This window comes from Pristis pectinata, chromosome 11, assembly GCF_009764475.1.
Source record: "Pristis pectinata isolate sPriPec2 chromosome 11, sPriPec2.1.pri, whole genome shotgun sequence".
Classification (NCBI taxonomy): Eukaryota; Metazoa; Chordata; class Chondrichthyes; order Rhinopristiformes; family Pristidae; genus Pristis; species Pristis pectinata.
The window spans coordinates 81,259,463-81,403,641 of record NC_067415.1 but is presented as its reverse complement, the minus strand read 5'-3'; positions in this window follow the sequence as shown (position 1 = coordinate 81,403,641).

Here is a 144,179-nt window from a genome sequence, read left to right as displayed (position 1 = left end):
CTGCACCCTTTCCAACGCTTCCACGTCCTTTCCATAACGAAGCGACCAGAACTAGACACAGCACTCTAAGTGTGGTCTAACCAGAGTTTTGTAGAGCTGCACCTTTACCTCGCGGTTAATGACAGATAGAATCAAAGGAGAGTTGATGGATGTGTGTAAGAGAGGATAAGCTGTTGGGAAGTAAATAGAGGGGTGGGAATGGGACTAATGGGATTGCTCCAAAGGAGCTGGCATGAGTCAGATCGGCCAAGTGGCTGCCTTCTGTGTCGTTCAGTCATACAGCATGGAACCAGGCTCTTTGGCTCACTGTGGTTCTGCGGGCCATCGACACATCCCATTTTCCTCTTGCATTCCCATCAACTCCCACCCTCTTCATTTTGGGCTAAGCTTCTTCTGAGAATATTGATATTCTTTCTTAGAAAGTAATTAAATTCAGCTACTGAGGTCCTTGGATAATATTTGCAGTTTATTTAAGGTCTTTGTATGATGCTGTGCTGCTGTTATGATGCATTAATCTTTTTACAGGAAACAGATCACAACCTTTGTTGAAACACAACAAAATATTGAGCTGTTAACATCTTCAGCGCTACTTTTGAGATTATGTTCCTCATTCCTCAGTTAATTAACATCCTCGAAAACATCTTTAATAGATATTTACATCTGTAGTTATAGCATCTGTGAACGATGGGAAAATATGTAAATTGCAATTGTAGGTTCTTCTGTGGTGAAACCAAGGGTCTGTCAAATAATTTGGTTTTGTAAATTAATTATAATTAGCCTTACATCCATGCTATTGATCCAAATTGGTCTGAAATAAAGTGGTATGGGTTGTTTCACAGGCTGGATGGTGTGTATCAAAATGCTGGTGCATGCATAGTGAAGAATAATTCCCAGTTTACCAAAATCTTACACCATCCTTCTCTCCCAGTTTAAGCACAGTGGGATGACTTTTGCTGGAAAATACCAAGAATTCCATCATGAACTGTGGGCACCTATCCACATAAATACAAGCTAGGCTTGGTACCTGTATGGACATCACGGATGTTCTGACCGGGTTGGTGAGTATGTCTCTTCATGAGCACAAAGTTGGTGAGATTACTTACTTACTACAACACAGGAGGGGGACATCAGCACCCAGCAAAGCAATTCCTGCTCTCTTTATTACCCTGTGGTCCTGCAACATTTCCTCTTTCACAGGCCATCAGTTCTCTTTGACTCCTTTGCCTCTTACCTTCTCTCAGGGTAAATTACAGTAGCTAATTAACCTGCCTGCATTAGGTTGTGGAAGGAAACCAGAGCACCCGGGAAAAATATCACGGGGAGAACATGCAAACTCCACATAGACAACACCTGAGGTCAGGCTCGAACCCAGATCCCTGCAACTGTGATGCAGCAGAGATAATTGCTGAGCCACTGTCCACTGGGAATCCCTTTATCTCCCTTAAGTCCTTTGCCCTGCACATGTCCTCAGTGATTAGGCCCAGGGTGCTTTTGGTCAGCATTGTTCCTGATGGATCTGAGTCAGATTATTGCAAGGCAATGAGCTGAGTGTGAGGGAGGCCCCACTCTGTAAAATCCATTGCAATGAATGCCTTTTGCATTTCATTTGATGTTATTGAGAACCAAGGAGCATTTGATCTTGGCACTTGTCAAATTGGATCCACAACAAGCTCCAATACAAAGTCCAGGTCGGTATCCATGATAATGCACCACGTCCTTTCTCAGGCAGTTTGTACTGAGAATAAATAAGAATGAAAAGAATTGGAGTTGGATTTGCAGTGGTTGCCTAATGCAGTCCTGGGTTTTGAAAGCTAATGAAATGTTAGAGGAAGGGAAGGAAATAATGAGAGATAATGGCCTGGATTTTATGGTCAGAGGAATAAGGAAGCTAAGAGTGTTCACTATAAATGAAGCGTAAATTGAACAACAGTTTTAACTACTGGTTAATCACAGGAAGAAGGCAACCAAGTTGAGATGTTCTTTCTGAAGCTGCAGCATAAAAATGCACTGCTGTTCCTCATCCAGGCAAGACGCATGACACCTCACCAGACTGCAACGTCTGCCACCAAGAATGGCAACAGCAGCAAGTGCGGGACATCGCCAGCTGCAGGTTCCCCTCCGCATCATGTGCTACCCTAACTTGGAAATATGTCACTGCCTGACTTGCTGAGTACTCCCACCACCTTCTGATTTTATTTCAGATTTCCAGCATCTGCATTATTTTACTTCTGTAAGTTAGGCAGAAATTTTCTGAAGGTATATTTTGGAACATAGAACACAGAACCGTACAGCACAAGAACTGGCCCTTTGGTCCACGATGTTATGCCAAATTCATTAAACTAGTAATTAAAAGCCGACTAAACTAATCCTTTCTGCCTACACAATGTCCATATCCCTCTAATCTCTGCATATTCATGTGCCTATCTAAGAGCCTCTTAAACACCTCGATCGTATCTACCTCCACCACCACCCCTGGCAGCACATTCCAGGCACCCGCACTCTCTGTGCAAAAAAAAACTTGCTCCCTTGAACTTACCTCCCTCACCTTAAATTCATGCCCTCTAGTATTAGACGTTTCGACTCTGGGATAAAGGTACTGGCTGTCTACTCTATGTATGCCCCTCATAATCTTATAAACTTCCATCAGATCTCCCCTCAGACACTGCCAATCCAGAGAAAACAACCCAAGTTTATCCAACCTCTCCTCATAGCACATGCCCTCTAATCCAGACTGCATCCTGGTAAGTCTCCTCTGCACCCTGTCCAAAGCCCCTACATCCTTCCTGTAATGAGGTGACTGGAATTGAATGCAATATTCCAGGTGTGGCCTAACCAGGGCATTTTGGGTGATAAATTGGCAATCTGTGAGACATGATGGCAAGAGAGCGGAAAGGAGAAAACGTGTTGTGCTACTGACAGAAACTTTGACAGATCTGATAGTCAAGGGAAGCAGAGCCAAGAAAACCTCGGAGCTCTGTCAGAGAAGAGAAATTGGTGTAGCATGAAAGTGTGACAAAATATAAATGGGATTAGCAGATAAAAGAAATAACTTGTTTTTTCTTGAATTATTTCCATTGCATCCAATGAAGGTAGAATTTCAGTAACACTTAAGCAGCTCAACACCATCCAGGACAAAAGCAGCCCAAGTGATTAACACCATGTCTAGCACCTAAACAGTCATTTTTTCCCCAACACCAGCATGCAATGGATGCGGTGTGAACCATTTACAAAATGCACTGCAGTTACTCACCCAGAATACGCCGACTCTTACTAGCAACCTTTTATCTCCAAGAAGGGCAGTGGATGCACGGAATACCTACAGGTTCCCCTCCAAGTTTCACACCATTCTGGGTTGAAAATGTATCACTGGTTCTTCATCATCACTGGGTCCAAATCCTGGAGCCTTTGGTCTAACAGCACTGTGGGGGAGCATCTTCACCAGAAGATCTGCACCGGATCAAGGAGGTGGTTCCTTATCACCTTCTCAAGAGCAATTAGTGATGGGCAATGAATGCTGACTGGATCTTGAAATATGAGTAAATAACAATAGTTATCACACTGAGAGATTTGGGATCGTGATATGTGGAATTCTGTGAGTGCCTTCCACTTGCATGATGGATGTCCATTCAACTTGCCAAAAAATATTAAGCTATTTTCTCTGTGCCTTTAGCCAATAGTTCCTGGCAAAACTGCCGGTGAAGTCCTCCTCACCGTCCTGCTTGTCTGTACCTCTGTGCAATGCATCGCAACGGTCTTTTTCTCAGGGTAGGGGAATCTAAAACTAGAGGGCATAGGTTTAAGGTGAGAGGGGAAAGGTTAAAGGGGGCTTGAGGGGCAGGATTTTCACACAGAGGGTGGCGGGTATGTGGAACAAGCATGGTAGAGATGGGTACAATCACAATGTTTAAAGGATATTAGGACAGGTACATGGATAGGGAAGGTTTAGAGGGATATGGGGCAATACAGGCAAATGGGACTAGCTTGGAAGGCATCTTGGGTGGCATGGATGAATTGGGCTGAAGGGCCTGTTTCCGTGATGTATAACTTTATGACTCCAGGAGTGAACTGGTGGACAGATGTTGACTCACTTCATGCTTCACTGTTGAACTGTGCACAAAGTCCAACAGATATGCAGAGCAGAGGGCCACTTTGCTTCCAATCCTCAGGTAAAAAACAGGGCAAGCTGGCTGAAGTAATTCAAATCCACTACTTTAAATGGCATGTCTAACTCTTTTTAGTGAAGAATTAAGTGGTAAGTGGTTCTCTTGGCCATATGTTAATAATTTTAATGAATGTCTAGACATTTAAAGAGTACTTAGCATTTTGAGGGGCATGGGTGGTACTTAACTCTTTTGTTCACCTATCACTGCTCTCCTTTCCCCCTACATATTGGGCTTCCCCATTCCTATCTTCAGTCTTGAAGAAGGGGTGGCACAGTAGTGTAGCGGTTAACGTAACGCTCTTACAGTGCCAGTGACCCGGGTTCAATTCCGGCTGCTGTCTGTAAGGAGTTTGTGTCTTTTCTCTCTCTCTTGTACAAAATATTACACTCTCCATATTACGCTCTCCATCCATAATTTTACACTGAAGAAATATTTTGATTTGTACTTCCTACTTCCAGCTCTGTGCTAAGGATTCTTCTTAACATCACTGGTTAGGACCCTATGTGGTTGATTCCCTATTCACACAGATTCCAGAACTCCTGTATAAGTTTGGTGCAGCAAAATGAGAACTAATCCCAATTCTAGAGCAAAATCAGATATTAAAAAAAATCTATGACCTGCTGTGCCTGAAATGAACAGCTGGCACCACATGTTTGTCAGTGACTGCACACTCCTTCCTAAGGGGTCCAACAGTTTGTAATCCCAGGAAAAAGTACATTTGGGTAGTATTGATTTAAACAGTCGGCTTGACAAAGTGTAAAATGACATGTCACACAATGCATTCGGAACTTGGCTAATACAATATAGAACTGCAAAGGGGGAATTAAGACTAAAGAGAGAAAAGCAAAATTGCAAAGGAGAGAGGTGAAAGATGAAAGGTTGTGTAACTTCATATTACAGTCACATTTTTCTTGTCTCATTACTCTGTCTGACCTCCTTCTCTTTGGTCTTCTGTATTTTTCTAAGGAATCTTGACACAAGCACAAACAACACTTCTTTATCTTCATGTCATGGACTTTGCTGCTTTCTGACCCCTACTACTGAATTTACAAACACATTTTAATGAGTTATTAACACAAGCTGCCAAAGCTTGGTCAAAGAGAAGTTTTAAAGAGCGTGTGTGTGACTCTGTGTGTGTGTGTGTGTGTGTGTGTGTGTGTGTGTGTGTGTGTGTGTGTGTGTGTGTGTGTGAGAGAGACTGTGAGTGACTGTGTGTGAGACTGTGTGTGTAAATGTGTGTGACTGTGTGTGTGTGTGTGACTTTGTGTGTAACTGTGCGTGTGTGACACTGTGTGTGACTGTGTGTGTGAGACTGTGTGTGTGTGTGTGTGACTGTGTGTGAGACTGTTAGTCTGTGTGACTGTGTGTGAGACTGTGTGACACTGTGTGTGTAAGTGTGTGTGTGTGTGTGCGTGTAAGTGTGTGTCTGAGACTGTGTGTGTGTACACTTAGTAAGCTCCTGATTTTTCTTCTATCAAATGATTTAAAATAACTGGGTTCTACATATAAATCTCCAGTGGGGAAGTGTTTCCTTCCATCCTGAGTGCAGAACATGAGAACTTGTCAGGATTACTTTTATAGACCAGAGGTTCCCTGGCCTCTGGCAGAATGCTCCATCAGTCTGGAGCAGTGTATCGATGTGGACGAACTTGGGGGTTTCCTACAGCATTTGAAAGAGGTAGCTTGCAAGTAGCCCGATCAATAGATGACTTGTGTTTTGTTTAGAAGCGTCAAGCTTTATAAGTTTAAGCTTTATATGGCAGTGCTTTGAAAGTGCTATTACAAATCAATCTTCACATGCTGGTAACCCCTTCAAAATGCTGAGTTATGGTTTCTGAGTCTGGAAAACATAACTCAGCATTTTAAGGCAGTACCCAGACCTGAGTCCTTTCACCCAGCAGTACAGAAGATTGGAAAGCTAGTGGAGATCATGATTTCTTTATTTTCAACTCTATCATGCAAGGGCATCTGCAGGAATTTGACTGTTTTCCAAAGAGACTGTTGAACATTTAGATGTTTTTAGTCTTATGCTCAAATAAGATTAATGTTATTTATGATTGAAAGAGTGGCCTGTGCTCTTGATGTTCTAAACCCCATGTCCAGGGTGACCAACCACATACTGTTTCACCCAATGCTGGCGACGTCTATGTCCAGTAATAGTTTGATGCAGCTGAATGGTTTCTGACTCAATACACAAGGAAATGAAGAGACATTTCCTTTTAGGTGTGATGTCTCATCAAGGCTCAACTAAGTAATGATTGCCTATTCCATCTCTGATCGATGTTAATGAACTAATTGAGTTATTATCCTTCAGTGACTCATTTACTGCTTCCAGTAGTCCATATTGGTTAGCACGACGCTATTACAGCACCAGTGTTCAGGGTTCAGTTCCTGCTGCTGTCTGTAAGGAGTTTGTACTTTCTCCCGTGTCTGTGTGGGTTTCCTCCGGGTGCTCTGGTTTCCTCCCACATTGCAAAGACGTACAGGTAGGTTAATTTGGGTTTAAAATGGGCAGCGCAGACTTGTTGGGCCGGAAGCGCCTGTTACCACGCTGTAAATAAAATTTAAAAAATTTAAAAATTCAAAAATTTAAATTTAATATCCCTGGTTAACTAGCCCCGTGAAGTTACCACTGTGCATCTGCACTGCTGATTTGTAGTTACAAGGTTCTAGTTACCTGTTAGTTCTTTCTTCTTGGACTACAAATAATGGGTGATAGGATCAGGAGGAAAAAAAATATTGTCATACACAGGAGATAGGATCACTGAGAAATAACATTTCACTGGATGACTCTGTGTGCAATTGTTTAATTGAAGGATTTTCCTGATTATGAATTTACTATGGAGGAGAGCTTGATGGTTTACAGGAGCCAACCTTGGCTGGTAACTTAAATCTCAGCATCATTATCAATTAATGAAAATCAATATATCTCCAGGCTCTGCTGTTCTCAAAGCTGACCAAAAACTTGAAGGTTTGTGAATTTCTCCATTTGTAAACCATCAAAGACAGTCAGAAAAGATTAAAAATTAAACATACTATTAAAAATGTAAGAAACAGCATTAAAAATTAAATAAAGACACTTAATACACCAGCAAACAATTATATCAATTAAGATCATTCAGATTAACCAAATTAAATAAAAACAAGTGTAAATTATCTGAAACTTGCATCTCTTCATCATAACTGCTCCTCTCTATTCAATGAACAAAGACATTGAACCCCTAGTTCAACAAGTAATTTCTCCAATATAAATGTTGGAAAATGCTGTATGTTTGAGGAGCCCAATATCAGAAAACATTGGGAAATGCTTGGCCTTTGACTTGCGTGTGAGTGGTGAACTTGTGCACAGCCAAGGAGCTGAAGTTTTCAGTCTCAGATGCAGCTTAAATCTTTTTAGTGGAAATTTTGAATGATTATGATTAATGGTTCTGTTACTGGTCTAATAATCCAAAGATCTCGGAGAATGATCTGAAGGCATGTTCAAAACCCATTAAGGCAGCCCGAAACTTTAAGTCCAATGGATCAGATACATCTGGAATAAAAAGTGGGATTAAAAAAACTGGGACAATAGAACGATTATCTCATTATTGTCCTTCAGTGAAGAAAACCTGGTCTCCTTACACCTTCTGGTTTAAATGTGATTCTGGGACAATTCTGTAATGGATTAGTGGGCCTCTGAGTTCAGGGTCATAGGGATGGTCAATAGGTTGTTCTTCTCCTTAGGTAGTCCCTCAGGATATAGGATTACTGTGGGCTCTGATGTGGTCAATGATGGACCAGGAGGTGTCGGATAGGGTAGGCAGGTTTTCACTTTGTGAAGTAGTCCACCACTTCTGCCACCCTACACAGGGCTTCTGTGTGTTCTCGATGCATAGGCTTGAGGTCCTTAATACCACATCAAATGTTCCTTCTACATTTTGAGTGGTCATGGGCCAGAGATTCCCAGGAGTCTGAGTCCATAGTTCCCTGACAGTAGTATGCAGGTTGATAGAGTGGTGAAGAAGGCATAAGGCATGCTTGTCTTCATCGGTTGGGGCATAGAATATAAGAGTCGGGGCATTGCACACTACAGGAAGGATGTGATTGCACTGGAAAGAACGCACAGGAGATTCAGCAGGATATTGGTGAATTGGAGGACCCTGGATTGGAGGACTTTGGTTCTGGGAAGAGGTAGGATAGGCAGGGTTTGTTTTCCCAGGAGTGGAGGAGGCTAAGGGGTGACATGACAGAAGTATATAAGAGTATGAGATTCATAGATGGGGTGGGTAGTCAGAATCTTTTTCCCATAGTAGGGGTTTCAAAAACAAGAAGGCATAAGTTCAAGGTGAGAGGAAAAGAGTTTCAAAGGAGGTTTTAGGGGCAAGTTTTTTTACACAGAGAATGGTTGATATTTGGAATGCACTGCCAGAAGAAGTGGTGAAATCAGATACAATCAATACGTTCAGGAGGCATTTAGACTGATAGTTAAATAGGCAAGGCATAGAAAGATACGGTCCTAATGTGGGCAAGCGGGATAAAAGTAGATGGGCAAAAGGGTCAGCATGGACATAATGGGATGAATGGCCTGTTTCTGCGCTGCAAGACTCCACGACTTGGTGACGATTTTGCTCCTCATTGAGGAAGCTTTGAGAATATTACTGAATCTTTTTCTCTGTTTGCTTGGTAATAGAGTCACAGTCATACAGCACAGAAGCAGGCCCCTCACTCCAATATGTTCAGGCTGACAATCAAGTACCCAGCTACCAGCACTTGGTCTCCAGCCTTCTGTACCTTTCAGTGCTTGTTCAGGTACTTTTGAAATGTAGTGAGAATCCCTCTTCACCTCTCAGGCTGCAGCCACCCTCTGGGTGAATCTCCAACCATGGATTTGCAGAGAGGGTTCCCTCCTGTTTGTCACAGAGAAAATCACCACCAGGGATCTCCACACCAGCCCTCTTCCAATTCTGCTCTCCGAATCAATGTGGGTTCCATCCATCTGGACAAACAATGGTCCTCGACACATGGAGACTCCAAAACAAATGCAAGGAACAGGACCAGCCACTAAATATGGCCACCTTTGACCTCACCAAAGCTTTTAACTCCAATGCTGGCCTGCCCTGCAGTCTTCCTATCCCATGAATGAATTGAACCCAAATTAGAAACAATTGCCAAATCTATAATTAACTTTAACTTATCATTGGTTATCATTCAATTTGCTTTATTAATTTCTGTCTCTCTTCTGCTGTTACATCTGTGAACCAGCAGAGCCACATGTACTAAATTGTCAGAGATACTATTGGAAGGAAAATGCAAGGATATTGAGGTGTCCTCAGCAGAAGAGTGTTGCTAAAGATGAGATAAGATTTCTTTATTAGTCACATGTACATCGAAACACACAGTGAAATGCACCTTTTGCGTTGAGTGTTCTGGGGGCAGCCCACAAGTGTCGTCACGCTTCCGGCGCCAACATAGCATGCCTATAGCTCCTAACCCGTACGTCTTTGGATAGTGGGAGGAAACCGGAGCACCTGGAGGAAACCCACGCAGACACGGGGAGAACGTACAAACTCCTTACAGACAGCGGCGGGAATTGAACCCGGGTCGCTGGCGCTGTAAAGCGTCATGCTAACCGTTACACTACTGTGCCTGCCCATAGTAATATTTCAGCTTCATCAATGCAAGTCTTTCATGTTTCCTTCTGACATAGAATGAGGCCCTTCGTCCATTTATCTATGCTGGTTCTTGGTGCTATCTCATCAGTCCAGTTCCTGCACTTACTTCCCTTCCTCACATGCCCATTAACATCCCCCATTACTCACCTGCACTGGTAGTCTTGCAGTGGCCAATTAACCCACCGACCCACACATCATTGGGAATGGAAAAGAAATTGGAGCAACTAGGGGAAACCCATGTGGTCACATGCAATCTCCACGTGGAGAGCATGGAATTTCCAGGTAGAGGTCAGGAGAACCCAGGTCAGTTTATCCAAACACAGAATGTCGACATTATTGCCCTTGATTGTGTCTTGCTGGGCTATTTCAGAAGGAGTTTACAGTCAACTGCATGGCTCTGTGCCCGGAGTCACATAAAGGCCAGAGCAGAGAATGATGGCAGATTTCCTTTTCTAAAGAGCTTTGATGAGCCAGGCTATTGGTGATGTTCAATCCTAGGAACTTGAATGGGAAGATCAAAGGAAATATAAGATAAGATAAGATTTCTTTATTAGTCGCATGTACATCGAAACACACAGTGAAATACATCTTTTGCGTAGAGTTTTCTGGGGGCAGCCCGCAAGTGTCGCCACGCTTCCGGCGCCAACATAGCATGCCCACAGCTTCCTAACCCGTACAACTTTGGAATGTGGGAGGAAACTGGAGGGTTTAAGATGCAGTTTCACAAGAAACGGGACACTGCAGGAAGGTTGAACCTGCTTCACCACAAGCTAAGATCATGACTGATTCAGGGTGACACGGTGGGACAGGAGCTAGAGCTGCTACCTCACAGCTCCAGTAACCCGGGTTTGATCCTGACCTTGAGCACTGTATGGGTGGGGTTCACACATTCTCCCGTGTAGCCTTCTTTTGGCTGCCCTCGTTTCTTTCAACAGACGTGCAGTTTGGCAGGTTAATTGACTACTGTACATTGTCCTTCATGGTGGGGGAGCTGGCAGGAATGTGGGGATTGACATAAGTGGGTGCTTGATGGGCAGTGAAAACTTAATGGATCAAAAGGCCTGTTTCCATACTGTATGCCTCTTCTATTATTGTGTGAGCCTTTTTGTCCACATTAATTTAATAAATTAACATCTTTAATGAGATTTGAAGTTATGCGTCCAAATCATCAATAATCTCCAGATTATTCGTCCAGCGTTACACCTGCTGTGCTGCCATAGGGTAGTGGTTAAGTTACCAGTCCAGCAGCTAGAGTTCTGGACCATTGATTCAGGGACATAACTTCAAATCCCACAACAGCAGCTGCAGAATTTATATTCAACTAATTAAATAAATGTAGAACTTAAAACAAAAGCTGGTTCCAGTTCTGGCAACCATGAAACTACGAGACTGTTAGAATAAAAAAAAACATCTGGTTCACTGTTGTTCTTCAGAGGAGGAGATTTGTCATCCTTACCCGACCTGGTCTATATGTGACTTCAGAACCACCAATGTGTTTGCCTCTTAACTGTCTTCTTATTTCAGGGGGAATTAGGGATGAACAGTGAATAACTATATTCCCAATGATATTCACGAATGAATGGCAGGCACGGTAGTGTAGCACTTAGCATAACGCTACTACAGTGCCAGCGACTCAGGTTCAATTCAGGCCGCTGTCTGTAAGGAGTTTGTACATTCTCCCCATGACTGCGTGGGTTTCCTCTGGGTGCTCCAGTTCCCTCCCACATTCCAAAGACGTACGGGTTAGGAAGTTGTGGGCAATGCTATGTTGGTGCCAGAAGTGTGGCGACACTTGCGGGCTGCCCCCAGAACACTCTACGCAAAAGATGCATTTCACTGTGTGTTTCGATGTACATGTGACTAATAAAGATCTCATCATCATCAAGTCATGGAAACAGGCCCTTCAGCCCAACTTGTCCATGCCGGCCATTGTCTACTTGAGCTAATCTCATTTCCCCATATTGGCCCATTTCCTTCTAAACTCTTCCTATCCATGTACCTGTCTAAATGTCTTTTAAATGTTGTTAATGTACCTGCCTCAACCACTTCCTCTGGCAGCTTGTTCCATACACCCTAGTTTCACCCTCTGTGTGAAAAAGTTGCTCCTCAGATCCCTTTTAAATCTTTCCCCTCTTTCAAATCCCTTGAAAGAGTAAATAAAAGGTAAATAGCACCTAAAACATTAGTTTGATGGTCAATGATAACAATTAAGAAAAATAATTATTTGCATAATTTTTTTGCAAGGTGTACATATGGTAAAACAAGCCTTGCTATTGATAATCTCGTACCGTTTTGGATTGATGGAAAAAACAAGCATCTGAAATGCATTGCCAAGATATCCTTGTTCTTTTCTGCTGACAGTAGAAACCAGGCTAATGTTCAGAATACATAAATAGAACCGAAAAAAAAACTTAGGTTCTCTATTAATTTGGAGTGGCTGTTTCACTAAAAGGCTTCTTCATTTTTCTAAACATTGAGACAAATAATTCTTACCTCCTCAAAAGATAACCTGGAAACTGAATTATTTGTGAAATGTCAGAGATTTAAGGTGTTTTTTTTCTTTGCTGGATATTGCATTTTCTCATGAGCTTTACACAGCAAAATAAAACATTTCTAAGAAAATGCAGCACATGGCTGGAATGTAAATGGTCCATTCCTGTAAGCACTTTGCATTATTCATAAATACAGTAGGATTGGCTCTTAGAGTATAGTCAAACATAAATGATGCAGAAACATTTTTGTTCAAATGCAATGTTACTAAATTATACAAAACATTGTGTAGTTTAGTACTTTAAGTACAGTGCATTTTTAAATGCAATATGAAAAATTAAAGTCGCACCTTAAAGGCTTTTTGTCCAAATAATCTGATTTAATAGCATTAACAGTTTTTTCCTCCAATAATACAGATAGGAACACAGTTATTGAAGTCTTCACTCAGAGTATTTTAAAAAAAACCTTTCCTGAAAGCTATAATTGTTTTAGCAGGTTTTATTTATTGATATCTTACTTGTCTGACCGATTGCTGTTTCACAAGTAATTGAAATGCTAAGAATGAAGCATATTTCGATTTTACACTTGAAAGACTAGCAGTTGATTTGAGTTTCAAATTGGATACACAGAACTACTAATTTTGAATCCTGTGTTGTACTTTAGTTAACTCTACTGTATAGAGAAAACAACAATGATGTTGGGAACGTACACTTGATTATGTGTTTGTGTAAGTTGCTTATTTAGCCATTTGAACATAGCTGTTCAAGCCATTCCTTTTCTTAAGGACAGGGTTAAATGATTGGTTGTAAACAGTGTTCATTGGTATTTTATTACCACAGTGCTCTTAATGCATTGTTGGCGGCATTGTGGCCCAGCTGGTAGAGCTGCTGTCTCATAGCTCCAGTGACCCAAGTTCAATGCTGTCCTTTGGTGCTGTCGATGTGCAGTCTGCATGGCCTTCCTGTGACTATGTGGGCTTCCTCCAAGTGCTCTAGTTCCCTCCAGATCCCTAAAATGTGTGTATTGGTTAATTGGCTGCTGCAAAGTGTCCCAAGTATGTAGATGAGTAGAATCTGGGGGGGGGGGCAGACAGTGGGAATATGGGAAGAATAAAGTCAAAGTTGAGTTTATTGTCTTGTGCACAAGTCCGTGTGCGCACAGGTGCGATGAAAAACTTACTTGCAGCAGCATCACCGGCACATAGCACGAGAGACAAAACACTCACAAGAAAACATAAATTAAACATGAATTATACAAGAAAAAACACAATTAGAACAAAAAAAAGACAAAAGTCCACTGTACTGCAAAGTGGTCATAATGTTGCTGTAATGAGGTAATGATTAGGGTTGTGGTGGGTTAGGGTAGGATTTGTGTAAAAATGGGTGCTTAATGGTCGGCATGGACTCAGTGGGCCGAAGGGCCTGTTCCCACCTCTCTATGACTTTACTATCAGAAGACATAATTCTTTGAAGAAATGCTTGCGTTCTACTTTACAGTTCACGACCCTTGGATGTGCCGAAGGGTTTTACTTCCAATGCAGTACATTTGAAGTATGAACATTGGGGCCTGTCCATTGCCTGGAGTCGCTGTGTGTGCTCCCCTCACTTGGACCAGATGTGGGTCACACTCATTGAATCTCCGCACAGCCCCCTCCCCACCTCAAGTAGCGACTAGGTGTCAGATGGCATAGTGTGAGGTCCCCATAATAATTCTTGTGGGTAAGTGGGGCACAAAGCTTTGTCTCCTATCAAATCTGTGAAGAATTCATTTAACTTGTAAATAACCCTGGCATTCAGGGACATTTCAAGACAATTAACATTCATGTAAATATTTTAAAAAGACAGTCTTTTGAAAGAGTGAACTGAATATGCATCAAATTCATAGGAACAATTATAAATATTAAACTAAAGCACAAATAAAACTTTACCTTTCCCAGTGCGTTGAAATCAAGAGGATTTGAATCCCCATTAACATTACTGAGATCTCAGATCCAACGTCAGGCCTGATGAAATGTTGGACCTGTGTGGCGATTCCCCGGCATAAAGCTAGCAAGTCTCAGCAAGCTCATTCTCCACTGTAGAACCCCATGTGCAACCCAGCGACAGAATGAGCGGCAGATGCAGGTACCATCTGTGGTTCAGTAAGTACTGAACTTCCATGTTTGCCAGTGCAAGCTCAGAATCCAAGGCTTAGTGAAGTTTGAACAGTTGAATGCCAGCAGTTCCGAGGGAAAGGGTTGACTCCAACCAGCAAGATTTTGCCCCATTCTCCTCCCCTGCAGCCAACTTAAAGATGGTCAAATCTAACAGGCTTTTCCACCTCTTTTTTCCCCCCAAGTGCAGTAGACTTTCCAGAATTTAAAAAGATAAAAGTCTTTTCTTTTAATTCAATTGACACTTAAATTGTACATATGTTCATTTTCTTTCCCTGTCCTTTGTTTAAAAGAAAACAATAATTCATAAAATGCTTACTTTGATTCACTTTGCAATATTCCAGATGTCGTATTAGTTGTAATACTTAAGAATACACATGAAGTGAAATAAAACAAATTGAGGCATTTCATTGAAAAATTACAGCCAGTTGCACAGAAGGAGGCTATTTGGACCATTGAGCTCATGCTAGCTCTTTGAGAGAGATCCCAAAATTGATCCTATTAACTTGGCCCTTTCCCAATGGTGCAGCAAATTCATTTTCTTGCATGCACTAATCCCAATTCCTTCTTGAATGTTACCATTAAATTGACTGTCTGTTCATACAACGCATTCTCAATCCTACACAGTAAGTTATGATTACACAGTAATCATCGCTTCAAGAATACGATAACTTTGAATTTGTCCAGAATTGGTGTGATGTACATGTTTCTATCTAATTTAATGATAGTGCAATTGAGGATCAGGAGACCGCTGGACGCAAGAAGCCAACTCTTCTCAGTCACAACAAGAAACTTTGCAAGCAAAATGACAGGCTGGCTTGTTGACAAATCACTACAACAAAATGTTACTGAGTTCAGCGGGATGAGGCAGGTATGTGTGTCAGTAGCACCTGCAGATTAATGCAACTGATTAACTGTGGTTCATGGAATGAGTATTGCTTAAATCAAAATAATGGGTGGGAAACTCTTTTCTGCTCACTTTGAACATTAAATCATTTCTAGAGTATTAGAAATTCATTATTGTCTCCTGACATTTGGTTCTACTGAAGGCACAGGAACCAAATATCAAAGAGGGGTATTCTCACATTCATTTAACACTGGCAACCACTGCTGAATTTCTGCACAATGTTTTCTGTTTACTCTGAAACATATTGGCGTCACTGCATTAACCACGGGTAAAGCTTTCTTTATTATGTGATACTTAAATAACCATGGTAGGTTTAACTGTACAGGTCATGTTTTGAAGACCCCTGCTAAATTATATTGACATGTTACATTAACTAGATTATATATTTAGAATCTGATGGTGAATTTCCACACAAGACTTGAATCATTTATTTTGTCTCAACAAGGCAGCTTAAGTACATAACTAGGCATAATAAGGTACAAATTTTATTGGTGAACTTTGATGAATGTCCATTTCACCTCAGTGATAGATCAATAAAAAACTATTTCCATTATTAATAATCAAAATTAATAAATCACCAAACAACCCTCCTAAAATGGAGCAGATTGTTTATTTGGATTTTTGATTTTTTTTGCTCTTACAAATGGAACTGCAAATGAACAATTATTTGAAAAACGTAAGATTTATATATTTACATTATGAATATTTGCTATTTATATTTTGATATGTGATTATATAAAGCCTTTCATTGTTTGTCCCACAGCTGTCATACTGTGCAAACTTGAAAATTCAAATTGATAAATATTGAAATAAAAGCCAAAAATAAACATCACTTTTCCTTATCAAAATCGTGAAAAAATAAAAATTGAATTTGGCCTATGTATAATAGAATCACAGCATTGTACAATATGTACGAGGTAGTGAATTCTACAACGTTACCCTGACTATCATGAATGCAAAACAGAATCCACATGCAGCAAAACCACAGGGAGATAATGCATTACACACAGTGGGTTGTAGTAATGTGATGTAAAGATAGAGGCATAACTAATAGAATTGCATCAAGAGTATGAAAAATGATAAACATTAATAGACTGTACCATCTTTGGCAAATGTCCAGAAATCTGCAAGGTATTTGGTCTCCATATTTGGTATATTTTGAGACACTGCAGCATCAGGAAGATATCACTTTAAAATCTGATTTCACGAAACATTCCTGGTTTTAAGGTGGTCACTTGGTATCAGGGTAGATCCATACAAAACACTCCATCTGCCCAGTAAATCTCAGCAGGAATGTGTTGTAGTGCATTCTTGAAACAATACGCTCTTTGTCTCTTGCCTGAACAAATTTCCAATCTGTTTTTAAATATCTCTGCAATGTTAAGTTCAGCATTTTGTGAATTATGGAGCACGTGAAGGAATTGTGCAAAGCCAAATTGCTAGGTTTTGATGAGATAAAACTTTAAATAAAATTTAAAGCTTATGCAATATAAAATTCTTCTTGTTTCTGAATTAGCTGGCCAAATACAAATCTGCAACTTGTTTAAGTTGAACATCACAGCACTGATTATTCATGCAAATTATAATAGCTTGGAAAACTGGAAAGAAAATCCTGGAGCCCCATCAGCTGAACTCTTTGGCTATTGACAAGCACCTTAGGTGATCGAGAAGGAGTGATTTAATTCAGTGCTGGTAGACAGCCATTCAGGTTATTTAAACAGTGAGATGTGCAGTTTGTCCAAATTCCAACAGTTAGCTCAGTCTGAGGCTCATGGTGATTGGCAGGTCGACAGCTTGAGCACTTGACCTCCAAGGCTTAAAGAATGCTGTCTCTCAAACAGAGTGGATGAGATTGCCTAAGCAGCAAGTAACGCAAGTTCTGGAGCAGCCAGCTTTGGAATAGCTTAACATGAAAGTAAGCCTTTGCCTGGGGAAATAAGTGAAATTGGAATTTGTCCATTTTCATTGAGAAAACTAGTCTTATTTTATGTCAAATAATCCAGTTTATTGATTTGTTGTGCCTCATCTCAATACATTGTTTCCCAATTCACATTCCTTGAAGAGAGAACACGCGCAATGGGTCATTTAAAACTGCAAACATTTCAAGAAGCACAGATGGCCTGTATTATGATTCTGAGGTGATACTCTCTTTTTGCTGGATAGGATGGAGTTAAGGTCGCATTCCAGGTTATATTGCGCAAGAGTCCACTTGCAGGAATTTGCAGTGATATTGAATGCAAATGAATAAAAGGGAAAAAGAAAAGATTGAACTTATATCATCCCTTTTACAATGTATAAAACCAACAGGGATCTAATCGCAAAGTAAGTTGGTCAATATATAGTGTAACTATCTTGTAACGAGGTAGAAACATTGGCTAGAACACCAGTGAGAATCCCCACTCTTCATCTAAAGTTGTTGTGGGAGTTTACATTAAAAAATAAAAACTAGAAGAAGGAATGGGCCATTTAGCCACTTATGCCTGCTCTGCTATTCAATAAAATCCTGTCTGATCTTTTGCCCCAGTGCCACTTTCTTGCACTAATTCATTATGCCTCGATCTCCTTAATATCAATTGATCTATATCTTGAATATACTCAGAGAATGAGCCTTCACAGGCCTCTTGGGTAGAAAATTCCAAAGACTATCAATCTTCTGGATGAAGAAGTTTCTTCTCATGGAGGCACAAGAGATTGCAGATGCTGGAATATGGAGCAACACACAAAAAGCTGGAGGAACTCAGTGGGTCAGGCAGCATCTATGGAGGGAAATGGACAGTCGGCATTTCCGGTTAAGACCCTCCACCTGCACTGAAAGAGCAGAGGGAAGATAGCCAGTATAAAAAGGTGGAGGGCAGGGGTGGAGCAAGAGATGGGTGGATCCAGGTGAGGAGGGGTGATGGGCTGCTGGAGGAGGGGAAGATGGAAATAACGACAGAAAATGTTATCATCTGTTCTGAAAAGCTGACCCCTTGTTTTGAGATTGTGACCTTTTATTCCATTCAGAGGTAACATCAGCTAAGCATCTAACCCATCAAGCCCCATTCTCTCTTCTCCCTGCTCCCATCAGGCAGAAGACACAAAAGCCTGAAAGCACGTACCATCAGGCTGAAGGACAACTTCTATCCCAATGTGATAAAACCAGTGAATGTTTCCCTAGTACAATAAAATGGACTCTTCACCTCACAATCCACCTCATTATGGCCTTGCACCTTATTGTCTGCCTGCACTGCACTTTCTCTGTAACTGTAACACTTCATTCTGCATTCTGTTATTGCTTTTCCCTTGTACTACCTCAATGCACTGATGTGATGAAATGATCTGTATGAATGGCATACAAAACAAAGTTTTTCACTGTACCTCTGTACATATGACAATAATAAACCAATTTACCAAGCCCCTTTTCTTTGTTTCATGAAGTTACTTCTAATTCTTTAAAGTCAGGAGAGTATAGATGCTCAGAGGGTTGTACAGCATCTTCACTGGGAGTGGGATATCGATGTTTTGGGTTGAGACCCTGCACTAGTCCTGATACAGGGTCTTGACCAGAAATATCAACTAGTTCCCTCCCCCCACAGATGCTGCTCGACCTGCTGAGTTTCTCCAGCAGTTTGTTCTTTTACTCCAGTTTCCAGCATCTGCAGTCTCTTGCGTCTCTCGAATATGGATGCTGTCTGTTTATTCTCTCCTCAAACAGCAATCTATCTGGTGAACCTCTGCTGCACTCCCTCCATGGCCAGTATATCCTTTCTTGGGAAGGGGGACTGAATCTATGTACAATATTCCAGATGTGGTGTCACTATAGAATTGGAATTTGAATTGCTTTATTATTGCACATGTACCAAAATACAGTGAAAAACTTGTCTTGTGTACTGTTCATACAGATCAGTTCATTATACAATGCATTGAGGTAGTACAAGGTAAAACAATAACAGGATGGCTTTATATAATTAGATCAATGTCTTTATTCTTGGACTCAAATCATTTCATATAAAGGTCATCAAATTGTTTTCTTTCCTAATTGCTTGCTGTACCTGCATGTAAACTTTTACTAATTCATATATGTCAATCTGAATGCCAACACCTTTTGATCTCTCATTACTGAAAAAAACAAATCTGACTTTCTAATTTTCTACCAGACTGCATGATCTCAAATTTTTCCACATAACGTTCCATTTACTATGTTCTTGCCAATTAACAGTCTGTATCTCCCTGAAGCTTCTCTGCATCCTCCTCACAGTCCACACTGCCACCTAGATTTGCATCATTAGCAGACTTGGATATATTACACATGTTCCCCACATCCAAATCATTGTTCAGAGTGTGAACAGCTGGGGCCCCAGCAATGATCCCTGTGGTACACCACTCGACAGAGATTTCCAACATGAAAATGGTTAGTCTCTGTTTTCCATCTGTTAACGAATATTAATTCACTGCCGATATATTACATTGAATACCATGCACCCTATTTTTTTTTGCCTTATGTCTCCTGTGGAGACCTTCTGAAAGTTCAATTAATCCAGGTCAACTGGTTTACCCTTATCTATTCCGCTAGTTACTACCTCAAAGAAAAACTCTAATATGAGTGGGTAGTGTAGCGGTTAGCGCGACACTATTACAGCGCCAGTGATCGGGGTTCGATTCCCATCGCTGTCTGTAAGGAGTTTGTGCGTTCTCCTGTGTCTGCGTGGGTTTCCTCCGCGTGCTCTGGTTTCCTCCCACATTCTAAAGACGTACGGGTAGGTTAATTTGGGGGTTTAAAATGGGCGGCGCGGACTTGTTGGGCCAGAAGGGCCTGTTACCATGCTGTAAATAAAATTTAAAAGATAAATCCATAGTGACTCTTCCCAATCCAGGCATTATTTTCCAAATACTCTACTACCTTAATAATAGTTTCCAACATTTTCCCTGCTACTGATGTCAGGCTATCTGGTCTTTAGTTCCCTATTTTCTCTCTCCTTCTCGACTTAAAGAGTCGGGTAACATTTATTACCTTTTAATCCATTGTGGAATCACATGGAATTTTGGAAGGTGATACCAGTACACCCACTTTCTCCTTGTCCTCCTCCAGGCATGCAGGTCAGCAGCTTCTTGGGATTTATCACCTTTTCGTTCCATTCATTTCTCCAATACTACTTCATATTAATGCTATTTTTTAAGCTCCTTATTTACACTGGACTTTTAGATTTCTGTTATTTCCATGAGGTTTTCCATGTCATTGTCTATGATAACAGATACATTTGTTTTGGAGACAGAAGAGATTGCAGATGTTGGAATCTGGAGCAACAATCTGCTGGAGGAACTCAAGGGCTCGAGCAGGATCTGTGGGAGGAAAGGAATTTTAAGAGATAGATGTGGGCAGGGCAGGGGTGAGGCAACATCAGGTTGGAGGCTGTGGGCTGGGAGGAGGGATCTTCTGATGTGATGAGATCTGTGACAGTGCAGGACACAGTGGCCTGCTGTCTACTGGTGGGGCCACAGTCCAGTCCTGATGCAGAGTCTTGACCTGAAACACTGATGATTCCTTTTCCTCCACAGATTCTGCTCGATGCATTAAGTTCCTCCCCCAGTTTGTTTCTTATATTTATTTTGATTCTTTGCCACAAACATTATTGGAGCCTTTGGTCATTGGACTAACAGATTGCATGCTGGATTAGAACTTTATCATTCTAAAAAACCCTGGCCTATGGGCACATAGAATGCTGTAGCTTCTTATCTGATGCATGCTCAATTTGCTGAGTTGTCTTCTGATTTTTCACCTGTTTTCTTTCACGCTCCAAATGTGATCATCTGCTTTTATTTTCCATCTGTGCCTCTCGTCTCCTGATTCTGGAATCAGCCAAGAGATGGGAAGTATTCTCTGTGACTTTAACTCCAAAGTGCTGCTCCGCACTGCAATAACACAACTGACTGCAGGGAAAAGGGGGCTTTCAAGTTATTTATTTCAGTGGGATGTATCGCATCTCCACAGGGCATTGGATCTGCTATTTTGGCTGAAAGATGTAATATGATTGCACACAGGGCTTAACCACCAGCAATTAAGGTAATGGCCTAGAAATCTGATCATGGAGCACACCTGCTTTTATCCTTTCAGCAGTTGAATAGGAGGGTAAAAGGAACTTAGTCTTTGAATGCTCTTTCAGCTTATAATGTGAAATTGACCCCTGTGCACATGCTGCAACATGTCTGCAGGCAATGGGTGTCCAGGAATGACATCAATCAGCATGCAATGTGCAGTTGATATTGTAGCACTTAACTGTGATTGCAAGAGAAGCCCTTAGTTAACATAGAAAGAGCCCATCCTTTGTTTAAACTACCTGAGTAAATGTACATATGATACAAAATATATTGGAACATTTTGACTCAATTTCCATATTTTTATAAAGCAATCGGTGTTTCGAGAAGAGAAAGGCAGCACAATGGTGCAGATATCGGAGCCTCACAGCTCCGGAGACCCGAGTTCGATCCTGACTTCCAGTTCTGCCTGTGTGGCGTTTGCACATTGTCCCTGTGACCCCTCGGATTTCCTCCCAGTGCTCCGGTTTCCTCCCACATCCCAAAGATGTGTGGGTTTGGCAGGTTAATTGGCTATTGTAATTTGTCCCTCGGGTGTAGATGAGTGGTTGAATCTGGGAGGAATTGATCGAAATGTGGGGAGAATAAATTGCGTTGTGGTGGGATTACTTGTAATAATTAGCATGAATATAGAACCATGCAGCACAAAGCAGGCCCTTCGGCCCACCATATGATGAATATGATGATTAGAAGGAGTCGTTTTCTTCCTGTGTCCCTCTATGACTCTCTAGTAAATTTCACACAGGTAATTTGTTGCTGCCGTGACACTGCTAAATTGGAATTCGTTTGAAATGCAGTGAAAAGCTTTTGTTTGTGTGCCATCCAGGCAGATCATTCCGTACATAAATACACCAAGGCAGTATCAAACGGAAAATAAAACAGAATGCAGAATATAGTGTTACAGTTACAGAGAAAGTGCAGTGCAGGCAGACAATAAGGTACAAGAGCCATGACAAGGCAGACTGAGAGATCAAGAATTCATCTTTAATGTACGAGAGGTTCGTTCAAGGATCTGACAACGGCGGGACAGAAGCTGTCCTTGAGCCTGGTGGTACGTGCTTTCAAGCTTTTGTACCTTCTGCCTAATGGGAGAGGGGAGAAGAGAGAATGACTGAGGTGGGACGGGTCCTTGATTATCTTAGCTGCTCTCCCAAGGTAGCAGGAAGTGTAGACGGAGTCAATGGAGGGGAGGCTGGTTTGCGTGAAGGACTGGGCTGTGTTCAAAACGGCACCTTGTAGAAGGTACGTTAATAAGAACAAAGAATCCATTCTATTGAGACATAGCTGCAGTCTTCAACATCGCCTTTCAACCCACAACCCCCAGCAGCGGGATTGATAAGCTTTGGAGATGCTTGGAAACAGAACCACCTCCAACTTCCCCTCCAAGTTAAACACCATCCTGAGAGATACATGTGCTCATTGTCATTGGAGAAAACTCCTGGAGCTCCCAATCCAACAGAGATAAAAGCAGGATGTGTTTTGAAATACTCAGGAGTTCAGGATGCATTTGAGTGTGGAAGAATCAAACAGAGTTGACGTATCAGATCAACGATATTTCATCAGAACCGGAAAAAGTCTGTCCTGAAGCGCCAACTCTATTTCTCTCCCAGAAATGGCAGGGTCTGTAGAAATTTAATTAGTTGTTTTGGATTCCAAGCATCTGCATAATTTTGCTTCTGTACGCACAGCTCTGTGTGAGTTCATTCTTCAAGTGACTGCAATGGTTCAAGAAGTCAATTCACCACCATCTTTTCAAGTGCAGAATAAATAAATAAAACACGATGCGGAGATGATTCATTCCTCATTCAGCTTTGCAGCCACTATCAAAAATAATTTCTGTGGACATCATTTCAATAAAGTAAAATCCTATTTTAATCACTCAAAGACTGCACAAACTGAAATTCTATTTTATGGCAACAGCAATTGTTTATTGACTATGTGTAGTGAAAACTTATCATATTCACTGACTTACAGAGTAACAAATTGCTGCTTTATTCTATGCTCATCACCATTGAGATTGCTATGCATGGCCAGAATTAATATGCATTTCGAGTCATACTATATCTTTTCAGCAATTTGTCTACCTAACTCCCTTGTGCTTTTGGGCATGGAATGGGACTTTGCTTGCATACAGTAGCAAACAAGCAAAAAATAAATGTATGCTTATCAGGACACATGAATCACAAAAGGCATTTGAGTGGAAAAAACACTATTGTGCATTTTCGCATTGCAAATGAGCTCTTTTTTTAAAACAGTGCAAAGCTGCTGCTGTTTAAGTCACACAATTTGGCCCCGTTGTTGTGGATTCTGTGGGTGACAAGTTGATTCCAAAATGGTGGCCAAACATTTGTGCGCACGTTCTGTCGGTGTTGGTGGACATGCAGATACTGCTCTCAGGAAACATGCAGAAAAGGGAGATGGTGGTGTTGGTTGACACAGAAGGCTCATTTGGTGGTAGCATTAACGTTCTGAATCAGTCTTTCCCCAATTTTGAACAGATGAAGATTGTTTAGCTGCAGGAAGAACCTCCCACCTCTATTATTTGAAGGGAGCATCAACCTTGTGCAGCTTAGTTGCTGACTGATTTCTGCAGTATGTTGCAATAACTTTACAGGAGTCTTATCCTTTATAAAATGGTACCAGGCTCCAGGCAGATTCTGATGGATTTTATGCCAATGGCAAGGTTCTGGTGCTTGTGAGTTACCTTCAATGTGCAATGCATTAATGCACACACCCTTGGAGAAGAGCATGATTAGAAGAATGAGCAGAGAGCACACAGAACAGGACAATCTATTGGAAGATGAGGAAAGAGGGGGAGAAGAACTCTTGGAAGGATGTGATTTATGCCCAGGCTGTGGTGCAGGAAAATCGCCCAACCTGAATTTCAAGAAAGAAGTGTGTGCAACTTTGGTAAGATGCTCCCCTTCCAGCACCTGCAGCTATGATCTCTGAGCAGGGCAAGGACTGCGTTGCCAGTGACTGTCAAAATACAATCGCCATTGATTTTTACGCATCAGGCTCCTTCCAGACAGGAGCTGAAATATTCTTAATGTCTTGAGAGCTTTTCATTCACTGTGGCAGGAAGGAGGTCACTTTGCAAAGAGCAGTAGGCTGAGAAAGGAGAGATGAATAACGGGAGGTAACAACGACAAGTGCACACTTCACTTTGCAGATGCTGTGCAGCAATGCTGGAGGTTGTTGGGTGGGTTGGGGCTGGGGACGTGTGTACAAGGAATGCTTAATGTGGCTGTGTAGCATAGGAAAAAGATAATATTCGATAAGCAGATTAATGGGACATACATAGACCTTGTGTATGTGAAGATAAACTGTGCTGCAGAGGAACTGTCTCCATACATTGTTCCTCTCGTAGGTCCAACCTTAATTGGTGGCAGTGTTGCATAGATATCAAGCGACCACAACTATCTTGGAGACCATGGCCTGTATATATTGTAGGGGACCTCCGGAACAGAGGTTGGTGCAGTTGTCAAAAGGTTTTGATTGCATTGTTCTGAGGGTTGGGTTCTTCATGAGTGTCAATAGGCTTGTTCTAAGGTTGGAACAACAGGAGGAATAATGAACAACATGCAGTGCCTCTGCAGTAAGTTTATCTTTATGTGTAGAGACACAAGACACTGCAGATGCTGGAATCTGGAGCAACAAACAATCTGCTGGAGGAACTCAGTGGGTCAGGCAGCATCTGTGGGAGGAAAGGAATCATCGACGTTTCAGTTCGAAAACCTGCCTCTCCACTCTCAAGTCCTGGTGCAAGTTTTCGACCTGAAACACCAGCAATTCCTTTCCTCCCACAGATGCTGTTTGACCTGCTGAGTTCTGCCAGCAGATTGTTTGTTGCTCTTACCTTCATCTGTATGTTCCACTTAGGCCAATGTCTACTTTGTCTTCTTGGGGCTAACCAAGAGAGATTCTTGCAGCGTAGTAACTCTTACATGTTGAATCCACATCTGAAGCTTAGTACCATTCAGGCAAGGTTGTAGTATGTGACTACAGATTGTGTTTAATATAGATAACACATGACAACTTTCTACCCCACTGACAGCTGTTTAATAATTAATGTTCAGTGTAAGTAGTTGGGTTCCAAATTCTATGTCCATGTTTACACGTATACAATCTATTTTAATAATTGATTTGCAGCAGAATGCCGTTGAAGGAATGGTAAGTATATGTAAGTTCCCAGCTGCCATCAGTAATTGATCAAACCCAATTATTTTTTGCATTTGAATGATGTACATTAGTTTATTTTCTTAAGTGTCTCTGCAACGTTAGTTTCAAAGCTGGACAACAACGCCGTCTGCCCCCACTTACCGAGAGGTTTGCAGCTGCACTGTGTCATACAGCAAACACAGAGGATGTTCACCCTGTCAGGTCCATGCCTGTTCTTTGAAAGAACTGCCCATTTTTGTCCCGCTACTCTGGTCTCTCCTCTTAGCGCTCAAGATTTCCCTGTTCAATTCCCTTTTCAAAGTGACTGCTCAATCAACCTCCAACATCCTTCCAAGACAGCAGTAGTCATGGAGTCATTGAGAGAGATAGCACGGAAACAGGCTCTTCGATCCATCTAATCAGTGCTGACCATCTGCTATTCCATTGACACTAATCCTACACTAATCCCATTTTATTCTCCCCACATTCTCATCAGCTCCTCCAGATTCTACCCCTCACTTATGCTCTTGGGGTAATTTACAGCAGCCAGGGTATAAATGCCATGAAAATTAGCTTTTTGTAGCAGCAGCACAGTACATGACAAACATAAATTACATCAACTTAAATTAACATAAATTATACATAACTTGCATAACACAATAAACAAAAATAACATAATGACATTAGTGCAAGTTGAGGGAAATACAGTCCGAGGTAGAATTAGGGTTTTTCAGCTCGGTTCAAGAACCTGACGGCAGTGGGGAAGAAGCTGTTGTTGAACCTTGAGGTGTGGGTCTTCAGGCTCCTGTACCTCCTGCCTGATGGCAGCATCGAGAAGAGAGCATGGCCCGGTATGGTGGAGGTCCTTAATGATGGATGTCGCCTTCCTGAGACATCACCTCTTGTAGATGTCCCTCGGAGCTGTACCCATGATGGAACTGGCTGAGTCCACCACTCTCTGTAACCTCTTACATTCCTGTGGACTGGAGTTTCCATCCCAGGCCGTGATACAACCAGTCAGAATGCTTTCCACTGTACATTTGGAGAGGTTTGTCAGATGCTTTGATAACATGCTGAATCTCCTAAACTTCTAAGAAAGTGGAGATCTTTCAAATGGAAAGTGTCAGGTTGTACGAAAAAAACATGAGTAAAGGAAATTTTGTCTTCAGCACGGAACTAATGTCAAACTCAAAGGAGCTCGACCGCAAATGTGAAAAGAAATTTATAACAGTATTGTTTCCACTCCTATCAATAAATGTTGTCCTCATCTCCCATTTGTGTGCATTCGCTTTCTGATATGAGTGCTTAAAAATGCACCAGCATGTGTTAGATTTAAAAAAAAGGTTATGATGATCCACAATCTAACAAAAGGTTATTGCGTTAATGGGATCTGTATCTGATGACATATTAACTACAGCTGTTATATTGATGAGAGAACAAGAGGCAATTTTAGGTCTAACTGAAGTGTTCAAAATCAAGTTCATTGTTTCTAAATCATGGCCAACTTTCTGACTCTGAATGAGAAAAGTTAAGAGTTCAAATCCTACTTAAGTGACATAAAATTTAGGCTGGTAGCAGCAAGGGTCTGTTGTACTGTCAGGGGTTTTGTCTTTTGGAAGACATGTTAAACCCATGTCACATCTGTACTCTGAGGGGAGAACAACAGCTTCTATTGCTACAAATTTAGTGAAATATAAGGGATTTATTCCTGGTTAGTAGTTATCTTCCTATCAAATCTCTAAATCTTCTTCTCCAAACTTACCTCTGTGTTGTTTTTGGGGCTTCAGGTTTTTTTCAGTGCAGGGAAGCTCCTTGCTTTTCCATGGAGAAGACCAGTTGGTTATTAACACAGGCCTGGGAGTTATAATTGCATGTCTATATTTTTTTGCAAACACCCACCCATTCAAAATCTACCAGGAGTTCAAATTGCATTCAACAGCCTTAGGGACCGGAGTTCAACGATCATGTTTAACTTCTTCAGATGATAGCTGAATATCCCTTTCTCAGTGGAAGATTGAAGTTGGATTACTGCTGAAATGGAATTTTCTGCTACCACATTCATTGGCTTTAACCCTAACCAAGGAGGCTGATAATAAATCAACATAAATGCCCTCTGTTTGGTGGTATGGTTATGTTTATTGCAAATGTAAGCCAAGGTGTTGATCCACATGTGCAGGCTTGTTTCCAACATGTGATGGTGTGAGCACATCTATGCAAGATACAAGCATATCCTGAGTTTTGCTGGAAACATCCCATGCTTGTGACTAGCCCTATACTCTTGAAGAGAAACAAGGACTGCAAGATGCTGGAATCTAGATGAAAATCGCGATGATGCTGGAGGAACTCAGCAGGCCAGGCAGCATCCCGTGGAGAAAAGCAGGCGGTCAACATTTCAGGTCAGGACCCTTCTTCAGAATAGGAATCCTGACCCGAAACGTTGACCTCCTGCTTTTCTCCATGGATGCTGCCTGGCCTGCTGAGTTCCTCCAGCATCATCGTGTTTTCCTTTTCTCTTCAACTTTGTTTTGCTCTTGAATCCATGGAGATCTGAAAGAAAAAAGCAGAAAATGTTAGAAGCATTCAGCAGTTCAGTCAACACCTGTGGAGAGAGAAACACAGGCAGTGTTTCAGGTCAATCACTATTCATTTGAATTGGCAAAGTGAGAAAACCCCGATGTGTTTTAGTTTCCAGAGAAGTAGAGAGAACGGACGGAATGTCTGTGATGGGATGGAGACCAAAGTTGCCAAGGTAAATCGGAGTTTAAATACTGTTGGTAGGGACACAAGAGAAAACAAACAAATTCCTGCTGAAGTACCCAGCAACATTGGTGGAGAGAAAAATTCCTGGTGAATTGGAATTGTTGATCTCAACAGAACCTCGAGGGCTGGAAGAAGAACTGAGTGGTAATTATATTGGGACCTTGATTGTAAGGTTCTTGCTTGACCCTGTCACACACATCAATAACGTGGGGCCAGTACTTCACATTACAGAGCAAGGATAGGTTGCTTTGAAACTTGTAGCACAAGGTAAGACCAAGGAGCCAAAAAGCAAATGTTGCCATTTGTCTAGTGAAGTAGAAAACACGTATGCTCTGAAAATCCAAATGTTTAACCTTGATGAAGGAGTAAATCTTGATCAGAAATCTTATCTGGAAATACACCTGATAAGAAGAAACATGAAAATACATCAGTTACCAAGTTCACAACTATAGACACACACAGTAATGTGACTGATGATTTTGGCTGCATGTTGTATCTATAAAACAAAACAGAAAAACCCAGCAGTGGTCCACATACATCAAAATGCCTTTAGCATTTTATGGTCAATTAAAGGACTGGTAACTATAGAGAATGCAGGAAGAATTAAGTCATGAATAGGATCACAGATGGGCTGAATAGGAGTGGCCTTAAGAGATAAAATACTCTGCAATCTGAAGGTAACCCAATCTTATGGAATCTATTGAAATGTAAAAAAACTCACTGATGTGTGGATTCTTTTAATCTGTTTTGTAAAATTAAGGCTCTGGCAATCTTGAAGAGAAAAACAGTTAACTGTTTAATACATGATTCATGCTACAAACCTACAGATAGGAAGAAAAGATTTAACAAAAACAGTGAAGTTCGAGGTAGATTTCAGGCTGTTAATGGCAATGATATTTTCACATTGGAAGGGGGTATAATATTCACCTGTCATCAATATCACCTCGTTGTTATTTTTCTTTGCACTATTTATTTATTTTTGTAATTTATAATAATTTTATGCCTTTGAACTGTATTGCTGCTGCAAAACAACAAATTTCATGTCATCTAACCCAGTGATAATAAATCTGATTCTGATTCTGATCACCTGAGAAGTGATAAAGGAACTCACAAGTAATGTTCCAAAAGAATTTTGGGCACAATTTTACTACTTGAAATCAGCTCCCAAAGAAGTCAAACAGTATGAAGACTATAATGATAAAAGCAGAGCTTAAGACAATTTTAGCTGCACTGAAGTATCTGATGAAATCTGTTTCAAGATAAATCCAAGTAATGAAAAGCCTACATGAGCAACTGATAAAGGAAATTGTTTATAACTGGTGGGAACCTTTGAATCAATGAACAAATCTTCAACTGGCTCAAGCTGGATATATTTCTGCTCTTGAAACATCTACTTTTATGCTGTGTAGTTGCAGCCATGATTGTATCTGCCTCCACCACCACCCCTGGCAGCGCATTCCAGGCACCCACCACTCCCTGTGTAAAAAACTTGCTTCGCACATCTCCTTTGAAATTACACCTTAAGTGCATGCCCATACTAATAAGATATTTCAACCCTGGAAGAAAGGTACAGGCTGTCTACTGTATCTATGCCTGTCATAATCTTATAAGATCTCCCCTCAGGTTTCCCTCGGGTCTCCACCGTTCCAGAGAAAACAACTCTAGTTTGTCCAACCTCTCCTTATAGCACTGCCTTCTAATCCAGGCAGCATCCTGGTAAACCTCTTCTGCACCCTCTCTAAAGCCTCCATTTCCTTCCTATAATGGGGCGACCAGAATTGAATGCAATACTCCATATGGGGTCGAACTAGAGTTTTATAAAGCTTCAACATAACTTCCTGAATCTTGAACACAATGCCTTGAGTAATAAAGGCAAGCATTCCATACACCTTCTTTACCACCCTATTGAACTGTGCAGCCACTTTCACAGAGCTGTGGACTTGGACCCCAAGATCTCCCCGTACATCAACACTGTTGAGGGTCTTGCTATTAACAGTATACTATCCCTTTACATTTGATTTGCCAAAGTGCATCATCTCACATTTGGCTGGATTAAACTTCATCTGTCATTTCTTTGCCCATGTCTCACTGTATCCTTTGGCAGTCTTCTACGCTATCCACAACACCACCAATCTTTGTATCAAAATGATATTCAAATTTAAATCATTAATAACATGTAAAAAAAACACTGGAATGCTGTCATGTACTCTAGAAAACAATTAAATACATTTAGATTAGTTGAATTAAACCAAGTAAAAGGTTTTGTTTATCATCTTATTATTCTTCTAGCAGCCCTGAAGGTGGTCCTGATGTAGGGTTTTGACCTGTTCGACAGTTCCCTTCTTCCCACAGATGTTGGTCAACCCACCGAGTTCCTCCAGCAGAATGTTTCTGGCAGCTATTTCTTCCCATTGTTTTCAGGAAGACTGCTGCACCAGAGGGTTGTGGAGGCTAGCTCATTGTTGGAATTGGTTTATTATTGTCACATGCACAGTGGAAAAACTTGTTTTGCATGCCGTCCATGCGAATCAATTCACTACATCAGTACATCAAGGTAGTACAAGGGAAAAGCAATAACAGAATGCAGAATAAAGTGTTACAGTTACAGAGAAAGTACAGTGCAGGCAGATAATGATGTGCAAAGACATGCTGAGGTAGATTGTGAGGCCAAGAATCCATCTTATCATACCAGAGGTTGGCTCAAAAGTCTTATAACAGCAGGATAGAAGCTGTCCTTGAGCCTGGTGGTACGTGCTTTCTGGCTTTTGTATCTTCTGCCCGATGGGAGGGGGGAGAAGAGAGAATGTCCAGGCCGGGAGCAGTCTCTAATTATGCTGGCTGCTTTACTGAGGCAGTGGGAAGTGTAGACAGAGTCCATGGAGGGGAGGCTGGTTTCCGTGATGTGCAGAGCTGTGTCCACAACTCTCTTCACATTTGAAGTACTTAAAGTGGAGGTAGGTAAAATTTTGAAAGATCAGGGCATTGAGGGCTATGGGGATCTGACACATAGAAAGAGAGGAGGCCTAGGATAGATTGATCCTACTCCTGTTCCTATTTTCTTTTGTTCTTGTACCGGCCACAGGCTCAGTGGTCAGGATTCCTATTCTGAGAGCTGGGGGGTCTATGGATTTCACGCTGCATTGTTAGACTCCATGGGAAGTCAGCTGATACAGTGCAGGGCCAATGAGCAACAATGGGGCTAGGGTGGGAACACACACATTGACTGAAACCAGGATTATCTGAGAGAAACACAAATAATCAAGATAGACACACAGCACTTAGGTGGAAAATCTGTCCCAATGTATTTGAAAATGAACAACGTAACTCGTCCCTACACCTGCAGAACCAGAGTAAAAGTACTTTAACAAAATGGTGGTACTCCCACAACGAAAAGATCGATATCGGTGTTGCGTTCCACAAAGCTGGCAAGCCTTTGCCCAAGACCGCAAGAAATTGCAGAGAGCTGGGGACACAGCTCAGTTCATCATGAATAACAGCCTCCCCTCCTTGGATATCAGTCTCAAGGACAGGTTCTTTCCCACTGTTATAAGACTCTTGAATGACCTCTTGTGTGATAAAGGTGAACTCTTGACCACGCAATCTACCTTGTCATGGTTCTTGTATTTTATTGTCTGCCTGCACTTTCTCTGTAACTGTAACACTATATTCTGCATTCTGTTATTGTTTTCCCTTGTACTACCTCGATGCACTGTTGTAATGAAATGATCTGTATGGATGGCATGCAAAACTAAGTTTTTCACTGTATCTTGGTACAGGTGACAATAATAAACCAATTCCAATACATAGTACAGGGTTACCAAAAGAAAAGACTTGTATGTATATAGTGCTTTTCACAACATCCTAACATGCTTCACCATTAATGAACTGAAGTCATTGATATTTGTATGCACACATCAAGATCCCACAGACAGCAAGATGAAAATGACCATATAATCTTGTTAATGATGTCGATTTAGGGATAAATATTGTCCAGGATGTTGAAGATGATTCTCCTGATCTTCTTCAGAGAGGAGGAATGAGACCATTTGAGATCATCAGATGACACCCACATCTACTGGCTTGGAGTGTGGCCTTAAAACTCAAGCTCTATATTGGCAGGAGCAATGCAGGCCAGAGGAAGAAATTCTCATCACAGAATCAACTTCAACTTCCCATCAACCAAAAGCAAAACGTTTAGTAGCACAGATTTTTTTCACTCATGCATGCTTATGAAGGAGCATTCGGGGGAACCTCAAGTCCGTGCATCAGAAGCAGCCAGATAGAGGGTGTCCTCAGAGAATTACCCACCTCCTTGGCCCATCTATAGAAGAGTCTGTGGTTTCAACATTGGCCTCATCAGCCATCGAATTGGAGTGGAAGCAAGTCATACTGGATCCTATTGATGTGCTCAGAACAAGACGGAGCAAATTTCTCTATCAGAACCTGGCTTAAATGCTTCAATCTTCACTAATCTATCCACTTACACTTAAAATGCATTCTGAGTTCTATTTCCTGTATTCTTTATGACCAAGCATGTCATGTTTCATCCATGTCAGATGGATATTAAATACTCTCAATCTTGTGTTTCTTCTTTAAAGGATGATTTTAAATGTATATTCTTTAGCTACCTCTGAGCAGCAGAAATCATGTTAACCTCAACTGACCTTCTCAAAACCCTGTTTAGTAATAAACACCTCAATTTGTTAACCTCAATTTTGCATCCTCTTTTGCTTTTTTTTGGTTTTCTTTTTGGACAATTTTCTCTTCTCATAACAAAAGCAAACTGGAATTGGAGTTATTCCGAAATGCGTTGAGATTACAAGCAGCCCAAGACTTCAAGTGCTGATGTGCCAAGTATATTTATCTTAATTTATAAGCTTTTGTGAACTTTCCAGACAAATTAATTCAATATTATTAAAGCTCCACTCTCAGCCCCTGTTCTTGTTCAGAAAGAACTGTTAAGTCTCCAGCTTCTGACTACTGGACGTTAACCTGAAAACTAAATCTATTTCCAATCCATAGATGGTGAATAGTTGCAAAATATTCTGTTGCTATTTCTGTTCTGTTTTCATTTTTCAACACTCCTCTCCACTTATCCTGTTGAGCTGGATTGCACTTGTCTGGTTCCAATCTTAAGTAAAAATTGAAAATGCTGGAAGCACTTAGCAGGTCAGGCAGCATCTGTGGAAAGAGCAATAGGGTTAATATTTCAGATTGAAGATCTTTTGTCACAACCATTTCTGTCCAATCACCAGCAGGCTATATCTCCTTCAAGATTTCTCCTCCTTCATCCACACTATTACCCCTGAAAATCCTCATCATTCCAATCATGGTCCTCTTCTTTTTCCCATCTACATAGAACATAGAACAGCACAGGAACAGGTCCTTTGGCCCACAATGTCTGTGCGAAACACGACGCCAAATTAAACTAAATCTCTTCTGCATGTGATCCACATCCTTCCACACCCTGCATATTCACATTGCCATCTAAAAGTCACTTAAACGCCATGATCATATCTGCCTCCACCACCACCCCTGGCAGCCCGTTCCAGGCACCCACCGCTCTCTGTGTAAAATAACTTGCCACTTACATCTCCTTTAAACTTTCCCGCTCTCGCCTTAAATGCATGTCCTCCAGTATTTGACGTCTCTTTATATATATGTGTCAAATTTTGAAAATCAAAAGAACTGCAGATGCTCGAAATCTCAAATAAAAGCAGAAAATGCTGGGTGACCTGAACCATTCATCCTTTTGCTCATTCCGCAGTTTTTCCAGCACTGGTTTTATTTGTGTCAAGTTGCATCTGATAACACAAACAAACAAACGGGTGCAATTGGAACAGGAATTGTCCAGTTGACCCTCCAGGCTGCTCTGTCACTCAACATGATCACAGCTGATCTGATTGTATCCCATCTCTCTTTTCCTGCCTACCCCCTATAATCTTTCACCCCACTTGCTTATCAGGATACACCTCTGCCTTGAAACTATCGAAGTCTCTGCATCCACAAAGTGGATTGTTGTGATCTAGAATGGACTGTCTGAAAAGCTGAAGTAGATGGTCACAAAGTGATGCCGGTTTATCTGATCACCCTGTGTTTTTCTGAATGACCTGCTACATTGTCTTCGATAACAGTTTACAGCATTTTTCTGATGACAGACCTCAAACCAACCGGCTTGTTGTCTTCTGCTTTCTGGTTCCTTTCCCCCTAACACTTCTTGGGATATTTCACGATATCCAAGGTGCTCTATAAATGCAAGTTGTTCTTTGTTGGTTTTGAGCATGACTGAAGAAGCAGATTTACCACATTACTCATCCACAGGACGTACAAATTCCATTAAAAATATACAGTGGTAGAAAATAGTGTGAGCTCCAGCAGCAGAACAGTGTCAAACTGGTGGCTGATGGCACTAAACCTGTCAGGTTTTCAATCCATTCATTGCCATCAGGAATTATACTTCAAGGAGAATGGGAATTACTCCTGGACTTCCAATTGCAGTGCTCCAGACATTTTGGGATTTATTTTCCCCAGGCTCATAGAATCCTAATGGGCAGGAGGAAGGCCTTTGGTCCACATGTACTTGCTTTCTCTTTGAAGAAGCTGTTGGTTGAACCAATTGCCTATCCATGACCTTGCAATGTTTCTCCCTTCAAGTATATATCAATAATGAGATTTACTGTCATGACCACCTACTATGGCTTTTCAGGCAGTCCATTCTAGATTATAACAATTCACTGAGCAATTTTTTATCAGCCCAGTGTTACTTGTGTCAATTACTTTGGATCTGTAACTATGTGTTACCAACCCTTTTGCAAATAGAACTCATTTCTCCTTAGTTACTCAAAGCCCTTCAGGGCTTGGAACATCTCTACAGGTTCCCCTTAATCTTCTTTGCTCAAAGGAAGACTATTATATCTTCTCCTATTTCTCCATATAATTGAAGTTCCTTTAATCTGGTACCATTCCAATAAAAATCCTCTCTAGGACATGACTTCTCTCCTGAAATGTGGTGAACAGAATTGCCACAATGTTCCTGCTGAGTCACATCACTGATTAATAAATGTTTGGCCTCTGGATATTTAGCTGACTGCCTAAATATTGGTCCAGCTAGACCCACATCTGCAGAAGGCAGGTCAAGGGAAAGTTCCAACAGAAAATGGCACCCTATTATTCAAAGTCAAAGTCGAGTTTATTGTCATATGCGCAGGTGCAATGAAAAACTTACTTGCAGCAGCATCACAGGCACAGAGCATCAGACACACAACATTCACAAGGAAAAAATAATTTAAACATCAATTATACACGGTTTTTCCATGGAAGAATGCAAATAGAACAAAACAAAAACAAAGTCCATTGTAGCTCGAAGTGGTCATAGTGTTGCTATACTGAGGTAGTGATTGGGGTTGTGCAGGTTGGTTCAAGAACCGAATGGTTGAAGGGAAGTAACTGTTCTTGAACCTAGTGGTGTGGGACTTCAGGCTTCTGTACCTCCTGCCCAATGGGAGCTGCGAAAAGATGTCATGGCCTGGATGGTGGGGACCTTTGATGATGGATGTTGCCTTCTTAAGGCAGTGCCTCCTGTAAATACTACCGATGGTGGGGAGGGATGTGCCCGTGATGTACTGGGCTGAATCCACTACTCTGCAGCTTCTTATGTTCCTATGCATTTGGATTGCCATACTAGACCATGATGCAACCAGTCAGGAACCCTTTTCTGGCAGAACTGACTAACACTGCCAGGTAATCATTTGGCATCTCTACCACCAAAGCAGATAACCACCTATTCCTAACATTCATATGAACATTCATTGTGGAAGTATAGGATCAAGGCTGAGCTGACTGTGATCTCAATAGATATTTCTGTCCACCTACAGTCTTGCTTTGTTTTTAAACAGAGTTTATGGAGTTGTTCAGTTGTATTACCATCACCAAAGTACATACTGTCAATGAGGCATGTCACATTATGGTTACAAGAGCAGACTAAAGCCTGGGTCTCCTGCAGGGAATGACTCACCTTCTGCCAACCCAAACCTTTTCTCCTCAAGTCACAAGTCAGGAGCTTGAGAAAATTTTCTCTATTTGCCTGAAATAAGGGCAGATCCAATAACATTCAAGAAGGTATACACCATTCAAGATATAGCACCCCATCCATCAACTGAAACATCTGGGCCCCTCACTACCAGTGCACAGTGTACCATCTAAATGGACCTTTTTTAAAATTCTAATTGTGTTCTTTCTCGTAAAAATATTGTGTTTATATTTAATTTATGTTTTTTTGTGAATGCTGTTTATCTGATGCTATGTGTCTGTGATGCCGCTGCAAGCAAGTTTTTCATTGCACCTGTGCAGACATGTACTTGTGCATATGACAATAAACTTGACTTTGACAAAATTAATTGCACTTTGACACCACCTCTTAAAAACAGTCCCTGTACCAGCAAGAAGGATGAAGGTAACAGGCAATTTGGAACACCACCACCTGCAGGTTCCCTTCCAAGTCACAGACCATCCTGCCTTGCCATTCCTTCATTGTCAATGGGTTTAACTCCTGGAGGTTTGCACTCAACAGCACTGTGGGAGCATCTTCACCAGAGATCTGCAATGATTCAAGAAAGCCTGCAACAGTTCAGCACCTCCAACTTGGGAGGTTCCAACTTAGTTGAAAGTGGGAAAGCTGAAATCTTTAAAAAATAATAGAACTTGTTGGAAGAACTCAGTTGGTCTGGTGACATTTGTGGGCAGAGGAATAGAATTAATGTTTCTAGTCAGTGACCTTTGGTCAGAGGTAGAAATATTGCCCTATTCCCCACCCCATTAGTTCAAACACAAATTAACAGACTATAATTTCTGCATGTTCCAGAAGTTGTACACAGTTCAGAAGTTTGGATATTGTGAGTCAATTTGAACGCAAATTTCAAAGTTTTATTTTTGGTGCTCATTGAAGCTTAGAAGCAATACTTGGTGTGTGAAAACATCCCAATTGTTACCCTTGTCAAAAAAAGTGTGGATTTGCCAACAAATGAGTGATGCTACTTTGGGTATTGTTGATGCAAACTCCCCTATAATCAATCCCTAAATGCATTGGGAATGGGTATTGGTAGGAGGGTTGGGCAGTGCTCTAGAATAGACCACAGAAGGAAAGGAAAAATCACTAGCAGACTCAACATAAATGTTGCCAGCAAAAACCAAAAAGAGCTGCTGGAGGAACTCAGCAGGTTCAGGCAGATTCTGTGGAGGGAAATGGACAGTTGACATTTTGGGTCCAATCCCTTCATCTGGACTGACAGGGTAGAGGGGAGGTAGCCAGCATCAAGTGGTAAGGGGAAGGGGTGGGACAAGAGGTGGCAAGTGATAGGTGGATCTGGGTGTGGAGGGGTTGATTGGCAGATGGTCAGGTGGGGGAGGGAAGGGTGGGGATAGAGACAGAGGCTGGGAGGTGATACCTGGAGGCAACAAAGGGCTGCAGGTGATGGAATCTGATAAGAAAGGAAGGTGAAGAGTGGAACCAAATAAGAGAGGTTAGGAGGGCAGATGGGAACAGTGGGGAGGTGGGGACCCCGTGGGAGGGGTGTGTGGACAGATGGAGTAGATGTGGGTTTGAAGTCTCTTGTATCTCCATAAATATAGCCAATTGCCCAGCGAAGAAAGCAGCCTTCTTTTCCTGTAGCACTACTAATGTTGCAAAGTATTTCACAGTGTGATTGGGCCCCAACTGTAGGATTCACTTTTAGGGAAAATAATCAATGTACAACATTGTAAAAGCTGTGCTGGTGATTCTTAAGGTACTGTGTTGATTTAAAGATAATGGATAACAATAATTTCAGACTATAAACACAGCCAGTGCCCAAGTTCCACAATCTCACATATTGTCCAGGTAACTTTTGTTACAGTTATTTACTTAAATTCTCCTGTATGTCTCATCCACCAACTTTCAGGGATTATTCTTTGCAGAGAAAATGCATAGCAAATGAAAGATTAAAAAGTGGTGTTGGTATAGTGAGGAATGATCGGCCATAAAACATCAGATGGATGGGTATGAGGTTGAGATTTTCTACTCTGTGTTGTATCAACCAGCCATTGGAATAAGACAGAGAATGTTAGAAATGCTCAGCAGGTCAGGCAGCATCTGTGGAGAGAGAAACAGAGTTAATGTTTCAGGTCAAAGACCATTTGTCAGATGAAAGGTCCACAGCATGAAGCATTAACTCTTTCTCAGATTTTGCAGATGCTGCCCGACCTGCTGAAAGTTTCCAGCATTTTGTGTTTTTATTTCAGGTTTTCAGCATCTGCATTTCTTGATTATCATGTACAAGTGTATTGGTCTCCTGCTGTTTCTGGCCCTCTATTTTGATATTAATTTATTCTTAATTTTTTCTCGGACAGATTTCTCTTGGGTCTTTTAGATTTCAGGTGCTTCTTGCAAACATACCCATTGCGCTGTTGACTGGTACCCTCATGAACAATTATCGCACGTTATCACTTGTTTTCTTTCTGTTGAGATATTGTGGGGACTTGCCAGACATCAGTTTGTCTGCTGCTTGGCACAATGTAAGTTCTATTTGCAAGTAAAGTGCCCTTGTCTTTTTGTTTGAATAACGAGGCATTCTCCAGTATCTGAAAGGAAGAAAGAGAGAAGGGTACCGAGACATGTTGTCAGAGAGGCTGGTTCATGAAACTATGAGGTTTGGATGTTGATTTTGAATGTAAATACTGAACGCTTGGCATGGTCCTTCCCACTGGCAATAAATTATGGGCACGCACCCTACGTCAATTCACAAGATCACAAGACAAGGGAGCAGAAGTAGGCCATTTGGCCCATCGAGTCTGCTCCAAGGAAAGGGAAAATAGAAATGAGAAATGGGGAATGGGGGAAAGAAAGAAAAAAAACCTATTCTAATCCCAATTTCCGGCCTTATCCCCATATCCCTTGATATCCTGACTATTTAGATATCTATCTATCTCCTCCTTGAACGCCCCCACTGATCTGGCCTCCACTGCTGTACGTGACAAGGAATTCCACAAATTCACCACCCTCTGGCTAAAGAAATTTTTCCTCATCTCTGTTTTGAAACTGTACCCTCTAATTCTAAGATTGTGCCCTCTTGTCCTGGACTCACCCACCAAGGGAAACAGCCTAGCCACATCTACTCTGTCCTTTCCTATCAATATTTTAAATGTCGCTATGAGGTCCCCTCTCATTCTTCTGTACTCCAGTGAGTACAGTCCAAGAGCCGACAAACGCTCCTCATACGTAAGCCCTTTCATTCCTGGAACCATCCTCGTAAATCTCCTCTGAACCCTCTCCAACGTCAGCACATCCTTCCTAAGATGTGGGGCCCAAAACGGCGCACAATATTCCAAATGAGGCCTCACTAGTGTCCCGTAGAGCCTCATCAACAATTGTGAGATCTGAGTGAAATACTTTATCATGGAACAAGTAAAAGCATCTGAGCTGCTGGACTTCCAGGCAAATGATCTGTATAATGAATGGAAACAGCGAAGAGAAACTTTTAACATTATACAGGGACACTCCGGGTTACAAATGACCTGATTTATGGAAATACGACTTTGTGCAAATTCTCCCAAACACTTTGAAAGCATTTTTTCAAGCTAGTTATAATAATAATAATAAGTGTCATGGTAATCGTATATGACTAGATAGAGTCTATATTCCATTAGTTTAATTATGGTAGTGTTAGGGTGAATATTCAATGAAATGAAAGAATGATAGCGAATGTATGTGGAGTGTTACAATATGGGTAGCCATAGAAAACAGGTATTTCTAATTTACTGAGAAATCACCTAACAGACAGTTCTCAGGAATGGAACCCTTACATAACCCAGGCACTGACTGTATATTGATTTGGCTATCATAGATAAATGCTGCCTGCCCGCTGTTTTCCTCCAAGTCTTTTGTGTGTTGTCCAGATTTCCAGTATCTGCAATCACTTGCGTCTCCACACAGAATTTAAGATGTTGTTGAACCTGGTTGTCCAGAGGGTGGAGAATTACACCACACCATGAAGTTCTCAGTGATACCCTGCAGATTGGATACCTTACAAGCTCATTGCAACCTGCTTGGAAATGACCTTTACTCAGAATTGAGAGCAGGTAAAATCATATGAAACGTTGTTAGAGATAATATCTTCAGCAGGTAGAGTCAAAGAGACACACAGCATGGGAACAGGCCACTGAGTCTGCACTGACCATCAACCATCCATCCATACCAATTCTACTTTCAACCCATTTTATTCTCCTCACATTCCCTTTAATTCCTCGCTGGCATCTGCCACTTACTTACACACTAGGGGCAATTCACAGCGGCCAATTAACCTATCGACCTGTATGTCTTTGGCTCGTGGGAGGAAACGGAAGCACCTGGAGGAAACCCACACGCTCACAAGGAAAGGTCAGGATTGAACCCCGGTGTCTGACACTCTGAAGGAGCACTTCAACAAGCTGTGCCACTCTGCTGCCATAAATATAAAAACTTGCTCATTGAGTAGTGGATTATTTGTGGGATCTGGGAGTCCAGCCTGCGAGAATGACCAACATGAAATGGTCATGACCAGTCTAGACTGGGTATCTAGAAGGAAGCTCAATCCAGAAGTGAATGCTTCAAACTCCAGGAGGCACAGATTTAAAATTTTGGTAAGAGATACAAAGGAGGGGATGTGAGGAATATTTTTTTATTCAGTGCCTAGTAATGATTTGGAACTAGCTCCTGTGGGGATGGTGGACACAGATCTGACCAAAGAATTGTATTGGCATTTGCAGAGGAGAGGTCTGACTGGTGGCTCATCGAGTGTCATTTTAATCAGTGAAGACTAGTTCAATGAGGGCAAGCGAGAGTGGGTGAGATAAGATGCCCAACTTAACATTTTGATTTGATAGCTTGTCTGCCATGAACACGCCTTTCCCCCTCTGGTCTCCCTCTCCTTTAGTGGTTCAGAGACAGAAAGGAAGGTGAGAGAGAGTAACTTGCAGGGCAGTGGGGAATGAACAGAGCAATAAGACTAACAGGCTTTCTCCACTGTGAACCAGCATAGATTTGATGAGCTGAATGGTCTCAAAAGTAATTTGTTAATGTTATGGAATCAGGACCAACCTACCAGATGGACCATGCTTTCTCTCCTGACAAAGGAAGTACAGTCGTAAAACTCCCAGTAAACCTAATCACAGCAGTGGACATGAAATCTTGATATGAGTGATGTGATGAAAGGGAAGATGCACACAGCAGTGAGGCTGTAACAATCAGTTAACAACATTGCCAACAAAAGAAACATTTAATTAATCCACTGTAATACACACTCACTTTGATTGAATTGCTGCAATTGCACAGCGCCTTGGTGAGGTTGCACCTGGGGAATTGTCAACAGTTCTGGTCTCCGCATCTAAAAAAAGGGATATTCTTGCCAAAGTTCAACGAAGATTCACTACTCTGGTTCCTGGGATGGCAGGTTTGCAATATGAGGAGGGATTGAGTAAGCTCAGCCTGTATTTTCTAGATTTTAAGGAGAAGGTGTGGTGATCTCATTATAGAATGTAGAACAGGACTACACAGGAACAGGACCTTTGGCCCGACATGTCTGCCAATCTAACTAATCCCATCTGCCTGCATATGGTCTATATCCCTCTATTCCTTGCATGTTAATGTACCCATCTAAATGCTTTTGTATCTGTGACTACAACCTCCCCGGTCACGTGTTCCAGGAACCTACTACTCTCTGTGTCAAATAAAACTTGCCTTGCAAATCTCTTTCAAACTTTCTCCCTCTCACCCTAAAACCATGCCCTCTAGTATTTGACATTTCCACTCTGGGGGGGTGCTGAAAGGACTCTGACTATCTATCAATGCCTCTCATAATTTTATAGACTTATATCAGTCCATCAGCCTCTGATGCTCCAATCCAAGTTTGTCCAACCTCACCTTCTAGCTCATACTCTCTAATCCAGGCAGCGTCCTGGTGAACCTCTTCTGCACCCTCTCCAAGGTTTCCACATCTTTCTAGTAGTGTGATGACAGAACTGCACACAATGATCCAAATGTGACCTAACCAAAGTTTTGTCCAGCTGCAAAATGAATTCCTGATTTTTTTATACTTAATGCCCTGAGCGATGAAGGCAAGCATACCACACACCTTCTTTATCACCCTATGCACTTGTGTTGCCACTTTCAGGGAGCTATGGACTTGTATCCCAAGATCCCCCTGGACATCAATGCTCCTAAGGGTCCTGATATTTACTGTATACTTCCCTTTTGCACTTGATCTCCCAAAAATGCAACACTTTATACTTGTACAGATTAAAATCCATCTGCCTTTTCCACACCCAAATTTCCAACTGATAGATTTCCTCCTGTATCCTTTGACAACCTTCCTCACTATCCACAACTCAACCAGTTTCCATGTTGTCTGCAAATTTAATAATCAGACTTGCTATATTTTCATCCAGATCATTGACATATATTGCAAAGAACAGAGGTCCCAGCTCTCATCCTTGCAGAACACCATTGATCATAGACCTCCAGTTAGAGAAACACCCCTTCACCACTACCCTCTGTCTTCTATGACTAAGCCAACTTTGTATCTAATTTACCAACTCACTGTGGATCCCATGTGACTTAATCTCCTACCATGAGGGATCTTGCCAAATGCTTTACCATGTAGACAACATCCACCACGTTATCCTCGTCAATCATCTTCCCCACTTCCTCAAGAAGCTGAATCAAACTCGTGAAGCAAGATTCCCCCTCACAAACTCATGCTGACTATCCCTAATAAGCCAATGCTTTTCCAAATTGAGTAAATCCTGTCACTAAGAATCTTCAATAACTTCCCTACCACTAACGTAAGGCTCACCAGTCTACAACTTCCTGGTTTGTTCTTGTTGTCCTTCTTAAAGAAAGAACAACGGCTATTCTCCAGTATTCTGGGACCTCGTCAAAGAGGATACAAAGATCTTTGTCAAGAGCCCAGCAATCTCCTCTATCACCTCCCTCAGTGTCCTGAAACTTACAAAAGTCTTGACAGTGGGTTAGTAATCGAGAAGCCTGGACAAACAATCTAGACTTGAGTCAAATAAATTAATTATATGAACAAGAATTTTGTAAAAAAAATACTTGCCTCAATAATGGTAACCACAAAACTATTGGACTTGACAGGCTGGATCTAGGGAGGATGTTTCCCCTGGCTGAGGAGTTTAGATCCAGGAGTCACTGTCTCAGAATAAGGGATGGCTGTTTAGGAATGTAATGAGGAGAAGTTTTTTCACTCAATGAGTGCTGAATCTTTGGAATTCTTGACTTGGAAGCTCAATCAATGACCTCATTCAAAACAGAAATCAATAAATTTTTGGATATTAAGGGCAGCAAGAGAAATGGAACAATCGTTCCTCTTTACGAACATAATCTTATACGTTGTTAGTTGTTGCCTGTATAATCAGATTGAATCTGTGGACCTCTTGCATAATCATGTGATTTCAATGCAATCTCATGCCTGAGTCATTGTGGTGGTTCTCCACTGGAAAGGCGGCTGGATGTAATTGGATTTGGCTTTGGCTTTGGCTCAGGTTCAGTGTTTTGAGTGAAGAAAGGGTATGTTCTGCCTCCCACCTTTAAGCGATTGATTGAGGAGACGAGAGCTCAATTCCCAAGACAGCAACAGGATAATTCACATTTGTTTTGCAAAATAAGATCGCAAATAAAAATATTAGTACCACTCTTAGAGTGATTAAATCAGTGGGTTAGTTATCTAGAAGCTTGGGCTAACAATCTAGAGATGAACTCAAATAAGTTAATTGAATAAACAGGAATTTTGAAAAAAAAACATGCCTCAGTAATGATGACTACAAAACCATTGGATTGTTGTAAAAATTGGTTCATTAATGTTCTTGAGGAAAGGAAGTCTGCCATTCTTACAGGGTTTAACTTATATGTGTCTCCAGATACGTAGGTAGCAATGTTATGTTATATTATTATATTAATAATGTTATATTATATAACATTATAACAATAACATAATGATATAACATAACTATAATTTATAATATAACATTACATTATATCTGTTATATTATTATATTATATATTACAAGATATTATAACCTGTTGCAGACTTTTAATATTGTTGATATTATAATGTTATTGTGTGATGTTATATTATAAATTATAATGCTACATTATAAATTATGATGTTACATTATATTATATAAATGTTATATTATATTATTATGTTATATATTACTAAATATTATAACCTGTAGCAGACTTTTAACAACCCTCCACAATCGCACAGGGAGCCAATGCGTTCTGGTTTTCTCCCCACATCCCAAAAGAATGTGGGTTGGTAGGTTAATTGAATCAGAATCAGGTTTAATATCACTGACATATATCATGAAATGTATTGTTTTGCAGCAGCAGTACAGTGCAAGACATAAAGATATAAAAATGACTATAAGTTACAAAAATAAATAAATAGTGCAGAATAACGAGGGTTCATGGGTTCATGGACCGTTCAGAAATCTGATGGCGGAGGGGAAGAAGCTGTTCCTGAAATGTTGAGTGTGGGTATTCAGGCTCCTATATCTCCTCTCCGATGGTAGTAAAGTGAAGAAGGCATGTCCCAGATGGTGAGGGCCTTTAGAGATGGATTCCACCTTCTTGAAGCATTGCCTCTTGAAGATGTCTTCAATGGTGGGGAGGGTTGTGTCCATGATAGAGCCAGCTGAGTCTACAGCCCTCTGTAACCTCTTTTGATCCTGAATACTGGAGCCTCTACGCCAGGCAGTGATGCAGCCAGTCAGAATGCTCTCCACCGTACATCTACAGAAATTTGCAAGAGACTTTGGTGACATACCAAATCTCCTCAAACTCCTCATGAAGTAAAACCCCTGGTGTGTCTTCTTCATGGTTGCATCAATGTGTTGGGCCCAAGACAGATCCTCTGAGATGTTGACACGCAGGAACTTGATGAAACAAAGATGGTGGATGAGAGACGTGACATTTTGTGTGCAGCTCCCAAGGGAATTATAAAATTGTCCGCTGTAACTTGCTCCTATTGGTGTATTGTGGAATCTGGGGGAGTTGATAAGAATGTGAGGATAATAAAAAATGGGTTTAATGTAAAATTGGTGCAGATAAGTTGTTGATAGTTGGTGTGAACTTTGTGGGCTGAAGGACCTGTTTCCATGTTGTATCTCTCTATCACTCAATGACAGTAGGGACCTGGGGGGTAAGTCTTTTACACCGAGGGTGGTGGGTATATGGAACGAGCTGCCAGGGGCAGTGGTAGAGGCGGGTACAATTGCAATGTTTAAACGACATTGAGACAGGTACATGGATAGGAAAGGTTTAGAGGGATATGGGAGAAATGGGACAAGCTCAGTGGGCTACTTGCTCAGCATGGATCTGTTTCCTTGTTGTATAATGATATATGACTCCATGACAATTAGTGATGGGCAGTAAATGTTCTTCTTGCTGGAGATTCCCACATCTTCAAAAATGAAATAATAAAATGGTGACTGTGAAATCAATAGAATATTATAACATTCTCTCTTCTCTTCCCCCCCCCATCAGATAGAAGACGCAAAAGCCCAAAAGCACGTACCACCAGGCTCAAGGACAGCTTCCATCTCACTGTTGTAAGACTATTGAATGAGCTTCTTGTATGATAAGATGGACTCTTGACCTCACAATCTACCTTGTTCTGACCTCGCACCTTATTGTCTGCCTGCACTGCACTTTCTCTGTAACTGTAACACTTTATTCTGCATTCTGTTGTTGTTTTCCCTTGTACTACCTCAATGCATTGATATGGTGAAATGATCTGTATGGATGTCATGCAAAACAAAGGTTTTCAATGTACCTCGGTAAATGTGACAATAATAAACCAATTACCAAATTACCAACTGAAACAAACGGTCTTATTCCCTAATGTCCTGGAGGGAAGGAAGTCTGCCTCCTTGATCCAGTCTGGTCTACGCGTGACTCCACACCCACCAATTGACTCTGAACTGCCCTCTGCAATGACCCAAAATACCCAGTATTACGAACCCACTGAGCAGTTGAAGAAGGGAGCCACAGTATCTTCTCAAGGGCAACTTGGGATGTGCAACAAATACTAGCTTAGCCAGTGAGAGCTATATCCAATAAAGAAACAAATAAAAGAAAATCAGGGAAAATATCTTCACTCAGTGTCAAAGGTTTAGAAGAATCTACCAAGCATAAAATAGAAGCAAAAGCACTTGAGTTATTCAAAATACGATTATGTGGCATAATGAGGATGTTAATGTACTGGCTGGATGAGTTTCAGTGGTCAAAGTAGGTTTCCTTCATCCCTCACTGATGTGCTTACGTCAGGCTGAACAGGAAGATAAAGCTCATCACAGATGTGATAACTGGATTCCAGTGCCTGTCTGCCCTGGGGATCCTATTTATCTTCTGAGTTTCTGAATGTGACAACTCACAGGGAAAAATAAAATTTGCGGATCTCCCAACTTAATTCCCTCGTTCTGTCGGCAATCTCCTTCCATCTCCATGTTGTCAACATGCACTTGCGAGGGACATTAGGGACCCAATTTTAGCTGGTATAAACTGCTCCCAATGGATCCGTGGCTGCCTACTCTTAGTACTCTTGCTCTTTATTCAAGCTATTGCTCTGACTGACAGTGGGCTAGTAGACCGTTTTACCTTAGTTACAAGGGATATTTGACACTGAAATCAGGCCCTCTGTGTCTTCTGGCCTTATCTGGTTTGCTCAGGGCTGACACTTTCTCATGCACCCTCATCATCTAGCCTGCAATGACTGTTCCTCAGAACTGGAAAATGTTGGGCCAGATCACACTGATGCCGAGCAGCTCGAATCTATGCAGCACTGAAGGAGGTCAAATACTGGTGCACCTGAGTCCTTTGGTGTCCCTGATTGAGCTGAGCTGAAAGACCAGGTACATTTCACATCTGGTCCCTCGACTCTGAACCGTCTACTGCTTGCTCCCATCTCAAGCAGCCCTATTCAAAGAGGTTCCCACTTTAAAGAGATAAGTTCAGGGGAGTGAAATGAAAAGGAAAAGGTGCTGTAAATCAGAAATAAAGACTGGAATTTGCAGGTCAGGAAGCAAGAGAAATGGTTAACGTTTTAGGTCAAAAACCCTTCATTAGAATTAATAAAGAAAGAAACCAGGTTAGTTTTGATTTGTGGAGAAGATGGGAGAGAGGTGTTGCTTGGATTTACTATATGGACATATTTCTTCCTTACTACTTAAACTAATTAGATCTTAATATAATGTCATTAACTTAATGTGACCATCACCAATGCAATCCTGCCCGTTCGAGATCAAATTTTTTTACCCTCTCCCCAGATGCAAAGAGTTTCCGGCAATTTATTTCGGATAGCAGGCATCTGCAGTATTATCCCTTCCATTCCAAAACGCCACCTTGTTTCACCTTCCATCTTAAAAGCCGATAATTAAAATCTCCCAAGAGTCAAGGCATTCACCCAAACATTTTGTCAGTGTCATTCATTCTAAAGGAAAAGGTTTAGTGAGTGCTTAATGAAGCAGAAAAACGTTTTAGGTTGTCAGTAAATTTTCCACAAAGTGACATCTCGCTTGTAAAGAAAATGATCGGATTTAATGTCATATTTTACACAAGGTCTGATTTCTCTGCCCCGAGCCATACACCACAACTCCCTTTGAAATTACTTTATATAGATAAGAATTATGCAAAAATAAAATGATCGGGTCACAAGGGTTACATTAAGTTAATGATATTACAATACGATCTAATCAGTTTCAGTTGTAAATCCTGTACTACATATGTCTATGCAATAAATCAAAGCAACAGCCTACGCAGGTTTATGTGTCCTTGACTGATGTCCAATTAGATATGTGAAGAGTTGTGCGCAACATCTATTTGTCACAGGCAGTCCCTCAGAGTCAAGGGTAACTTACTTCCTCCAGAGTTGCGAAGTGGAAGTTGCTTGTCCACATGACTTCTTTTCCAATGAGGTGGCTATCACGCACTAGTTACTATTTAGACTTGGCAGTGCAAGGTCAATGGTTTGATGATAAGGAGGTCCAAAAAGATTGGGCACCAGATTCTGCTACTTAAACATAATTTATCCTCCCCTTCCTCCACCTCTGAGGAGATCCAGGATGACTCTGTTCCTCTCAGTGCCACAGGTGTTGATGGTTCCAAAGAGACCAATGAGGGACCACAAGTAATGGTAGGAATTGCTTGATAGAGTGGCTGAGTCACTTGGGAGGGGGTACACTCACTCCCCTGTTTATGTTCATCTTCTGTGAGCACCTGATACATGCGCTTGAGGTTCTCAGTGCCATTCCAAATGCTCCTTACCCATTTTGAGTGATCACGGGCCAGAGATACCTGCAGGTCAGTCGGGTTGTTTTACGAGGACACTCTAAAGAGAGTTTGAGAAGATCTTTGACTTATTTCCGTCTGGTAATGTCTGGCCATGAATGAGCTAGGAGCACTTTGTTGGTTTCGGGAGTCTGGTGTCATGCTTGCAAACAACATGGCCTGCCCAGTGGAGTCGTGCTGAGTGTAATCAGAGCCTCAGTGGTGGGGATTTTGACTTGGCTTGCTTAACATTCCAGTTGATTTGGAAACTTACCGAGAATGAACACATTGGTGATATCTCTTCAGTGTGTTGAGGTACCTTCTGCAAATAGTTCGAATCTCAGAAGCACAGAGGAGGGCAGGCATCAGTGATACCTCATAGACCATAAATCTTGTGCTGGGATCTTCAGACACTTCCCCTCAGATGGCCAGAGATTGCGGTGAGGCATTGATGGTGCACACACACAAGTAAACGTACACACACACACCCCGAACTCACAATGTAGCTGCTTGCAAGCATACTCGGATCACACACACACAGGCATGCACATACATACAAACCTTTGTCCACAACCTCTTACTCAGCATCCCCACCCCTTCATTGCCTCCTCTTCCCCTAAACCCTTTCTCTCTCAGTCCTCCATTCCCAGCTCCCTTCCTCCTCCTCTTGATTTCCCCCCCTTCTCTTTTCATTCTGATATCTAACCAACTGCCCCCCCACCTCCACCTCTCACACTCAGTATTCATCTCCCTCAAGTAGATACTTCAGTAAGGATTACATAAAGAATTCACACTCAGGCTTTAACAGAGCTTTTACCCACTATTTTCTCATAATGTTAACTACTTTAGAATATGTCAGCTGTGGTTCAGTGGGTTGAACATTTGCCTTTGAGTTAAGAGGTCATGGATTCAAATCCCCATTGGAAACTTGAATACAAAATCTTAGCTGATGCCCCAGTCCAGATGTTCATATCCCACCACAGCAGCTAGAAATTTCAATTCCCACCCAATAAAATAATTTTGGAACTTAAAAATCAAGCCTACCAATAGTGAATGTGAAACCACTGGTTTGATGTAAAATCACATCTGTGCCATTCAACAGGGAGAAGAGAAAATCTGCCAGTTTTACCAGCGTTGGCTTATATGTGACTCCTGGCCCATAGCATTGTGCTTCACACCTAATTGCCCTGTTAAATAGTCCCGCGAGCCACCTCGAGTGTGGAGAGATTGAGTAGACTGGGCCTGTATTCGCCAAGGTTCAGAAGAATGAGTGGTGATCTGATTGGAACCGATAAAATCCTTACAGAGCTCAACAGAGTGGATACAAAGAAGATGTTTCCCTTGGCTCTGGAGTCTAGAACCAGGGGTGACAGTCTCGGAATGAGGGACTTGCCATCTAGGACTGAGTAGAGGAGTAGACATCGGGCAGGAGGTACAGAAGTATGAAGTCCCACACCACCAGGTTCAGGAGCAGCTACTTCCCTTCAACCATTCGGTTCTTGAGCCAACCTACACAGCCCTAATCGCTTGAATTCAGCAACACCATGACCACTTTGACCACCTTGCACTAAAATGGTTTTTGTTTATTTTGTTCTAATTGTGTTCTTTCTTGTAAAAATATGCATAATTTATGTTTAATTTATGTTTCTTTTATGAATGCTGCTTATCTGATGCTATGTGCCTGAGATGCGGCTGCAAGTGTTTTTCATTGCAGCTGTGGATCCATGGACTTGTGTATATGACAATAAACTTGACTGTGATTTTTTGATTTTGATTTTCTTTATTCAGAGATTGGTTAATGCTTGGAACTCTCCACCCAGAGGGCTGTGGAAGCTGAGTCATTGACTGCATTCAAAACAGAGATCAAAAGATTATTGGATATTATGGGAATCAATGGGTATGCAAAGAATGCAGGAAAATTGAACTGAGGTAGAAGATCAGCCATGACTTTGGTAAATGGTAAAGTAAGTTTGTGGAGCCAAATGGCCTTTTGCTGCAGAAAATTCTCATGTCCTTATACCCCATTAAACCAAGGCTCCATCCTGCTCTCTCAGGTGGGAGCAAAAGATCCCATTGCAACATCATGAAGAGGATCTGGCCAAATACTGATGACTCATCTAGTTAACAGCACTTTGATGTTGACGGGCTCTTGCTGTGTGTAAATTGGGCCATGTTTCACGACAATGACCACATTGAAATGTAATTCATTTGCAGTAAAGCACTTGGGCAATATCCTGCAAAAACTGGACACAAAAACAAGGTTTTCCAACTACTTATTCTTAATATATCTGAATATTGAACTGCCGCAGGATTCCATCAAAAATGACATCTCCGGAATACATGAGATATTAGTGCACTGATTATGGTGTGCTGATTAACTTCAAAGCCCAGGTGCCACACAGGGCTATGTTTCTGTATCATAGCAGACAACAGATGATACACAGCTTACAAATGAGATCAGAAACAATGGAACATGATGGAGCCAGTCTGAGGCTGTGAAACAGTTTGCTGAAACTGAATTAATGTGGGCTACAGCTAAATGCGTACAAATTAACAGAGGCAGTTGAATCACCAGTGGGTATCAAATCAAAGCAACGATGATCAGGGAGATGCTTTGCCATATGACAACTGCATTTAAAAATAACTTGTATTAGAATAGAGTCAACATGTAACCCTCTGCACGTATGCTCATCAAATTGACTTGGCTTTGAATTTACACAAGTGGATATTTCCTTTGGAAAATGGGCCAGAATGTTCAATTTTGAAAAGCCAGATGTTTATGCAGGGTAACTGAGAACAAACAAGTCTATATTTACTTGACTATGAGTAATAGTGTTAAATTATATACGTGCATCAGCAAGGATTTGCATTTATATGGTGCATTTAACAAAATCGAATGTCCCAAAGCATGTTACAAGAAAGTTTATCAAACAAGAGTTGACATTGGAACATATTATTAGACCATTGCTCAAAAGTGTTGGTCAAAGGGCAAGGTGTTAAGGACTAACTACAAGGGAGAGAGAGGGAGAAGGAAAGGTGTAGGAAGGTTTCAGAGCCTGCAAGCTTGGATACTGAAGGCATGGCCACTGTTCGTGAAACATTTGAATCTGGGGTTGAGCATGAGGACAGAATTTGAGGGCCACAGGGATCCTGGAGAGTTGTCCGTCTGGAGTAAGAAAGGACAAAGCATTGGAGGGTTTAATAAAGAAAGGATGAACATTTAAAACTTATTTTTTCTTTCACAATGTTTTTTACAATATTTTTATTGATTCCGCATAGAAAATACAGAGTACATGAATCAGAAAATAGATAAAATGCTACAAAATACATTGTGTTAGATCATACTTGAAATCACAATACCCCATATTAATAAACAAAAATGTAGTTAATAACAATTAAATTGGAATAATTTTATTATGAAAAAAATCTAAACCCACTACCAAGACCGAAGCTGTTTGGTAAAAAAGGACAGAGGAAAACCCTTAACACATAATAATATTAGCCAATATCTGTACTTGAACCACCGAATCAAAGGTTTTGAAAACGTATTTTTTAAGAGTTTATTACAGAGTGCCTCAAAATCATGAGCTTACAATAATATGACAAGCCATCTGCTGGAACTCAGCGGGTCAAGCAGCATAGGGAACATAGAACATAGAACAGTACAGCACAGAACAGGCCCTTTGGCCCACAATGTTGTGCTGACATAGCTATTCCCTCCTACCTACAGAATGCCCATTTTTCTCTCATTCATGTGCCCGTCCAAGCCCCTCTTAAAAGCCTGTGGGAGGAAAGGATCCATGCAGTCATGATGCAGGGTTTTGACCCGAAACATCGACATTTTCTCTCCCCAAACGATGCTGTTCGACCTGCTGAGTTCCTCCAGCAGATTGTGTGTTGCTCCAGATTCCAGCGTCTGCAGTCTCTTGTGTCTCCATCTTACAATAATACAACCAATTTTGCAATCCCAAAACACCCCAAAGATTAACACAACTAATAAAATCCTTTTGAAATGTTGGCACTTTTATAACACAGGAAAATGTTAAAAGGCCCTTGGACAGGTACGTGGATTGGAAAGGTGTAGGGAGATGAGGGCAAAATGCAGGCAAGTAGGACTAGCTTGGATGGGCATCTTGGTTGGCAGGGACGAGTTGGGACGAAGGGCCTGTCTCTGTGCTGCATGACTCTATGACAGTGAATTCCAATAACCGATTTTCTGCACCCACTAATAATTAATATCTGATTAATTCTAATGTCTGTTTTTATGTGTCCATTGAGGAATAAGTACCATGCTGGATACAGAAGAGAGCTTCCTGGATCTTCATTTTAATAGCGCCTCGGGATCTTTGGTCCAGTTGAGAGTGCAGACAGGCCCTGATTTAACATCACCCCCAGAAAAGTATGTGACATCTGTTTGGGAGGATTAAAACCAGCAGCAATGATGAGATTACAATCACATAGTTTATTAGCACATTGCATGGACAGAATGTGGTTGGTGACTAGAGCAGATGGTGTGAATGGTGTCTCTCACTCAGCTGCTGAAGTCCCATGTGAAATACCCGACGCAGGTTCCACTCAACATTGTTAGCATGTACAGTTTTATTTAGTACCACTTGATAGCACATTGTAACCTCAGTTAAGATGTATCACAAGGCTGCCCAAAATCTAAATGAAAATGTCACCTTGTGAACAAAAGAGAAAAGCTAGTTTTCTGAGGATGTCATTAAGAATAATATAAGTTTGAAGCACAAAGAGAGTTATTATGGAGTCATAGAGTAGTACAGGCCCTTCGGCCCATCCAATCTGTTCCAACCTGATCTTCTGCCTAGTCCCATCTACCTGCACCTGGACCATATCCCTCCAAACCCCTCCCATCCATGTACCAATCTAAACTTCTCTTATTCTGCATCTAAACCATGTTTTATTTGCATTAGGTGATATTAAATATGAATAGTCATCTTTGATTAATGTACCAACATTATATTGGGAGTACATCTGCTTGAGCCACACACCTGGTTGGTTTAAGATAATATAGGACAAGATAAGATATCTTTATTAGTCACACGTACATCGAAACACACAGTGAAATGCATCTTTTGCATAGACTGTTCTGGGGGCAGCCCACAAGTGTCGCCACGCTTCTAGCGCCAACATAGTATGTCCACAACTTCCTAACCTGTATGCCTTTGGAATGTGGGAGGAAACCGGAGCACCCAGAGGAAACCCATGCAGACGTGGGGAGAACATACAAACTCCTTACATACAGCGGCCGGAATTGAACCCGGGTCGCTGGCGCTGTAAAGTGTTACGCTAACTGCTACACTACATTGCCTGTGCACATCTGTGCACATGCAACCACCACAAGATCTGTGCACATGCAACCATTCTCTGCTTCTCTCCTTCACCTCACTGTACGAAGTGGCATCATATCACTCCAAGCCATCATCTCGCCACCTTAATTGTTTCTAGCTTAAAACCTAATCTTCGAATTCAAAGTCAAAAGCCAAAGTCAAATTTATTGTCGCATGCACAAGTCCATGTGTGCACAGGTGCAATGAAAAACTTACTTGCAGCGGTGTCACAGGCACATGGCATCAGATAAACAGCATTTAGAACATAGAACGTAGAACATTACAGCATTTTGTGCCAACATTTTATCTGGCTCGAAGATCTATGTAACCCTTCCCTCCCACATAACCCTCCATTTCTCTGTCATTTATGTGGCTATCTAAAAGCCTCTTAAATGTCCCTAATACATCTTCCCCCACAACCTCTGTCAGCAGTGCATTCCACGCATCCACCACTCTCTGTGTAAAAAACTTTCCTCTGACATCCCCCTTATATCTTCCTCTGATCACCTTAAAATTATGCCCCCTTGTGTTAGCCATTTTCACCCTGGGAAAAAGTCTCTGACTGTCCACTCAATCTATGCCTCTTATCATCATATAGACCTCTATCAAGTCATCTCTCATCCTTCTTCTCACCAAAGAGAAGAGTCCTGGCTCACTCAACCTATCCTCATAAGACTTGCTCTCCTATCCAGGCAGCATCCTGGTAAATCTCCTCTGCACCCTCTCTAAAGCTTCCAGATCCTTCCTATAATGAGGCGACCAGAAATGATACAAGAATGACAAGAACTTTACAAGATAAACATATATTGAACACAATTTTTACAAGGAAGAACACAATTAGAACAAAAAAAATCCATTTTAGTGCAAAATCATCAGTGGTTATAGTGTTGCTAAACTTTAGTAATTAGGGTTATGCAGGCTGATTCAAGAACCAAGTGGTGGAAGGGAAGTAGCTGTTCTTGAACCTGGTGGTGTGGGACTTCAGGCTTCTGTACCTCCTGTCCAATGGTCGCTGTGAGAAGTTGGCCCGGCCTCAGGAGAAAGTGCAAAGTTGCAAATCAACTCAAAAACTGAACATTCTATCATTTCACATTTACAAAGAAAGGTATACCAAAGAAAAATATATTCATTGTCGAGCCAATGCAGAGGTGATTCACCAGAATGATTCCTGGGAGGAAGGGATTGTCCTATGAAGAAGGATTGATTAAGGTTTGCCTCTATCTACTGGAGTTTAGAGGATTGGGAAGTGATCTCACTGTGGTATTCAAGATCCAGAAGGTGGTTAACAGGAAAAATGCTGAGAAGCTGCTTCATTTATCTAATGCATAAAAAACTAGGAACACAGTCTCAGGATAAGGGGGTGACTATTTAGGATTGAGATGAGGAGAAATTTCTTTATGTCCTAATGTGGTAAATCCTTGGAGTTCTCCACCTAGAAGGCTGTGGATGGTCAGTCATTCAGTGTATTCAGAGCTGAAGTCAGTTTTTGGTTACTAAATGAATCAGGAGAAGGGGGATTTGGTGGGAAAATAAATGAGGCATGAGCCATGACCTCATCAAAGGATGAAACAGGCTTGAGAGCTTGAATGGAAATTGAAAAACTGCAGACACTGGAAATCTGAAATCAATATGGAAAATGGCAGAAACACTCACCAGGTCAGGCAGCATCTGTGGAGAGAGAAGCACTTCAGATTTTAGGCCCTTTGGCAGAACTAGGAAAAAACGTTTTTCTTCCTTTCACAGTTCTGATGAAGTTTCATACCTGACAGGTGAACTGCTTCTCTTTCCACAGATGCTGCCTGACCTGCTGAATGTTTAAACCATTCTCTTTTGAGAGGCCAAATCACTCCTTCCTGTAGTTAATGTATGTTCAAAGAAAAAATGTGGCTTGCTGTCAGTAGTACTCATGGTCGTCATTATTGCTGATGGTTTGGAAAACAATGGGCATGAGAACAGCACAGTTCCTCCAGGCAATGAGGCTGATGGATGCCGGTTGCATAACTACTGTGATTAGAGTCACTTTTTGCTATTTAATATATTGCAGAGAAGTTGGTGTCATGGTCAGTACAGACATCGTGGACCAAAGGGTCTGTTCCTGTGTTGTACTCTCCTGTGTCCTATGTTCTAGGTTAGATGAGTACATGCCACCGAAATGAATGGAAGCTCATGTGAAAAGGATATATTATACTTACAGTATATGTCATATTATTATTTTGTACTTTTCTTCCTTGTGACATAGAGGTCCACTTGCTCCATCATGTCTCTGCCTGTTTTAAGATTTTCCCATCAATTTCACTTGCCTACTTATTTCCCTGAAACTGATTCTCTCTCGTGTACTCATCTACTCCATTCTGATCCTCCTACCACTTACATATTTTGGGGTCATTTACACTTGCCAATTAACCTGTCAATATGTCTTTGGAATGTGGGAGGAAACTGGAGCATCCTGGGGAAGCCCACACAGTCACCGGGAGAGCAAGAAAACTCTACACCAACAGTAGGGGAGGTCAGGATTGAACCTGGGTCTCGGCAGGCAGGAACTCTACCTGTAATGCCATGGTGCTGATGAGGATATTGGGAGATGAGGCTTCTGGGCATATCCAATATTGTGTCTGTGAGTATATGAAGGATATGTATGACATACACACATTATTGGAATGTAAGCAGGGAGTTGAGTAAACTAATCTCACCTGTTCTAGTTGCACTTTGTGTCTCCTTATATCTCAAGTTTAAGTTCGAGTTCAATGTTGAGTTGACAATGAGTGGTACCAATTGCCAACTTCTGAACATCTATACCTAGAATTTGCAGGAGCCAAAGTTTTTGCTGAACTTGGTCTGCCAAGTGCATATGGTCAATGGATTGTGGATACAGAGAGTTAATGATGTTTGATCTTCAAGAGACAGAAGGGTTTTTACTGTTACCTTAAACTACTCTGTCTACACTTCTTGCTGCCTCAGTAAAGCAGCCAACATAATTAAAGACCCCACCCAGCCTGGACATTCTCTCTTCTCCTCCCTCCCATCGGGAAAAAGATACAAAAGCCTGAAAGCACGCACCACCAAGGTCAAGGACAGCTTCTATCCCTCTGTTATAAGACTATTGAAAGGTCCCCTAGTATGATAAGATGGGCTCTTGACCTCACAATCAACCTCATTAGGAGGAACGGTACTGTAACGTTTAGTGTAACGCTATTACAGTGGCAGTGTCCCAGGTTCAATTCCAGCTGCTGTCTGTAAGGAGTTTGTATGTTCTCCCCATGACTGCATGGGTTTCCTCCAGGTGCTCCAGTTTCCTCCCACATTCCAAAGATGTACGGGTTAGGAAGTTGTGGGCATGCTATGTTGGCACCGGAAGTGTGGCGACACTTGCGGGCTGCCCCCAGAACACTCTATGCAAAAGATGCACATGTGACTAATAAAGAAATCTTATCTCATTCCGGCCTTGCACTGTCTGCCTGCACTGCACTTTCTCTGTAAGCATAATACTTTATTCTGCATTCTGTTATTGTTTTCCCTTGTACTACCTCAATGCACTGATGTGATGAAATAATCTGTATGGATGGCACACAAAACAAGTTTTTCACTTACCTCGGTACATGTGACAATAATAATAATAAACTAATTCTGTGGTGTGAAATTGCCACCAAGGATTTTTTAAGTTACAATAGACAAGATTCTACAAGATACATGATTCTCATAATTGTCTATGCAATCAAGAGGATGTTCTCATGGCCATAAATACTGAGAAGTGAATCTTCGAACATTGGAATAAGTGCTCAGGCAGTTACAGGAAAACAAACTTACAGGTCAAAAGAAACATGTGTGCATGATTGTCTATACAATCAAGAGAACGTACCAATGGCCACAAGTACTGAGAAGTGAATCTTCACATTTTGGAATAAGTGCTCAGGCAGTTACATGAATACAAACTTAAAGGTCAAAAGAAGCAAGGGTGCATTCACTCAGAAAGAAGTAGTTTATCTTGGGCTACAAGTAGATGCCAATGGACTACAACTTGTCAAAGAAAAGTTGGACGTGATCATGAAGGCAAGGAAACCTGAGAAAGTGGCACATAACCATGTTAGAATTTAGCCAGGTTTTTGCTACAGTACTGGTGACATTCCGTCAGGTGCTGAAGAAAGAAGATAAATTGAATTGGGGCAAAATACAGCAAAGGGCATATGAGTTGCAGGAGAATAGAATGGGAAGTGAGTCCTGGTTAGGTCACCACAATGAAGCATGTGCCTTGAAACTTGTGTACAATGCTTTGAATTATGTTTTAGCTGTAATCAGTTACTGAAAGGATGATGTTTAAAAATGAAATTATTTCAAAGAACATAATCTGCTACCTTAACCCAGCCTTGCCTACATGTGATCCAGACCCACCAATGTGGCTGACAATCAAAACACTGTTGATGTTGGAAATTGGAGCTGCTGGAAATACTCAGGCAGCATTTGTGGAGAGATATAGATATTTATTTACTAGTCACATGTACATCGAAACACACAGTGAAATACGTCTTTTTGCATTGCTAAGAACATGCTGGGGCTTCCGGCGCCAACATGGCGTGCTTACAGCTCCTAACTTATAAGTCTTTGGAACGTGGGAGGAAACCAGAGCACCCGAGGAAACCCACGCAGACACGGGGAGAGAACGTACAAACTCCTTACAGGCAGCAGCGGGAATTGAACCCAGGTTGCTGGCGCTGCGATAGTGTTACGCTAACCGTTGTGCTACCGTGCCGTCCAGAGTTAATGTTCCAGGTCACTGACTCTTCTTCAGAACCATTAATGTGGTTGAATCTTAACTGTCTCTGCAAGTCAGAAACACAGGGATGGGCAATCAATGTTGATGTTGTCCACACCCCTTGAAGAAAAAATGAAAATAAATTGATTTTGCAGTACTTACATTGAAATAGATTGAAAGAATTTATGGTCAAATCAAGATGGGCATTAGGGATTATATTTAGTTTAAAATATTTCATCATTTCATCTTTGTCATGTACCATCAGCTTTGTTATCTTTTGGTCTTCTGTCAACAATACTGACATTGGCCATATTGAGAATGCAATGGTGGACCATTGTCTTATCTCAGACTGATCCACAATGGAATACAGAAGATTGAAACACAATGCTTGGGAGATGCATTGTCATGGTTAACATAATCTTCACATTGAAAATAATAGATTATACTCTGGTTACCACAATGTAAATAAAGAAGTTAAATAATGGTATTGTTGTGAAATGAGTTTCAGGGAAAGCTTTAGAAAGATAGACTGAATCAGACAAGTGCAACTGGAGGCCTGAGACTGTACTATAACTGATGATATGAGAGCTGATGGAACAAATTTTTGTTAATGTGAACACAGAGTTGTCTTAGAGGGTCAATTTGGCCCAATGGCCTCTTTCAGTACTCTGGCTCTTCGTTACCTCAATATGCATGTTATCATTGTTACCAAAGCAACAAACTCTCATTATTGGAAACCTGAAATAAAAACAGAAAATGCTGGAAATACTCGACAGGTCAGGCAGCTTCTGTGGAGAGAGAAATAGACTTAATATTTCAGCATGGTGAAATTTAATCAGAATTCATAAACTTTTGCTTCACATCTCTCGATACTATTTCCTTGATCTAATCTATTTTCTTTCTTTGTGTCTCATTGTGTACTGGATTTTTTGAAGTTTGTGCACAAAAGCAGACAACAATCTCTCAACAGAAGCATGTTACAACCTTGCGTCATCTTATACTGCTAATGGCACAGAAGGAAATTGTTAGACCCATTGGGTCTGTTCCAGCTTCCAGGGAGAAATCCCATTGGTTCTTATTTCCCTATACTTGAGCCATAATTTTTTCTTCCATCTCAATTTTCCCTCTTACCTGCAAAGATGCATTAATTTACATCAAAGTGTACTTTGGGTTCATTGCAGAGCATGTATGATTACAAGATCCAACAAACGATGAAAAGAATTTCTTTTGTTCACTGAATGACTTTTCTTTCAGTATGAATGGTTGAACTTTGTGATGATGACACATACCTGGATCTAATCTTCATGAATAGCTTCATTCGGAGGGTTATTTGTGTTTGGAGACAGGAGGAGAGAGCAAGAGAACTCGTCTCAATATGTTTATGCAGAAGCAACTCTCCTGAGAGATGGCCTTTGTAAATCCAGCCACTTTAATTTTGCAGGTACTTCTTATGAAACCCTTATGATAGAAGCCAGCAGCAGAATACAAAAGCTGTTTAAATTCTATCTGTTCCTTCAGCAGACCATGTCCTAATCTGTGGAATGGCCTCCCTTAACCTCCTCTCTCTGTGTTAAAGATGTTCCTTAAAATCAAACTCCTTTAGTCATCTAGAATCTCTTCATGAGTCTCTGCAACTGCTCAGCAGCTTGGGACGTTCTTTCTCTACCGAAGGAGCAACAAAGACTCCTTGGATTTAAGAATAAAATCCAGATCGACAATACTATTGGAGGTACTGATCTTCCAATGAGGTTTTACACTCTCTCCCTCTTCTCTCTCATGGGATGTTAAAGCCCTCACAACACTATCTCAGTGAAGATTAAGTGGCAATATCGGCCATTATACTCAAATATCATTGCAGCAGTCAATGTAAATGTATATGATGTCAAGTATACCATATAAGGTCATGTGTATATTACTGTACAGACATGAAGATTATGAAGAAGTCTTGAAGAACACATACACCTTATTTGAGCATTTTGTGTCCCTTGAGTATAAGTCTAAACGCTCTACAATTTCTCTCTAACCTTTCTTGGATTATTGGATCTTAAGCTCTCTCCTTCTATTGTGTCTAACTTCTCTTGTAACAGATGTTGGCACAGCTGTGCAGCAGTTAGTGCTGGTGTCTCACAAGGGACCCTCATGGCGTTGTGCTGGCTCACAGCAACAGAAACCCAAGTTTGATCCTGTCCTCCAATACTGTCTGTGTGGAGTTTGCACGTTTTCCTGTGATTGGATGGGTTTCCCCCAAGTGCTCCATTTTCCTCCCACATTCCAATGATATGCAGTATTGATATTGGGATTGGTTTATTATTGTCACTTGTATCGAGGTCCAGTGAAAAGCTTGTCTTACAAACCGATCGTACAGGTCAATTCATTATACAGTGCAGTTACATTGAGTTAGTACAGAGTGCATTGAGGTAGTACAGGTAAAAACAGTAACAGTACAGATGAAATAACTATTGAAATCTACTCCAGGGTATAAATTAATTGCAAAAAAACCTAATGAAGAGTTGATAGGTGTGAGAGAGAGATAATTAATTGCAGGATATAGAGAAATAAGAGCCAATGGGATTGTTCCCTGGGAGCTGTACAGACCTAATGGGCTGAACAACTTCCTTCTGTGTCATAGAACATAGTATAAGTTGTATAGTAATTATCAGTAAAAGATGATATCAGGATGTAAAATGCTTCTGTTGAGAGGTTCTCATCCTGTTTTTATGCACTTGGTGACAAACTTTGAAAAATCCAGTACACAAAGAGACACAAAGAAAAAAAATAAAAGATTAGATCAAGGAAATAGTATTAAGAGATATGAAGCAAAAGTAGGAAGCTTATGAATTCTGATGATATTTCACCATGTTGAAATGTTAACTCTGTTTCTCTCTCCATAGAAGCTGCCTGACCTGTTGACTGTTTCCAGCACTTTCTGTTTTATTTCGGGTTTCCAGTAATAAGAGTTTGCTGCTTTGGTAAAATAATTTTCAGAATCAGAATCAGGTTTATTATCACTGACATATGTTGTGAAATTTGTTGTTTTGTGGCAGCAGTACAGTGCAAGACATAAAGACGTAAAAATTACTATAAGTTACAAAAATAAACAAATGATGCAAAAGAGGAATAACCAGGTAGTGTTCATGGGTTCATGGATCATTCAGAAATCTGATGGCGGAGGGGAAGAAGCTGTTCCTGAAAGGTTTGAGTGTGGTTCAATTAACAGCCATGATACAGCGGAATCAAACAAAAGATGTTGTACACACTGCTGATTCCCACTTCAGCTAAACCTTGGGAAGTAGTTTCCTTGAATGGAGCCCCTCCCAATATTTCCACTCTGTCTCTCTTTTCCCTCCATCCTTGCTAACACCCATCTCTTTGAGCTGGATTTTTGGTCCTAATCTACACCTGGGTTTGTATATTCCTTGTCATTTTGTGAGGTGCTGAGGACTTGCCAAAGGCAGGTGAGTCATAATAAAAAAACATAAGGGCTAAGAGCAGGACTAGGCCTCTCAACCCTGCTCCACTATTCAATAAAATTATGGCTAATCTAATCTTGGCCTCAGCACTTTTCTGTCTGCTTTGAATAACCCTTGAGACACCAGTCCAAAAATTTGTCTGTCTCGGCCTTGAATATTTGTAATGACTTCCATGGCTCTCTGGAGTAAAGAACTCCAAAGATTTACATCCCACTGAAAGAATAAATTCTTCTTCTTCTCTATATTAAATGGATGACCTCTCATTCTGAGGCAAGACCTCTTGGTTTTATAGAACATAGAACAGTACAGCACAGGAACAGCACAGCACAGGAACAGTTCCTTCGGTCCATGATGTTTTGCTGAACTAATTAAGCTAATGATGTATAATTAAACTAATCCTTTCTGCCTGCACATGGTCCACATCCCTCCATTCTCTGCACACTGATGTGCCTATCTAAGAGCCTCCTAAACGCCTCTGTCATATCTGCCTCCACCACCACCCTAGATATTCCAGGCACCCACTCTGTGTCAAAAAAACCTTGCCCCATACATCTCCTTTTAATTTACCCCTTCTCACCTTAAATGCATGCCTTCTAGTATGAGACATTTCAACCCTGGGATAAAGATACTGGCTGTCTACTCTGTCTATGCCTCTCATAATTTTATAAACTTCCTTCAGGCCTCCCCTCAGCCTCTGCTCCAGAGACTCACTCTCAGCTTCTCCACCACGCACTTCAGAGTCTTACATGTTTCATGCTTCTGAACTCCACAGAGTATCAACCCAACTTGCTCACTCATTCTTCATAATACAATCACTAAACTACCAAAAAGAAACAAGTTTGGGAAACCTTCTTGTAAAATGTATAAATGTGAAGAGGCCAGATAATTGATTGCCAGACATATTTGATTGTTTTCCAAGATAAACTTTGAGAAAAAGAGATTCCTGGTGTCTGCAAAGTGACCATTACTTGAACTCTTAACAACCGTTCCCTGAAATGTGGTGTTGCTGGGCGATATTGTGCTGGCCTGGGGAAGAGAGTGAAAGATATCATTGGCTTTTCCATTGTCTTTTTGGGGCTGGAGGAACAGCACACTGAAGAAACAACCCTAGTGTTCTGGTTGAAACAATGAACAAATTAGAACAATCCCTGATGACAACATATATTCCTTGTTTAAAAAAAATCTGGAAGCTGAATAAAATTATATAAGGGCTCTGAGATGTTTTAATAAGGGCCCTGCAGTAGTAAGCACACCAGATGCTGCATAATTACACTCCTTAATTACTGTGGAAAGAAAACAATCAAGAAAGAAAGCCTGGTGATAAACCATAAAACATCACAAAGGTTTACTGAGGAATGCATAGGGTGAAATAAACAACTTCAAAGGAGGAATGCTGTTTCATGGTCTTCACCTTCTCTACCTGATAAGTGGCTCTCCTGTGTGTTTCCGAGAAGTGCTAGCTGAATATACATTGGGAGAGCCAGGCTGTGATTACATCTTTTGCTTTTCCATGAGGGCAGGTACTTGTGCATTTGTTTTTTAAATGTCCTCACTTGCACCTTCATTTTAAGCAATATTTGGACATTAGTAATTGAGTGACACACGCAATTGCAGCAATAATTTATATCGGGCAGAACTTCTGATTCAGGGAACTGAGGAAGACAAAAAATAAAAAGAAAATTGATTTCCAAATGTGTGTGTGTGTGTGTGTGTGTGTGTGTGTGTGTGTGTGTGTGTGTGTGTGTGTGTGTGTGTGTATGTGTGTGTGTGAGAGAGAGAGAGAGAGAGAGTGAGAGAGAGAGAGAGTAAGAGAGAGAGATAGTTTTGTTCATACGTAGATGTACACATTGCTGGCAAGGCCAATATTGTGTGTCAAGCTCCTAATTGCCCCTGAGAAGGTGATGGTGAAATACCTTCTTGAACAGCTGCAGTCCTTCTGGAGTTGGGGAGCGAGTTTCAGGATTTAGATCCAGCGATGAGGAAGGAATGGCAGTACGCCTGAGAGAGGACAGTGTGTGACTTGGAGTGGAACCTGAGAATGGGGCTGTTTCCATGCACCTTCTGCCCTTGTCTTTCTATAGGGTTGAGGCCATGGGTTTGGATAGTGCTGATGAAAAAACCTCGGTGAGTTGCTGCAGCGCATGTGGTAGTTTATGCACAATCCGCAACCTCGTAGGTCAGTGATGGAAGAATTAAATGTTGTTAAAGGGAAAGGCATTTCTCCTTGTTGGCTATTGAGCCCTGGAAACTAGCCGTTCATCACAACGAGCCCCTGCCAACTCATTTACACTAATCCTATACTAATTCTCTTTTTTATCCTTCCAGCATTCCCAAGATTACACCCCTCACCCACACACTGGGGATAATTTACAGTGGATAATTATCCCACCAACCCACAAGTCTTTGTGATGTTGGTGGAAACTGGAGCACCTGGAGGGAAACCCACATAGTCATCGGGAGAATGTCCAACACAACATCTGTGGGAGCCAGAGCACCTCACTTGGCCAACAATGACCCTCAACTCACAAGGTCTCTGTCTCCTACAGTCCCCTCAGACTCAGGGAGCTTCTGTCCATCACACTTTAAACAACTTGTGGTGGTGGAAAGGTTTTGGGCAATCCTTGACTGAGATTCTTTCAGAAAATTGGTATTGGTATTGGTTTATTATTGTCACTTGTACCGAGGTCCAGTGAAAAACTTGTCTTACAAACCGATCGTACAGGTCAATTCATTACACAGTGCAGTTACATTGAATTAGTACAGAGTGCATTGATGTAGTACAGGTAAAGCTAGTAACAGTACAGAGTAAAGTGTCACAGCTACAGAGAAAGTGCAGTGCAATAAGGTGCGAGGTCACAACAAGGTAGATCATGAGGTCATAGTCCATCTCATTGTATAAGGGGACTGTTCAATAGTCTTATCACAATGGGGTAGAAGCTGTCCTTAAACCTGGTGGTACGTGCCTTCAGGATCCTGTATCTTCTACTCGATAGAAGAGGAGAGAAGAGAGAATGTCCCGGGTGGGTGGGGTCTTTGATTATGCTGGCTGCTACACCAAGACAACGAGAGGTAAAGACAGAGTCCATGGAGGGGAGGCTGGTGTCCGTGATTTGCTGGGCTGTGTCCACAACTCTCTGCAGTTTCTTGCGGTCCTGGGCAGAGCAGTTGCCATACCAACCCGTGATGCATCCAGATAGGATGCTTTCTATGGTGCATCGGCAAAAATTGGTGAGAGTCAAAGGGGACAAACCAAATTTCTTTAGCCTCCTGAGGAAGCAGAGGCACTGGTGAGCTTTCAAAAATGAGAGCAATAGAGAAAATTATTGCTTAAGAAAGAGTGCAGAAGAGTGGAAGTCAGTTTATTTTGTCAGGAAAACTACGAGGAAGCCGGGGAATGTAATGAGAGAAGGGAGAATTTGATATTTCTAATGAAGTTCAGTTTGTTTGGCATGACCTGCTTTTCCTTAGAACATTTAAAAGAGGGTGCCCAGGCCATTAAAATGCCAATGCTTAATGTGATTTCCCAATATCTGCTTATTGGCCAGGGCATTAACCCACACAAAATAAACTGATTAACACATCTGCTATTACACAGGACATGGAGAAGACATGCAAACTCACATAGCACTTAATAAAGCGACATTAAATGTCCTGCTAATATCATCAGCAGTCATTTCTAAGCTTTAATGCTCTTCGGGATATGCAATTTGAGAACGTTTAAGTTAGGAGCAATTTCCCTGTGTTAATGTTTAATTTTAAACTCTTGATTAACACTGCAGGTAATTCCTGTTTCTAATATACGATGAACAGTTGATGAAATATTGGGTTTGTAAATGTTTTCATTTATTTATGATTTATGTACATAGATGCAATTACAAGGAAAACGTGCCAGCATCTTTACTTAGGAGGTTAAGGAGGTTCGGCTTTTCACCAAACACTCTAACAGCCTTCTACAGATGTACTGTTGAAAGTATCCTGACTGGTTGCATCATGGTCTGGTACGGCAATTCGAATGCACAGGAATGTAAGAAGCTGCAGAGAGTAGTGGACTCAGTCCAATACATCACGGGCACATCCCTCCCCATCATCGGTATTATCCACAGGAGGTGCTGCCTTAAGAAGGCAACATCCATCATCAAAGATCCTCACCATCCGGGTCATGCCATCTTCTTGCAGCTACCAATGGTCAGGAGGTACAGAAGCCTGAAGTCCCACACCACCAGGTTCAAGAACAGTTACTTCCCTTCAGCTATTCAGTTCTTGAACCAACCTGCACAAGAACGCTGGTGTTCAGCAACACTGTGACCACTTTGATCACTTTGCACTAAAGTTGATTCTGTTTTTTTGTTCCAACTGTTCTTTCTTGTAAAAATTGTGTCTAATTTATGTTTGTTTTATGCTTTTCTTGTGAATGCTGCTTATCTAATGCTATGTACCTGTGATGCTGCTGCAAGTAAGTTTTTCATTGCACCTGTGCATATGTGTACTTGTGCACATGACAATAAACTTGACTTTGGCTTTGACTTTGATGTAAATAACCTCCACTTCTAGTATCTTTTGGGTCTGGATTCCTAAACCAATAGTGTCAGACTGAATGCATCTCACCAATTCAGGGGTGACGACCCCATCAGTTAAGGAGACGGAAACCAGAATAAGAAGTCCCCCTCTCACCTGGACTCGCCTATCTCCTGAACTCACCTATCACCTGCCTGTGTGTTCTCCTCCTGCTCCTCTCACCTTCTTATTCTGGCTTCTGCCCTCTTCCTTACCAGTCCTGATGAAGGGTCTCGACCTGAAACGTCGACTGTTTATTTCCTTCCATGGATGCTGCCCGACCTGCTGAGATCCTCCAGCACTTTTTTGTATTGCTCTTGTGAGGATAGGTTGAGTGAGCTAAAGCTTTTCTCCTTGGAGAGAAGGAGGATGAGAGGTGACTTAGTAGAGGTGTACAAGATGATAAGAGGCATAGATTGAGTGGACAGTCAGAGACTTTTTCCCAGGGCGAAAATGGCTAACACGAGGGAGCATAATTTTAAGGTGATTGGAGGAAGGTATAAGGGGGATGTCAGAGATAATTTATTTACACAGGGAGTGGTGGGTGCATGGAATGCACTGCCGGCAGAGGTGGTGGAGGCAGATACATTAGAAACATTTAAGAGACTCTTCAATAGTCACATGAATGTTAGAAAAATAGGGGGCTATGTGGGAGGGAAGGGTTAGATAGATCTTAGAGCAGGATGAAATGTCGGCACGACATCATGGCCCGAAGGGCCTGTAGTGTGCTGTAATGTTCTCTCTTCTATGTTCTATGTACCTTTTAATCCTCACCTTAAACCCATGACCTCTGGTCTTAGACACCTCTGTTCAAAATTCTGCTGTGCATTGCGATTGCAAACAGTTTGCAGCAGTTGAGAAGTCAATCAAACATCTGGTATCATCTGATCTCCCTGTATGTCTTCCTCAATCATTCTCTTGTGCAAGAATACTAAAGGTATTCACATATCCTATAATAGAGCTGCAAGATGTAACGATGATCTATATTTGAAGGATAATTATTGACAGCAGTAACATTGGTGGGCTCTGGACATTATTTTAAATGGGTTACATACATATCGGGTTGGTAGCGAGCGTTTTCCTCACTATGTCTTAATTTGATTAAAATTTTGGAACCCTACGAAGTTCTCAACAATGCTGCACTCTCAGAAGTGCTGTATTTTGAAGAAGGTGGAGGGCTGAGAGCTCTTCTGTTTTCACCGATGAATGTAAAGGACTCCATTACATAACTGTGAAGAAAGACACAGATTCCCCCCTTGTTGGGGGAGTTTGAACCAAGGAGCATGATTTTAAAATAAAGGTTTATTGATTTGAGACAGATACAAGGTTAGAAACTGTTGTCTTAGAGCCTTTGGAATTCTCCACCCAAGAGAACTATACAGGCTGAATCACTGACTGTATTCAAGGCTAAGATAGATTTCTGAAGCCTTTCAGAGTCAATTGTTAAAAGACTCAGGCAGGGAAATGGAGCTGAGGCCAAGATTCAAGAAACTTATTGAATCTCGAGGGTTCAAATAGTCTACTTCTGTTTCTATTTTTTAAATTTCTTATGAGTCATCACTGATGTCGAGGCCAGTAATTATTCCTGAATCAGATTTACTTCACAACAGACGACCTGCTCATTCTCATGTTGCTGTGTTTTGGAGCTTATGTGTCAAATTGTTTACCAAGCTTCCTCCATTGAAAAAAAACTTGGAGGCTGAAAAGGATGTATAAGGTGTGAAAGGAATACAAGGTCTTTCAGGACTTTTAATTCCACTCATGACAAGGTACAGAAAAGCCAGATGAAGAACTTTCCATCTTTGGTGTGACTGTTTCTGGTTGCTGGTTTCATATCTTTGTCATGGAGTCCTACAGCATGGAAACAGGCCCTTCGGCCCAAATTGTCCATGCCGACTGTGTTGTCCAGCGAATTGGTCCCATCTGCCCATGTTTGGCCCTTAGCTCTCTAAACCTCTCCCATCCATGTACTTATCTAGACGGCTTTTAAATGTTGCTAATGTGCTCACCTTAACCACTATTTCTGGCAGCTCATTCCAAATACGCACCACCCTTTGTGTGAAGAGGCTGCCCCTGATGTCCCTTTTAAATCTCTCCCCTCCCTGGGAAAAAGACTATGTTGCTTTTCACCCTGTCTATGCCCCTCATGATCTTATAAACCTCCATCAGGTCACCCCTCAATCTCCCACGTTCCAGGGAATAAAGTTCTTGTCTACACAACATTTCCTTGTAACTCAGGCCCCAAGTCCAGGCAACATTCCTGGTAAATCTTCTCTGCACTCTTTCTTGTTCTCATCGAACATTGAACAGTACAGCACAGGAACAGGCCCTTCGGCCCACAATGTTGTGCCGAACCAATTACACTAGTAATAAAATGCCCAACTAAACTAATCCCTTCTGCCTACACAATGTCCAGATCCTACCATTTCCTTCACATTCATGTGCCTATCTAAGAGGTTCTTGAATGCCCCTATCGTATTTGCCTCCACCACCACCCCAGGGGAAGCGCATACCAGGACACCCCCACTCTCTGTAGAGACATTTGTCTCCTAACATCTCCTTTGAACTTTCCCCTTCTCACCTTAAACGCATGGCCTCTGGTATTAGACGTTTCAACCTTGGGAAAAAGATACAGGCTGTCTACTCTATCTATGCCTCTCATAACCTATCAGATCTCCCTCAGCCTCCGCCGCTCCAGAAAGAACAACCCAAGTTTGTCCAATCTCTCCTTATAGCACATGCCCTCTAATCCAGGGAGCATCCTGGTAAACCTCCTCTACACCTCTCCAATGCCTCGACATCCTTTCGTAATGGGGTGACCAGAACTGAATGCAGTACTCCAGATGCGGCCTCACTAAAGTTTTATAAAGCTGCAGCATAACTTCCTGACTGTTGAACTGAATGCCTCGACTAATGAAGGCAAACATGCTATCTGCCTTCCCTACCACTCTATCAACCTGTGTAGTCATTTTCAGGGAGCTATGAACTTGGACCCCAAGTTTCCTCTGCTCATTAACACTGTTAAGGGTCTTCCCATTAACAGTGTACTGTCTCTTTACATTTGATCTCACAAAGTGCAACACTTCACATTTGGCTGGGTTGAACGCCATTTCTGCCCATCATTCCTATAACATCTTTCTGAAAACATGTAGCAGGATCTGTTCCTCTGGATGAGTCACTTTCCGAGATTGCCCCTGATATTGAGAAAGATTATACTTGCCGTTCAATCCCTACTGATTTATTAGATTGCTCTCCATCCATGTGTGTTTATCTGTGCTAAAACCATGATTTCAATTCCGAGAATCCCAATCTAATCCGTTGTTTTCATTCACCCACTTCCACCTTCAAGAACATTAGTTTTTTAAGGCTCTCTGCCTTATTAGTCTCAGTCATTCACGGAGGTGAACTAGTTTAATTATACTAATTAGCATAAAGACCAGAGAATTAAAAAAGAAATTCTAACTAGCTATTACAAGATGATTCATGCATACTTAATAATGCACAGTACACAAGTCAGAATTACAGCAATTCTTACGCACAATACTCAGAATATTGTCTAATATGCCAATTTTCTTTATTCTATGCAGCATATGTAAGCACATCTGCTATTTGAACTTTCTTACCACAGGCTCCTTCGTATTTTAAAACCAATCTGTCACCCAGTAGTTTCAACTAATGGTTATTTTACTGGAAATGTGATTGCAGAACCAAAGGATACAAATAAAATCAACAGGACACCTCAAGGAGTAATTAAGGATAAAGACTATTTTCTCAAAGTCAGGGGCTCTGTGCAACACTGTCCAAGCTCCATACACTGGCTGCATTTTTCATTAAACTCTGTAAGAATATGTGAATGTGAAATGTAGTGAGCCTTGCAAGTTGATTAGGTGAGTTCTTTGAAACATGCAGTGAGCAATTGGCTTGTTGATAAAATTACAATGCTTCATGTGTCTAAGTGTTGGGATAGAATTGCTGGGTTATTTCTCAAAATGTGCCTTCTTGTTACTGTTGATAATCTGGAATGAACTTCTGCTCGTTATCTCAATGAAGGAGAGTTAGTGAGGAGCACATTCTCTGTTTCTCAGTGCACATATCTATCAGATGAAGCACTTCACCAGCATATATATCTGGAAAATACCAGCGTTAGACATTCTCAAGGTGAGTTTGGTTATTTAGGAGTTGCCTTATGAAGGGCAATTGAGCAGGTTGGGTCTTCATTCATAGAAGTTGAGATGAATGAGAGGGGAGTTTTCCATAACCTAATCAATTCTGAGGGGGCATGAAAGGATAAATGCTGGGAGGCTGTGTCCCCTGATGAGGGAGTCCAGAACTAAAGGGCATAGTTTCAGGATGAGGTTGACTATTTGGGATTGCGATGAAGAATATTTCTTTGCTCAGAGGTTACAAGTATTTGCAATTCTCTAACCCAGAGGGCCCGTGGATCGAGATCGATAGATTTTTGTATAGTCAATGGATATTAGAATTAGACAGAAGGGCTGAGGAGGTTATCAATACTCTTGCTGAACGCTGGCACAGACATGGAAGGGGCAAGTTACCAATTTCTGCTTCCATTGCTTTCAATCTGAATTCTGGTATTGGTATTGGTTTATTATTTTCACTTGTACGAGGTACAGTGAAAAACTTGTCTTACAAACCAATCATACAGTCAATTCATTACACAGTGCAGTTACATTGAGTGTAGTACAGAGTGCATTGATGTAGTACAGGTAAAAACAATAACAGTACAGAGTAAAGTGTCACAGCTACAGAGAAAGTGCAGTACAATAAGGTGCAAGTTCACAACAAGGTAGATCATGAGGTCATAGTCCATCTCATTGTATAAGGGGACTGTTCAATAGTCTTATCACAATGGGGTAGAAGCTGTCCTTAAGTCTGGTGGTACGTGCCCTCAGGATCCTGTATCTTCTACTCGATGGAAGAGGAGAGAAGAGAGAATGTCCCTGGTGGGTGGGGTCTTTGATTATGCTGGCTGCTTCACCAAGACAACAAGGAGGGGAGGCTGGTGTGCTTTGTGGATAGATCTGACTTGTTGATTGACATTATATTTTCATTCATTCTCTATTGTCTGTGCCAAAGCTGATCTGCTTAAAAGGCCAGAGGATTAGGATGGTTTTTGTTTTAATTTGTCAGTTCAGAGTGTAGAATTTCATAAATACGAAGTTCAAATAATTATCTGAACTGATGGGTACCATGCGTCTTAGGAGAACCTTGTTAAGTATTTACATTCAGTGAGTTCTTAAAGTTTATACATCCAATACAGGTTGTACTGACTTCTAACAAGGAGTTCAAACAATATGTGTTTAGTTTAGTCAAGGCCTCTTCATAACTGACTGACTTTGGAACTTTTCTGAAACAGCCACAAGACAAGTTCCTTAAATGGACAATTATCCCACAGCGTTTTAAAGTAACAATTATTATTCACAACCAATATTTCATATATTGTGCCTCAGGAGATAAACAACGTTCCTTTGCCTCGACAAAGGCATTAATGTGTTCACTGACGTGAAACCCTGCACTTTGATGAAGGAATGTCCAAGACAGCTGGCTAATGAGGAAAAAATTGCAAAATGATTGATAGGATTGGACACCTGAGGAGAACGTACTTCGACGAAACTAATGAAAGGGGACCTGGATAAATTCATGTAGATGAACGTTTATCTCCCAGTGGGTTAGGGAACGTTTAATTTTCCTGGACCTATCACGCTTGCTTTATTCCTTCACTAGTAAATTGAAAAAGTAATGCTATCATAATCAAACTACCCAAACATCAGAAATAATATTATTATAAAATAAGTGATTTGCAATATTAAGGAGCAGAAATATATCATTAGCTAAATTGTTACAGGATCAGCTGTCAACTTACAGTTGTGCTCACCAGATATGAATGTTCACAGATCGCCATGGAATTGACTCTTGTTGGGTGGGACTGCAGGGTTCGACATGGGAATGATGCTTGCAAGCACTTTCCTGATTCTCCAAGAATATTAAACATCAGGAAAAAGTAAGCGGCATGTTGATGCCACGAAATTGCTATCAACAAAGGAAATTCTCTTTCCAAATATCTAAAGTACAATTTTTGTTTTGAAAAGCTATTCTTCATTATTCTTCTCTTACTCCATCTTTTGAACTTCTTTTCCCCCTCTGCCTTGTTTTATTATTTAGTTTTCTCCCAAAGTAGTCCATTCCATTGATTCAGACTATTACCTTCCTCCTCTCCTGGTTCAGTTTAAAAGCAAGACAAGTTGGCCATCCACTATCAAATGGTGCATGTGTGATGGAGAGTGCGATCTGAAGACAAACTGAGTGAGCTTGAGGAATTAGGCTGGAAGAAGTCTCCTGAAGAGCAAAAGCACTGGGCATGGATCAAACTGTGTTGTAAGTCCAATGTAATCTTATTTCAAGCTTTAATGACTGAAGTGGAGCTTGCTCTCTGAATTGCTCCATCTCTCTTTCCTCCTCCAACACCTTCCTTGAAAGCATCCTCCTTAATGAGGCTTTTGGGAATCTGCAGAAATACTTAAAAATAAAAAAAAAACTGCATCTGCTGGAAAGATAAGATATTTATTTATGAGTCATATTTCATCAAAACACGCAGTGAAATGCGTCTTTTTGCATTACCGAGAATGTGCTGGGGGCAGCCCGCAAATGTCGCCACTCTTCCAGCGCCAACATAGCATGCCCACCGTTTCTAAACTGTCTGTAAGGAGTTTGTACCTTCTCCCCGTGTCTGCGTGGGTTTCCTCCGGGTGCTCCAGTTTCCTCCAGTTTAGGAGCTGTGGGCATGTGATTTTGGCGCTGGAAGAGTGGCGACACTTGTGGGCTGCCCCCAGTACATCCTCAGTAACACAAAAAGACTCATTTCACTGTGTTTTTCAATGCACATGTGACTAATAAATAAATATCTCAACTTTAACTTAAACTTTAACTTTTACTTAAACTTAAACTTAACTGAAGTAAAATCAGAATGCTTGCAACACTCAGCAAGTATGTGGAAAGAAACAGAGAACTATCTAAGGTTGGAGACTTCGACATTGAGTGCAGAAGGTTGCAGTCCGCCCAGAGGTAGATGAGGTCTTGCTTCTCAAGCTTGTATTGGGCCTCACTATAACTGTTTAGGAGGCCACAGATCGACAGGTCAGAGTGGGAGTGGGATGGAGAATTAAAGAGACAGGTCACAGGAAACTCAGGGTGTTCCTGTGGACTGGATGTGGGCGCACCTCAAAGATCGCAAGATCACAAGATCACAAGACAAAGGAGCAGAAGTAGGCCATTTGGCCCATTGAGTCTGCTCCATGAGCTAAACTAATACTATTCCTATCTAGCCCCAATTACTGGTCTTATCCCCCTATCCTTTGATACCTTGACAAATTAGATACCTATCAATCTCCTCCTTAAACACCCCCAATGATTGGGCCTCCACAGCTGTATGTGGCAAAGAATTCCATAATTTCACTATCCTCTGGCTAAAGAAATTTCTCCTCATTTCTGTTTTAAACTGGTACCCTCTAATTCTAAGACTGTGCCCTCTAGTCCTGGACTCACCCACTAGTGGAAACAGCTTAACCACATCTACTCCGTCCAGTCCTTTCAACATTCTAATGTTTCTATGAAGTCCCCTCTCATTCTTCCGTACTCCAATGAATACAGTCCAAGACCCGACAAACGCTCATCATAAGTAAGCCCTTTCATTCTGGGAATCATCCTCGTAAATCTTTTCTGAACCTTCTCCAAAGCTACCACCGAATCTGCGTTTGATTTCTCTACAGAAGACTACTTTGTGTACACCGAATGCACTGCACAAGGTAGGGAGAAAGGAAAATGAATCGCTGCTTCATCTGGAAAGGCTGGGTCCCTGGATAGTGGTGAGGGACCTTTTACATCTCCACAGTTCTGACGAGCGGTCCCCGACCTGAAATATTATAGAAAAGTGAGAGCAAATTGGTTACAGAGAAATAAGTGGGGGAAAGGGACAGATGGGGTTACTCTGAGAGTTGGGATAGACTCGATGGGCTGAATATCCTCCTTCTATGTTGTAAGAAAGTATGAAATAAAATATGAGCTGATGTCAAAGTGGATAACACTCCAGTGGAGTACCATGAGGTGCTATATAAATGCAATTTTTTGCATACAAATTGGTAGATTCGTAAATTGGTTTATTATTGTCACATGTACCAAGGTACAGTGAAAACCTTTGTTTTGCATGTTGTCTGTATAGCTCATTTCATTACACAATGCACTGAAGTAGTACAAGGGAAAACAATAACAGAATGCAGAATATAGTGTTACAGTTACAGAGAAAGTGCAATGCAGGTAGACAATAAGGTGCAAGGCCATGGTGAGGTAGATTGTGAGGTCAAGAGTCCATCTTATTGTACTAGGGAACCATTCAATAGTCTTCTAACGCTATTGTGTTATAATAGTTGTCCTTGAAGAAGCCGTCCTTGAGCCTGGTGGTACGTGCTTTCAGGCTTTTGTATCGCCTACTTGACGGGAGGGGGGAGAAGGGAGAATGTCTGGGGTGGGAGGGGTCTTTGATTATGTTGGCTGCTTTACCGAGGCAGCGAGAAGTGTAGGCAGAGTCCATGGAGGCGAGGTTGGTTTCTGTGATGTGCTGAGCTGTGTTCACAACTCTCTCCAGTTTCTTGCAGATACAAGAGTAAAGACTAGATTCAATGTCTATACTTGTTCCAAAGATCAAATTTGATCCCTTGCATATGATCCTACACCTGGCTTGAGAGCACTTGATATTCTTATTGCAGAAGAGGGCTATTCATCAGCAACACCATCCATCACTTTCAGGCGTATGAAACTCACAAGAAAAATGAAAGATAAAATTGCAAGGAAAGTTATTAATTACAGATGAAAGTTTCTGTTCATCTATAAAATGTCCACTGAATAATTAAATGGTGTGTGACTGAACTCCAGTGATGAGATTTGACTGTGTCACGCAGCAGATTTGAATGTGTCACTCAGAATATAAGCAGGGAACCTTCAACATGGGCAAAATTTAATAAAGAAAGTCAGCTCAATTGCACACAACATTGTGAGACAGCGTATTAGAGGAGATTTTACAAGTTTCTGTTCCCTTGAGTGCATATGGGTACGGATATTCATGAGCCACAGTGGAATTTCCATCATTAATTTTAATGGACAAAAAATGCTTTAGAAGCCATTGACCTCTCACTCAGATTCCCATGAAGTCATGAAAGACTGAACAATGAAATTCAAATACTGAGGACATAAAATCAGTAATGCATTTTTATGGGGGTGCAAAAGATATTATATATTGGAAATGATGCATAATTTTAAGTTACAGAACTGATAGACTTTTTTAATGTAGAGTGATATCAAAATATTTAAAGTGCCAATTAGAACAACAGTTCTGCACAAGTTTACTCATTGATAACCCAGCTGTGGCTAAATCCCACCCATTTCACCAAAGACCCTGAACTCTGATCTCCATCTAATGCCCCAAACTTTCACACAGATTCTGGACCTCATCCCAATGTGTCAACCTTTCTCATTCACTCTGGACCTTTTCCAATGCCCAAACTTTTTAGATGAGATCCCAAACTCCAGCCTATGTCTTTTGCCCAAATCCTGGACTCCATTTCATTCCGAATCTCTCAAAAGAGACACTGCACCCCATCTAATGCCTTAGTCTTTCAAAAGAGCCCACACAACTTGTCAATCTTTCACTACCCCAGCAGTTCCCACTTGGAAAGATTTCCCCTCCATTTTAGTAACTCTGTACCTACAAATGACCTGCTGGAGGAACTCAGTGGGCCAAACAGCATACGTGGGAGAAAAGTCCTCATGCAGGGCTTTGACAAGAAATGTCCACAATTCCTTTCCCCCCCACAGATGCTGCTCGACCCACTGTGTTCTTCCAGCAGATCGTTGGTTGATCCAGATTCCAGCATCTGTCGTCTCTTGTGTCTCCTTTGTACCTGTCTGGTTGTTGTACCTGATCTTCCATTATTCCATTCATCTTTGCACTGGAACATTTTTACTGCTGGCTTATTGTCGCTGTTTTTAAGTTTACAGGCATTGTATGAAGAAGGACATTTTTCAAAGCATTCCTTTTCCAAAACTTGACACATAACAAAAAAGTCCATTCAGTTGACTGCTTTCTTTGCATTTCCCTTCATTGCTACTCACATCATTTGAAACAATGCATGCTTTGTGCATAATTTGAAAGTCCACTAATGGATAAAATGAATAATTTAATCTTCTGCAAGTACTCTTCTGATGCATGCTTTTGAATTTCTATCTCTTGGACAATTATTGAAATAAATTTGATGCTTCTTTCGTCATTGCCCTGTGCTTATTCAATTGGTTGCAAGTTTCTAAATGTTCAGCCAAACAATTGCAAGATTTTCACTAAGTACCGACTTATTCATTTGGAAAGGGCACAAGATACCTTAAAAGACTTTCAGGCTTTGGAACAGTTGGTTTATAGCATGTATCCAGGCTTTCAGAGGGTATCTATTATCCTAATGACAGCAGGTTATAGATGAGCTCTGATCTTAGCCTTGTACCTTATCATCTGCATGATTGCAAGTGGTAAGAAAAAATGTGCTTTATAAAGATGGCTCCCAGCAATGAATTAATGAATTCTGTAAAGACAGCAGTCTCCTGTGCAGTTACTCTCAGTCCCACAATAGACCAGAAACTGCATTGACTTGTTCTATGTTTTGCCTTTGAGCACATATTTTTCTGATGGAGTAGTTTTGTGTTAAAATTCATTGCTAAACTGAAAGCATTTAGGAGATATGATAAGATCTGCCTGGAGGTGCACAACATTTACAAATTGATTTGTCATGACCAGTACTCAAACACTAGTAAATTAATTAGTGTAAAATTAGTGGCCAATGCCTGTGTATTGCACCTAAGTAAAATGTTAGCAATAGTGACTTCATTATAATGGTTGTTTATTTCATATTTAAAAATATGTGGTATGAGTCTTTCTCTTTCACAAGAAGACGCTTGAATCATGAGCCTTTTATTTGTTAAATGCATTGTTTGCAAGGAGTTTGAGAGACAATTGCTTTCCTTGGCATTCTCCAGTGGCTGCCTGTGGTATTGCCCTCTGAAAGCATTGACCCCAAACTGCAGAAAAAAACAATTTAGAAATAGAAACACAATAGGTTTCCAAACCACAGAATTGACAGTGTGGTAATATTATCAATGGCTGTTCCAAAAATATATCTCCTAACTTTTAAAAATCAAGTGCTCATTGGAAACAGGGCTAAAGGAAGGAGAAGTGATTGGATTGAATTGCCTTGTGTCATTTGAGTTAATTGCATATAACTTGGCATGTGTTTTCACCCGTTTAAAGGATATTGAACAAGATCTGGCTCTTTGTTCTATCCATTTCTCTCCAGTGACCCATTTAGACTCACTCTGTCAAAGATGTCTGCGTGGGTTTCCTCCAAGTGCTCCGGTTTCCTCCCACATTCCAAAAACATACGGATTAGGAAGTTGTGGGCATGCTATGTTGGCGCCGGAAGCATGGCGACACTTGCGGGCTGCCCCCAGGACACTCGACGCAAAAGATGCATTTCACTGCGGGTTTCAATGTACATGTGACTAATAAAGATATCTTATCTTAATCTTATCTTATATCTTATATTTCCTTTGATCTTCCCATTCAAGTTCCTAGGATTGAACATCACCAATAGCCTGTCCTAGTACATCCACGTGGATGTCTTGACTGAGAAAGCTCACCAGCACCTCTACTTCCTCAGGAAGCTAAAGAAATTTGGCACATCCCCTTTAAGCCTCATCAATTTTTATAGACACACCATAGAAAACATCCTATCCAGAGGCATCATGGCTTGGCATGGCAACTGCTCTGCCCATGACTACAAGAAACTGCAGAGAGTTGTGGACACAACTCAGCACATCACGGACACCAGCCTCCCCTCCATGGACTCCTGTCTATATCTCTCGCTGCCTCGGTAAAGCAGCCAACATAATCAAAGACCCCTCCAACCACGGTCATTCTCTCTTCTCCCCCCTCCCATTGGGCAGAAGATACAAAAGCCTGAAAGCACGTACCACCAGGCTCAAGGACAGCTTCTGTCCCACTGTTATAAGACTATTGAGCGGTTCCCTAGTATGATAAGATGAGCTCTTGACCTCACATTCTACCTTGTTATGGCCTTGTACCTTATTGTCTGCCTGCCCTGCACTTCCTCTGTAACTGTGACACTATATTCTGCATTCTGTTATTGTTTTCCCTTGTACTTCTTCTGATGTGATGAAATGATCTGTCTGGATGGCATGCAAAACAAAGTTTTTCTCTGTACCTTGGTACATGTGACAATAATAAACCAATTTTCCAATTTATCTCAATTTATCAGGGCATGCATTTAAGTTGAGAGGGGGTATTTTCAGAAGAGATGTGAAGGGTAATTTTTTTACTCAGAGAGTGGTGGATGCCTGAGATGTGTTTCCTGATAGGGTGGTGGAGGCAAACTCATTGGGGGCTTTTGGGAGGGGCTCGGATGGGCACATGAATGAGAGGAACATGGAGGGATATGGGCATTCTGTAGGTAGGAGGGATTAGCTATGTTGGTACAACATTGTGGGCTGAAGAGCCTGTTCTCTGCTGTACTGTTCTATGTTCTATCTCAACCCACTTATTTGGCTTCACCATTTCAGAGATTTTCCCTCATTCTACCAATTCCCTCCATCTTCTCTCCTGCTGAAAATTAACCTGTTGTTCTTTCTTTCACTCTCTCTGACTGAAGGCCCCTGGACCTGAAACATTAACTGTTTCTATCTCCACAGATGCTGCCTGAGTGTTTCCAACACCTCCTGATTTTATTTCGGATCTTGTTGGACCTAATGCCTTGTTGGGACTTGGCCTGTGTGTCCACACTTACCTTCTCATAGACTTCCACAACCCAAAGTTCAGCAGTGAGGTCCAGACAGCAACAGAACTCTGGGTGGTGAGACCTGTCATCTGAACATCCCATAGAACCCAAAGCTGGGGGTGGTCTTTTGTCTTCTGTCAAAGCTGTCATTGATTTTAACAGTTTTTAATACGTCTAACAGTTATCAACATTTTAAAACCATTAAACATTAAACAAAGTGAAATAAAATGTATAAATAATTGGAAATAATTATGAATATTTAACTGAAGCAAAATCATTAAAATGAAATATTTTACATTTTTTACCTCCTAAATCTGTGGCCAAATGTCTCCATTGAAATCAGTGGAATCTCTGATTTTGCATCAGTCTACATGATGCAGAATCCAAAAAGTGATTCTCCGAAAGGAAATCCTAGCAAGCTTGAGTCCCACCATTGGACTGTGTGGATTGCAGAGTTGGGGACAAACTAACAGATTTGCCCCTCCTCCACTTTCTCAAGCCGTCCTCTTCTCCATCCCCACTCTCACAATAAGTCAGGAGGTCCCAGAGTCACAGTAAGACAATAAGATATAGGAGCAGAATTAGGCAATTCAGCCCATCGATTCTGCTCCGCCATTCAATTATGGCTGATTTCTTTTTCAACCCCATTCTCCTGCCTTCTCCTCGTAACTCTTGACGTCCTTACCAATCAAGAATACACAAGCCTAAGACTTACTTGAGCTTGAAAGGTTGAACATTGTAGGAGCAAATCTACAGGAAAGATGTGGAAGCCATAGAGAGGGTACAGAGGAGATTTACAAGGATGCTGCCTGGAATGCAGAGCATGCCTTATGAAAGCAGGCTGAGGGAACTCGGCCTTTTCTCCTTGGAGAGATGGAGGATGAGGGGGGACCTGATAGAGGTGTATAAGATGATGAGAGGTATTGATGGGGTAGATAGTCAGAGGCTTTTCCCCAGGGCTGAATTGGTGGCCACAAGAGGACATAGGTTTAAGGTGCTGGGGAGTAGATATAGAGGAGATGTCAGGGGTAAGTTTTTTACTCAGAGAGTGGTGAGTGCGTGGAATGGGCTGCCAGCAACGGTGGTGGAGGCAGATACGATCGGGTCTTTCAAGAGACTGTTAGATAGGTACATGGAGCTGAATAAAATAGAGGGCTATGGGTAAGCCTAGTAATTTCTAGAGTAGGGACATGTTCGACACAGCTTTGTGGGCCGAAGGGCCTGAATTGTGCTGTAGTTTTTCTATGTTTCTATGTTTAATTTCTCCATTTAAGTGGGTGGTTCGATCCTCCAGTCGTGTCAACTTCTTTTTCCCAGTCTCAACACTTGACTCCCTTTCTCTTTAATTATTAACAGTGTTTCCTGCCTGTCTTCGCTTACTCCAAATGGCTTGCTTATTATTCCATACGATCTTACTGAGTGCAATTAGTTCAATATGGCAAACCTTTTTCAGCTAAGAATTGACAGTAATTTAATGGCAAGTGATACCTGCAGTCACTGTGTGTAGGATTCATTGTTAAAAATATTTAAGCTAATGCCAGAGAGATTAGATATGCTTTACTTAAGAACAATCACTTGTCCATAACTCTTAACAGGATAATTATGTCAGCTCAACCCAGCTGGGTTACTTTCATTAGTACTGAATATTTTAATCGATGGAATATGCAATAAGAAAGAATATGCCACAGTAATGAAATGCTGAGTAATGCGGTTAATATCCCAATGAATCTTCCATTGAGTGAGCATTATTATCTGAAATCCAGGAGTGAAAAAACATTTAAATGAAGATGTTTCAGATATAAGTGCTATCTCCACATGACAAAATTGGCTACAAATTGCATGACAGAAGGTATCAAGTTCAAATCATTCTAGCAGGGTGGTAGAGTACAAAAGGTGAAGTTACCTTGTAATGGAGACACCAGAGACCACAGATGCTAGAATCCGGCACAACAAACAATCTGCTGGAGGAACTCAGCAGGTCGAGCAGCATCTGTGGGAGGAAAGGAATTGTCGACGTTTCAGGTCGAAACCCTGCATCAGGACCGCAGGGTCTCGACCCGAAACTTCGACAATTCCTTTCCTCCCACAGATGCTGCTCGACCTGCTGAGTTCCTCCAGCAGATTGTTTGTTACCTTGTAATGGTATTGGGCCATGCAAGACTTAACTGGGAAAGAACTTACTGGGAAGTATATGGGTGATTCACAGACAAGGAGATAAATGTGTTTTAACTCTGAAATGCTTTATGAGGTTGTGCAGTTAGTTATAACTTCCAAAACGAAGTGACACAAAAAATGAGGATTGTGAGTAACATTAATTATACAAAGGTCTCATCCAAATTCAAGGTTAAAGGAACCTCAGTAGTGACAGAGAATTTCTCTGAGGATGTTGTTTACGAGACAGTTCAGGGAAAATGTCATAATTTGAATCTATCCTTGGCTTTCTTGTCACAAGTAAAATGATCCTTCTTCAGATGAAAAACAGAATATGTTGGAAACACTTAGCAGGTCAGGCAGCATCTGTGGAGAGAGAAGCAGAGTTAATGTTTCAGGCTGATGATCATCAGGTTTCATCAGAACTGGTTAAGGTTAGGATTGAGGTTTTGGTCTCAACAAGCAGAGCACAGTACCACTTCTGAAAATGTTTGGGAGCTTAGGAGTTCAGACCTTTCTGCCTCTCTTTCTGTGGATGGGATGGGAAGATGCAGTGGGATCAGAAGCTGGGAGCTGGGTGAGAATGTGCCTAACCCAGGTGTTGGGCTAAGGTGGTAGGAAAGGAGGTGAAGATTCACAGCTTCCTGAAGAGTTGGGGTTGTGGGGAATGGATAACTTTAATGCTGGGGCTGAGGTTACTAGGGCTTTAGGTGTATAATGCTAACTGTCCACCTCCCAATCTGCGTTTGTTTGTTATGCTGCGTTGCTCCAGGAATAGCTAGTGACAAGTGCCTCCAAGATAGTATGGCCCATATTCCATTACAATGTTCCAAAGGCATCATTCCACAGGAAATGTGGAAATTGTGTTGGTGTTTCAAGGGTGACCCTTAACTGTGAATGACCAGTTGAACTTTTCATGTGTAATTGGTAATTTGTTTGTTATTCTCACATGTACCGAGGTACAGTGAAAAACTTTGTTCTGCATACCATCCATACAGATCATTTCACAACATCAGTACATTAAGGTAGTACAAGAGAAAAGCAATAACAGAATGCAGAATCAAGTGTCACAGTTACAGAGAAAGTGCAGGGCAGGCAGGCAATAAGGCACAAGTCCATGACGAGGTAGATTGTGAGGTCAAGAGTCCATCTTATCGTACAAGAGGTCCGTTCAATAGTCTTATAACAGTGGGATAGAGGCTGTCCTTGAGCTTGGTGGTACATGCTTTCAGGTTTTTATATTTTCTGCCCAATGGGAGGGAATGGGGGGGGGTGAAGAGATAATGATTGGGGTGGGAGGGGTGTTTGATTATGCTGGCTGCTTTACTGAGGCAGATAGAAGTGTAGACAGAGTCCATGGAGGGGAGGCTGGTTTCCATGATGTGCTGAGCTGTGTCCACAACTCTCTGCAGTATGTAAACTGACCTGGAAGTGGTTGGTGGATGTGCTTCCCTGATGGGATACAAAAATCAATTTTTGATTGCACAACACTGAAGTAAACAGCAATGTGCAATTAAATTTTCAAGCATTTAGATCCCAAAGAAAAGGAGATGTGAATTACCATATTGTCTCTCTCCTGACTAAAGATGTAAACCAAGATTATCTAAGGAACCACAGAGAATAGTGAAAACTCTGAAATAGAATCAAGCCCCGTCATCTTCGATGAGCTGAATGGTTTCTACAAATTATTTTTTTAAATAATAAAAAAAGATCAAAGGTTCCTCAGTGTGTAAAAGAATGCTTCTTAAGTGTAATTAGTAGTGCTACAAGATGTGTAACGTAACCACTATTCCCTTAAGGATCATCAGAATGAATTGAATATCGTTTCCCTCTTTGCTGCAGTGTGCTAACTTATGTTTGAGTCCTTTTAAAAAATCAATTAAATGTATTGAACAAAATTAAAAACAAGCACAATAGCAGGCATTACCTTTTCTTATCGGGCAAAGTCATCAGCCTGTACATCATTTGCAGCTGTAGTATCAGTTTCGACAGTGAGAGATTGACGGATAGGACCATGCATTAAGGTCACACACACCCTCGTTTGTTTGCTCTGACCTATCTTTCTACACACCACATACTCCAGAGGGAACATTTCAATCACAGACGCTGCTGGCTCCCTTATACGTCCAGCTGAAATCAGGCCTGCCTCTCTCCTGCACAAATATGGACAAAATGTCATCAACGGTATGATGGAGAAAAAAAATGGAAATTAACCATCCATCTGCACGTACAGTCTGCCTAGGCACTCCCTTTCATCTCTCTCCCTGCAGCTGTCCATCAATGTCAATCAATTGTCGCTGGAGGAATTCACCAAGTTTGCTACCGATTTAATTCATCGAGATCCAATAACACTCAGGTAATGCTCAGCAAAGCAAGATTCAGAGAGGCAAAACAACCAAGGCTTTGTCAGGCACAAGTGTGAAATTGATTGATTTGCCACATGTCTCAGGCGATTATCATGCAATTATGTAAATTATTCACTTAACTAGATTTGGTCAATGGGCAAGGCGTGTAATGTGAATGCAGTCCTTTCCTTCTGGGGAAAAATAAAGTGGAGAGCTGCTTCAGAATGGAGTGGGTTTAAAGTAAGGTGTCAAACTAACCTGTGTTTTCCAACTCTGAAGCACATTGTAGTTAGTAAAAGGGAAATGAGAGTTTCAAGTTCCTTGGTGTAAATATCACCAACAATTTGTCCTGATCCAGCCATGTTGGCTACTGCAGCCAAGAAAGCACACCAACTCAGAAGGCTAATGAAAATCGGCATGTCCCCAGTGATCTTACCAATTTTTATAACATAGAAGGCATCCCATCTAGATACGTCATGGCTTGGTATGTCAACTGCTCTGCCTAAGACTGCAAAAAATTGCAATGAGTTATGAACACAGCCCAGTCCATCACGCAAACCAGCCTCCCCTCCATTGACTCTGTCTACACTTCCTGCTGCCTCAGGAAAACAGCCAACATAATCAAGGACCCCTCCCACCCCGATCATTCTCTCTTCTCCACTCTCCCATTGGACAGAAAGTACGAAAGCAAAAAAGCACATACCATCAGGCTCAAGGACAGCTTGGATCCCACTGTTATCAGACTCTTGAACAGACCTCTCAAACGCTAAAGATGAATTCTTGACCTCCCAGTCTATCTCATTGTGGCCGTTGCACTTTATTTGTTTACCTGCACTGCACTTTCTCTGTAGCTGCATCACTCTATTCCGCATTCTGTCTCGATGTAGTTATGTATGGCATGATCTGTCTGGATGTCTGGAAAAGTTTTTGATTGTACCTTGGTACACTTCACAATAATAAAGCAATCAATCAAACAAATCAATCAATAGTGTGAAGGAGTCACACATAGGAGTCATCATGGAATGAAGGGATTATTTAATGAAGGGAGGTTAAGCAGATTGGACCTACACTCATTGGAGTTTAGAAGGAGAGGTTAAGTTATTGAAACACCTGAGAATTTTAATGGGGGTTGACAGAGTAGAGGCTGAAGGGTTCCCAGAACTAAAGACCACACTTTCAGGATAAGGGGTTGTCCATTTAAAATGAAGAGGAGAAATTTCTTTTCTCAAAGAGTTGTGAATCTTTGGAATTCTCTACACATGAGAGGTGTGGAAGTGGAGTCATTCACTATATTTAAGGCTCAGACAAATGTATATCGAGGCAGTCTCGGTTAGTAAGACCACAGGAAGTAGGAGCAAGAGTTGGCCATTTGGTCCCTCAAACCTGCTGCACCTTACATGGCTGACCCAACTTTCCTTCAATCCACCTCCCCACCCTCTCTCCATAACTCTTGACTCCTTTACTGATTTAACATATACCTCAGCTTTGAAAACATTCAATGATTCAGCCTCCACAGCTTTCTGAGGCAAGGAATTCAAAAGACTCAAACTCTTTCTTCCTCATCTCAGTCTTACATGGGCACTGATTTATTCTGAGACCATCCCCTCCAGTCCATCGAGGGGAAGCTTCCTCTGGCTGAACTGCCTGTTGACTTTCATCACCACTTTCAAGGAACTCCACATCATCCAGAACACAGTCAGCTAAATGGTAGCTCACCCACCACCCTGAACATCCATTCTTTCCAACACCAATTCATCATGGCCTTGGTTAGTAGCATCCACTAGATGCACCTGTCAAGGCTTCAACAGCACTTCCTAAACCCTAATTTCCACCTTCTTGTAGAACAAGGGGTGCAAGGACACATCCTGCCCAGCACCTTTGAGTTGCCTTAGGCAACTTGGAACTTGCAATTTGGGCACACCGTCCTTACTTGGAAATATATGAGGTGTTCCTTCAAAGTTGCTCAGTCAGTCTCTTAGAATTCACAGTGTAGCATTCAGAAAGTATATTGTTCACCACCACCTTCTCTAAAGTAATGGTGGGTGGGCAATGTGATGGTCTTGACAATGATGTCCATGTCACTACAACAACTGAGAAGTTTTGGCTTTCATAGCAGAAATAACCAACTGGATGATGGAGCAGAAACCAGGGTAACAGTAAATTAATAGTTTTGTAGATTAAGGTGAGGAAATTGAAAATAAAAAGCACACAGAGACAATTTGAAAAGTTCATGTGAATAGTCCCTGTTACTTATTTGATAAGGTCATCTAAGTTTTGCATTCATATATTGTTTTAAGCCCAATTGGTTGTGCCAGAGAATCACAACAACGACATACTTTTACCCAGAACCATCAATGTAAGGAAAGCATCCCGAGGCACTTTACAGGGACATAAATGCAACACAGTTGGACAGCAAGCAGCATAAAATGCAATTAAAGCAAACGATTATATGTTGGACAAAAGGAAAGCTTTCAAGTAAAAGCTGGCGAGAAAGAAGGGAGATAGGGAAGAAATTCCAGATCTCACAGCCTTACCTGTCAAAGGTGAAGTGAAAGGGATTGGGGGGCGGGGGGGGGGGGGATGGTGGTGGTGGGGAGATTCACCAAGAGCAAGAATTCTAGGAATGCAGAGGACTGTGTTGCTGAAGGGTTTAAGAGATGGGGGAAGGCAGTGGAATAAGTTATCCAGATGTACGTTCAAGCCGCGAGTGATTCTTGCCAGAGGCTGACAACAGTTTAAAATTTCTCAAATTCCCGGGAGTAAATCACGTACCTCTACAATCACGAACAAAGACAGCTCAATGAATTTAAGGAACATCTGACTGTTTATAGTACCTTAGTTGATATCTCAGTGTCAGCAGTATTATTTCAGGTTTTACAATATTAGCATTAGATTATAATTTAGTGACTACCAAGAGTTTTATTCAGTAGTAAAACAAGACTTGCAAAAAATTAACTCAGAGACAATGCCATATGGTTGATCATAATAGGGAATGCAATATAAACTTACCAGCAATTCACCTGCTCCAAGTTCCAAATCAGTCTTTACCAGAATGCTCTTGAATCTCCCTCTGTAGCTTTCAATACATTCCTCTGAATGCCTCTTGTGCGCTGTCAAAAAAACTAATCGCATAAAGTCTGAAAACATTGTAATTGATGTGACATTTTATTAAATAATAAGTATGTGCAGCCTATATTGCAGATGTTATTATACAGAATCAATCTCATCTGCACTCAAATGAAAAAAAGGTAGTTTGGATCAGACTGCAGTCATCTGATGCCTTTTTGGAATGTGGCTGCAACAAACTTTAGGTAAGAAATGAAAAGAGAAAATGTTGGAAACACTCAGCAGGTCAGGCAGCATCTGTGGAGGGAGAGAGAGAGAGAGAGAGAGATAGAGAGAGAGAGGGAGAGAGAGAGAGAGAGAGAGAGAGATGGACTTAATACTACAATCCCAAAACTCTTCATCAGAAACGGAAAAGAGAGAAAATTTGTTCATTATCACTGGCGGACACTGACTGGTTGAGATTATAGGAATGATTGTATTTAATTACAGAGTCACTGGTAATTGTACAAGACGTTGGTGAGGCCGCATTTAGAATATTGTTCAGTTTAGGTCACCTTGCTGTAGGAAAGATGCCATTAAGCTGGAAAGAGTGCAGAGGAAGTTTATGAGGATGTTGCCAGGACTCTAGGGACTGAGTTATGAAGAGAGATTGAGCAGGTTAGGACTATATTCATTGAAGCGCAGGAGAATGAGGGTGATCTTATAGAGGTGCATAAAATCATGAGGGGCACAGATAGGGTGAATGTGCATAGTCTTTTTCCCAGGGTTGGGGAATCAAGAACTTGCGGACATAGGTTCAGGGTGAGAGGAGAGAGATTTAAGAAGAACCTAAGGGGCAACTTTTTCACCCAGACAGTGGTCTGTACGTGGAACGAGCTGCCAGAGGAAGTGGTTGAGGCAGGTACATTAACAACATTTAGAAGGTGCTTTGACAAGTTCATGGATAGGAAAGGTTCATAGGGAAATGGGCCAAATGCGGGCAAATGGGACTAGATGAGATGGGAATCTTGGTCGGCATGGACCAGTTGGGCTGAAGGGCCTGTTTCTGTGCTGTATGACTCAGTGACTTGATTAATGGGACCCTGATCTCTGTTGCCCACGTACTAACTCAACTAAATTTCCATTCCCCCATCGTCTTTCTCTGATTTTCCGGTTGCCACCTCCATTGGGGCACCTTAAAATGGCCATTTAACAAACCAACCAGGACATCTTTTGGATGTTGGAGGAAACCAGAGCACCCAATGGAAACCCACACAGTCACAAGGAGAGTGTGCCAACTCCCACACAGATAGCACTAGAGATCACAATAAGATTGTGTTCAGTTCTGGTCGCCTCATTATAGGAAGGATGTGGAAGCTTCAGAAAAGGTGCAGAGGAGATTTACCAGGATGCTGCCTGGATTGGAGAGCATGTTTTATGAGGATAGGTTGAGTGAGCTCGGGCTTTTCTCTTTGGAGAGAAGGAGGATGAGAGGTGACTTGATAGAGGTGTACACGATGATCAGAGGCATAGATCGAGTGGACAGCCGGAAACTTTTTCCCAGGGTGAAAATGGGTAACATGAGGGGACATAATTTTAAGATGATTAGAGGAAGGTATAAGGGGGATGTCAGAGGTAAGTTTTTTACACAGAGAGTGGTGGGTGCGTGGAACGCACTGCCGGCAGAGGTTGTGGGGGCAGATACATTAGGGACATTTAAGAGACTCTTAGATAGACACATGAATGATAGAAAAATGGAGGGTTATGTGGGAGGGAAGTGTTACATAGATCTTACAGCAGAATAAAATGTCAGCACAACATTGTGGACCGAAGGGCCTGTACTATGCTGTTATGTTCCATGTTCTAAATGTCGGTCACTACTAGCTACACCACTTTGTTGCCCAGTTCATCAAACCCTCTCAATTTTAAAACCCTGATCTTTTTTCTTAAAACCCTCCAGCATCTCAGCTTTCCGTCCCTTTAAGATCCTCCAGTATCATCACCCACCAGGAACCTTTCCTCTTCCAATTGAAGCTTCTGGAGTTACATCATTCCACCAACTTCTCTACTTCCTCAGGAGGCTAAAGAAATTTGGTTTGTCCCCTTTGACTCTAATCAACTTTTAGCGATGCGCCAGAGAAAGCATCCCATCTGGATGTATCACGGCTTGGTACGGCAACTGCTCTGCCCAAGACCGCAAGAAGCTGCAGAGAGTTGTGGACACAGCCCAGCGCATCATGGACACCAGCCTCTCCTCCTTGGACTCTGTCTTTACCTCTCATTGTCTTGGTGAAGCAGCCAGCATAATCAAAGACCCCACCCACCTGGGACATCCTCTCTTCTCTCCTCTTCCATTGGGTAGAAGATACAGGATCCTGAAGGCACATACCACCAGGCTTAAGGACAGCTTTTACCCCACTGTGATAAGAATATTGAACAGTTCCCTTATACGATGAGATGGACTATGACCTCACGATCTACCTTGTTGTGACCTTGCACCTTATTGCACTGCACTTTCTCTGTAGCTGTGACATTTTACTCTGCACTGTTATTGTTTTTACCTGTACTACGTTAATGCAGTCTGTACTAACTCAATGTAACTGCACTGTGTAATGAATTGACCTGTACGATTGGTTTGTAAGACAAGTTTTTCACTGTACCTCGGTACGTGACAATAATAAAGCAATACCAATACTTACGGGCTGCCCCCAGAACACTCTACGCAAATGATGCAAAAACTGTGTGTTTTGATGTACATGTGACTAATAAAGAAATCTTATCTTATCTTATCCTCCATAGATGCTGCCTAACCTGTTGAGTTCCTCCAGTGTCTTGTGTGTTGCTCCAGATTCCAGCATCTGCAGTATCTTGTGTCAGCAAAATACAATGCACTGACACTGCTTCATTGTACATTTAAACAGCTGACTGGGGATACAGTGAATATGTACCCCTGTGTATATTTCAGTTGTGCTGTGATTTCCTTGCTAACATTCAGGATAATCTGAAACAAAGTGGAAAAGCTGAAAATGAAATTATCTGAATAATTACTTGACATGAGCCATTATGGGATCTGATTGATGGATCAACCCATATCAGTGCTTCTTTTCCTCTCTCCTGGGAGAAACAATGACCACTGTTTTGTTTTCTGAATAATTACCCTTTTACTCATTCAAACTGGTATTGTGCAAGGATTAAAGTTTTGGCTCCGAAATAAATTGGCACATCGCAGGAATTGCATCAGGGCTGGATATGCAGAATGGCAAGCACTAATCTTTCTGCCTGAGATGGTCACATTAATCTAAGCCTTGAAACACAGAGCAGTATCCCATTCAGAAGCTCAAGGTGTGAGCCAGTGCTAGGCAGGTGGTCTCATGCTGAAAAACCTGTGCTAAATTGCTGCTATTCATTATACTTTCAGGCTGTCTGTGTGGATGCCAGGTATGAGCTGGGGTAACTAATCCATTGCTGTCATAAAATGGCATGTCACTGACAAAGCATTAATTACACCATTTATTAATGGTCTAATTTCCAACAGTGCCTGAATTGTGGCTCAGACCTCATTAGTGCCATTTATGAATAATATCTGCCAGTGTTTAGAACTCCATAAAGTCAAGTTTAAAAGAGAGAGAAAAAATAGATCTCTTGGGTGACAGGGGTACAAATATCCTGAAGCATAAATTGGCATCTGTATGTGGGAATAGCAACTTCTCAATCATCTGTTAAATAATGATGTTGACTTTGAAGAACAACACCAATATCCCTGTCTCTGACATTGTCAACTGCAAGTTCACCATTTAATTAATATATTATCAAGTGTTCCCTATCATTCAAAGTCCCACCTCTTGTACATTTAAACACAGCTTAACGTTTATCCCCAAGCATTTAGTCACCAACTGCAATGTGTATGAATTTGTGCACTGTTACTTTTCCATTTTCCTTTTCATCTTATAGCCCTCATGGTGCACGGCGCTTCCTCACTGGTTTTGTCATTGAGTGTTAGCAGATATTAAAAGGCCTATCATAAGTGAAAAAGGGAATAGAATATATAAGTGTTCATGTCTGAGTAGATATAAGAAACATTGCGCTGTTTCTCACCAACGAGTGACTGAAGTATGTAAGAGAAAGACAAAAAATAGGTAATCATTTTGATATTTTAATGGCAAATGCAATGCTTAATGAAGCATAAGTACAATTAAGGTCTGACATGCTGTGTTCTGTAAGGAGTTTCAAGTCTCGTTATTAGAATACTTCATCAACTGGAGAATAATGAAATATTTAAATAGGCATTGTCTGGATCTCGCGAGGTTTTTACTCTGAATGATTTGACACCCAGACTGTTGGGAGTTGTGTTAATTAAGTTCTGTTCATATTCACAAAAAAAAACATGGAACCTTCAAATGATGATCTTCAGAGTTTTGGATGTGATTAATGAAATGGCTACCGGGCAAAGTGTAAAATGTAAGTGAAGGAAACCTTCAGTGATAGAAGATATCACATTACAGAGTTAAATAATGAATTTGGATTCATGTGTGTAATTGTCTCTTTACATACAACAGCTTAGCAAGGTTGGGAAAGATAGAAACTAACATCTCAGAAAACTGAAATTTGTTTGTGATTCTTCATTTTGCATAGCTTATTTGTGAAATACTCTGATGTGTACAGATGGTCCATTTGAGAATTGTGAACCTGAATCCACGTATACCCTTGGGAAAGGTACACAGACTAATTACTTAAAATGAGAGCCAACAGCAACTAATAGGGAACAATTAGTTCCCTGAGGTCAGTCTAAGACAATGGACCAGATGAGGAGAGGAACAGCAAGTCAATTTTTCCTTTGTACCTGCTCCACCTTTCGATTGGTTCATGGCTAACTTTTCAACCACCGAGGGCAGAAAGTTCATGTTAAACACTGTTGAAGCAGTTAAAAAAAAGTTAGGCCATAATTAGTGTCCTGCTACAGTTCGAGTCACCACACTAGAGGAAGGATGTGTCAGCACTAGAGAGAGTTCAGAAGAGACTTACGCATGGATATACGGACATAACCCTAAGAATCACCTGACCCCTCAAGCCTGCTCCACCATTCAATAAGGTCAAGGCTGATCTGATCATAATTTCAACTCCACATTTCCTTCCACACCCTTCTGCTGTAAATAATCTACCTTAATCTTAAAAATATTCTAAGATTCTACTTCCTGCTTCCACCACCCTTTGAGCAAAAGAGTTCTAAAGATACACTTCTGAGAGAAAAAAACAAGTCTCACCTCTGTCTATGAGTGATTGGTATTGGTATTGGTTTACTATTGTCACTTGTACCGAGGTACAGTGAAAAACTTGTTTTGCATACCGATCGTACAGATCAATTCATTACACACTGCAGTTACATTGGGTTAGTACAGAGTGCATTGAGGTAGTACAGAGTGCATTGATGTAATACAGGTAAAAACAATAACAATACTGAGTAAGGTGTCACAGCTACAAAGAAAGTGCAGTGCAATAAGGTGCAAGGTCACAACAAGGTAGATCGTGAGGTCAGAGTCCATCTTATCGTACAAGGGAATCATTCAATCGTCCTATCACAGTGGGGTAGAAGCTGTCCTTTAAACTGGTGGTACGTGCCCTCCGACTCCTATATCTTCTACCTGATGGAAGAGGAGAGAAGAGAGAATGACCCTTATTATTAAGCAGTGACCCCATTGTTCTAGATTCTCCCACAAGAAAACAACCTCTCCGCATCCACCCATTTCAAGATCTCTGGAGACCTTGTATGTTTCAATCAAGTCATCTCTTGCTCTTTGAGTCTCCTGTGGATACAAGCCCAGACTGCTTAACCTTGTCTCCTTACTGAGGATGTTGTCAGGACTGGAGGACTCATGCCAAGAGGAAAGATCAGCTAGGACTGATCAAGGCGGAAGACTGGAGATCCAGTTGAGGTGTATATAAATTATGACAGAGTTGGACAGGGATAAACAAAAAGAAATGACATTCTTAACAAACAGGGGCATGGGTTTAAGTTAATTGGTGGAAAGATTAGAAGGGAGTCGAGGACAAATATTTTCACTCCAAGAGTGACAGGCATTTGGAACTCACTGCCTTGGAAGAATGTTGGAGGTAGAAAGCCTCACCACATTTAAACAACATCTGGGGGAGTATTTGATGCCTTGTAATCCAGAAGGCTGTAGACCTAGAGCTGGAGTTAACCTAGATAGCCCATTTTTGGTGGACATGGGGTAAAATAGGCCAAATGGCCTCTTTCTGTGTTGGAAAGCTCAATGATTTAGTTGCAAAAACTTTATCCGATGAAACAAGAGACTCAGTCAGTCATTCATGTTACCAACATCTTGTGTGAGGGGTTCTGTAGGGTTTAAAGAATTGATTTTTGAGGTAATATATGTATGACTTTTCTCTGTGACAATACAGGTTTATGCTTTGTTTAGGTTCTGACTCTTAACTCAGGCGCTTTGGTCTCAGAGCAGACTACTTGGGCTTCATCCTCTACAACTAAAGACGGTACAAGTAAAGACTAATAGAGAAGTAACTACCTCCCTCATTGAGGTGAGACCATGTTCCCTGCTCTCTTGCAGCTCTGTTATTTTACCTCCAAAATTAAGGCCAATTGCACAGATGTCACAGCGCCCTCTAATTACCCTTCAGCTTCTAAGTCTCAATGGGAGCTCAAGAAACAAAGTAATGATTGAAAAAAATATTTGGAGATTTGTTCCAGGGTTGTTGGAAATGGTGTGCTCGGCCATCTATTAAAACGTGCAATGTTCCATCTGACTGATTCATTTCATGTTCTGCCTTTAGACATGTAAGTCTTTTTAGCATGGAGAGATTGGCTAATGATAGCAATAGTTTCAGCAGAGCTGTTGGTGATCTTGTCTGTGATTCAGTCAGTTGGTATATCAGCCCAGAGTCAAGGTGGAAAGTTTGGTGCAGTCTACCATCTGGCTGAGACGTTAAGCTGAGTCTCCGTCCACCAAACACACAAAAGCTCCCGTGGAACTACTTTGAGGGGGAGCAGGCTGGTTTCCCCGTTTCCTGGACCAACAGCCACCAACATCACTGAATCAGCTTCTCGTGTCTCATTGCTACTTATGGGCCTTTGCTGTGCATACGTTACAGCTACTGCTTCCTGCATTACTATAGTGACCAGGTTGTTGGAACATGATAAGACCAAGGCAGACATGACATGAACAGATCGTTCTTTACATTACTGTCTGATGGGGAGGGCAAGTAGTGTTCACCAATAAACAAAATGTCAGCATTAGTTGAATATTGGTTTACTTATTATTGTCACATGCACAGTGAAAAACATTGTATTGCATGCCATCCAGGTAGATCAGACATAAGTGCATTGAGGCAGTAAAAAGGAAAACAGGATGCAGAATATAATGTTACAGTTACAGAGAAAGTGCAGTGCAAGCAGACAAATCAAGTGCAATGGCCATGACAAGGGAGATTGAGAGATTAAGAGTTCATCTTTATTGTACAAGAGGTCCATTCAAGAGTCTTGTAACAGCGGGACAGAAGTTGTCCCTGTGTCTGGTGGATTGTGTTTTCAAGCTTTTGTATCTTCTGCCTGATGAAAGAGTGAAGAAGAGAGAATGTCCGGCGTGAGAGGGGTCTTTGTAAGGTTCAATAGGCTTATTGATTGAGAGTAACTTTAGATATTTAATGCATTACATAGAACATAGAAAAGTGCAGCACAGGACAGACCCTTCAGCCCACAATGTTGTGCCGACATAGCTATTCCCTCCTACCTACAGAATGCCCATATCCCTCCATCTTCCTCTTGTTCATGTGCCCATCCAAGCCCCTCTTCAAAGCCTCCAGTGAATTTGCCTCCACCACCCTATCAGGCAACGCATTCCAGGCATCCACCACTCTCTGAGTAAAAAACTTACCCCTCACGTCTCTTCTGAAACTACCCCTTCTCACCTTAAGTGCATGCCCTCTGGTATTGGATCACTCAATAACGGGAAAAAGATATTGCTTGTCCACCCTATCTATGCCCTTCATAATTTTATACACTTCCAACAGATCACCCCTTAGCCTCATTCTATTTGCTTTGAGAATTACAAGGGTCACAAGATTTAAAATCTTAAATAGAAATTTGTTCCTTTTTTTTCAGCTTCTTGTTCCATTGTGATAATTTGCTTTATCTTAGTTAGTTAAATTCCAATAACAGGTTTAAACATACTTGATGGTTGCCAACTCTTCTGTCAACATTGTGGCCTTCAAAACAGAAGCTAATAAATAACTGTGGAGAAAATTTTGCAAGATTGCAGAGAAAGAGCCAGGGGCAGGGGGTATGGTAGAACCAATGAGTTGTGCTAGCAGGGAACTGTGAAGACATGATGGGCTGAGTAGCCTCCTTCTGTGCTATAATCATTCTATGTTAGGAAAATTGGCCATTTCTGGGGTGAGATATGAATTGTACCAATTCCCAAGTTGAACTATACCACTCTGGAAATTCAAACTGGCACTTATAGTGGCTATTCAGAGGAGGTGTTTTCCATCTTGGATGTGCATGCAGTGACCCATCAGATATTCCTTTGGAGTGTTGCCCAGGAAATTAGGTCACCTTGTTGTGAGGTACACACATCCATTGCAGGAAACACTTCACTGCACTAGCACAAATCACCAAACCTACAATTCTTAAGACCAGGCCTTTATCCTGATATCCTGAAGTATCTTCTACTTATGTTCTACATAAGTATGTTTGTGTGCTCCACAAAGTATCAGTAGTATCTACATGAGGTGCTGCCTCAAGAAGGCAACATCTATCATCAAAGATCCCCACCATTCGGGCCATGTTATCTTCTTGCAGCTACCATAGGGCGGGAGGTACAGAAGCCTGAAGTCCCACACCACCAGGTTCAAGAACAGCTACTTCCCTTCAACCATTTGGTTCTTGAGCCAACCAGCACAACCCTAATTGCTACCTCAGTATAGCAACACCATGACCATTTTGACCACTTTTCATTACAATGGACTTTTTTTTGTTCTAATTATGTTCTTTCTTGTATAATTTATGTATAATTTATTTTTAATTTATGTTTTTCTTGTGAATGTTGTGTATCTGATGCCATGTGCCTGTGATGCTGCTGCAAGTCAGCTTTTCATTGCACCTGTGCACACATGGACTTGTGCAGATGACAATAAACTTGGCTTTGACAATAGTGAAGTGTCAAGGCCATTCATTTGCACATGTGCATTGCTGCACTTCAACGACAGGACTACGGCCACAATGGTCTTTAACAGGAGGCACAGTAACACCACAACGAGCCTCCGCTGGCTCCAATAGACAGCAAGGCTACAAAATGGTAACCTGCTCAACTTCATTTCTGACATTCAGTTCCACAGACTTCCCTGTAGTTGAATTTTTGAACTGGAGTTCAATACACAAATATTGAGCCCGTGCATTAAGAGTGGATTTCTGTCTTGGTAACCACAACTGTACTGATTTGAATCCCAAAGGGATCTGAAACCAGATGGAGCGACCCACTCTGAAACTATATATTGTCAGTGTATTTTATTATACCACGGAACCAATGAGGAAACAGTTTTGGGTCAAGATATTCTCAGTGGATATATGTTCATTCTTGCAGATGTTTTCATCTGGAATATAACCGTAACATTTGAATGAATCATTCAACGAGGATATTCAGAAGGGATTTGAATTTGCAGAAATCATAGTCCAGTTTATATATTATATATTCTATATAGTACATGCATACAATTGCCTGAAGGGAAGGGGAATCATTTTGAGGTTTATGTCTGAGCTGCAGTCCAACTGAGTTAGATTTCAGTAAGTAATGTTGCTTGTGACAAAATATATTGGTGCAGTAGGACCACTAAACAGTAAAAACACAATGAAATTTAAATGATCTTTTTCTCTATTAGGAGTACATTTCTGATCAATGATATCTTCAAATTATATATAAAAAAACTTATGCAAACTGTGTTTCTCAACAAAATGAGTGAGGTTTGGCGCAGTTGATTCCTGCCATATTATGACTTTGACACTGTTTCACTGATGATAATGCTTGGTCAGGCTTTCTCTAAGCTTTTAGCCAATATCGTCAATGGAAAAATCTTTGTAGTGTAACTCAACGTAATCATCCATTCAGCATTTCACTCAGAACCAAACACTGACAAGAAACATAGTTACATAGCTTACAGTCCAAATGTTCCAGGGGTTTTGAATGACTTTTGACAATAAACTCATTACAGCATATTAAAATAAGTAATTAGTTGGGTAGAATTCGGTTCTTGAATGAAGACACAGAATGCTGGAAATGTTTTTCGGATCAGCGGTAGTCGTGGAGAGAACATCTCAGGTCAATGACACTGGAAGACATTTGAGGTATAAATATGGAGGTTTGTTAAGTGGTTGCTGCTCAGAAATTCCAAAAGAGTGTGAGGTTCAAGGTCTATGAGATTGACCTTACATATGGAAGGTCTTCTCTTCATGTGCTCTAGAGCACACAGAGAGATCAGGTGAGTCTGACTCTGGGGAAGAGAGAGCCACGAGGTGAATGAAAGGTCATGGACTGGACATGAAATCAGGGTGAGAGTCGGCTGTGGACATTCAGTGTTGGTGAGGCCTGTGATTACTGGTCATGGGGTGCATTGATATCTTCTCTCTTTCACTCTTCTCGATATTATAAGATAGCCAGCAGTCTAAACTAAAACAAAAATGCTTTATGTACAACATCACAAAGTCATTGAGTTAATTTAAAAAAAGGATCAATGGATCTCTGGATATTAAGGGAATCAAGAGATGTGGGGAAAATGTAGGGAAGTGATACTGAGGTCAAAGTCAAACTTATTGTCGTATGCACAAGTACGTGTGTGCACAGGTGCAATGAAAGACTTGCAGCAGCATCACAGGCACATAGCATTAGAGACGCAACTTGCATAATAAAGACAATATTAAACATAAACTATACAAAAATTATACAAGAATGAGCACAATTAGAACAAAAGAACAAATTCCATCGTAGTGGAAAGTGGTCATAGTGTTGCTATACTGAGGTGGCGATTGGGGTTGTGCAGATTGGTTCAAGAACTGAATGGCTGAAGCAAAGTAACTGTTCTTGAACCTGGTGGTGTGGGACTTCAGGCTTCTGTACCTCCTGCCCAATGGTAGCTGTGTGAAGATGGCATGGTCCAGATGGTGGGGATCTTTGATGATAGATGTTGCCTTCTTGAGGCAGCGCCTCATGTAGATACTTTTGATGGTGGGGAGGGATGTGCCCGTGATATATAGGGCTGAGTCCACTATTCTCTGCAGCTTCTCGCGCTCCTGCGTGTTAGGATTGCGTACCAGACCATGACGCATGATGGTCAAAGATCAGCCATGATCTCGATGAATGGAGGAGTAGAACCAAAGAGTCCAATGGCCTACTCCTACTCCTTATTAATGTTCTTAAAGACAGACAGGCTCTTCCTACCTCTACTCTAACAACTTCTAACAACAGACAGAAAGCAGGCGGTTGTACATCACAATTCTTCAAGTGGTAATGACCAATATTACAGGCATTTCAGGAGTGTGGGTTTGGGCTTGGTAAATCAGGGCTGGGGTCAGGTTTTGAGGTGGGAGTTTGGGAGAGTCAGTACTTAAGGTTGGGGGTGGGTGGGGTGGAGGTGTGATTGATAGCAGGAGTGCGAGGGGTGATCGACGGGTGGGGGAGGTCTGGTACAGTTCTGGAGCTTTGAGGGGCAATTGTGAACCAGTACAATGAGGTGGGGTGGTGTAGAGGTGTGAGTCCCAAAGGAGAGCTGGGAAGCGGATAAAGTGTGAAGGAAATGTTACCTTGTTCTTATAATAACACAGAGGAGGACAATCAGCCCATCAGGTCAATGCCAGCCCTCAGGGGAGTAAACACGTTTGTCTCATTCCTCCCTCCTTATTTTTCTATATCCCTGCAACTTTTCTCACATACCCATCAACTCCCTTTTGATTCTTTTGGTCATTAACTATGCTGTTAATTCATTGTACCAATTAATTTATTAGCACGTCTTCTGGATGGGGGAGCAAACCCACCCTGGTTACAGAGACAATGTTCAACCTCCCCACAGACAGTACCCAAGATCAGCATTGAACCTGGGTCCCTGGAGCTCTGAGGCAGCAGCACTTAACTGTTGCACCCCCAAGCCGCGTCTGGGACTTGTTAAGTAGTTGCTGTTTTGAAATTCAGTAGTGAATTCAGCAGAGAGTGAATTCAGTAGAGAGTGAATTCAGCAGAGAGTGAATTCAGTAGAGAGTGAATTCAGCAGAGAGTGAATTCAGTAGAGAGTGAATTCAGTTAGCACAACATTGTGGGCTGAAGGCCTGTTCTGTGCTCTACTGTTCTATGTGCTAGAATGAGAATCAAGATCAACTTTACATGTGGGAGGTCTGCCCTTTGCCCACTGGCCCAGCACAGAACCAATTTGGTGTAGGATCTGTCAGTAGATTCCTCAGCAGGATAATTCCAGTGGGTTTGTGTTCCAAATTTGAACTCCATTTGGAGTCCATTATCAGAGGGTAGTAGTGACACTTCATATTGTCTACCTGCGCTGTATTTTCTCTGTAGCTGCAACACTATATTCTGCAAACTGTTTTCTTTTTCCTACCTTGATGTACTTATGTATAGCTTGATCTACCTGCGTGGCATGCAAACAAAAGCTTTTCACTGTATCTTGGTACATGTGACAATAATAAACCAATACCAATACCAGCTGCAGCAGTGTTTCTAGGCACACATGTAGCAAAGTCTCAAACTTGCTGGGGTAAGTGCTAACCATCCAGGACAAAAGCACGGTAGTGTAGCGGTTAGCGTAACGCTATTACAGCGCCAGTGACCCGGGTTCAATTCGTGCCGCTGTCTGTTAGGAGTTTGTATGTTCTCCCCATGTCTGCATGGGTTTCCTCCAGGTGCTCTAGTTTCCTCCCACATTCCAAAGACATACGGGTTAGGAAGTTGTGGGCATGCTATGTTGGTGCCGGAAGCGTGGCGACATTTGCAGGCCGCCCCCAGAACACTCTACGCAAAAAAAACATGCATATCACTGTGTGTTTCGATGTACATGTGACTAATAAAGATATTATCTTACCAACGGGTTCTGGGCCAGTGAGTATACAATTAAAGCAAGCTTGCCTCTTGTTGTTCCCTTATTCAGACCCTCTGCGATCAATAGTTGTGGTTGTAATTACCACTCACTCAGATATCAGCTGCTTCAGTGTAGAGAAGCAACCAAATGAGATCAGTGCCTCAAGTCGGAAAGCAAGATGAGCAAACCATTAAATCACTAAACCTTCAGCAGATTAATTCTCCTTTTTTTACTCTTCTCTTCATATAAAGATGAAGTGCGTTGGACCAGCCCTTTAAGGCCCAAACTCAATGACTCTTCTTGAATAATCAAGGACATGTAGAAGATGGGAAGTTATTGGACTGTGTCATGAAATTAATGTGAGAATAATTTAAAATTCCTTTTGACTACTATTGGCTGTGGGTCAGTGGTAGCTTTCTTCCTTCTGAATCTGAAGGTTGTAGGCTTGACTGCTTCTCGGAGACTAAACACAAAATTCCAGGCCGATAAAGCAGTGTAGTTCTGCATTGTTGGAGGTGTCCCTTTGTGGATATAAAACCCCAATCTATTTTCTCAAGTGGAGGGTAAAAGATTCCTTTGAAGGAATCTCTTAGGAAACAGCTGCATAACTTGACAACAATACATCCAGGCAGGATGGAGATGTTTAGGTAATTCCTCCGTCAATCAAAACTGGTGACTGAAATTGATGTTATGGACATAACTATCCTCTGCTCACTGCATTTTTTCTCTGGAGAAGTTACCTTGATTTCACTGGGAAAAGTTGCTGTAGTTCCTGTCTCCTCCACTCTTTGAGCGGACTTTGTTTTCTGGGTTTCTTGCCTTTATTTACTGTACAGGAGACCACTTTCTGTGATTCCTGAACTCTTCCCCTATCTTCACCTCATTGGCTGATGCGGGGTCATCAATAAAAGGATCAAGGGATTTATTCCTATTTTCCTGGCCAGTATTAACCTCTCAATCAACATCACTAAAATGGGTTGTCTGGTCAATATCACATTACTCTTTGAGAAAGCTCGCTGTGGACAAATGTTAAAACGGGGAAGAATTTATTTGGACTTGAAGTGCATTGGGGTGCCCCAAGGTTGTGTAAGATTGCAAGTTTAAAATTGTAACGTGTGCAACTATATTGCACTGTAGAATTACAAGACTTTCTTGCAGTATTATAAAATACCTCTGATGTGCAGCTCACACAATGAATTACTTTTCTGACACACTGATTGTTGTTTTGCAGTCAGTAAGAATAAACAAAAAGTGCTTTGCTAGATGACTTTTTATTTCAGTTCAAGCATGCATGCACTTAAATACTTATTTCTGGATTGTTTCATAAATGACATTTTGGGATTTCTTTGATCGGTGATATTCAATGCAGAGAGAGAGATCCAAAATCACTTTGCAAATTGTATGGTGTGAAATGAGCACTGGGGTGACCTGAAATGTCATTTTGTCTCAACTCCCACTTATTTGTCACAAAGACATGGGTAAGAAACGATTATACAGCTCTGTTCTATGTAAAATCCAACTAGTGCTCAGGAGGTATGTGTTGAAGAGATGAAATGAACAGATATAAAAGACATTTTGGTATTATTGTACTTGATCCATCAAGCAATAACCTAATGTCTACTGCTGATGGATTTAATTATTTCATAAATAATTCTTAGGATTTTGCTTCCAGTGTCCTAAATAGAGTTCAAAACTTTCTCAGAGGTTAGAACATAGAAATTCAGGCTGATACACCAGTGCAGTTCCTCATTGTTGAAGGTGTGTGAGTTTATCTTTTGGGTTGAGGTTTTAATCTGTTTTTCCAGATGGAGGGTAAAAGATTTCTTTGCAGTATTACGAAAAGGCTGAAAATGTGACAACAATATTGCCAGGCAGGACAGAGCTGATTAGATAATCCCTCTGTCAATCAGAACTGAGAATCAGAATCAAAATCAGATTTGGGTTTATTATCACTGACTTATATGAAGTGAAGTTTGTTGTTTTGCGTCAGCAGTACAGTGCAAAGACATTAATATTACTATAAATTACAAAAATAAATAAATAGTGCAAAAAAGGAATAACAGGTGGTATTCATGGGTTAATGGACTGTTCAGAAATCTGAATGCAGAGGGGAAGAAGTTGTCTCTGAATAGTTGAGTGTGGGTCTTCAGGCTCCTGTACCTCCTCCCCGATGGTAGTAACGAGAAGAGGGCATGTCCTTGATAGTGAGGGTCCTCAGTGATGGATGCCACTTTCTTGAGGCACCGCCTCTTGAAGATGTCCTCGATGGCGGGGAGGGTTGTGCCTGTGATGGAGCTGGCTGAGTCTATATCCCTCTGCAGCCTCTTGCAATCCTGAGCATTGGAGCCTCCATACCAGGTGGTGATGTAACCAGTCAGAATGCTCTCCACCGTACAACTACAAAATTTGTCTGTGTCTTTGGTGATATACTGAATCTTCTCAAACTCCTAACGAAGTAGAGCCACTTGCGTGCCTTCTTCATGATTGCATCAATGTGTTGGGCCCAGGATAGATCCTCCAAGATGTTGATGCCCAGGAACTTGAAGCTGTTCACCCTTTCCACTGCTGATCCCTCAATGAGGACTGGGGTGTGTTCTCCCGACTTCCCCTTCCACTCACTGCATTTTTCTCTGGAGAAATTACCTTTATTTTACAGGGAGAATTTTCTGTCGTTCTTGTTTCCTTCACTCTTCGAACAGATTTTGTCTTCTGAGTACCTTGCTTTTATTTATTGAACAAGAGGTGGTTTTCTGTGACTCATAAACTCTGCCCCCCATTCTTCACCTCATTAGTTGATGTTATGTCATCAATAAAGGATTTTGCTTCCAGTATTCTAATCAGAGTTCTACATTGACTTCCCTTTGTGTGATTAAAGAAGTCCTAACGTAATTCCTAAATTTCACATTCATTAACTTTTTTTGTCACCACCGGTCATGTGTCCAAATCTCTGGAGTGAGGGTCGAACTTGCAACACTCCGACACAGAAGTGAGAGTGTTGCCAAATGAGCCACAGTTCTTACTTTCAAGGCAAGCACAAGCCATTGTGGAACAAATAGAGCAGGGAATTCTTGTCACCACCCTGCTACCAATTTTAACTTCCATATTTACCATTCTCCAAACAATCTTCTATATTACATCTCCTTTCTGTTTTCTGCATTTGAAGCTGCAAAACCTTAAGAAAGAGAAACCCAATATTAATCGCTACCACAACTTTAGCATGACCAAAAGTACATTTTTCCAAATTATCCAAAGATTTGATAGGCTTGAGAGCAATGGTTTCTTGTCATCAGGCACCTGATTGAAAGTGCCAATCTCTGCCGGGCATCTTGGAACAGAGGAAGCGACAACTCGGCTCTTCACCAATCAGGTAACACAGATTTAGGAAGTATGAAGGAAAGTATATAAATTAAATTTAAACAATATACAGAAAGCAAAATGAAGAATGAGATATATGGATGGGATTAATGGAGAAAGATAAAAAGGGTAGACAGAAAATTAAATAAAAATACTTTCTTCTGACAGATTGAGACTCCTCATGTTTTCTTCAGGGCGAGAGAGTTTGTTCAGCAGTATTATCAATAAATTTTAATGCATTGAAATCTTGCTTGCTTCCAAGTGCACCCTGCCCTAACCTTTTCCGTCATCTTTAATGCTAGACCAAAGGATAATTACTGCAAATTCACACCATTGCAGTCGTTTCCATGGTAAACTGATCAGTGAGGAATGGAACAGAGCAGTCCTTCGGAGTAATATAGAATCACAGTGATGTCTCAGCCTGAATCAGCATGGAAAACTCTTCTTAAAAACAAATGATGCAACTCCACTCTTACAAAACTATGGAACCAAAATATTTCAGAAAATTCTAAGGCAACAACTTTGTTTCCAAGGAATGGCATGAACAGAGGAGTAAAACCCTCCAAATAGAACCATAGAGTCATACAACACAGAAGCAGAACCTTCCGTCCACTATATCCATGCTGACTGTTGTACTTGTCAATACTGGTCCCCTTTATCTGTATTTGGTCTGTACTCTTCTATGCCTGGGCAATTCAAGTGCTCGTCTCGAAGCTTCCTAAATGGTTTCAGAGTCTGTATCTCGACCCCCTTCTCAGGCAGTGCATTCCAGATTCTAACCATTCTCTGCCTGAAAAAATTCCCCCTCAGATCTCCTCTCCTTATACTAATGTCCTTTTGGTTTAGACACCCCACCAAGGGAAAAGGATTCGTACCATCTACTCTATCTGTCTATTTCATAATTTGTATACACAGAAAAAGGTCTTTGATTTTTTTTCCCATTATCACCCTGTATCAATGAATTCAAAATGTTGCTACTTTAACATTTTCTTCCTACTTTGTTTTAGCCTCTTTGAACAAATGTACAATGCAGTGGTCATGTTGGTTGACAGCACCAGTGCAGCAGACAGTTTGTAGCACCAAAGGGGACTTTACCCAAGTGTTTTGCTAAGACTACACAAAAAAGCTCAACGACATGGGTTGTAGTCAGAGACAGGAAATTTAATTACCAAATATTCAAGGGGAATATTACTTCTTTGGGAAAGTTGTGACTCCAGTTTGCAACAAATTTCTTTTTTCCAATCTTTATTTGTTTGGTTAGCTCTTCACTTTTTTTACGTGTTAGGTGATGTGACCAGAGGAAGCAACGAGATCTTCATTATCAATGACATCTGAATCAATCCAGGCGATTTTGAGGAAGAGTCCTCATGAATTCCCTGCTCTATTTGTTCCACAATGGTTTGTGCTTGCCATAAAAGTAAGAACTGTGGCTCATTCAGTAACACTGTCACTCTGTGTCAGAATGTTGCAAGTTCAACCCTCACTCCAGAGAGTTGGACACATGAACCTGACAACCAGTGAGTTCCTGAGGCAGTAATGCAATGCTGGAGGTGTTCTCTTTTGGCTGATATCTGGTGGATATAGAAGATCTCCTGCTTCCACGTTAAAGAGGAGGGAAGTTGTCCCCTGTACCCTGGTCAATATTGTCTGCCCAGTTGTCCTCTGCATTTTCAAAGTGCTGTTCATGGGATCTTGCTGTGCACAAATTGGCTGACATGTTTCCTGCATTGCAGTGATGACTACCCTTCCAAAAGTACTTCATTAGCAGTAAAAGCTGTTGGGGCAATCTTACAGTGACTGTGAAGAGTGCTGCTATTGACATACTCTTTTCATATCTGTGTTGATTTAATTCTTCAAGGTTCCAAGTGCGTGCCTGAATCCCTTTCAGCCCATCTCATTAAATTCATATAATACATTTTCCATCTTTCTTCCCAACCTCCAAATCTCCTTCATGACCACAGTGTTCCCTATCCCAATTCTGGCTGTTGACAACAATGTTTGGTCTATTTCAGGGAAAGTTATTCAGAAATCTGAGAAAAGAAAAGATGTTGCAAAGTGTCCATAGAGAGAGAAGGAAGAAGCTCAAGCTGCCTGTTTCTGCCTTGCATGTCCTAGCTAATTCCATTTTGTATATTTGAGGCAAGATTAATGTCAGTTGTGGCCATCTGTCAACAGTGAACAACAGGTAACATAATGAAGGATGTTGGTCAGGAATTTGGCTGTGAACATAAATGCTGAACATTGGAGCGAATATTAGTTGGACTCATCTTCTCAGATTTCACAGAGTTCATGAAGTCATACAGCACGGAAACAGACCCATCACCCCTCTTGGTCCACACTATCAGGCATCCATTTACACTAATCCTAGACAAATCCTATTTCATTCTTCCTACATTTCTATCAACAACTCCTCCCTAGTTTCTACCACTCAACAGCACACTATGGACAATTTACAGTGGTTGAGTAACCTACCAACCACCAAGTTTTTGGGATGTGGGAGGTAATCAGAAAACCTAGGGGAAACCCTTGTGGTCAAAGATAGAACCTACTATGTCCTGAAGTGTTATCTACAAACTCCTGAAGAGTCCTGAAGAAGGGTCCTGACCCGAAACATTGACCATGTGCTTTTCTCCACGGGTGCAGCCTGGCCTGCTGAGTTCCTCCAGCATCATAGTGTTTTTCATCCAGATTCCAGCATCTGCAGTTTCTCAAGAACCTACAATGGTTCTACAACCTTCACCACAGATCCATTTGGTTCCATTTACTACAGGAGAAGAAATTTTGCAAAACTGATAAGACAAGCTTTCTTTATTAGTCACATGTACATCGAAACACGCAGTGAAATGCACCTTTGCGCAGAATGAACTGGGTGCAGCCTGCAAGTATCGCCACGCTTCCGGCGCCAACATAGCATGCCCGCAACTTCCTAACCTGTAAGTCTTTGGAATGTGGGAGGAAACTGGAGCACCCGGAGGAAACCCACGCAGACACGGTGAGAATGTACAAACTCCTTACAGACAGCAGCAGGAATTGAACCCAGGTTGCTGACGCTGTAATAGCGTTACGCTAACTGCTACACTGCCCACACACTACCGTGCCTGCCCAGCTATCAATGCATGCCCACATGATTAAATCTGGTGACCTTAGATGAGCCTTTCCCACAAAAGTATCATCAGTCAAACTGTAATTCCCACTGGGACTCTGACCAGTGAGGACAATGATGAGAACTGAGGGAGGGACGGTAACAAATTAGCTTTCAGTTAGTGCAGCCCAGATGATAGAGAGCAGCTTGGTCATTCAAGCAGTGCGTTCTGAAAGAGAGTTAAATAACCAGCATAAAATGCTAATGCACAAGAACACAAAACAGGAGCAGCCGATTCCTTTTCTCGATAAAATGTAGCAGAGTCCACATACTGTGTTCTTGTTCCGCACACACAGCAGTCTGTCTTGCTTACCTGTCTACTCATTAGATGATCTTTCAGGCTGTTTTCTTTGAAACAACAAAACAAGCCCCAGACATCGCTGATCAAACATTGCACACAGCATAATGATTTTAGCTCTTTTGGGAACATGACAATGTCATATTTAGTGCGCAGTGACATAAATTGCAACATTGGCTTCTAGTTGACTATTAAAGGCTGGGGACACATCATTTGATATTTTGTTTTGCTGGATACTGCATCTATAGTAAATAATTTTCTCAATTAATTTAAAACAATGGCCTGATCTGCTGAAGCAAGGCTTATGCAGATATGACTCATTTATTCAGGTCCCTTTATTAAAAAGGCAACAACTGAAAGGATAGAAGTTATCATACACTACTGGTAAAAGACTTCTGCATCACAACCTGCAATAAGAATTGACTCCACTTCAGCACCCAATGTAAAGTGACTTGACCTAGTGTTTTTTGCTCGGTTGCTCTTGGCTGAAAGAATGATCTCTCCAGAAATTGTTCCTGCTCTCAAAACTGGCTGTGCCCCTTTGTGAATTAATCACCATAGGGAATCTCCGTTAATCGTGTGCGTTCATAGACCTTCAAGCAAACTCCTTGAACTTCTTATCAGGCGCATGCAATGCACATTTTAAAACTTATTGAATATTTCCTTTTCAACAGAGTGTCCACTGGGAACCATGTGTTAAACAATGAGTTGGATAGGGACTGGACTGCACAGTAAAGAACGGATTGTGCAGCTAACAACATCAATTTATAGTCAAGTTAAGGAGTGAAGTAAACAAAGCTTATGAAAGAAATTTAGATTGGGAAATGGCAGTGTGGTTTCCTTCATGAGTATTTTTTGTGGGTTATGAGTGCCAACCAAGCATGGTTCTTTGGTCTGGATGGTAAAGTGCTCCAAGAGGTTGATGCAGCTGCATCCATCCACACCGTTGGAGAATGTTGCGTCACACAGCTGACTCATGCTTTACTGATGGTAGACAAGCATTAGGAAGTGAGAGGCTGAGTCACTCACAACATAAAAAGCCCAGACCCGCTCTTGATGTTTCTGGTCCACTGAAGCTTCTGGTTGATGGTGATCCCCACAGGATGTTGATTCTGATGGATTCTATGAAGCAATTGAGAGGCAAGTTCCAACATGACTGGATATTTGGGGGTTTTCACTGCACTCTGTTACTCTGATAAATCCACTCTAAGATATCTTTATTTGTCACATGTACATCAAAACACACAGTGAAACGCACCTTTTGTGTTGAGTGTTCTAGGGATAGCCCACAAGTGTCGCCACGTTTCCAGTGCCAACATAGCATGCTCATAACTTCCTAACCCGTACGTCTTTGGAATGTGGGAGGAAACCGGAGCACCCGGAGGAAACCCATGCAGACACGGGGAGAATGTACAAACTCCTTACAGACAGTGGCCGGAATTGAACTAGATAAACTCTAATATTGAATGTGAAACATACAATTTACAAAAAAACATATAATTTAACTATTGGTTTTATAGTAACCTAATATTCTACTTTAGAATTAGTATTAGGTACCAAATGATTCAAGCTACTGGTCATTTCATTTTCTTCAACCAAACAGATTCTCTCATTGGTTTAACAGCCACAATATTGCCATGATAGTCGAATTAAGTATCTACAATACACACACCTGATGCGGATCTCTGCCCTGTGTTTGCCACTAAGTTTACTGATGTGATGTTTGAGATTATGAATGACAATCCAATGAGTTAACCTATCGCTTGATTGTTCAATTAAATGTGGTGAGATTGACATTAAGAGGTTTTAATTTAAAAGTACTCCAAACCAGAACTCCATACTGTTCCTCTAACTGTGCAATTAATTCTCTTCTATCAGCTGGTGAAAAACGCACTGGATGTGTTGATATACATAAACATTATTTTCATTCAGCTGTGAAGAACTCATGTACAATCTTTTATTGGCATATACAGTGAATTAAGTAATCCTGCTCCAACTTCATTCAATGCATTGATGTCAGTTGTGTCTCCAAGGGTAGTACTGTTGTCTCTGAAGTTGCAGGAGTAGGTCCCACTCCAGATACCTAAGCACAAACATTAACTCTTTCACTCTTCACAGATGCCACCTGACCTGCTGAGTGTTTCCAGCATTTTCTGTATTTATTTCAGATTTCCAGCATCCACAGTTTTTTATTTGATTTTCATTGACCTGAGCACAAACATCAAGCTGAAGAGCGCAGAGGGAGCACTGCACTGGCAGAGACGCTGACTTCAGAGACATGATTGAACTGAAGTCCTGTTCACATCCTGGGCGAGTTGTAAAAGATTCATTATTCATTCTTCTTCATTATTTTGACTTCTTCATTATTTTGAAGAAAAGCAAAAGAATTATCCCTGGTGGTCTGGTCAATTTTTAATCCCAATCAATACCATTGAAACAGATGATCTGATCACCATCACATTGCAGTTTACGAGAGCTTGTTGTGTCAACATCATCTACCACTTCTCCTTCACAGTGTGCTTTGGGATATTGTGAAAGGGACAGGAAAGGTGCTATAGAAATTCAAATCTTTTCCATTTAATGAACTTGAAGGAGATAACACTTAGGAAAGTAACAAAATAGCAGACAGCATCCTGCAACATAGCTCAAGAAGAAGATCTGAGAAGGCTTCAGTCATTTGTTGTTTGGATCAGTTAACTTTCTTATTGGATTGCAGACTAACTTCAACGTAAATCAAGAATTTGAAATAAAAACAGAAAATATTAGAAATGCCTATCAAGTCATTCAGCATCTGCAGAGAACAAAACAGAGCTAACTTTTCAGTTCAATGAACTTTCATCAGTAGCCAAGAATTAGTTTAATTTTGCTTTCAAAAAAAAGTACGCATGTACCTTGCCTGATAGTGTATATATCATGAGTTTACATAAAGTACCAATACTCGCTGGTCATTGATTTTGTTGAGGGGTCATTGAGGGGTCAGCAGTGGAGAGGGTGAGCAGCTTTAAGTTCCCTGGGTGTCAACATCTCAGAGGATCTATCCTGGGCTCAACATATTGGTGCAATCATGAAGAAGGCACACCAGTGGCTCTACTTCGTTAGGAGTTTGAGGAGATTTGGTACATCACCAAAGGCTCTTACAAATGTCAAGAGATGTACGGTGGAGAGCATTCTGACTGGTTGCATCACAGCCTGGTATGGAGGGTCCAATGCACAGGATCATGAGAGGCTGTAGAGGGTTATAGACTCAGCCAGCTTCATCACGGGCACAACCCTCCCCACCATCGAGAACATCTTCAAGAGGCACTGCCTCAAGAAGGTGGCATCCATCATTAAGGACCCTCACCACCCGGGACATGCCCTTTTCTAGTTACTCCCATCAGGGAGGAGGTAAAGGAACCTGAAGACCCAAACTCAATGATTCCAGAACAGCTTCTTTCCCTCCACCATCAGATTTCTGAATGATCTATCAACCCATGAACACTACCTCAATACAGGAAGTCCGTACATACAAACTGACCTTCGTGGTCTTAACGACCTTCGGTTCATAAGCGGGCCCGGCCCCCGATCCTACCACGGCGGTGGTACACCTTCTTTCACCCAACCCCGGGCCAAGTGGCCATGTGCGGATGGAGCCATGCGCGGCCGCGATCCCCGGGCTAAGTGCGCATGCGCGGACACTGTTCCAAGTTACAGACAAAATCGGGTTACGAACAGTCTCAAAAACGGAACCCGTTCGTAACCTGGGGACTTCCTGTATTCCTTTTTTTTTGCTTTAGTTTTTTATTTTTGTAATTGAAAGATTTTATGCCTTTGCACTGTACTACTGCCACAAAACAACAAATTTCATGTCATGTTTCATTGTTAATAAACCTGATTCTGACTGTTTAAGTATATCATAAGTTTATGACAAGGAAATTCATTTAGGTTAGTTTGTTAATTCTTTAAATAAATTCAAGCTCCAATTTTGGTCAATGCATTACCCACCACCATGTCCGAAAGAAAATAGTGCTCCAGCTCATTTAACCATAATTCTTCACTAATGCAAACCATGTATTTCTAAATTGCTATCTTGAATTTGCCTTGATGGGTCAAATTGGTCTTGTGGAATAGGAATTATAGATACCAGGACATCGGCTTTTATCTAACCTATGACCAGGGTTGGTTTATCTTGTTGGGGTTATCTGTAGAAGTTCAGATTGCCCTTAGGCCTCTGAAGTGCAATTCGATGAAAATTCCAGTTTTGGCATCCATCAGTCCTTGTTAGGATGCAGGATCTTGACCGTATTTCTCTGGTTGGTGTCCACACCAAAGAAATAGACCATCTCTTTGTGTTAGCACTCCCACTCCTCCACATCGAAGCATCATCATTTCCCTCTGTTCCTTTCTCAATACATGCTCACCAAAGTTCGCTTTGATCCTAATCTCTGCTATCTGCCTCAACTACTCCTTGTGATAGTAAACACCACATCCTTTAGGCACAGAAGTTTTGCCTGAGTTGCCATTTTCATTTATGAGTGAGGAACATGTCAATGCCCCCAAGCTGTTGTTTCCCACACAAAGAAGGATCTTTTTTCTCAATGTCACCTCATTAATTTTTTTTGTTGTTTTGACAAACGCTCAGCTTTCCCACTTCTTGAGCAAAGAGTCCAGTCTGTTCAATCTTCTCTGATATTTACAGTGTCTTAGTTCTGGTATCATCCTTATGGGTAGCTTGTGGCTTATATGCACAGGTCACAACTGATAGGATTCGATGATGGGTGGATGACGGTCGCTTCACTTGATCTGAGTTTAATAAGCATTCCTGTTTCTCTCCTCCCACCTTCTCCAAATTGTGTAATTCCTCCTGCTCTCTGCCCCTAACCCTGATACACAAGGCTGAATTGCTTTGTCCCAGCCCAACTCACCCAGAATCTCACCGGACTTTAGCAGCAGCAGTGAGAATTGCTCATTACGAGACTAATCCTAAAGTACAGAAAAGAGATGGTCTCAGTTTTGTACTATTAGTGATGTAATTGGAATTGAGACTGTCTAAACCATCACACTTCTACATGGATAGGAAAGGTTCAGAGGGATATGGGCCAAATGCAGGCAAATGGGACTAGCTTAGATTGGAGTGTTGGTAGGCAGGGACCAGTTGGGCTGAAGGGCCTGTTTCCCTGCTGTATGACATGACTATGACTCTACGACTTGAAGCATGATTAACATAATCGCTCAGTAGACTTTTGCTACCCACTTCTGCCTCTTCAGCAGTTTGCATTGATTGTCAATGGAAAGGAAACATCACTGCCCAAAAACTGTGCTGAATTGAAAAGCCATCAATTTGGAAAAGGTGGATTTCACAAGCCAACATCAGCACGTTAATGCTTTCTCTCATATGGGAATTCTTGTTTGTTTGCTTTGTAAAGAGAAAGGTTTAGATCAATCTCTGGTAATGCAATGAAGAATGAATGACAGGAGTGCTTTGGTTCACAGCGAACCTGACTGAATGTGTGCATAGCACTAAGAGTTTCAGCGTAGTTTAAACCAACCTAATGAAGACTGTAGACAAATTAAAGGGGTATTAAATTATAAATGCAATCTGGAGTGTTTGAAATATCATAGAATATAAAACAATACAGCACAGGAACAGGCCCTTCAGCCCATGATGTATGGACTGAACACAATGCCGAATTAAACTAAATCTCTTCTGCCTGCACATGATCCATATCCCTCCAATCCCTGCATATTCGTGTGTCTAACAACCTCTTAAACACCAATATCGTATCTGCCTCCACCACTCTCTTCAGCAGCCAGTTCCAGGCACCTACCATTTTCTGTGTAAAAAAACTTGCCCCACACATCTCCTTTAAACTTTCCCCTCTCACCTTAAATACATGCCCTCTAGTATTTGACATTTCGACCCTGGGAAATAAATTTTGACTGTCTACCCTATCTATGCCTCTCATAATTTTATAAACTTCTATCAGGTCTCCCCTCAGCCTCAAAAGATTCAGTATGTCACCAAAGACCCTTGCAAATTTCTATGGATGTATGGTGGAGAGCATTCTGACTGGTTGCATCACCGCCTGGTATAGAGGCTCCAATGCACAGGATTGCAAGAGGCTGCAGAGGGTTGTAGACTCAGCCAGCTCCATCACAGGCATAACCCTCCCCACCATCGAGGACATCTTCAAGAGGTGGTGCCTCAAGAAGGCAGCATCCATTATTAAGGATCCTCACCATCTGGGACATGCCTTCTTCTCATTACTACCATCGGGGACGAGGTACAGGAGCCTGAAGACCCACACTCAGTGATTTAGGAACAGCTTCTTCTGCTCCGCCATCAGATTTCTGAACGCTCCATGAACCCATAAACACTACCACATTATTCCTTTTTATTGCAAAATTTATTTATTTTGTAATTTATAGTAATTTTTATGTCTTTGCATATACTTTGACCACAAAATGACAAATTTCACATTATATAAGTCAGTGATAATAAACCTGATTTTGATTCTGATGTTATCTAAGCCAGTACTGTTCTCACACCTAGTCCTGTTCACCCTTCTCCCCTGTGTTCACTGACCTACTTTTGCTCCTGGGGATTACGTAACCCCTCAATTTTAAAATTTTCACTCTTGTTTTCAAGTTCCCCTTTAATCTTGCCCCTGGTGGCACAGCTGGCACAGCTGCTGCCTTATCGTTCTGTGACCTGGGTTCAGTCCTGATCTCGGGTACAGTCTGTGTGGAGTTCGCATGTTCTCTCTGCAACCACATGGGTTTCCCCCAGACACTCTAAATCCCAAACATTGTACGAGTTGATAGGTTAACTGGCCACTGTAAATTGCTTGGAGTGGTAGAATCTGGGAGGAGTTGATGGGAATGTGGGGAGAATAAAATGGGAATAATGTAGCGTGAAGGGGTGGTTGATGGATTGGGTGGGTTGAAGGTCCCGTTTCTCTGCTCTATGACTACTTGGTTCTCTTCTATCTCAATCTTCTGGGACACCAGTTGGCCAATTTTGAATTATTTTCAAATTCCGGAATTTAGTTCCTCCACTGTTGATGGTCATTGCATCAGTTACAGTGGCCCTAATGTGTGGCTTTCTCTCCCTAAGTCTCTCTTCCTCTCCAATCTTCAATAGAAAACCTACACCCCTGACCAGACTTCTAGTTATCTGCCTTAACATCTCGAATTATGCCAAGCTTTGTTGGATCATGTTTCTCTCAAGCAGCTTGGGGAGTTTCATGTTGATAAAGCAAAAGCACAAACAGAAATTGTTCCTGTTGTTGTTGTTGTTGTTGTTACTGACATGTCTGTTACATGTTAAATCAATGTCATCACTGCCAATTCGCTGAGATGACCTGACTCTGTTTGTGAACTTTGTGATTCAGAGACAATCAACAGACCTTGTCAGTTTAAAGGATGAAATGTGCTTCCAGAATATATTAACTGCAAGGTCACTTGGCTATATAACCATTAAGTACAAGGGTTCGAGTAGTTGCAGAAGACTGAACATTCTTGACATGAGTCTCGGCCTGAAAATAATACGGGCTGTGATCTTCTGGTGAAATTGAAGAATCTCTTGTGATGACAAAATGTCAAGGCATACAAGAAAGCACTTCCATTTGTGGCCAACCTTTTTTTAGGTCTTTGAAACAGTCCGTTCAAAATGGCTTTTGCAGAGTATTTTAACAACATACAGCAGAGCTATTCTGTAATGAGGTTACTTTATCAAACCTCTCCAGATTGCCTGAGACCTAAAAGTGGGTTGGGAAATGTCTAATGAGGTGAGGAAAAGTCATCATCCTTAGAATATAGTGCAATTTGGATTTAAACTCACCTACTGGACAAAATGCAGACTCTGTGATCAATTTGATCGCTTGCTTTGCTGTACCTATTAACTGAGAACCCTGCAGGCAAGATGAAATGCAAGGGTTTAAAGAGATGACAGAAAAAAAAAGATCCTTGGAATAAGCTGAATCCACAATAATAAATTAGTTGAAATATCAAGCTGCTTTAGCAACACAGGCAGTAAAATAAAGGCAGTGTTATTTTTATGGAACAAACCAAATCATTTGAAGATTTGATCAGGTAGAATTTTTTATTATTTTTATTTATTTGTTCACAAAATGTGGACCTTACTAGCAAGGCCATTGTCAAAAGCCTGCTGGGCCATATCACTGGGTTTGGAGACAGCAGAATAAAATTCATCAACCAGGTGGGTTTTTAAACCACAGTCCATTGGTTTCATGGTCACTCAAGATTTTTTTTAAAGGTCTGCATATTTTTTAAAAATTCCAGATCTATTAAATTACTTGAATTCAAATTCCCCAGTTTAGATTCAAACTGAAATGTCTTCAGTTCAATAGTCCAGGTCTCTGAACAATAGTCTAGTGATTTATTCTGCTTTGTTTATTGGCAACCACTGCTCTTGTGCTTCTTTGGGTATTTAGTATTATCAATTATCATTGGGACAACCTGAACTCAGGGTGGACAAAGCATCAGACCACTTGCTCAGTTTGAAAGGGAACACATCATTCTCTGCAACTTCTGCCACCTCCAACAGGATCCTACCACCAGGCACATCTTCCCCTCACCCCTTCTCTCCGCTTTCCGCAGGGACCGTGCTCTCCGTGACTCCCTTGTCCACTCGTGGCCAAATTTGAATTATTTTCAAATTCCTGAATTTAATTCCTCCACTGTTGATGGTAATTGCATCAGTTACAGTGGCCCTAATGTGTGGCTTTCTCTCCCTAAGTCTGTCTTCCTCTCCAGTCTTCAATAGAAAACCTGGGCCCCTGGGCCAGACACTGATAACCCCCCTGGCACTTATGCCTGCAACCGCACCAAGTGCTACACCTGTCCCTACACCTCCTCCCTCACCACCATTCAGGGTCCCAGACAATCCTTCCACGTGAGGCAGCGCTTCACCTGTGAGTCTGAGGGTGTCATTTATTGCATCCAGTGCTCCCAGTGCGGCCTCCTGTACATCAGTGAGACCCGACAGATAGTTGGGGACCGCTTTGTTGAGCACCTTCGCTCCGTCCACCACGACAGTCAGGACCTCCCGGTGGCCACCCACTTCAATTCCACATCCCACTCCCATACTGACATGTCCATCCACGGCCTCCTCTACTGCCACGTTGAGGCCAGATGCAGGTTGGAGGAACAACACCTCATATTCCACCTTAGGAGTCTCCAACCTGATGGCTTTAACATCGGTTACTCTAACTGCCGGTAACTCCACCCCTTCTATTTCTTGCCCCCCAACTCCTTTGTCTTCCCTTATTCCTGTGGCTCCCTTCCCTCACCTTGATGGCCTCCTTCCGTCCTCCATCCTTTATTCTATGGGCCATTGCCCTCTCCTACCGAATTTCTTCTTATACTTCAGCCCTTTGCCTCTTCTACCTATCACCTCTCAGCTTCTTACCTTCCCCCCTCCCCCACCCACCTACCTTCCCCCCTCACCTGGACTCGCCTATCACCTGATAAGATATCTTTATTAGTCAATGTACATCGAAACACACAGTGAAATGCATTTTTTGCGTAGAGTGTTCTGGGGGCAGCCCGCAAGTGTCGCCACGCTTCCGGCGCCAACATAGCATGCCCACAGCTTCCTAACCCGTATGTCTTTGGAATATGGGAGGAAACCGGAGCACCCGGAGGAAACCCATGCAGTCACAGGGAGAACATACAAACTCCTTACAGACAGCGGCCGGAATTGAACCTGGCTCATCTATCTCCTGCCTGTGTGTGCTCCTCCCCCTCCCCCCACCTTCTTATTCTGGCTTCTGCCCTCTTCCTTTCCAGTCCTGATGAAAGGTCTCGGCCTGAGACGTCGACTGTTTATTTCCCTCCATGGATGCTGCCTGACCCTGCTGAGTTCCTCCAGCACTTTTTGTGTATTGCTCTAGATTTCAGCACCTGTAGAATTTCTTAATGTCCTCATTATTTTCAGTATTCTGATCAAAAATTAGTCTCTGCCCTGGAATTTTCATCAGCCCTTGGCAGTGGTAAAGATACGTTTTCATTTTGAAATCAAATCATTGCTCAGAGGCTGCATTTGGGCTCCTTGCCCCTTTGGCTCTGATCAGCCCTCCTCTGGCCAATCAACATTGCTCTTGGTAAAGTTTGCCAACAAATTCCCAAATGTCAATGTTGGAATCTCCTTGGGATTTGTATTTTGGATGAACAGACTCCTCCACCTTGATCCCAAAAAAGCAGCAGATGGAGCAACTTTCTGTACTGGTAACTGGTTATTGGTTTATTATTGTCACATGTACAGTGAAAATCTTTGTTTGCATGCTATCCAGACAGATCATTCCATACATAAGTACATTGAGGTAGTACAAAGGGGGAAAAAAAACCAGAATGCAGAATATAGTGTTACAGAGAAAGTGCAGTGCAGGTTGACAAATAAAGTGCAAGGACCATGATGAGGTAGATAGAGAGATCAAGAGTTTATTCTTTTCGTATAAGAGGATGATTCAAGATTCTTATAACAGCAGGATAGAAGCTGTCCTTGAGTCTGGTGGTACGTGTTCTCAAGCTTTTGTATCTTCTGCCCAATGGAAGGGGGGAGAAGAGAGAATGGCTGTGGTGGGAGGGGTCTTTGATTATGTTGGCTGCTTTCCTGAGGCTGTGGGATGTTGACAGAGTCAATGGAGGGCAGGCTGATTTGCATGATGGACTGTCTGTGTTCACAACTCTCTGCAATGTTTTGCAGTCTTGGGCAGAGCAATTGTCATACTCAGCTGTGATGCAGACTGGAGTTCCAATTTGGACGTACCCATATTCCAGATTTGGAGCCACTGCTTTCCAATTACAATGGTACCAAATGAGCCACAGCTACTATTAGTATAATCTTTAGCCGGAGGTACAGCAAGTTCCAGCCAGTTTGATAGAACTGGGAGTGTGTTGGCAGAAATTTAAATTTAGTTATCAAAAAATGGTACTTGAAGTGAGTTATGTTAATTTGAGCTGACTCCCAGGAGACCTTACAAAGCTAACAGCATTACAATTGCATTTTGAAAACCTCCAGGTTAAAATTTATTGAGCATTTTGTAAATAATCCTTTATTGTTACGATTCTGCATCTGTTTCCAACCCTGACGAACTGCGTGAAGTTAGAGGATAGAACGTTATCACCAAGGGCATGCCTGAGACTGACAGCACCAGTCTAGATGTAAGATAAATAGGAACTGTGGGGCAGTCTAATTACACTGAGATTGGATGCAGGTACTTCAAATGCAATTTGCTTTAATTTCTTTGCTCTTGATTTGCTCCCTTCTGCTCCTGAGGCCTGGCATTGCTAGGCATGGCTCGACAGAAGCTGGCAGCATCTTGCTCCCAAGACCCTTTTCTCCTTTCAAACTTCTTTCAGTCCTCTTAGACTTTCTCCCAACAATACCTCCCTGCACTCGCGATCACTAGGCCTGCAGTACTCCCCACCTCACATGGTCTCTGACATAGACTTGTATCTGTCCCAGATGCTCTCTCTCTGGGTAACCTGGGTACCACCTCAGTGCGACATTGAAAGGTTGCCGGATCATCTGAGGTGTTATTCAATGGCTGAAATGTTTAAGTGTTGCCAAGACTACAGGTTCATAGAATCATAGAACAGTACAGCACAATACAGGCCCTTTAGCCCACAATGTTGTGCCAACCTCTAAACCTCACCTAAGACTATCTAACCCCTTCCTCCTACATATCCCTCTATTTTAAATTCCTCCATATGCTTATCTAGCAATCTCTTGAACTTGACCAATGTATCTGCCTCCACCACCGTCCCAGACAGCGCATTCCATGCCCCAACCACTCTCTGGGTAAAAAAAACTCCTTCTGATATCTCCCTTGAACTTCCCACCCATTACTTTAAAGCCATGCCCTCTTGTATTGAGCATTGGTGCCCTGGCAAAGAGGCGCTGGCTGTCTGCTCTGTCTTAATATTTTGTATACCTCTATCATGTCTCCTCTCATCTTCCTCCTCTCCAAAGAGTAAAGCCCCAGCTCCCTTAGTCCCTCCTCATAATGTATACTCTCTAAACCAGGCAACATCCTGGTAAATCTCCTCTGCACCCTTTCCAACACCTCCACATCCTTCCTATAATGAGGCGACCAGAACTGGACACAGTACTCTAAGTGTGGTCTGATCAGAGTTTTGTAGAGCTGCATCATTACCTCGCGGCTCTTAAACTTGATCCCAGGACTTAGGAATGCTAACATCCCATAAGCTTCCCACCTGTGAGGCAACTTTCAGGGATCTGTGGATATGAACCCCCAGATCCCTCTGCTCCTCCACACTACCCAGAATCCTGCCATTAACTTTGTACTCTGCCTTGGAGTTTGTCCTTCCAAAGTGTACCACTTCACACTTCTCTGGACTGAAATCCATAAATTATGTTGGTTCATAAATTCATAGAGTCATACAGCACAAGAACAGGCATTGCTGACCATCAAGTCCATGCCAGCAGGCAAGTACCCATCCAAACTGTTGGAAGTGCCTCGACTGGCAACAAACAATCTGCTGGAGGAACTCAGCGGGTCGAGCAGCATCTGTGGGAGGAAAGGAATTGTCGAAATTTCAGGTCGAGACACTGCATCAGGACCCTATATGTAGTGTGTATTCTGGCAGATTGGTCAACACTTCTTCTGAATTCTCACCGCCAACACAAATTGCATTTGTGTAACTAAAATGGCTACTGTAGAACCCAAGTAATAAGCAATAAATTCTAAAGGATATACAGCAAAGCGTCAGGCCATTTATACCAATTATTCTGTGCTGATGTGTATATTCCATTCAAACTCGCTCCCATTCCACTCCATCCTCATCTCACACCATCGGCATTCCTTTCTCTTCCATATACACCTGCTTACTAGGTGGACAGATGTACAAGAGGTCAGATTTCAGATGTGAGAGGCTCTAAAGAGCCCCAGCAGTGGGAGAGAGCGAGGAGAGGACAGAGAAGGGGCACGGGCAGTGGAGGACTTGCTACGAGTCAGACAGGAGCACCGAGAGGTTTGTAGGAACCGTGACAGGCATACACGTGCACACTCCCATTGGGATATGAGGGAGATCCATAACATATTCAAGGGAAGGCATCTGATTGGTTAAATAGGGATAGATCCTGCACACATTGATGCTGGAAGTCTCCTTGAATTCCCACAAAAGTCAGGAAGAGAGTCATAGAGTAATATAGCCCGGAACAGGCCCTTCGGTTCAACTCGTCCATGCCGACCAAGTTGCCCATCTAAGCTACTCCCATTTTCCCATGTTTGTCCCATATCCCACTAAACCTCTCTTATCCACGTACCTGTCCAAATATATTTTTAGTGTCATTATTGTACCTGTCTCAACCACTTCTTCTTGCATATACAAACCACCCTCTGGGTGAGGAAATTGCCCCTCAGGTCCCTTTTAAACCTTTCCCCTCTCACCTTAAACCTATGCCTTCTAGTTTTTGCTTCTCTTTCCCTGGGAAAAAGACCGTGAGCATTCACCTGATCCATGCCCCTCATGATTTTACACACCTTTATCAGATCACCTCTCAATCTCCTGCTCCAAGGAATAAAGTCCTTGCCTGCCCAACCTCTCCCTATAACCCAGGCCCTCGACTCCTGGCAACACCTTCATAAATCTTCTTTACACTCTTTCCAGCTTAATGCCATCTTTCCTGTATTGGTATTGGTATTGGTTTATTATTGTCACTTGTACTGAGGTACAGTGAAAAACTTGTCTTGCAAACCGATCGTACAGGTCAATTCATTACACTGTGCAGTTACATTGAGTTAGTACAGAGTGCATTGAGGTAGTACAGGTAAAAACAATAACAGTACAGAGTAAAGTGTCACAGCTACAGAGAAAGTGCAGTGCAATAAGGTGCAAGGTCACAACAAGGTAGATTGTGAGGTCATAGTCCATCTCATCGTATAAGGGAACTGTTCAATAGTTTTATCACAGTGGGGTAGAAGCTGTCCTTAAGTCTGGTGGTACATGCCCTCAGGCTCCTGTATCTTCTACCCGATGGAAGAGGAGAGAAGAGAGAATGTCCCGGGTGGGTGGGGTCCTTGATTATGCTGGCTGCTACACCAAGACAACGAGAGGTAAAGACAAGAGTCCAAGAGTAACAGGGGCACGATATGGGGACAAGTTCTCCTATCGTGGAGTAAGCTCATTTAATTTTGAGTGCTAATTACAATAGGGATCTTAATGGTATTTCAACTTTTTAACTACTGCAGTTTGCTAATGTAAAAGTAGTGGGTAGTGTTTGGAGTTGAATGAGGTTCCTCGTATAATTAGTACTCTAGATAAGTGTGGCAGGTACGGATTTAGAATTCTGGGATATTGGGACTGGTTCTGGGGAAGGTGGATCATGTACAAGTGGGACAGGTTGCACTAGGGCAAGATCAGACCAAGGTCTTTGTCGGGGTTTGTTGGTGCTGTTGGGGAGGATTTCAAACTGAGCAGAGAGAGTGAGGTTGAGGGAACAAGGGATAGTAACTAAGACTGGAAACTAGAAGTCAAAAGTGGAAAGCTTAGAAATTAAGAATGAGAAACAAGGAGGCTTAAAGTGCGGAATAATGCCAAGATGACTGAGAAAATTAGAAAGACAAGCCAGAAGGCATTGTGTCTAAATAAGGTAGATGAATTAACTGTGCAAGTCGATGCAAATGGATGCAATATCGTGGCAGTAATGGAGTCATGGCTTCAGGGTGACCAGGGCTAGAAACAGAACATCCAGAGGAACTCAATATTCTAGAAGGACAGGCAAAAAGGGAAAGGCTGTGGAATAACATTGCTGGCAAAAGAGGAAATCAGTGCAATAGTGTGGATGGATACTAGCTCTGAGAACCCCGATATGAGTGGATCTAAGATGTGCTAAAGGGCAGAAAACTTTGGTGGGGTTGTCTACAGACCATCAAACAGTACTGGTGATGTCAGGGATACATTAAACAGGAAGCTAAGGGTGCATGCAATAAGGGTTCAACTGTAATTATGGGTGGCTTTAATCTAAATACAGACTGGGCAAACCAATTTAGCAATAATACTCCAGGTGAGAATTCCTGGGAAGTCAAAATCAAAGTCAAAGTCGAGCTTATTGTCATATACACAAATACGTGAATGCACAGGTACAATGAAAAACTTACTTCAGCAGCATCACAGGCACATAACATCATATAAGCAGTATTCACAAGTAAAACATAAATTATACACAATTTTTACCAGAAAGAATACAATTAGAACAAAAAAAATTGAATTAAAATGTCCACTTTAGTGCAAAGTGATCGAAGTGGTTATAGTGTTGCTAACTCATAGTAATTAGGGTTTCGATGGTTGGTTCAAGAACTGAATGGTAACTGTTCTTGAACTTGGTGGTGTGGGACTTCAGGCTTCTGTACCTCCTGTCTGATGGTAGCTGCGAGAAGATGGCATGGCCCAGATGGTGGGGATCTTTGATGATGGATGTCGCCTTCTTGAGGCAGCGCCTCTTGTAGATACTACCAATGGTGGGTTCATTAATGATGCCTTTTTGAACTAATGCATTGAAGAACCAACTGGAGAACAGGTCATCTGAGAATGGGACTTATGTAATGAGAAAGGATTAATAAACATCTTTGGGGAAGAGTGATCAAAACATGACAGAATTCTTCATTAAGATGGGGAGTGACAGAGTTGTTTCTGCGATGATGGTCTTGAATCTAAGTAAAGGGAATTATGAGAGTATGAGGTACAAGTTGGCTATGTTCAAGTTCAAGTTAAAGTTTATTGTTGTCATAAGCATTCATACGTAGGGTACAAATGCCATGAAAATTAGCTTTAGCAGCACATTATGTTACAAGATGAGGACAGACATAAGTTAACATAAATTAACATAAATTATACATGACTTACACCTGTGCAAAATAAACAACAAAATAAATGTAACGTCGCTAGTGCAAGATTGAGAGAAAGAAAAAAATATAGTCCGACGTAGTGTTAAGGTTTATCAGATATGATATGATAGATTGGGTGATGTTACTTAAAGAGTTGGCAGTGGCAAGAATTTAAAGAACACACGGATGAATATAACAATTGTTCCTTCCTGTTCAGCACAAAATAAAACAGGACACATGGTTCAACCGTGGCTCGAAAAATTACAAACCAGAGGACTGGGGGCAATTTAGAATTCAGCAAAGGAGGATTGTAGGATTGATTAGACAGGGACAAAAGTTTGAGAGTAAGCTTGCACTGAACATAAAAACAAAACTGACTGTGAAAGCTTTGTGAAGGATAAAAAGATAAGTGAAAATGATTGTAGGTCCCTTACAGTCAGAAATGGTGGCAGGGTGGGTGTGTGGTGGGCAAATTGTAATTCAGAACGAAGAAATGTCAGACCAATTAAATACATGCATTGTTTCTGTCTTCATTAATAACCTCCCAGAAATGTTGGGGAATCTAGGGAGAGGGAAAAACTGAATGCAATCAGTATTAGTAGGAGATGCTTGGGCTGCTCAACCAGCTGTTTGTTGTTTGCTCCAGATTCCATCATCTCCTCAGAAGGGAAATGCTGTTGAGGAAATAGAAGGGATTAAAGACCAATAAATCCCCAGGGCCCAAGAGTCTGCATTCCAGAGGGTTTAAGGAAGTGGCCCTAAAATAATGGATACATTGGTGGTCATCTTATAAGATAAGGTTTCTTTATTAGTCATGTACATTGAAACACACAGTGAAATACATCTCTTGCATAGAGTGTTCTGGGGGCAGCCCGCAAGTGTCGCCACGCTTCCGGCGCCAACATAGCATGCCCACAACTTCCTAACCAGTACATCTTTGGGATGTGGGAGGAAACCGGAGCACCCGGACGAAACCCACGCAGGCACAGGCAGATCGTACAAGCTCCTTACAGACAGTGGCCGGAATTGAACCCGGGTTGCTGGCGCTGTAATAGCGTTACGCTAACTGCTACACTACTGTGCCTGAGCTTCCAACATTCTTTGGACTCTGGAACAGCAGATTGGTCGATGATTAATGTAACCTCAATATTTTTTTAAAAATGGAGGTAGAGAGAAGACAGCGACTGACTGACTGCTTAGACCACATCTCAAGTACTGTGTGCAGCTTTGGTATCCTTATCTGAGGAAGGACGTTCTTGCTATGGTGGGAGTTCAGCAAAAGTTCAGCAGACTGATTCCCAGGATGGCAAAACTGATGTATGAAAAGAAACTGGCTTATATTTGCCAGAGTCTAGAAGCATGAGAGTAATCTCATTGAAACTTACTGAGATCTAACAGAACTACTGAGATCTAAGTGAACTAGACAGATTAAATGCAGGATGTTCCCAATGGCCAGGCAGTCCATGATCAATGGTTACAATGTAAGGATATGGGGTAAGCCATTGAGACTGAGATGAGGAAAGACTTTCACTTCCAGACAGTGTTGAACCTCTGGAATTTTCTACCAGAGAAAGGAGCTGAAGCCAACTCATTAACTATATTTAAGATTGGCTTAGTGCTTGGGAAATCATGTCCCATGAATTTGATTTAATTTTTTAAAGAGGTGACCAAGAGGACTGACAAGGGGAGGGTGGTAGATGTTGTCTACATGGACTTTCGCAAGGTCCCGTGTGGTAGACTGGTCTGGAAGGTTAGTTCGCATGGGATCCATGAGTGAGCTAGCCAAATGGATACAAAATTGGATTGGTGGTAGGATTTAGACAGTGAAAGTGGAGGGTTGTTTTTCGTATTGGAGGCCTATGACCAGTGGTGTGTGCCACAAGGATCTGTGCTGAGACCCCTGATGAGAAAGGACACCTGGTTGAGTGGAGCTGCAGCAACAACCTCTCACTCAACATCAGCAAAACTGGAAGGGGAAGGAGGGCAAGCATACACCAGTCTACATTGGGGGGTCGGCGGTGGAGAGAGTCAACAGCTCTAAATTCCTGGGCACTAACATATCGGATGACCCATCCTAGGCCCTGTACATAGATGCAATCATAAGGAAAGCACGCCAGCATCTTTACTTTCTTCGGAGGTTAAGGAAGTACAGCTTGTCACTGAACACTAACAAACTGCTGCAGTTACAGAGAAAGTGCAGTGCAGGCAGACAATAAGGTGCAAGGCCATAACGAGGTAGATTATGTGGTCAAGAGTCCATTTTATTGTACCGGGGAACCATCTGATAGTTTTATAACAGCGGGATAGAAGCTGTCCTTGAGCCTGGTGGTACGTGTTTTCAGGCTTTTGTATCTTCTGCATGATGGGAGGAGGGAGAAGCGAGAATGTCTGGGGTTGTTGGGGGCTTTGGTTATGTTGACTGCTTTACCGGTAACTCCAATCCTTCAGTTCTGGTCCAAGTTTTATAATGCAATTGATGCGACTTGATTCAGAATTTCTTTTGTGTCAGAGAACTGTGGAATTGCAAGATCTTTTTTCCTTCCTTAATGGTATGTGACCCAGTACAGTGAGTGTCAGGCTGACTTTTAAACCAAGGCAACATTGCAGTCAAATCCAATCCGTTTCTAATCTGGTACAAACACTTACTCTCACTCTCCAACATGAGTCATAGAAAAGCAATTAGGAGCAGACAACTAAACTGATCTTTATCTTCCTAACGCATGATTTCTGTGGTGGACAGGGCACCACTTTAACAGCAGCTAAGTCGGTGCAGGCCAAGTTGGAACTGATGCTGAATATTCAAAGAACTCAACCTCTTGTGGTGAGGATTTTGCAAGTTTATTGTTACAGATGCATTGGAATTGCATGAAAGATTTGTATTCATACACAGCCTCTTACAAAGTGCTTTGCAGCCAATGAATACTCTCAGAGCAAATTTACAGTTATGCAATTGGACTAGGAATTCACAATGTAGTTGAACTTCTGCCAGGACAGCTGGGGGTTTTAATTTCAGTTAATTAAATAAATCTAAGATTAAAAGAAAACAAATATCAGTAATGGTGACAAAATTCTATTAAAAACCTATCTTGTTGACTGATGATGTTTAGTCGAGGTTCTTCTTGTGCTTTGTGCAACTAGGCCCACAAACAATGTAGCTGATTCTTAAATACATGTTGAAGAAGTCTAGTACATTAAACTGCACCCAGCTTGCTGAAGTATTTAAGAACAGGTGATAGAGTTTGGCTTTGCCAGTGATTATTGCAAAGAAAAATAAGAAAGTCGACAGTTAATTTAAGCACAGGTATGTGACTAGGAGCAGATAATAGATCACGGAGCAGTACATTGCAGGAACAGGCTCACTGGTCTACATGTCTGTGCCAACGATAATGTCAATCTCAACAAATCTCCTCCACTGCACGTATATCCTCTATTCCCTCACTGTTCATGTGTCTGCCCAAACACCTCTTAAACATTGCTGTCGTATCTGCTCCTACCACTTCCCCTGGCAGCGTGTTCCAGGCACCCACCAAACCTTGCCCTGCACATCTCCTTTGAACTTTCTCCTTCTCACCTTAAAGCTACGCTCTCCAGTATTTGACATGTCCACCCTGGTAAAAACTCTATCTATCCTATCTATGCCAATCATAATTTTATAAACTTCTGTCAGGTTGTCCCTCAGCCTCTGACACTCCATACAAAAGATTTCAAATTTGCCCAACTGCTCCTGATAGCTGATACATCCAATCCAGGCAACATCCTTCCTGTAGTGTGGTGACCAGAACTGCACACAGATGTGGCCTAACCAACATTTTATGCAGCTGCAACATGACTTCCCAATTTTTGTACTCAGTGCCCGGCTGATGAAGGCAAGCATGCCGTATACTTTCTTTACCACCCTATCCATGTGTTGCCACCTTCAGAGAGCTTTGGACATGCACCCAAGATCCCTCTGTACATTAATGTTCCTTAGGGTCCTGGCGTTTACTGTATATTTTTCCTCTTGCATTTAACCTCCCAAGTTGCATTGCCTCATGCTTGTCCAGATTAAACTCCATCTGCTGTTTCTCCTCCCAGATCTCCAGCTAATCAACATCTTTTGCTGCTCTATCCTTTGACAACCTTCCTCACTATCCCCAATTTTTCATGTCATCTGCAAACTGACTAAACAGATCACTTGCACTTTCATCCAATTCATTGATATATGTTACAGACAGCAGAGGTCTCAGGATTGATCCTTGCGGAACACCACTGGTCACAGGCCTCCAGTCAGAAAAATATCCCTCGACCACTACCCCCTGCCTTTTATGACCAAGCTGATTTGAAAGGTGCAGTGGCGTGGCTCACAGCTCCAGTGACCTTCCAACTTTTACACCCAATGCCCTGACTGATGAAAGTTTGGGTTTACTCCTGCCCTCTGGTTCCATCTGTGTGGAGTTTGCACATTGCCTCTCATACTGTATCTTGGGCGAGTTGACAGGAATGTGGAGAGAATAAAATGGGATCTGTGCAGGACTAGGTAAGGAAGAGAGACAGAGAAAGGGAGAGAGGGGGAGAGAGAGAGAGCGAGAGAAGGAGACAGAGAACCCTACAAAGCTTCGTCATTGACTGTTTCTCTCTCCACAGATGCTAACTGACCTGCTGAGTTTTTCCAGCATTTTCAGTTTTTATTACAGAAAAGCAATTCATTAATTACTCAGAGAATAAAAGGTGGATTTAACTTGCTCAGAGGAACCTGTGTGCCTTGATGCACAAATCACTGAAAGTTAACATGGAGGACTAGCATGTAATTAGGAAGGAAAGTGAAATGTTGGCCTTTGTCGCAAGAGGATTTCAGTGCAAGTGTAGAGACATAGAGGGCAGACGCAGTAGTGTAGCGGTTAGCGTAATGCTATTACAGCGCCAGCGACCCGGGTTCAATTCCAACCGCTGTCTGTAAGGAGTTTGTATGTTCTCCCTGTGTCTGCGTGGGCTTCCTCCGGGTGCTCCGGTTTCCTCCCACATTCCATAGATGTACAGGTTAGGAAGTTGTGGGCACGCTATGTTGGCGCCGGAAGCGTGGCGACACTTGCGGGCTGCCCCCGGAACACTATTGCAAAAGATGCATTTCACTGTGTGCTTATAAAGATATCTTATCCTTAACATCTGGAACACTGTGTATGGGTCTACACTCCTTACCTATGATGGAGAAGGTAGTGAAAGTTCACAAGGTTGAGCCCTGGATTTGCTGAACAAGAAGGGATTGTGCAGAATGGGCTTATACTCCCTTGAGTTTAGAAGAATTGTATTGAGACGTAAAAGAGACTGCAGATGCTGGCATGTGGAGCCAAAAAACAAGCTGCTGGAGGAACTCAGCAGGTGAGGCAGCATCTGTAGAGGGAAATGGGCAGTGGGCGTAGATCTTACGGGGCATGACAGGCCTAACTGTGGACGCTCAGACACTGAGCACATTCAAGACAAAAAATGATAAATTTTTGGATATAAATCAAGGGATGAGGGGTTAATGCTGGAATGTAGTGCTGAGGTAATAGATCAGCTGTGATCTCACTGAATGGTGACACAAGCACAAAAGGCCAAATAGCCTAATCCTCCTTCGAGTTCCTTTGTTGCATATTTCCTCATGACACAGACGAAGGCTGTTCGGCCCATCAAATGTTTTCTAACTCAAAGAGCTGTCATTATTTGAATGTTTTGTGTTTTTGGGTGACTTAGTCTTCTCATTTATTTGCCCAGTTTTTCCAATTTTTTTAAGTAATATGTTTCATCTTCAGAGGGTTTTGGAATGTTTTTGAATAGATCTGAATGTCAAAAACATTTAAAATAAACACGCGTGGCTTTTTAACAGATTTGAAAGCTGGCTAAGTTTAACCAGGTGTCAAAGGTTTTCAGTGATTGGGGGTGTGGCTTATTATGACCCCACCCCCAACCATGTGACAGAGGCCCTGTTTGCTGTGCATTGTGGCACTTTTGAGGTTAAAATATGTTTTGTCCAAGAAGGTCCCATTGAGGAGTCCACTCAAGCTAAGTTTGCAGGACTGTCAAAAGCAAGAAACTGCAGCGTGTTGTGGACACAGCTCAGCACATCATGGAAACCAGCCTCCCCTCCATGGACTCTGTCTACACTTCTCGCTGCCTCGGAAAAGCAGTCAACATAATCAAAGGCCCCACCTGCTTCAGACATTCTCTCTTCTCCCCACTCCTATCAGGGAGAAGATACAAAAGCTTGAAAGCATGTACCACCAGGCTCAAGGACAACTTCTATCCTGCTGTTATAAGACTATTGAACGGTCCCCTAGTACAATAAGATGGACTCTTGACCTCACAATCTGCCTCGTTATGACCTTGCACCTTATTGTTTGCCTGCACTGCACCTTCTCTGTAATTGTAACATTCTATTTTGCATTCTGTTATGGCTTTTCCCTTGTACTTTCTCCATGTACTGATGTAATGAAATGATCTGTATGCATGACATGCAAAACGATTTTTCATGGTACCTCAGTACATGTGACAATAATAAACCAATTTACCAAGCATGGTTATTTGCAGAATTAGGGGAAATGCATCCTGTGTACTTTAAATTTTTCCTCTTTACCAGGTGATATGGTCAGGCTAAAAATATAATAGCAACTGGCAGCAGCTTTGCCCTAACAAGTTATAAAAAAAACACAGCGAATGGACCTCTTGGGCACTTGCTATACTGGAGTTGGTGACTTAGTGGACAACTTGAGTGCTCAGACAAGCGCCATGCTCCAAGAAAGCAGAAGGTCACATCTGATGGCTCATTCGGATGTGGCTGACTGCTTTCAATGTATTCTTATTTAAAAAGGTTTGAAATGAAGAGATTTCATACATCTCAGTTCCTGAAATGATAAAATGTCTCATGCCACTGATCCATTTTCATCTGTTCTCTTCAAAATATGCACCGAGAGCATTGAAGGCTCCCAAGCACATCCAGCAATCCAGCCCTCACATCCCCAGTGCCCTGATCAATCTTTCAGACAATATCAGTCAAAAAAAATTATATGATCATGATTACACTGCTGTTTATGGGATCTTGCTGTGCAAACGTTGGCTGCTGCAATAGTGACTGTACTATTTCAAAGGTTAAATGATGTTATAAAGTTATCAAATTTCTCGTTTTTTTCAATCAATATGTACTAGGATGGATTAAAAATAATTAGCCCACTGCAAACTATTATCGAATATTGATTGAGTTACGGTGGCTTCTACATTTCAATGTACTAGGCCGAGATTGGTTGGGATTATGGTGTCAGCTGTAACCCTCAAGTTCAAACCCACCTATAGACAGGAACAAAGACATCAAGGCAAATTGCAGTGCATTGTTGAGGTAGTGTGGTGCTGTGGGAAGCATCTTCTTTCAGATGAGACATTAAACTGAGACCTTGTTCAATCCTGATAGCATCCCTATGGCCACAACCCCTGATCACACCACCCAGCCCTAACTCCCTATAACAAACCTGGCCCCAGTTTAAAGATTCTGTGGGACTATTGCAAAGAAGAACAAGGGAGTTCTCTCCAGTGTTCCTCCTTATTAATATCCCTCAACCCAGCCTTCCAGAGAAAAAGATGATCTGGTCATTGTGAGATCTTGTGCATAAAATTAACAGCTGCACTTCTTACCTTTACAGTGGTAATAACACTGATGCAAAGTACTTTGGGACGTGAAAGGTGCTATAAAAATGAAAGTCATTCAATCTTCCCTATTGTACATTCTAAAAAACAGTTATTGATGTTATAAATTACCATTTAATAATACGACATCCCTGCTATATCTGAGGCTCAAGTTTTGAATTCAACATGAAATGATGGAGTAAATATTGTCCATTGGCTGGGTATATAGTTACTATATTGAATCAATCCAGGAATTATTAATCAGTTCCTAGATGAGTCACTTAGAACTCAAAGCCACTCTCAATTTGCCTGTAAATTGGTCATCTCACATACTTAGCAAAGATGATGAAGCTTAGCGTCAGAAAAAGAGGAGATATTTTCAGAGCTTAAGAGGCAGCAAGAAGAGAGCTTCACTTGGGATCTGACCCGGCAACAGTACCTGAAATTTTAAAAAAAGGGACTTAATTACCAGCCTGGATATCACTTGGTCAGAATCCCATCAGGAATTAACAGTTGTTAGACAACTTTGTTATTTTTACTTGGAGTCTGCTTCCAAGGTTTTTCCATTGCGCTTCATTGCAGCTTCCCAGAACAACGCAGCCAAATATAGAACAGAGATTCGTTGAGAGTCTATTGCTATTCCTGCTGCTTGCAATAAGCATCTTCACATAAAGGTGATTGCACGCCATGCTTGTGGTTGGTCTTCTCAACTGGTCCATGCAGGTGGATTTAGTTGAAAAGGGATGGGAGGAAGCCCTTATCCCCTCATCGCAGATCATAGATCCTAGAGTCATACAGCACAAAAAAAACCCCTTTGGCCCAACTGGTCCATGCTGACCAAGATGCCCCATCTGAGCTAGTCCCATTTGCCAGCATTTGGCCCATAACCTCCCAAATCTTTCCTATCCATGTATCTGTCCAACTGTCTTTTAAGAGCTGTTAATGTACCTGCCTCAACTACTTCCTATGGAAGCTCATTCCACACACATACCGCCCCTTGTGTAAAAAAATTGCCCCTCAAGTCCCTCTAGTTCTTGATTCCCTAACATTGGGAAGAAGACTTGAATGCATTCACCCTATCTATGCCCCTCATGATTTTATACATCTCTGTAAGATCACTTCTCAGTCTCTATGCTCCAAGGAAAAAAATCCAAGCCTGTTCAACCTCTCCGTGTAACTCAGTCCCTCAAGTCCTGGCAACATTCTTGGAAGTCTTTTCTGAACCTATCTTCATCTACATACATCAGCACGGGCAGGCACGATAGTGTAGTGGTTAGCATAATGCTTTACAGTGCCAGCGACCCGGGTTCAAATCTGGTCACTGTCTGTAAGGAGTTTGTACGTTCTCCCCGTGTCTGCGTGGGTTTCCTCCAGGTGCTCCGGTTTCCTCCCACATTCCAAAGACGTACGGGTTAGGAAGTTGTGGGCATGCTATGTTGGCGCCGGAAGCGTGGTGACACTTGCGGGCTGCCCCCAGAACACTCTACGTAAAAGATGCATTTCACTGTGTGTTTTGATGTACATGTGACTAATAAAGATATCTTATCTATATCCTTCTATATTTAACATCCCATTAAAACCTGTGGTCTTGAATATCTGTCGGGCAGTGAGGTTCACATTCTAACTTCTCTAGGTATAGGATTTACTCCTGAATTCTTTATTTCTAACTAAACCTCTTGTAGGTTTGCCCTGCCAAACCCTTCCGTAATTAGAAAGGATTATTTTGCAATGTGGCTGACATGAAATACAAATTTATAAAATGCAAAACAAAAATGCGAAATATTTACAGGCTTAAGTTGTGTTACCTTTCATCTGGTACATTAACATTTTAATGCCATATGCTGTCTATTATAATGGATAGCCTCAGCTATGTGAGCACTTTAATTACTAATACGAAAATGTGTTGAAATTGAAATATTGTGGTTGGTAAGAAGCATCAATGCAGAGACGACCCATTTTACTATTGACCTGTGGGACTAATGTATAGATTCAAATTTGTAATTAATATTGGCCTGATCCTTAAAATGTTAGCACAAGGGCTCAATAAAAATGCTAACAAGGTTTAAAATATCACAAGCAAGTTATTGACATTTTAATACTCTTGACTTCAGCCAGGTCTGTATTTAGCAATGCTCCATGAAATATAGATGAATGATGTATTAATGATGTCCAAATTTCACCTGGAGATTACACCCAAAGCAGTGATGTAATATTCCACACTTTTATTTGGTTTTGGAGTTTTATTCATTTACTGCATTTGGACAAGTTTCTGCAATTCCTTTTCCTCTGCTTTTCTAAGAATGAATCTCAGATGTTCTGTGCTTTTGCCACCTCAGCTGAGGAACTTTGGTGCACTTTGTTTATCAGCTTGAGGTTTAAAATTAGTGACTCGGCTAAGATGGATATAACAAGCACATGTGTGCACACACATTCACACAGGTACACGCACACACAGACACACAGACACACAGACACACACATACACACACACACACACACACACACACACACAGATGTACAGACACACAAATGTACACACAGACACAAGAGTGCTCACACATTCATGCAGATTCATACTCACTTGCTGTCTCTCAGATGTGTGCATGTATGTAGATACACAGTTGGTCACAGGTAGTTATTCTGATTTTTTTTCAGCAGAGGGTCACCAATTGATGAGTTGATTCACCTTAAGCCTTTTTCTTTCTCTCAACAATTGAAGACACAAGGCAATTGGTGTGATCAATCACCGTCTAGTATTTCAGGTTTTTTTTTCTGTCATTGACTACATTTCTCTCATCAATGTAATGTTATTTTGGTGGCAATAATTCAAGAGGCTTTTTATGGGGCTAGTTTCACAAAACTTCAGATGTGTTGATTAGTTTTAAGAGAGAGATTCTGAGGAAAGTTTAGTTTTCATTTGCATTTAAGAGGATAGAAAATGGAGAATTCTGGACATTTGAAGATCTTTTGCTTTGTTATTCCTGCATCCTGATGTGTGGTGTTTGTAAAATTAGGCATTTGTAGAAATTAGTAACACCAAGTCAATTTAAGATTGCTACACTGTCAAATCTGATATCTATAATAACCATGGTTACTTAGCTGTAAATCTTTCCTTTGAAGGATACCAGACCCCACAAATAAATAAAGCATTAAATAATTAAAAACACTCTCTTTGTTACAAGTTCTGCATACTTATTGGTGAAGTGCCAGGGTTTAAAAAAATGAAGCAACTGTATCAATGGCTGCCATATTTTTTACAAAGGTTTCACAGTTATTTTCAACAATATGAGCAAGTAGTTCTGTTGATTATTTCTAAACTGGTTTTCGAAAGTGCCCTTCAAAACTTTGGGATGCCCCAAAACATGTTGCAGCCAGTGACATTTTTAAAGTCTTTTTGGTAGTGCTTCACATACCTTGGAATGATATTTTCTACAGATATCCTGTTGAAAGTATCCTGACTGGTTGCATCATGGTCTGGTACGGCAATTCGAATGCGCAGGAACGTAAGAAGCTGCAGAGAGTAGTGGACTCAGCCCAATACATCACGGCACATCTCTCCCCATCATCGGTAGTGTCTACATGAGGCGCTGTCTCAAGAAGGCAACATCGATCGTCAAAGATCCCCACCATCTGGGCCATGCCATCTTCTCACAGCTACCATCAGGCAGGAGGTACAGAAGCCTGAAGTCCCGCACCACCAGGTTCAAGAACAGCTACTTCCCTTCAACCATTCGGTTCTTGAACCAATGAGCACAACCGTAATCACTGCAGTTTAACAACACTATGACCACTTTGATCACTTTGCACTAAAATAGACTTTGTTTTTTTTGTTCTAATTGTGTTCTTTCTTGTAAAAATTGTGTATAATTTATGTTTAATTTATGTTTTTCTTGTGAATGCTGCTTATATGATGCTCTGTGCCTGTGATGCTGCTGCAAGCAAGTTTTTCATTGCACCTGTGCACGCATGAACTTGTGAATATGACAATGAACTCAACTTTGACTTTAACGTTTTCTCCTTCTGACCGATCCAGGACTCCCTTCAACTATTCTTACCCGGTTTAGTCACCTTGTTGCAATGGTTTGGCAGGGAGTAGCTGCAGTTAAGGGGGAGGAACATAGTTGTAGGTGCTGGAATGAAGGCAGGTGAAGCACTCCAAAGGAGCCCAATGCCTTCCCCTGACACACTCCAAACCCCTTACATCCCATTTCATCGCACAGTTGGTGGCCTGTTTGGATAAACATGAGTTCTTAACTTGATAAATGGCCAAGTAATAAGTATTTATTCATGAAATTGACTGAGGAATAAGTATTTGCTAGGTGTCAGCGCTAGGTTTATTGATCCCCGACAGAGTAGAGCCATGAGATCTTTTATGTGTACCTGGGAAAATGGATGGGGCCTCAGTTTAACACCCAGTTGAATGAAAGCACCTTTGACACTGGAGCACCACTTCAGTACTGCACTGGAGAACCAGCCGAGGTTCCTGTGCCACCAACAGAAAGAATTGTGGCCGGTGATATTTGGCAAGGCATAGAAGGATACAGACCTCAAGCAGACAAATGGAACTCATGCAGATGGACAAAAAGGTCAGCATGGGACGATGGGCTGAAGTGCCCACTTCTGTGCTATACAACTCCATAACCCTGTGACTAACTTCAGTTTACCTCAAATCAGTATGAACCAATCTGTTGGATCTTAATGCAGTGGAATATGAATCACATTAATTATTTGGCAATCTTGCAAAGAAATGCAATAGAGTGATGGAACACATGAGCATCCTAAGGCAATCATGTAATGCCGTCAGGGTACAAATCTTCAGACGTCTGAGGTAGAACTTCAGGATCAGTCACGTGATCAAACACCCAGAGTAGGAGCAGTTGCATGTTGGACTCAGCCTCTGGAATGCCAGGAAGGCCGATTCGGGAAGCGTGGAACAAGCTGTTAATCCTGAAGTTATTGCATGTGAATGAAGATGCCTTTCCTCCCTGTTTTCCCAGGGCCAAAAGTGGAACAAAGTTGATCATGCAAACCGGTCTCCCTACCGTGGACTCTCTCTACACTCATAGAACATAGAACATTGAACACTGCAGCACAGTACAGGCCCTTTGGCCCACAATGTTGTGCCAATATTTTATCCTGCTCTAAGGTCTATCTAACCCTTCCCTCCCACATAGCCCCCTATTTTTCTATCATTCATGTGTCCATCTAAGAGTCTCTTAAACGTCCCTAATGTAGCTGCCCCCACAACCTCTACCGGCAGTGCGTTCCACGCACCCACCACTCTCTGTGTAAAAAATCTTACCCCTGACATCCCCTTTGTACCTTCCTCCAATCACCTTAAAATTATGTCCCCTCGTGTTAGCCATTGTCGCAATGGGAAAACGTCTCTGACTCTCCACTCGATCTATGCCTCTTATCATCTTGTGCACCTCCCACTGCCTCGGGGAAAGCAGCTAACATAATCAAGTATCCTTCCCACCCAGGACATTCTCCCTTTTCCCCCTCCCATCGGGCAGAAGATACAAAAGCTTGAGAACATGTATCACCAGCTCAAGGACAGCTTCTATCCCGCTGTTATCACTTCTCATACGCTAAAAGATGAACGCTTGCTTTCCCAATCCACTTCATTGTGGCCCTTGCACTTTGTTTGTCTATCTGTACTGCATTTTCTGTGTGACTATAACACTTTATTCTGCATTCTGTTTTCCCTTTTACTACCTCGATGTACTTACACATGGAATGATCTGTTTGGAATGTCACACAGACAAAAGCTTTTCACTGTATTTCAGTTCATGCTCTGTGCTGTATGACTCTGTGACTCCAAAGGGCTAACATTGGACAAGATTCTTTTTTCATGCCAAGGTGCATCTCGGGGGCAATTACCAGACAAAATTTGGCCCTGAGTCGCGTGACGAGACAGTAGGTGAGCAAACATTTTGTCAGAGAATGTCTGAAAGGAGGAACGGGAGGCAGAGGCATCAACATAAAATTACACATGAGGTATAATCTTGCTTGTTCAGCGTAATGAGTTTTCAGTCTAAAGTCCATGGTGGCTTAAGGTTGTGCATATTATTGCTGCCTAGAAATTCACCCTGATCGGTATCACTATAATTCCATGTTAATCCATTGTTCTCTGACCCTGAAATTTGTTCCATTGGAGTCAATAGATTGAACCTTGGAAGCACAATACAGCGTGCTGATACAGCTGGATAACCAGAAGTAGTGACTGAGGAATGAATTTCTGGGCACATTCCACAATAGCCACCCACCTTCTTATAACCAGGGCTTGTATAAAGCACGTTACAAGTGAATCGGTTGATTTATCATACACCCTCCCATTTCATTACCCCGTACCGTTGGAAACCAATATCTTTTGATGGATTTCACTGTTACTGGTTGATCACATAATATAATTTATAACCACACCTGTCCGACTGTCCCTGATGAATATTTGAATGAAAGTTAGCAAAACATACAGAGCAGCAATATAGCACTCTTTTTCTCTGCTACTGCTGCAGATTGTTTTTTTATATACTTCTCACTGCCTCGGTAAAGCAGCCAGCATAATCAAAGACCCACCCACCCTGGACATTCTCTCTTCTCTCCTCGGGCTGAAGATACAAAAGCCTGAAAGCACGTACCACCAGGCTCAAGGACAGCTTCTATCCTGCTGTTACAATACTCTTCAACGGTTCCCTAGTACGATAAGATGGACTCTTGACCTCACAATCTACATTGTTATGACCTTGCATCTTATTGTCTGCCTGCATGGCACTTTCTCTGTAACTGTAACACTTTATTCTGCATTCTGTTATTGTATTCCCTTGTACTACCTCAATGCACTGTGTAATGAATTGATCTGTACGGATGATATGCAAGACAAGTTTTTCTCTGTACCTCTGTACATGTAACAATACTAAACCAATTTACCAATTTAAGCATCCAGGTGAGTGATAAATTCAGTAAAAACATAGACCTCATTTCACAGAACACTGAGAAATTCAGTATAAAAGAGAATCCAGCCTGGCCTAGCCATTGTGGTGTAATCAGAATGCAGTAAACTGGTTTTACCTTCAGGACATTGTGTGTAAGAAGTATCATTGCTTTGGCTTTGTCATCTGTCCAAAACTCCACCTGGAGGTACAGTGGTGTTAATACATCAAGGTACAAAATGGGTTTGAATCATTTGGAAGGAACATGCCAGAATCCATAAAGAACTAACCCTGGATTAAGAGCTGTGCAAGAAACGATTCTGTACTAGATTTATTACTAGGCTTGGTCGAGAGTGAAAGAATGACAAGATTGAGCAAACAAGATTATTGTAACAATTCTTCACATACACAGTGTTTGATTCAAAACTGGGTGAAGTGCAGAGGAAGAAAGACTTGCATTCAACCCATGCCTTTGGTAACCTCTGGATTTCTCAAAGTACTTTGCCACTGATTCAGTACTTTTGAAGTGTAGGCTCGGTTGTAATGTACGAAAAAAGGAAGCGAATTTGCACACAGCAAGTTCCCAAAATGACAGTGGTATACTGATTAGATATGGCCATGTTTTACTGACTCTGAAACATAAAAGAAAGTTCCTTCCCCTTAATCTTATTTTCTTCTTGATCATGCTGCTCAGATGTACTTTGGGATGTTCTGCAATATGGAAGGAAACATATAAATATTCCTGTTTTTGAGTATATTCCGTACTGAAGGTGAATAAGATTTAAATAGATTTCCAGCATCTGCAGTCTCTCTTGTGTCAAGATTTAAATATCAATTGATTGCAGAGGAAAGGAGAGTCTAGCATTTATTTTCCAGCTTCTTGCATTTACCTACTGCATTGTTTGTCCCTTTCAGACATTCTGAAAGTATTTTATAGCCAATGAATTAATTTTGAAATAGTCACTGTGTTAATGTTGGAAGTTTGAGGCACATTTCAGCCATCTCGTTTCCATTTGTTGTACTCCTGCTCTGAGACAAAATATTAAAGGTTCAAGGTCCATGACAAGGCCAGTGTGTATACTTCAGACTGCCAAGGCTGCCAGATTGTCAATGGTATTGTCTTACTAATTAACTTAAATTAGTTCCATTCTCCACAATTCCAGCAATTCAGGCAGGTACTGATGACCCCATTGCACTTGTCCAACATATTAACTGGTCATTTATCTGCTTTTATTTGAAGGATACTTGCTGTTAATCTTCCCCAAATAACAGCCACAATAATTCAATGTTAAAGAAGGGCTTTGAAAAGTGAATGGCACTGTGACACAGCTGGTGGAGCTACTGCCTCACAGCTCCAGCAACCTGGGTTCAATCCTGACCTCTGGTACTGGCTGTGTGGAGCTGGTCTTTGCAATCACTTGTGCCATCCTCTGAATGCTCTGCTTTTCTCCCATAACCCAAAGGACATATGGGTTGGTAGTTAATTTCCATTGTAAATTGGCCCTTGTGCATGTGGTAGAGCTGATGGGAATGTGGGGAGAATAAAATGGGAATTATTGTTGGGTTAGTGCAGGTGGGTGCTTGATGCCTAGCATGGAATAGATGGGTGGAAGGGCCTATTTCTGTGCTGTATGACTCTTGTGATGAGGGAGAATGTAAATTAATGCCCATTTTTAATGACCCAAGGACAGTCAGTACCAGCAAGAACTCTCAAGAAATTTATTAAGCTCAATGGGAATTATAGCTGATGAATATTGCTACTTGAACAACCAGTCACAGACTACTATTTGGATTATGTCATGAAGTAAAAACAATGTTGAACAATCGGATTTGGAAAGAAATCCTGAGTATATTAAACAGCATTTCCATTGAGCTTAGAATTCACTGGAGATGGAATTCCATTTAAATCATACTCCACTTCTGGCAAATGGTGAGAATGAACTAGTTAGCAGGTGGATAATATTTTGTAATCTGTTATCTCTTGGGAAAGTCTTAATAGGAAAATGTAATTGCTCAAAGTTAACACAGACTGAAGGGAAGAGGTGACAAGGGTTAATCTGGGCTTCTGTATGTTAATTATTAAACAGGATCCCAAATAGAGTTGAAATTGTGCAAGTAAGTTATCCTGCAGTGTGTACATTCAAAGCAGTTGTTCTGATTTATTGGCAAGCTCAATGCAGCAAATACTTTTAATTTTTATGCAAATCTGAGTTTTATATTGCTGTACAGAATTTTTTTAACTATTTGTCTATAAATTTTAAAGAGAGCTTTGCTTTTGTAAGCAGTGAAGCCACTTCATTACCAACATACTCCCAGATTGTGAAGCTGGCCTTGCCCCTCCCTATCTCTGTAATTTCACATAATGCTCCAAGATCTCGAAACTCCTCCTTGGTCTTGCCTCTTCCCTATCTCTCAAATCTCCTCCAGCCCGATCTGTACTCCTCCTTGCCTCTTGATCATCCTGAATTCTATTGGTGGCCGTGCCTTTAGATGCCAAAACTCTAAGCTCTGAAATTCGTGTCCTAAACCTTTCCAGCTCTTGCTCCTGCTTCTTTGACCAATGTTCTAATTGCCTATCCTGAATTAGTTTTTTTCTGTATAACAATCAGAAGAGTTCCGAGAACCATTTCATACCTTTTGATTTTGCTTAGCAGACTCCTGTGGATCACAAGTGGACAGAGCAGTTGTCCATAATGCGATACATTGTCTGCATTTCTTCTCTGCATGCTAGTCAGCCTCATCGTCATCTCTGAACTGAACAAAAGATATTTAGATCTTCTACTTGCGGTTCTAAAGTAATTGATTGTTTCCCAGTCCTTCTGGAGAGAAGACTGAATCAATGGCCAAAGCTTATTTGGAGAAGTGGCTCTCATTCCTTTCCTCATCTGCTTTAATTTCTCCTTATGTGGCTCAGCGGCAACTTGATAATGCTCCTGTCAAGCACCTTGGGATATTTTACTCATTTAAAGGCACTCCAAGCTGTATTTGTAAATGCACCTGTGTCTCACTGAAACTAATTGATGTTATACTCAGCTAAATGCTGTGTGTTGGCAAGTAGGGACATGTACCTTTATATTGTTGTTGCATTGAATCAGGCTATATTTGTCTCAGAAGATTATGGTGTGTTAAAAATAGTAACCTGGATGGGAATCCACTGCAATATTCAACCTGATATGCTTGAACTCTGAGTAGTGGATGAATAATTCAAATGCATGTGTACCTGAAAAATCCAGGAGAATGATTTGATGGAGTAAGTTGCTCTATGGGTATGAGTTACAAGCCTTTAAAATAATTGAGAATTTCAGACAATGGTGCTAACTATTACAAGATGTAACAAATTGTCTCCAACTTCAGTGTCTGCAGTGTGTAATATCTGTTCAATGCACCACAGTTATTTACCTCGGCTAGTCCGACAGTACCTCCCAAAGCACAGCCTTCAGCACCAAGTAAGACCAGGCAGGAGACAGATAGGTCACCACCATCTGTAGGATCCAGTTATAGTCACACAATATCCAGCCTTGGAAATGTACCATTGGCCCTTCATCATTGCTGGGTCTCAATCCTGCAACTCCTATCTTAACACGTTTGTCCTTGTCGTGCAATGTACTGTGCTGCTGCTGCTGCGAAAAGCTAACTTTCATGGCATTTATACCCTGGGTATATATGCTTATGACAATAAACTTAAACATTATATGTGGTTTGAAATAGAAACTTATTTCCAGAAGGAGCAGGGTCACGAGAGCTCCAAATCCTCTTAGAGCATAGAGAAGATGGAGCCATAGATGCATACAGCATGGAAACAGGCCTTTCGGCCCACTGAGTCCATGCCAACCATCAACCACCCATTTACACTAATCCTAGATTAATCCCATTTTTTATTCCCCCCACATCTCCTTCGACTCCCCCCAGATTTCACCCCTCACCCCCACACTAGGGGCAACTTACAGCGGCCAATTAACCTACCAACCAGCATGTATTTGGGATGTGGGGGGAAACCCATGCAGTCACAGGGAGAACGTGCAAACTCCCCACAGACAGCACCCGAGGTCAGGATTGAACCCGGGTCTCTGATACTGTGAGGCAGTGTCTCTACCAGCTGCGCCACCGTGCCATCCATTTACTTACTAGTTTGGAGTGCTGTCCAGCTTATAGTAAATATTAGTAGGGAGTTTGCCATCACTTGACTGAAAAGCTGATGTAGATTGTTACTTATAAATGAATAAACTATTTACAAGAATTGATAACAAAAGATGACAGGAATACTTAGCAGGCCAGACAGCATCTATGGAAGGAGAAACAAAGGCAACATTTCAGTTCGATGACCTTTTGTCCTCAGATGATGCCTGATCTGCCTGGTATTTATGCTTTTATCTCAGATTTCCAGCATCTGAGGTTTCATTTGATTTTTGATAAACAACGATTTTACCAGAAGTTAAAAAGATCAGAAAACTTTCCTCCAGAAAATATAACACTGAGGATTAAACTGATAGAGAACTTTCAAATTGTGAAAAGGATTGGCAAGATAGACAGAATGAAAATGTTTCCACTGGTGTTGGACCCAAAAGCAGGGGTCATAAATAAAAGATTGTCACTAAAATCCATTTAAGGATTCAGAAGGATTTTGGAATGATTTTATTATATATTATACATCGAAAAGACAGAATAGAAGAACAATTTTAAACATATATAGAGTTGCACTGAAATTACAACAGACTTACTGAGTGACAGATGCCACTAAATGTGTATTGCACATTGTTGCTGATCTCAATACTTCAGTGAGGCTTTACTCCCTGGAGAATTAAGTAGTTTATTTTGTTTTAGTTTGAGGATTTTAGTGTTGGTTTGTTTTGATGTGTTTTTAGCTAACATTTTTAAAAAAAATATTTACATCACAGTTAAAAGTTTTTATATCTGTCTCAACTTCAGAAACATTTGAATAGTAAAAGCTCACAGCTCTGACAGCTTCACCTTCATTCTATCAAAGGCTGTCATGATGTTTTGGGGGGCAGCACTTCAGTGATACACCACCTGAGACCTAGTCACCACTGAGGCCTTGCTGTACCTTGCTACCTGATCTCCAGATGTGGAAGCCCAGCCAGAGCATCCCTCCACATCTGCCCCAGGTAAGCCAAGGTACGTGGGAAACACCAATGGCAAATTTTGGACATCTGGCCTGGTTCAGGAAGATTCACCCCCACAGACACTCAACAAGAAATGATTCGACAGAAACAATGAAGAAATTTTGTCTGACTTATTCTCCAAGTGGTGTGTTACTTTTCAAATAATTTTTAAAATATTTTATTTTAATGAATTTTTCTCTACTATTTTTGCTGAGTCATTCCTGTTTCTTGCAAATATATTTTCCTTAACACTTCATGATATCTTGAGTTGCCTGTACGATCTGATCTCTCAGCTTTTCAAAAATGTTAATCCTAATTAAGGGTCTGTATTAAACATGAATTTTAAATCACACACAATACTCTCATGCCAATTTGCCCCAATTTTATCAGCAATATTAATTCAGAGACATCAGTTGCATCTTCATTTTTTTTAGCCAAAATGCACACCTCTGAGTAATGGATTAAGATCTGTTAATTTATGTCCAGACTGGTATATAATATATAATGCATGAAGTGAGTCACTTGAAACTATTATAAAACCCAGTGTGAAAAATGCCCATGTCATTCAATGATAGTCCAAAACTGTGTGAAATTATTTCCATCAAGGAACAGGTTAGATATTGTAACCTATTCCAATATTGCTTTAACTTTAATCGCACGTTGGGATTAACATTGTTTTACTGGAAGCCTGGTTCTCCTGTGACCAACAACAAGTGTGATTTGCATCAATTTAAACCTAATGTAACAAACACAAAGGCTGACACAATTCTGTATACATCCTGCATAGAAAGCATCTCATTTGCACAAACATGAATCCCAATGGGAAGTTTTGGGCCAAGACTGTTCCCAGTCCTGATGAGCGGTCTCAGACTGAAACGTCGTCTGTTTATTTTCCTCCACAGATGCTGCCTGACCTGCTGAGCTCCTCCAGCACTTTGTGTGTGTTGCTCCAGATTTCCAGCATCTGCAGGATCTCTTGTGTCTCCAATGGGAAATGCCTGGACAAAGTTGCAGAGTGGTGTAATTCACACTGCAGAATCTCAATCTATTGCAATGACAATAAAGATTTCTTCTACCCTAATTCCTTTTGTCATTTTACTTTGGCACAGAACTTCCATTTTGTCATAGAGAAAAATAGAGTCATACATAGCTACAGCCAGGAAACAGGCCCCTTGGCCCATCGAGTCCACATTAGCCATCAACCACCTATTATTCACTAACCCTACACTAATTCCACATTTTTCTCACCACATTCCCATCAACTACACTCCAGACTCTACCACTCACCCACGCTTGCCCCCTCTGCTCTGCCTTAAACCTGCTGCTCTCTCCAGTTCAGATGAAAGGTTGTGTACTACCATCACCTTGAAGTTCCATCCCAATGTTATTTCAGGGCTGTGCAGTGAAAGATTGACGCTTCCTTGCCTGGAAAGGGATTTTGCATTCTGAAACAAATCAGCACACAGATT